The sequence below is a fragment of the Manis pentadactyla genome, chromosome 1 (assembly GCF_030020395.1).
Source record: "Manis pentadactyla isolate mManPen7 chromosome 1, mManPen7.hap1, whole genome shotgun sequence".
NCBI lineage: Eukaryota > Metazoa > Chordata > Mammalia > Pholidota > Manidae > Manis > Manis pentadactyla.
In genome coordinates this window covers 180,445,644-180,589,822 of record NC_080019.1, presented here as the reverse complement: position 1 = coordinate 180,589,822, position 144,179 = coordinate 180,445,644, and the positions used below count along the sequence as shown (strand labels likewise).

The following is a 144,179-nucleotide window of genomic DNA, read 5'->3' as shown; positions in this document are numbered from 1 at the left end:
ATCCATTTAACTTATCCCTTACATCCCTTGTACCTAGACAATGTTTGGCAAAGAGTAGATGCTTAATAAATAATATTCAAGAACAAATTTAGAAAATAACCAAACTCTGTTCCCTAAAGGATATGTCCTCACACTGGACTAAGCAGCCAGACTCTCAGGGAGGGCTCTTCACTTCCTGTGGGTGTGAAGCTTGTGAATGTGCAAAGGACAACCCCATACAGAGCTAATTTCTTGGTTAGGCTTTGCAAATGTAGGGAGGCAGATCAGAAAATCTGGGAATGTTGGTTGGCCCATAGGCTTATGAGATGTTGCCCATGTTATACCTCAAACCCTAAGCTCATCAGTCAAAATGTAACTTATTATAGTCTTGGTAAGACAATGCTATTCAGGCAGTCAGTGTGAGCAGCAAGGAGTAAAGAAAAAGATGTTTGACAACAGAAACCTGTGGATAAACTCAAACCAATAGTAGTCCTCCATCATATGACTTCTCCCAAGGTAGCTCAAAATAAGCACATATGATGAGTGTCATATGGTTTTTCCTAGGTTACCTCTGGAAGAGATGACAGGAACAGGACAGGCAGAAACAAAGTTATAAAAGTTTTCATGGAGCTCATCCATCCCCCACCTAGAATGTACAATCTACAGGGCAAAAATTTCTGCGTAAATTTAGTTCATTGGATATGACCTAGAGCTGAGAACATTTCCTGCCATGTAATAGGGGCCCAGTAATATTTCTTAAATGTCTGAAGAAAAATGAACAGGGCACTTTGCTTTATAATGCCTGTTCTTAAAGGCCAGTACCATCTGGAACTGCTCTTCCCCCTTAGTCCAGTCTTTTTGGGGCATCCTGGACTCTAGAAAAGACTCCCTGTGAACCCAGGATCTTATTTGTGACCAGACATGTCTGAGCCTGGTGCCAAAAGCCTCAACCCTCAGGCCAGCTCCTTAATCGTCTCTCAGCATGGAGGCTGGGTTTGAGGCCTTTATCAGGACTTGATAAATTATCCAGGAATAGGGCCAAGGCACCAGTATCAGAACATAAAGAGGTTCACTCCAGCTTCCCAAGAATTTTTTTTTACCTCATTGAGAGTCATCGCTTTTGGTATCTCACTGGAATTACTGAAGAACAAAAATTCAACTGAGTAAACCTGAAGATCTAATTGGCTTTATAAATTGACTCATGAATTGGGCAGCATCCCACCTAGCAAATAGAGGGGAGCTCAAAAGGGGTGGGACTATTAGCAAAAGAAAATCATTGTTTCAGATTAGGTCACTTTCCCTTAGAAGGAAAGGCAGGGGGTCTTATTAGGTGGATGACCTCATTTTCCTCTGGGTGTGACAGATTACCTCATTGATGCTGACCAGAAAATTCCTGACCAACCAGTTACATTTCTGGGGGAGGTGGAAACTGCAATTAGATTAGGTATTAATAGCCCTCTTTGGTGACTTGGCCTCACATAAATGACTTCATTTTGGGCCTGTGGTTTTCTCTTTAATACAGTTCTCCCCTCTGGGCCCACTGATAAGCTCAAAAGACAGGCATTCACCCAGTACATAGACACTGGCTTGGGGATCTACTTCACAGCCTTCAGAGAAGGAGCAGTATTGACTTAAGGTTTGCATGGTAGCGCTCGTTCCCTAGTCCTCAAGACACAACTCAACCAATAAGGCACAATCACAATTACCACTCAGCTCAGCAAAACAAGGGCAAACTATGACCGTATCCAGGTGAAGGAGATACTGAAGGTGCCAGGCTTCACCTGAGCCGTGAAGCAGCTTTGTGCATACGACCCTGATGTAATTTAGAGGGATGACAGACAGGGACAGCACTGTCAGCTGTGGCCTTGCAAGCCTCTGGACCTGCTTCCTGCAGTCAGAACAAGCAGCCTTAATCTGGGCCTTCTGCCAAGTCACCCTTCTCCCCTTCCCCACCCCACACGAATAATGAAACCTGGCTGGAAATCGTTCCTTGGTACCGGGAAGCTGAACCAAGGATTGGGACCCTAGCTCTTGACTTGCCAGGGTGGTGGATATATTGTGCTTGGTTGACTTACCTTATGCCTCAGTTGCTCTGTGTGAGGACTTTTAGTCGCTGAGTCCCATTCAAAGCTCATCCATCCAACCATTTAGCTGTTCACTTCTAAATGATCCAAGAGAAACATCTGGACATCTCCATCACCGGAGACTCCTGGAGTAATTTTCATTGTATGACAAAAGACATTGTATATAGCATACAAGCAGAATCATTATACTTATTTATCTTTCTTTTCTCTCATGCAACTAAAACTTCCTCCTAGAAATACAATCTTTTAATTTTTGCCACAGTTTCCTGATAAGCAGTGAGTTCTAAGCCTAGCTCATAGTTTCTGTTTTTCCCTTTTCTTACCTTCTGCGTCTCCAAGTACCTCATCTCTAGGTAAGAGCTCCATGCAGTTCTGTGCCCTCCGTGTCTCACGGAGAAAAGTTCAGCTCTCCTTCCCGCATGCTCTCTGTCATGACTTCTGCCCAACTCTCAGCTCTGTGTGCTGCTGTCCCCAAATCAGGGGCATCTGTCAGAAAGCTGCTGTCCCCAAATCAGGGGCATCTGTCAGAAAGTCTTGTGCTTCTGCATTTTCTTACTTCATGGTGTGGTTCCGGGAGGAAGGGGGTTCCCTGCCCTGGGGCCAGTTCTCTATGAGTCCAGTGAGACCAAAGGAAGAGGAGGGAAAGGTTAGGTGGCAGATTAAAGGTTTATTTCTCACAGCTCACTCTCTCCCTCCCCACCCCCCACACGCTCCCAAGTCCTCCCTCTCCTGCTGCAGTGTGCTCTCCTTCCCCTGCCCCTTCCAGGAGGAACTCTGTGGGCAGATCCCTGGGTCAACTTGTGCCTGAAGCTGTCAGGTTGGGCAAAAGAAACAGAGAATGGCTGCTCCTCTCCACCCCTTACCCAGGACCGGCAATCTTGCGAGGGACTGGCAGCTCTGCTGCAGTAAACATCACATTGATGTGCAAACAAGCCCTTACCTGCATATCACTATCAAGGCCAGGCAGGGATTTTGATTGAAAACTTTCATTTACCCACCAATGCTCTGTCTTCTCAAGGCAAGCTTCCTCTCTTTTTTCTATGAATGTTTTGGTTAATCAATGCATGCCACTTTCTACATTCCTTCCCTCCTCCCGTACTTATGGGCATCAGTGATGATCTAGGCATGCTGGAAACAAGCACAGTTCATACCCTCTCAAAGCTTACAGTCCTGCCCTTGTTTTGCCTTAATTTTCTACAAAAAATATCATACATCAACATTTAAATTTATTAAATACCAAACAATAAGGCTTCCCTCTCACTTACCAACTTCACATTTCCCTGTATGGCCCCGGAAGATGACTGGTTAGCCAGAGACGGGTAAGATTCCTCAAGGGAGGAACAACCTAAGACAGGCACAGTCGCAGGGGGGCCATCAGGTGAGAAAGTGGGGATCAACAGAGGTGAGGCTTAGAACCTCACCCCCCCTGTTCTGAGAGAAATCTTCTGCATATGTGGATGTTTTATTGTCCTGGTCTAGCTTGGATTAACACATAGTCTACAGGCACACACCTGATCATCTACATTTGCTCTCTTACAACACTAAACTATGTTTTCTACCTTTATCTTGTATCTACCTACCACTTCAGCATTTTATTAAAAATAATAATAATAAAGAGAGAAATGTGGTATCCACATATAAATCAAGTATAAAAACCAAATGAGTATTCATATTTGAACTGACTGTTTAGAGTTCATAATGCATGAGCAAAACCGAAAGTTTCTGTGATGACTGCCCTTGTACTGTTCACTATGTAACTTATTCATTATGTAAGAATTTGTTCTACATGTAAGAACTTGTTTGTTATGCCTCAGAAGATTGGAGACTGACGAAAATTAGGCATGGGGTGGATTAATGATTGTGCATTGAGCACTGACTCCCCTATACAGAATTTTATTGTCGTTAACAACCATTTGATCAATAAATATGAGAGATGCCCTCACAAAAAAAAAAAAAAAAAAAAAAAAGGACAGACTTCCAATGGTAAAATAAATAAGTAACCGGGATGTAATGTATTGCATAAGGAATATAGTCAAGATATTGTAACAGCTTGGTAGGGTGATAGCTGGAACCTAGAATTATGTATATAAATGTTCTACCACTGTGTTGTACACTTGAAACTAATGTAATGTAATACTGTGCGTCAACTACCCTTCAATAAAAAATAATTATTTAAAAAAAAAAATTTATTAAATACGTTTTCCTTATACAAGGTCAGAGAAAATGTATTAACCCTCTCTTTCTCCTGGATAGCCCTCTCCCTCCCCTCGATAACATTTTCCACTATCTCAAGGGAAAGAGACCCTATAATGCCAGCTGCTACATGGCCACTCAGGGCCTCTCAACAGTCTTCTATCTCATGGAGGGCTAATTCTGCAGCTTCCAGTGTCTCCACCCTTCCCCACCCCTCTAGGAGGTGCTTTACCCTAGACCAATTCCCCATTAGGGGATCCCAAATTGGAAGCCCCACAGATAGTGGGCTCCCAGGTGAAGCTGCACCCTCTGCCGCTGCAGCCACTGGGCCTCCCCACTATGCACGGGGTGGGGGTGGGGTTCTGGGCATCTCCCCACCATCTCTAGCAGCAGCCTACCCAAGTGTCGCACCCATGTAGACAGATTTCAGGTTCAGAGGTCCTGCTGACTACTTCCAGATATAACTCTGGGGAGGAGAAATCCTGGGGCAAAATACCTTTGAAACTGAAATCAGTCAAAGGGAGAAATAAAGTTTAAAATCCATTTATTGCTTACAAGCAGTTGACCCGCGTCTCTCTTTCTCTCCTGCCATGGCAGAAGCAAGCAAATCCTCTTGCCAACCTGTCAGGTCCAGATAAGCCCTCGCTCACCCATGTAATTACCCACTGATATGGAGATGAGCTACTTCTCTTCACCCCTTGGAAACACCTGTTGATATGGAGATGCACTAAAGCCAGGCGAGAGATTCTGGAAAGACTACAATTTTACCCACACCCTGAAAATGTTCTACTTGAACAGAAACACAGTATAGTCAGCCAGCCAAACCCTAAACACCAAGCTAACTCTTGGTTCTATATATTTTATCTTGTTCCTTCTGTGAAAATGAAGGGAAAACTCACTGACAGGTGTAGAGATGCCTTCAAGGGACACTCTTACCCCCACCACTCCTCTTAAATCTGAGACCCAACTGCCAGAGGCCATACTGTTTTAGCTACTTTACTCACCAGCAGGAAGGTTTCCACCTTCCCGGCTAGCAACAGCCCAACCAGTGACAGGCTGTCACAGTTCAACCAATGAGAAGCCAGAATATGTGGGACTCCCAATTTCCTCCAATGGACTTTTTCCAACTCAGCTCCATCCTCTGTAAACAGTGTTCCTCTCCTTTGTTCCCTGGTTTTTCTGTAGTTTGCATGTTCGTGATTGTAATCCTCTTCTCTTTCCAATAAATCCATTTTTGTTGGTAAAATAACTGTTTCGTTTTTAATGTTAACACTTCTCATCCCAAACAATGCTCACTATGTGGTCCCAGAAAATCATATATTTTCTATTTTTCTCTTCTTTGTTCTTTATCCTATGAAAGCTTCCTACCTTCTACCCTATTTTGCAGTTCGCCAGACCCTTGAGAATAGAGCCTACCACTATAATGAAGTGTTAATTGTAGGGGGCAAGAGCAGGTCACCCCAAGATGTGCTGTTGGGATACGCAGACTATTTTGAGCTTAAAACCATCAAGGCCCAAAAGACTCAGGAAAAAACTTTGACCTCTCCCAACTCCCAACTGCATAAAAAGAATTTAAATGGAGGAACTGCTCCAGGAAGAGAGTTATCTCAATAGATAACAATATTATAATGCAAATTATATGTGATAGACAGGGAGGGATGTAGCTAAGTCTGTTAAAATTCCTCTCCCTGCTCCATTCTTTCTGTGTGGGCAGGCAACCATTTGTTCACCAAACATTTACTCTTTCATATTCCTGTGAATTGCTTCCCTTTTCCTTTGAAGTCTCAGACCCGTACCCCTTTCTCCTTGGTTCAGGATGACATATATACATCACTGTCCCTGTCTTTGGAATCTATCTATAGATTTTATGTACATACATAATTAAACTTCAGGTTTTTTCTCCTGTTAATCGGTCTCTTGTAAATTTGATTGTTAAACCAGATAGGAGAACTTTGAGGGGTAGAGGATGAAGTTTCTTCCTCTCCAACATAATATAAAATTTGTTTGTCACCTTGGTAGAGTAGTAGATAGCCAGACCTGGCAGGGAATGGACAAGTGGACTTCTGCCAGTGTTTACATTTGGCTGGATGCCTACATTCTGCACATTCCATATAAACTGTTCTCCAGGGATTTGGGTATTAAGAATATAGATAGCAAACTGGCCCAAACTGGCTGGTTCCAATATGGAAGCAGTTGACCCAAACTTCACCCCAAAATACATTATACACTCTTCAACATAGTAAAAATTGATGCTGGGGTTCTTGTTTGCAGAGTCAAAGAATGAACTTAGCAAACACCCAAGGTAGGAGAGCCAGGGAGAGGCTTTTATTGAGAGATACAGTGAGAGGACAGAACTCCTACCTAGCTCATACCAGGAAAGGATAAGAGAGCCCAGGGTGGTGCGTTGTCTAGGGGATTTATAGGCAGTTGAGAATTTTCTGGAATGTGGTAAAGGACTTAGGGGTGTGGACTTGTTAAAAGTGGTCTTAAGATGTTTGTCCTTGATGAGACAGTAAGTCCCTTTTAGCATGCTAAAATGAATCTTATACATGATTTCAAACAATTAGCATAATAAAAACATGGGCTACTTTCCTTTATCTGGGGAATATCAACTGATCTCACTGAAGAATGACTCTAGAGCTTAATGTTTAACAGAGTTTTGGTAAGGGGTTTCCTTGCATATAGTTACGTTGCTCTGACTGGAAATACCCTGCCTTGTTTTTCTGGAGGCCTTGACCCTACTCTGACTACACCCATGGTCCCTGTCTCAAAATCACACCCCTCTTTATTTAACATGGTAAAAAAAAAATCACATCTCCCTGCACCGTCCTTGATGGTTACAAGGAGTATCAAATATAGCCAAAACCCCCTCTGCCTGATATGAGCATAGAGCAAGCTCAAACTGAAAAAACTCCACCTGTTCCTTTTGAAACCTAACCCCACTTATCATCTCCCTTAATATAAAAAAGGCTCCCTATTGTTTCCTCTGCACAACTCCCTCTGGGTCTGCCAGAGCCCCAGCTGTCTGGTGGGTACTATTGCCTTTCCCTCTACTCTTGTTTTCCAATAAACTCGTAATGCTCAAAGGCTTTTTGCTTTTTGAATTCTTTCTCCCAGTGAGATAAAGGACCTGTCTCTGGTCGCAACCTAAATAATCCTATTTAACTATTTCTGACAAACATATACATAAAATTCTCAATTTTCCCTTCAGCCAACTTTACATGAATTCTGTTATGACAAACAAAAGGCTTCAGCCAAGTTAAAAATAAAGATCTTCAGGGATAGCAAGCTCAAGTATTAACCCTAAAGGAAAACCATTTAATATGAATGCTGCCATGCACCCTCATCTTGTTTTATTGCTGAGCTAGAGGCCTGAAAATCTTTTTGTTGTTGTTGTTTTTAGTTAACATTCAAGCAACATTTTTAAATTTTCTTTTTTTTAATTGAAGTATGGTTGATATACAATATTATATTGGTTTTAGGTGTACAACACAGTGATTTGACAGTTATCTACATTATTAAATGCTTGCCTTAAAAAGTGTAGTTACTAATCTGTCACCACACAAAGATGTTACAATATTATTGACTATATTCTGTATGCTGAACTTTTACCCCTGAAGCCTGAAAATCTTGATGTCCCCCATCATCAAATACCTTCATGCAGGAGGAAGTCTTTGGAAAATCACACAATGTGGTCATTGCCAACATCAAGCACTGACAGAAACATCATATCCTTTCTTGAAATATATCCAAAGAAAAGATGAGTACAGGATGTCCACAGCCCTGGCCAACTGATCTTAAATTCTCTAGGTAGAAAAAAGACAATACAAATGATGCCCTCAATAGTTTCTTTCCCCCTTTCTCTCTGTCTCCATTTCTGTCTTTGTCTCTCTCTTCCTTTCTTCTTCTCCTCACGGGCCCAAATAAGCCTGAAAAGAGGCACTTCTGAGTGAAGATGCCCTCAGTGGGTATAGACATTAATGTTCTAAATGACTCATGGGTTTTATTGTCCCCAGTAGGCAAACTCACCAAACTAGGCAGGTCCTACTGGACATTTGCCTAGCCAGTACCCTTGTGAGAAAGACCCAAAGAATGGGTGGGGACTAACATATGATCCTGCTTTGGGCCAGCCATGTGGCTTCTATTCATTCCTCACAGTCATCCAGAGAGGCGGGCGGTGTTTTTCCCATTTGACAGATAAAGATCTGAGATTCTGAGAGGTCAAGTAATCTGTCCAGATCTCACAGGGTATATGTGGTAGATTCCATCTCAGCCTAGAGCCTGCCATTTTTACTATACCAAGCACAACCATCAGTTGAGAGGGAATTCATTCCCAGGAAGGAAGCTGTAGAGTTTTTCCCAGTAGGTCTGACTCAGAGCTCACTACCATAGCCTGGTAAGGAAAATGATCCAGTGGAAGGAAAATTCATCCGGTGGTCTTCCTGTGGTTCTGTTACTATGGATTCAGGGTTCTTGCGGGTAAAATTGCAAATTTCCAGAATCTTGTCCAGCCTTAGTGCATCTCCATATCAATAGGTTATTACAAGGGAGGGGGGACCAGAGAAGTTTGGTGGGGTTCCTTTTTACAGCCACGGGTGAGCAAAAGTGGATGGCAGCTTGTAAGCAATAAATGGGTTTCTCCCACTATATTTCTCCCTTTGACTGATTTTGGCTTCAAAGGTAATTTGTCTCAGGTTGGGAACTTATTTTCCCCCTGGAGTTACAGTTCTTCACTCAGAGCTGATTCATAACCACCTTCTGAAGTGGTTGGTAATATCATGAAGGGCAGGTAGGTGGTTAGGGCCTGGGACTGAGGGCAGCCCAGTGTTGGGTGCCCATCTCTGCATCTGATTCCTGTGCCTTTGTTTCCAAGTCCATAACATGGGAGTAATAGTTCTTGTACACTCCATCTCAAAGGAGAAAAGGAGGGGAAGACACTGCCAAGGATGAATCCACTGGTGAGCTCACACACTGCAGTGACCCATGGTCCCCTCTCTCCCTTAGCAAAATCCCTGCAATGGCAGAAGAAATGACAGATTGGGCAACTCATGCAGATGCCTCCTCCTGGTGTCAGTGCTCCTCACCTACCCTACATACCTTAAGAGTGGCCCTTCCCTGGGGCAGGGAAGGGATCTGGTAAGACAGAACAAACTGCCAAGCCTTATCTAGGTCACCTTGAAGCAAAATAAACAAAGTTTCATCCAACCATGTTCCCTTGAGCACAGAAAAAAAGGACAGGGATGAGATTATGTAGGGGAAAAATTAATTGCTCCCCATCGCACATGGCTAATATGGCATTTATGACACTAACTCATCCTTGTTTAGTTTCATGTTTATCTTCCCCTGATAGATTGTGAGCAACTCATAGTTAGGGATATTTTCATGTTGCACACACACACAAAAATGAGTATGTTTTCCTTGTTAAATAAAAATAAAAGTATTACAGAGAAGGCTAAAGTCCTCTTTGACCCTCATGTGTTCTAGCACCTTCAATTCCAGTCCTCACTCAGGAGTAATCTCTGTTAGCAGACTGAATGTAGATATGTTTTCTATGTATTTCACTGAATGGTATCATATACATATTTAGCTTACACAAATTCAATTTTAGCCAAAACAGAACAGAACAAAACTATTACTGAGTGAGAAACAGCAATTTAAATTTAAATCCTACCATTCCACACACTGAATCAGTGGCCTGGAAAAATGTAAGAGGAATGACACAGTCCCTCAGGTAAAACCCAGGTCCCTCAGCTGTCCTGTGCTTCTCAGAGTATGATGATTCACCACCCTTGGGGATGGTTTAAAATATTTTCAAGGGTAATTCTGACAGTATTTGATTTTTGCCTTAACAAATCAGAAACTCCAGAGACTGAGAGATGTCTGGAATAAAAGGACTTATTGAGCCTTTACAGATGCTAGCCAGAAAAGGGCTGAGTCAGGGGCAGGACATTTCTGCTTCATCAGCAGCAAGGCCAGTTAACAGAAACAACTTGTCCTCCAGAGCCAAGAAACAGGGCACACTTGTGAGGCATGTCAAGGAAAGAAAGCTCATTAAATTCGCACTGGCTTCAGATAAGGCAGGTGGGCTAATGCATGGGGAAGATCTGGGGGTAGGTGGTTAGTGTATAGAGGCTTGTAGACTTCTTGTTGATGACTTCTACATGGTTGTTGAAATTGTTACCAGGTGGTGGATTGTGGAATACCTTTGTTCTTATCTTCTTGAAGGAAGGAATTCAGTCCAGAGACCTGATAGAGAGTTAAAGCCGCAGGAAGCTTTCATTTAGCATACCTTGACAGCCGGAGTAGCAATCCGTGTTACCACACCAAATACGTTTACAGGTCAAGTCTGTTCTCCTCAGTTCTTGTCCCCACTAAAACAAAGAGTTGATAGGCAGAGACACAATAGCAAAGCAGACAGAAAGTTTTTTTGAATACTCTCCAAGGGAGGCACGGGCCAGAGTCAAGGTAGGCAAAGGCCTGGAACTTTTTGGGGAGGGTCTATTTATCAGGTTCTAGCTGGGAGGTAACTCTTTGACTGGCAGGGTGAGGTCATTTGATTGACAGCTCTAATCATACACCCATTCCTATTGGTGTGCATTTCTTTTCCCAAGATGCACACAGAAAAGCGGGGGTCGGGGGCTGTGTGTGTGTGTGTGTGGCAAAACTGCTCTTTTATTTTGATGAGATTATGATGAGAGTGGTTTGGGCTGTTCTTAGTTTTATTTGATTTTTCCTGGGTTGTGATCTGGTTGGGACTGGTTTGGCCTGGTCCCTATAGATAAGGAAGTTTTCTCCCTGCAAAGCCTTTGTTGTCTTCACATGGGGCCCCCTAACTGGGCAGTTTTAACTTGAACTTATCTTCTCCTTGCCTGGCTGCTCATGTCTATCTTTCTTCCTAACAAAATGACTTCATTCTAGAACATGGACTTTTTGGTTAGCCATGGCCTGCAGCTATCAACTGATGACCTTCCCTTGTCTTTCTCCCTCATTTTCTGGCCCTTATGTCACTTAATTTAGGATATTTCAGAATTTTTTGTTTGGCAGCCTTAAATGTTAACTTTTAAAGCCAATCCCCTATAAGAGGTACACTGCATACACTCACTCAGGTTCCATGACATACCATGAGGCCCGGTGCAAGTCATGAAATAAGTGACGAAGTTAATTCATACATTGGGATTCATAAAACAAAGACCAGCCCAGTGGCTCAGCCCATAAATCTAAATTCAAGTCAGCCTGCACTTACCAAACACCTCATTGTCAAGGAAACCTAATACCAATCACAGTCCTACACTCAGCTTTACCTTTAGCCTAGAAAACAGGACCTGCAGCCTTACAGGGAAACCTCTGACTTCCCAGTCAATCACGCCCTGTTTCTGCATGCCTTTCTGGCTCTATAAACCCCTCCCTTGCCCAAAATCCCTCAGGAAGAGTGCTCCAGTGCATGTGAGATGCTGTATCCCTCTACCCATGGGTTGTTTTCCTGTGAATAAAGATTATCAAGCTCATTACTAAATTGTTCCAGTTCTGTGTTGTGACAGTAGGAATGGTCTGTGATGTTTCAGGACACAGGCAAGGAAAGAAGAAAGAAGATGTGCCTTACAAAGGAAGAAAATCCTGACTGTAGATTATTCTGAGTTGTGGTACTTCTGACTTCACTGAGATGATATTCAGACGGAACCATCACTGGGCCGTATGTGTAATGTGGGTCTTAAACAGTGACCACGAGGGGGCCACCCTTCAGAGCAGAAAATGTGGGCTTTCTCTTCTGAACTTGGTATCTTGGGCCTTCATTGGTGGGAAAAACCAATGGGCTGACCCCTGCCCACACTTAAGCCAAAATGTACTTTCCTTGAAAAGGAACAGCACTGGCTGTATTTTCTCTGAAGACCAGGGGAACTTTGGGCCTACTCCTTTCATTACATTCTTTGCGTATCTGGTCTCCTGGAAGTAGTTGGGGTTTTCATGGTCATGATTAATGATTGCTGTCAAATCTCTCCTACCCACCAGCTCTTCCTTAACTCAGAGTTTCACTTTACTCTCAAAGCTATTGTCTATTGGACATTCTGAGCAATGATTCTTACAATAATGAAACCCTTGCAAAGGAGGAGAGGAAAAGTGGATGCCTGCTTTTTACATTGTTGAAGGTTGTCTGGAGCTCGGAATTGCCAGTTACCTCCCCTTTGGATCTAGCCATCCAAGGGGAACAGCTGCATTAAAAGGACATCCAGTCTCCCGTCCAGCTCTTCCTGCAGTGGGACAGGGCAGAGCTGAGACCATGTTGCTAAGTACCAGTTATGTGAGCCTTTTAGCTCCAGTAAAGGCCTAAAAGCTTGAGTTATTATCTGTTTGAGCAGGATAGAAAGTGGGATTTAAAGGACTATTAGAAATAATGTAATCCACCCATGCCATTTTAGATTTTTATTTTGAATTCTTTCAATTTACAAATGAGGAATTTGAGGCTTCAAAAGGGGAAGTGTCTGGTTCAAGATCACACATTTGCATTAGTGGCAGGGGGGAAATGAGAACTTGGATCTTCTGACTTCTAATTCAGTGTTTGTTCATTGACACTGTACTTGGAAAGCACTGGCTAAAACAAAATTAAACCATGTTCTTTATTACCAGACTTCTGAGCTTTTGCTATGCTAATATGTACTGTCTTTCTAAAATGGGAATATAATTGTCAGACTTTCCCAAGCCTTTTTGACCAGATTGCTTTTTTAAAACAGTCTCTATATACATTCTGCAAAAGAGGATGAGAGAATTCCTCATAACAGTTTAGGAAACACTGCCCTACCCCTGTTGTTATTGTTAAGTGCTACACATTTAAAAAATTACCTACACGTAATCCCTATAATCCACCTATGCAGCCCTGATGCTCACAGGATCCTCAGCCAATAGGAACCATTGTTTGTCATTCTGAAGATCAGCAGTGAGCTCTGCATCTCAGAATACAGAATTATGGGTGGTGGGGAAGGGGGACTGTGGGCAGGACAAGGGTTCACTGTTAATCTCTTCTCTTACATTGGACTCATGTCAACAGGCATTGGTTGTGTTTCCATGTCCTAAAGCCTTGCCCTCAAGGAGATCACAGTCTAGGAGGGGAATCAGCTCCTAAAGGACTGAGAATTGGGACAGATGCAATGACAGGGATCTGTACAAGGCAAAATTAAAGGTCTGAGGAGGGTGAAAAGTTAGGCCTGGAGAAGGTGGGCAGGAGCAGTGGCTAGATGGCTTCCCAGAGGGGTCCCTTCAGTGGGTGGTAGAGACCTAGGAGGGACTTACTAAATGGCTGAATGGAATGAAGAAGAGAGAACAGCATGTACAAAGTCAGGGAGTGGAGAAACAACATAGCGCTTGGGGGCCACTCAGGTAACTGAGTCTATGGGTGGGAAGGGAGAGAGCCAAAGAGTTAACTGGCCAGGATCTGAGGGTGAAGAGCTTTCTGCACCACAGTGAGGGGTTTGGACTTCATCTGCAAGGGCTGGCTAAAGGACTTAGCCCAGCCTCTCCCCACAGATCCCTGCCACTCCGTGACCAGGCAGAGAGTCAGCTCTCTTCAGGTCCAACTAAGATTCCAAGTTGCCATGTCAACAGATGACAGTTTGGGAGTGTGGGCCTTCAGAGAGAAAGGCTGGCTGGGACTGAATTTCACAATAGCTTCTTCTATCACATCACATACAATTCAAAAATGAACCTCAAATACCCAGCTGCAACCTAGAGAAGCTGTGCTTTTCAGGACAGCATAATTTAGAGTCAAACCCATCCTCATAACTCTTTTTATAGTTAATATAACAGACTCTGAGAAGTGAGGTAACACAACCAGAGGTCAGCAGCAGAATCAGGATGAACCCCATGTCTCTTACCCCAGGATCAAGGTTTTATGAAAATTGCTTTTAAGTTATCTAAGCCAAGAGAAACTTACCATAAGTTCGTGCCCCTTCATTCACTGAACAAATATTTATTCACTCTCTTCTGTAAACTTGTTTTTAAGGACTGAGGGTTCATTGAAGACAAAAACTTGGTAGCTGTCCTGGAGAAGCTCAAGCCAAAGACTGGGGGTATTAGACCAGGGGAAGCAATGGTGGCTCTGGGGACGGGGAGCACACTGGCTGAGATGAGATGGTCCTTACACAGCTTCAGGTGATTTCTGTCTGAATACAGGCTCAGGGTTGCCTCTGTAAGAAATTTTTTTCAAGAAGAGGCCAGAAATGTAGATTTTTTTGTAAAACGTTCTGTTTCTGAAAACAGTGTAAAGGCCAAAAAAATATACCTGCAAGTGAATTTTGCCTATTGCTGCCATTTTGTGATTCCTGTTCCAGACAATTGTTCTTACTTATTGCTTAAGGATATCCCAGTGGGCTTATTAAAAATATGTCCCAAGATATTTGGAATCAATAGGGTTGGGTTGGGGCCCTTTAATCTCCACTTATCACAAACATTCCCAAACCACATTTTAAGAAGCCCTGATCTAGTTGCCATGTTTCCCATTTAGAAGCTTTCATCTCAACCTCTCTTAGTCTTGGATCCCAGACAGAGGATTTATGCAGCTCGCAGCTAATTCGACGGCAATTAGGAAATGCTGTTCTAAGGGTCAAGGCTTACACACTCGGCTCATCTTAGTCATGACAAACATCCCACACAAACTCAGAGAAGGAACAGCAAAGACAAACACAGAAAAGGAACAGAGATGCATAGAAAGTTTCGTAGGAGGATGGAGACAGAGAGAAGCCAGAGTGGGAGGGGAAAGGGGTAAAGGGACTTGGGAGGTTGAAGTTAACTGCTGCATCACACCATTCAGAGGGAATGTGGGCTGCAGAGGAATCATCCACTATTACACACTGACTATAATCTCTGTTCCTAGCCCTTTAATTACTTCTCTAGTTAGATACTTGCTCCATTAGGACATGGCCCAGGAGCTTTCAGAGGAGAAATGATTTTCTGGGTTGCAGTAACTTGTCTTCCTCCCTCCCAGTAGACATATGATTTAGATTTTCACTAAGACAAATTGTCTGGGGACAACTGTTCAAGGACAGAAGCTTCTACTTCACAGGGCACAGGCTTCAAGGGAAAGAGTGTAGGTCACTGGAAAAGCACAACTGCAATGATCGCCTTGACCTGGCCCTGCCTGCCTTCTCCATGCCTGCACTCTTCCAACAATCCCCAACTTTGTGGATCTCACACTCACGATGCTGTTTCTTATCTCCATGCCTTTGCTTTACTACCACTTCCCAAAGCCTGGCATGCAGTCTGTCCATTTCAGCCCTCCTTTACCAGCTTAATGCTTACTCATCATCTAAGATTCACTTAGGGGCCATCTGCTCCAGGACACCTCTCTTTTCCCAGGCAGGTCAAGTTCCACTGTTTTCCCAAGATGCCCTGTGGAGAAAATGGAACTTTCTGACCACAGTTCCCACCTGGCATTAATAGCACACATTGTGTATATAATAAGAGCATGTTTGCACATTGATGGGCTGTCTACCTGCAATAGAGCCGCTGGTCAGTCATGGGGGTACTGGACCAGGGAACGGGTGGAGAGGAAACACCCATTCTCTCCTCCCCTCATTTCCCAGTACATAATTGGTCGGGTGTCCACCGGTCACCAGAGACCCGCCCAGAGTTCCTCCTGGAGCGTGAGAGCAGGGAACAGGGAGGGAGCCATGGAGCCCTGGTGTTCCTGGAGAAGTAAGCTGGTGCTGGGGAGCAGAGCCTGTAGCCAGCCTGGGGAGTGTATTGGAGCCAGCTGCGTGTACCAAGCTGTCTGTGACTGCCATGAGAATAAGCCCCCTTCACACCCCCACCTTTTTGCTTTTGCCTTAACTTGGTGTTACTGAATTCATAGAAAACTTGCCCTAGGCAGGGAAGCCCCTCCTCCCAGAGCTACATGCCCTTTCCATATAGTTACCACTCCTTTACCACATCCAATTCTATCATCTGTTTAGAGATCCATCTTTGTTTTTGGACTGTGAGCTCCTGAGTGCAGAGTACTTACTCATTTCAATTTTTCTAGAGTTTATTCCAGTGCCTGGAAAAGGCAGGGGCTCAAACATTTACCAAATAAATTAGGTTTAACCACTTGGGAGACAGGCAACCTTCACACTTAACCATCTGGGTCTCAGATTTCTTTATCTGCACAATACAGTAATTATACCTCCTCCCTAAGGCTCTTATGAGAACTAAATGAGATAATATACTTAAAAGCATGTAGCATAGCACCTGGCTAATAGGAGGTGATCAATAACTTTTTTAAGAGCTGAAACAGGATTCAAGGGACTATCTGTTCCAGACTCCTGTTTTCGTCATCATGAAAAACCATTAAGCCAGTCTCTTCATGCTGCATGATTCAAGTACCATTTTAGATTAAAGGAAGAAGATAGTAATCATGTGCCTTTTTCTGGGGATGCACACTCGATTGGGTTTCAGTCCAAAGAACAGCCCTCCTAGGGGCAAGGTCTCCAGGAGAGACCTTGTGCACTCTGCCTGGGCCACACCGAAATAGGTGAGCAGAGTTTGCATCTGAAATCAAGTAAAATGCTTTTTTACCTAGACATTCAGGAAACAGTGAACACTCCAGACTTCTACTTCTACCATTCTCTAAATCAGGAAGAAAAATGAAACAATCAATGGTCCCAGACTGATTATGTTCCAGAGATAGGATATTATTTCTAAACTCATACCCATCAACCCTTAGGATCATGTAATTGGGAACAGAGGTAGAGTGAACAGGCATAACGGAGAGAAAGAGGCGAGGTTGGGTGAACTGGCTGTTATTTCATTGTAATGACTGAAGTAAAATAAAACCGGCTTACCATGTTAGTATCTTTTTTACATTAAATCTGCCCTTGATATAGGGTGAAAGCCATAGAAGTTCTTAACATCTGGGCATATGAGCCTCCCCGAGTGTCATTTAGGACTAGAAGTTTGCCTTTCAGGCAAACTGAAGAAGCTGCCTAGATCCAGAGCATAGAAGACCCATCCCCAAGGGCTAAGTCTCCGGACAGCTCAATTCAATCTAGTTCAATGCACATTTACTGCCTAGTTTTAGCCAGGCACTGTGCTAAGAGCAGGAGAGACATGTATCAATAAGATATGGTACCTGCCCTAAAGGATCTCTGTCAGTCAATGTGCTGAATGGGGATGACATACAAGCACATGCCATCTCCCTCTTTTGCCCACAGGAGATGCTGCTAAGTGACTACACTCATTCCCATGCAGCCCTGATGCAGTCTCAGAATTGTTCTCAACATCGCACATCTGATTGACCACCTGGCCAAGAGTTGAATCAATCCCTGCAGTTGGTAGAGTATGGACTTTGGAAATAAGCAATTCTAAATTCAGACCCCTGCTCCAGCACATACTAATTGTGTAGTCTTGGGAAAATCCCTTACCACCTCTTGGGCTTCAGTTTCCTCATCTGTAGAATGGGACAATATTTGAAACAACACTATAAGGTTGGTGCTATTACCATCCCTATTTTAAAGATGAGAAAACAGAGGCACAGAGAGTGTAAGTAACTTGCCCAAGATCACAAAATAGAAAGAGATAGAATTCAAAGCTGGAGGTTTAGTTTCAGAGGCCATTTTGGTAACTGCTAGGCTGTTCTCCTCTTAAGCTGGCCAAATATTCTCTAGCAGCTAACAAGCACAGAGCTTCCAGACTCACATGAAATACTTAATAAAGGATTCATTAAGAGACAGATTCCACTGGATGGAACTTCAGGTTTGGCTAGAGACAGTTTTTGTTTTTTTTTGTCTTAAAATAAGAAAGGCTGGAAAGCCCTTCTGTATTTGTGAGTATAAAGGCTCACATCTTATTTAAACTATTTGGCCAAGAATCTGGCTCTGGAAAGTGACTATCTGATAATGGAGATAGAAAGTCAGAGAACACTTGACTAAGTAGTCCAAGCTCCTCTGACCAAAAAAAGTACTTTGGGGGAACATTAATATAGCCATCCATTTCCAAGATGATTCTACAGTGATTGAGATGCGGGTTTAAACTGAAAAGGAAGGCAAACCTTAAAAGACTGAGCCATTTTATGTGGGCTAATGTCTGTAGAATTCTTAGGACAGTGCCTGGTACCTAGTAAACACTATGTGAGTGTGTAGTAAACAAATAAAATATAGGCAGGTGAGTGTGGGAGGAGACCTAGTTAGAAGCACCCACACTTGGGTATTGAGCTGCTTTTCACACCTTTCCCCTCACTGGTCTGAGATAAATCATTTCATTTCTGAATGTCAGTTTTCTTGCCTGCTAAGTGAAAATTATAACAACTAACTCAAGAGGTTGCTGTAAGAACCAAATGAGACCAGTGATATATTCGGGATGAAACCATGTCACTTGTAAAATTTAAAGCACTATACAAATGTCATGACTATTACTATTATAGTTTATTCAGAATTCCTTCAAGTGAGAGGACTGGAAAGATGTCCTGAGGCAGAGAAGCAAATTTCTTGTGCTAGTGCACATTACCCCGTGAGGAATTCCCTTTTCTTTTTTTGTTTTCTTTCACTGTTTGGTAGAGAGCCATAGTTACCTATTGATTTGTCTCTAGGATTAAATCAAGGGGAAAGATAAAAATGACTCATCAAGAGGATGTGAAAGATAAGATCCCGCAGGTCCCATGTATAGGAATTAGCTGCCACAAATAGTAAAAAGCAATATAAAGCCATCAAGGAAAGATACAACCAGAAGGTAAGTTTTTACATGACACATGAGTTTGAGAGGGAAGCAGAAATCTACAGGAGGACACTTTGTAAATGTAGCTTTTAGTCAACTTTCCAATATGCTGCCATTAGCAGATATTGATGATTTCTGTCTATAAATATTTAGACCAGATTTCTTTATGTGAAATAAAGTGAGAAGGTAACTAAAATTTGATGTTATTTTATTTTCATTCCCTATAACTCCAGCAGGTAAGTATTAGTAAGCCACTTTTAAGAGACTAGAGAACTGATCCTTAGGGATTATTATAGTTTGCCCCAGGTCATGCAGCTGGGAATTGGTGGAGCAAGCATTCACACTCAGAATTGTCTGACTCTAGTGCATGGTCTTTCAACCACATCATGTCATCTCCACCATGTAGCTCAGTGGAAGAGTCACTCTACTGAACTTCCAAAAGTAGGCAGGAAGAGAATCGGCCTGGAAAGCAGAAGAAAATTTGGTTCTCATACATTTAGTAGGGGAGTTCAGTTCACCTGGGAATGATACTTTGAGCTGACCTACAACTGATGGATATTTTTATCTGAGAGATGCTGGTCTTTCTGGCTCACTTATTCATAGAAGGATCATTCACTTATTTAACACACGTTTATTGTATCACGCATTTTTCAAGACAGTAGGGATGGAAAGACAAGAAATAGTGCCATGCTCCGTAACTTACATGTATGTTATATATATTACTTTCTATATATCAGAAATATTGCTGCCCTGTGGGGCTTACTTTCCAGGAGGCTGGAGGGGACCCATTGTAAGTGCAGTACAGGTGCTATACTAGAAGATTGGGTGGCATTGCGGGATTGAGGCTTTGGTGAACATCAGCTGTTATTCCTGAGGCAAATTCACAAAATACACAATTAAAGACTCCTAAGGGAATTCCTTTACACCATGTTTGGAATAGCTTCATATTTAAAAATTGTTTTGGCAACAGGTTTATATAACTGAGGCCCCCGTAACTGTACGAGCCTGGAGCAAAATGAAATAAAAGTGAGGAGACTGAGTTTGGGCTCAAATCCTGAGATGATTCTGATCTCCCAAAGACACAGGCTGTTCCAGCTGGAGTCCCCAAGTGTGTCCCCACGTCAGAAGACTGCATGGAGCTGAGGGTCACAGATGGGTTTTATGATCGTGAGCAGGGTCAGCTTTAGAAGGGTGTGAGCCTGAGACTGGACAGGAGGCCTTTCCTCCCCAGCCCACTGTCCCTATGGCATGCCACAGGGTGTCTTATTTCCTCATCTGTAGCAGGGTCTCTAAGCAGAACTCTGCTCTCCAAGCTCTTTGTCTGCTCTGACAAACTGTTTCTGTATCTCTTTTGCTTTGAATTCTTCCACAAGGTTCGGTACAGATGGCTGTTAATAAATACTCGTCCCCAGGTGTGGGTAAAATTGCACTGTTTCCAGAATCTCTCGCCTGACCTTAATCCATCTTCATATCAATAGGTGCTTACAAGGGGTGGGGAGAAGTTGTTCTGGCCCGAGTTCACCCGGGACCTTGAGAGAATCATGGGAGCTGGAGCGGTGGCTGGAGAAACGGGTGAGTGGAGGTGAACAAACGCAGCCAGGATTCTTGTAAGCAATAAACGGGTTTCTTTCACTTTATTTTTTCCCCTTGACTGATTTCGGCTTCACAGGTTTATTTCACCTCGGGCTGGGAATACACTTTTCCCCCCGGAGTTACACTAGGCTACGTAGTTAATTAAATAAAAGGAATGGAAAAAGTGTGTGCCGCTGTAGAAGGGGCTATATGAAGATAGATAACCCACAGTTAGGGGTCAAATACGTCCCCCACCCATCCATACGTTGAAGTCCTAACCACCAGTACCTCAGAAGGTGACTGTATTTGAAGATAGGTTCTTAAAAGAAGTAATTAAAAGCATATTGGTGGGCCTGATCCAATACTGGTGGTGTACTTATAAGAGGCCCGAGTGACGACCTAGGGAGAAGATGATCATCTGCAAGCCTAGAAACCAATGCTGATGACTCTTTGACCTCAAACTTCTAGCCTCCAGAATTGTGAGAAAATGCATTTCTATTGTTTAAGCCCCCAGAGTCTGGTACTTGGTTATGGCAGCCCTAGTAGCCCAGCACACCTGCTATTTTCACTCTCCTGTGCTTCCACAAATGCCTGGGAGAATAAGAAAGGGAAGGTTTTGCTTATGAAAACCTCTTCCCCAAAGTGTCAAACTACAAAGTCAGTGCTAAGATTTATACTTAGAGTTCAGCCATCCTTTTTAGAAATAGGAAACTTTTTTCCTCTGGTTGCAGATTTTTACAATTAGGACAGTCTCGAGACCAGAGCACCCAAACTTGTCACCCAAACTGGTTTAATCTGGTCACAAACATGTTTTGTTTTGGTCTCTACATATTAAAAAAATTTTTTTTGAAATAGTGGCAAATATTTAGAACAAGGGGCTTTCACATTAAAGCCCATATTCCTGGCTTCTTTTAGAAAATCAGAAGGTCTGGTTTTTGGAACATCTGGAGTGAAGTAGCGTTTCTTTCTTTAGATGGGGCACATGCTTTCCACTTACTACAGTCCCCAGCAGGCCTACTGCATTCGTTTATCCGACCCTGTTCACCATTTGCATCTGTGACTCTAGTCTACTAAAAAGGCCAAAAATCTGTTACTCTCCACCTTGCAGAGGAGATGGCAGAATTTCCCCTCAAAAGCAAGGGATATATAAGAATATGCACAACATTGTATTTGCTATTTTTTCAACTAGCAAAGCCTATACCACATTTGGCTCTTTGGGTCCTGATTAAAATCTGAGCATGAAACTGGGAGCATGCCACCCCATGAGAAGAGGTCTAAGAAGCATGGAGAGCCAGGTTAGGGAAGACTGAAGGCAGGAGTTCAGAGGACTAGCTGACTTTGACTGCCGGCATCCTTATCAGAAGCTCCAACAGTATTGCAGTCTCAAAGAGTAACTTGAATTGCCAAGAACAACAAGGAAATGGCTGCCGCAAGCTCTCCAGGGTTGAAAGCATGTAGAATCACTCCTGCATGGCCAAGAACTCTGACTGCCCTGCCCCTCTGTTACACTTCTTTGAGATGAATTGATACAATTAGGCTATGGTCTGGTAATAGGTTCTCTTCATAGAACATATGAGAAATTGGTCTAAGATCTGATTAGTTAAATTCTAAAACATTTGGAATGGTTCAGAAGAGCTAAAATAGGTTTTGTTGCACATGAAATAGCCATGAACAATTAGGAAAGAACCATAAAGAGAACAGCTTATGATGAGGCCAAAATTGCCTCAAACGATGGAAGGAAGGAGCAGAATGTCCCTTTTTGCCGTATCCATTGCATTGGGCAACTTTTGACAAGTCTGTGTGGTTACCCAATACCACTTTAAAAGACTATAGCAATAGCAGGAGGAAGAAAGGAACAACTGAGGGAGAATTCACATGGCTTTTTCTCACCAAATGAGAGTCAGGAAACAAAAATGCAAACGGGTCCTATAAAGATTCATCACTTACCCGTATTACAGTGATCAAGGGAAGGAGACTTCCTTGCTGGAAGTTTCTGTTTGTATCTTCTGGCTTGTGAGATGTGGCAGTAGAGCCAGATGTCATCTTTCTACTTGAAATTCAGCAATGTGAAAGGGAAAATAAGTCTTCCTAAGAACCTAATTCAGAACAAGGCTGTACTTAGGCCCAGACAGAAGCTCAGTCTGGAAATAATGTCATTCTATTTTAACCTAAATTTCATCATGTAATTAATTTCTTTGCTCAGAATCATTCAATGACTCCCTTTGTGCTTAGGGAAAAGTCCAAATGTCTTGGCCTGGGCTTGATCCTTGACTACTTCCCCAGGCTCATTTTCTGTTATGCTCCTTTTGAGCTCAGCCGCCCTGAGCTTCTTTAAGTTTCTCTTACACCTCTTCTCTCTCCTCTTTGGATATTTTTACCTTCAGCCAGAACGTTGCCTCTCAGCCTTCAACTCATTCATTTGGTTATCAGTGTAAATATCACTTTTTCCTCAAGCAGGCCTTTTCTCTGCCACTTTAGGAAAACAACTGCCCACTCACTACTCACCCATTTCTCCATGGGCTCCATACAATGACTATCTTGGCACTTTTCACTCTTACTGTAAATTTCTTGTTTAATGTCTGCTTACTGGCTCCTATGCCTAAGTTTTGAGGGTAGACACTGTGTCTTGTTTATGGCTGTAAACTTTGCAACTAGCAGTGCCTGGAATAGAATCCATGTATAGTAAATATTTGTTTAATTAATGACTACAGTAAAGGTTTTCAGAGAAGAAATAAAGAAATAACCTTTATTGGGTGAAAGTCTGAGGTCATTATCTCCTTTCCTTTAGGTAGGCATCATTTCAGCTCAGGAAGAAGGGGATCTTTCTTAATTTTCAATTCCCCTCTAAAAGGAGAAACCATAACTTTCTGGATAGTTCATCATATAGGCAACCTTTGGAAAAGTCTGACTTAATTCTGTTCTGTTGTATAATCATACCTCTTTCTTACTGACTCTGCATGTTACCATACCTCTGATTTGTTGCCAATAAACCTATTCCAGAAAGTTATTTTCTACATTGTTAATCACTTGACCTTGCCCCTTCCTTCCCTGCCCTAACAAACTCAACCATCTTCTAGCTTCTACCTGGACTAGATGTGGCGTGTTGTCATATAGACATTCTTTTCTACTAATTTGGAATTTAGAAAAATTAAGGCCATCTCCCTCTGTGGAGCACTGGCAGCTGATGTGAGGAGAGATGACAGGATTTGAACCTCTCGTCCTGAATGAGTGACAATATCACAAATGCCATCATAATTAGGTGGCACTGGGCTTATGGAGCTGAGGACAAAAGGGTGACAAGAGCAGCCTGCCTACAAAGCCAGCCCAGAAAATAACATCCATCTGGGGGCCTGCTGAATGCAGGGTCCTGGCTGGAATGCTGTGGGGAGATGCCAGGCCAGGGAAGGGAAAGGCCTTATCCCCTCTGAAGGGACTCCATCATTTGTTCATTCCACAAGCATTTACGGAAGCCTACTCTGTGCCAGGCTGTGTGTTAGGTGCTTGGCATCTCCACCCTTGAGGTGCTCAAAGCCTGGGGTCCGGGTGGGGAAGGAGGAGCTGTTATATGAAAGAGATAGTGCCTGTTCTTATGTTATTGAAGATTGATGTTAAAGACTTCACGTGCATGGAAAACTTAGCCCCACAGAGACCTTAAGCATAGAACCCAGAGGAGCAGTTATTCAGCATCTTGAGGAGACAAACAAAGAAGAAGACCCAAGGCAAAAACCATCAAATGGCCAACCCAGCACCTACACAGCACCAGCTCCCAGTTCCCCAGTGCATTGTTCTCAGTGGCTTGTGTCCCTGGCTCCCTTCCTGCTTCAAGTTTTCTGTAACTTCACATCCTGAGTCATCTCACACAGATGGAAGAGAGATTCAACTAGTCCATTTGTATCAGGGTAGAAGAGCAAGGGGCGGCCTTTAGAACCCCTACATCCCAGGCAGGAAGGCATTTCTCCAGGGGTTACCCAATGAGCAGACTAGATGGCACCAGGAAAGCACTGCCCTTCCCAAATATTGCAAGTTTGATACAAGACCTTGCAAAACAGTCTTTCATGGAGGAAATTCAAACTTTGTTGGGCTCCTTTTCATTTCTTGCACAGGCTTGTATTATCTTTATTTGGAATTATATATGAAAACACTAACATCCTTCAATGCTTAGGGCTTGGAGGTGCAACTCCTTCCCTTCCAGGAGCTTTATAGGTCTGTCCAAGGCCTCTGTCCTAGATCCTCACCCTTGAGAGTCATTCTCATGGGAGGAACTGCAAGCTATGCAGAAGCAGGGTGAGGGTGGAGAGGGAAATGTTGCTAAAAGTTGCAAAATACAGTGAATTTAATTTGGATGGGTTTCCTCTTACGATTCTACTTGCTTTCTAACACCATCCCAATCTATACTGTTCCTGGGAGATGTTTTATGTAAAAGGAGGTCTGTGGTTAGATAATGTAGGGAAATATTACACCTTCAATCCCCCTTATGAAAATTCATAATACATATTAAGTATTACATCCTTCAAGACTGGCAGAGAGTCTGGGAAGCACAATGGGGCTCTGTTCTTGTGGCAGAACACACACTGCTGGCCTGTGACCCCTGCCAGTGCCCTAGGCCATCCCTAGGGCTGCCCTGCCCATGGCAGCTCAGGGGATTAACCCAGAGGCTGCTCACTGAACACGGTTCACCAGCACAGACAGTGCAGATGGGTATGGAGACAGGGAGGCAGAACAAAAATGCTGGTGCCCTGCGATCCCCACCATTACCTTAGGCTGTCTCGAAGGCCACTCCGCATACGGCAGCTTAGGGGATTAACTCAGAGACTGCTTGCTGTGTGTGATTAACTGGCACAGACAGCAGAGACAGGCAAGTCGACTGGCAAGCAGGAAAGGACTTTGTTCTCACAGCAGACACATGCGCCACTCACCGGAGAACACTTCCATCACCATAAAAAGGCAGAAGAAACTTGTTTGATCCCAAATCCCTCAAACACAGAGAGAGGGCTTGGAGAGACTGAAATCATCAATCTTCCTGAAAAAGAATTCAAAATGAAAGTCATAAGCATGCTGATGGACCTGCAGAGAAATATTCAACAGCTAAGGGATAAATTCAAGAGGAAGATAACAGAAATGAAACAAACAGGATTTAAGAGCAGACTGGATGAGGTGGAAGAGACTGTTAATGGAATAGAAATCAGAGAACAGGAATACAGAGAAGCTGAGGCAGAGAGAGATAAAAGGATCTCCAGAAATGAAAGTATATTAAGAGAACTGTGTGACCAATCCAAACAGAACAATATATGCATTATAGGGATAACAGAAGAAGAGAGAGAGAGAGAAAGGGATAGAAGGTTTCTTTGAGGAAGTAATTGCTGAAAACTTCCCCAATCTGGGGAAGAAAATAGTCTCTCAGACCATGGAAGCCCACAGATCTCCCAACACAAGGAACCCAAGGAGGACAACACCAAGACATACAATAATTAAAATGGCAAAGATCAAAGATAAGGACAGATTATTAAAAGCAGTCAGAGACAGAAAAAAGATCACCTACAAAGGAAAACCCATCAGACTATCATCAGACTTCTCAGCAGAAACCTTATAGGCCAAAAGGGAATGACATGATATATTCAGTGCAATGAAACAGAAGGGCCTTGAACCAAGAATACTGTATCCAGCACGATTATCATTTACATTTGAAGGAGGGATTAAGCAATTTCCAGATAAGCAAAAGTTGAGGGAATTTACCTCCCACAAACCATCTCTACAGTGTATTTTAAATGGACTGCTCTAGATGAAAGTATGCCTAAGGCTCAATAGCTGTCAGCAGAGAAAATAAAACAACAGCAAAGAAAGTAGACCACCCAAATACTAATTAAATGCAAAATAAAGTCAGCTATCCACAAAATCAGTTAAGGGAAACACAAAGAGTACAGAATAAAACACCTAACATATAAAGAGTGGAGGAGGAAGAAAAAGAAGAGAGAGAAATAAAGAATCATCACCCTGTGTTTATAATAGCATAATAAGTGAGTTAAGTGAGACAGTTAGATAGTAAAGAAGCTTCCCTTGAACCTTTGGTAACCATGAATCCAAAGTCTGCAATGGCAATAAGTACATATCTATCCATAATCACCCTAAATGTAAATGGACTGAATGCACCAATCAGAAGACACAGAGTGAGAGAATGGATAAAAAAGCAAGACCTATCTATATGTTACCTACAAGAGACTCACTTAAAACCCAAAGACATACACAGACTAAAAGTGAAGAGATGGAAAAAGATATTTCATGCAAACAATAGATAGAAAAAAGCAGGTGTTGCAGTACTTGTGTCAGACAAAATAGACTTCAAAACAAAGAAAGTAACAAGAGACAAAAAAGGACATAACATAATGATAAAGGGGTGAGTCCAACAAGAGGATATAACCATTATAAATATCTATGCACCCAACACAGGAACACTGACATATGTGAAACAATTACTAACAGAAGTAAAGGAGGAAATAGAATGCAATGCATTCATTTTAGGAGACTTCAACACATCACTCATTCCAAAGGACAGATCAACCAGACAGAAAATAAGTAAGGACACAGAGGCACTGAGCAACACATTAGAACAGATGGACCTAACAGACATCTACAGAACTCTACACCCAAAAGCAGCAGGATACACATTCTTCTCAAGTGCACATGGAACGTTTTCAAGAATAGATCATATACTAGGCCACAAAAAAGAGCCTCAGTAAATTTAAAAAGATGGAAATTCTACCAACCAACCTCTCATACCATAAAGGTATAAAACTAGAAATAATTTGTACAAAAAACCAAAAAGCCTCAGAAACACATGGAGGCTTAACAACAATGGTCCTAAATAATCAATGGATCAATGACCAAATGAAAACTGAGATCAAGCAATATATGGAGATAAATGAAAACAACAGCACAATGCCCCAACTTCTGTGGGATACAATGAAGGCAGTTCTAAGAGGAAAGTATATAGCAATCCAGGCCTATTTAAAGAAGGAAGAACAATCCCAAATGAATAGTCTAAATTCACAATTATTGAAACTGGGAAAAGAAGAACAAATGAGGCCCAAAGTCAGTAGAAGGAGGGACACAATAAAGATCAGAGAAGAAATAAATGGAATTGAGAAGAATAAAATAATAGAAAAAATCAGTGAAACCAAGAATTGGTTCTTTGAGAAAATAAACAAAATAGGTAAACCCCTAGCCAGACTTATTAAGAAAAAAAGAGAATCTACACACATAAACAGAATGAGAAATGAGAAAGGAAAAATCACAACGGACACCACAGAAATACAAAGAATTATTAGAGAATACTATGAAAATCTATACGCAAACAAACTGGATAACCTAGAAGAAATGAACAACTTTCTAGAAAAATACAACCTTCCAAGACTGACCCAGGAAGAAACAGAAAATCTAAACAGACCAGTTACCAGCAACAAAATTGAATCAGTAATCAAAAAACTACCCAAGAACAAAACTGCCGGACCAGATGGATTCACCACTGAATTTTATCAGACATTTAGAGAAGACATAACACTCATTCTCCTTAAAGTTTTTGAAAAAATAGAAGAGGAGGGTATACTTCCAAACTCATTCTACATTGCCAGCATCACTCTAATACCAAATCCAGGCAAAGATACCACAAAAAAAGAAACTATAGACCAATATCCTTGATGAACATAGATGCAAAAATACTCAACAAAATATTAGCAAACCGAATTCAAAAATACATCAAAAAGATTATCTATCATGATCAAATGGGATTCATCCCAGGGATGCATGGATGGTACAACATTCGAAAATCCATCAACATGATCCACCACATCAACAAGAAGAAGGACAAAAGTCACATGATCATCTCCATAGATGCTAAAAAAGCACTCACCAATATTCAACATCCATTCATGATAAAAACTCTCAACAAAATGGGTATAGAGGGCAAGTACCTCAACATAATAAAGGCCATATATGACAAACCTACAACCAACATCATACTGAACAGCGAGAAGATGAAAGCTTTTCCTTTAAGATCAGAAACAAGATGAGGATACCCATTCTCTCCACTTCTATTCAACATGGTTCTGGAGGTCCTAGCCACGGCAATCAGATAACACAAAGAAATACAAGGCATCCAGATTGGTAAGGAAGAAGCCAAACTGTCACTGTCTGCAGATTACATGATATTTTACATAAAAACCCTAACGTCTCCACTCCAAAACTACTAGAACTAATATCTGAATTCATCAAAGTTGCAGGATACAAAATGAATACACAGAAAATCTGTTGCATCCCTATACACTAATGATGAACTAGCAGTAAGAGAAATCAGGCAAAAATTCCATTCACAATTGCATCTAAAAGAATAAAATACCTCAGAATAAACCTAACCAAGGAAGTGAAAGACCTATACCCTGAAAACTACAAGACACTCTTAAGAGAAATTAAAGAGGACACTAATAAATGGAAACTCATCCCATGCTCTTGGGTAGGAAGAATTAATATTGCCAAAATGGCCATCCTGCCTAAAGCAACCTTCCTAAAGATTCAATGCAATGCCTATCAAAATACTGACAGCATTCTTCAACAAACTGGAACAAATAGTTCTAAAATTCATATGGAAGCATAAAAGACCCTAAGTAGCCAAAACAATCCTGAGAAGGAAGAATAAAGCAGGGGGGAATCTTGCTTCTCAACTTCAAGCTCTACTACAAAGCCACAGTATTCAAGACAATTTGGTACTGGCACAAGAACAGACCCACAGACCAGTGGAACAGAACAGAGAATCCAGATATTAACCCAAGCATATATGGTCAATTAGTATACGATAAAGGAGCCATGGATATACAATGGGGAAATGACAGCCTCTTCAATAGCTGGTGTTGGCAAAACTGGAAAGCTGCCTGCTAGAGAATAAAACTGGATTATTGTCTAACCCCATACACAGAAGTAAACTCAAAATGGATGAAAGACCTGAATATAAGTCATGAAGCCATAAAACTCTTAGAAGAAAAACAGGCAAAACTCTCTTGAATAGAAACATGAACAACCTCTTCATGAGCATATCTCCATGGGCAAGGGAAACAAAAGCAAAAATGAACAAGTGGGACAATATCAAACTGAAAAGCTGCTGTACAGCAAAGGACACCATCAGTAAAAAAGGCATCCTACAGTATGGGAGACCATATTAATAAATGACATATCTGATAAAGGGTTGACATTCAATGAGCTCAGGCACTTCATGAAACAAAAGCAAATATTCCAATTAAAAAGTGGGCAGAGAATCTGAACAGACACTTCTCCAAAGAAGAAATTCAGATGGCCAACAGGCACATGAAAAGATGCTCCACATCGTTAATCATCAGAGAAATGCAAATTAAAACCACAATGAGATATCACCTCACACCATTTAGGATGGCCTCCATCTGAAAGACAAACAACAACAAATGGTGGTGAGGTTGTGGAGAAAAGGGTACCCTCCTACACTGCTGGTGGGAATGTAAATTAGTTCAACCATTGTGGAAAGCAGTATGGAGGTTCCTCAAAAAACTAAAAATAGACATAACATTTGACCCAGGAATTCTACTTCTAGGAATTTACCCTAAGAATGCAGGAGCCCAGTTTGAAAAAGACAGATACACCCCTATGTTTATCGCAGCACTATTTACAATAGCCAAGAAATGGAAGCAACTTAAGTATCTATCAGTAGATGAATGGATAAAGAAGATGTGGTATATATGCACAATGGAATATTATTCAGCCATAAGAAGAAAACAAATCCTACCATTTGCAACAACATGGATGGAGCTAGAGTGAAAAAAGCCCAGTAGAAAAAGACAAGTATCAAGTGATTTCACTCATCTGTGGAGTATAAGAACAAAGCAAAAACTGAAGGAACAAAACAGCAGCAGACTCACAGAACCCAAGAATGGACTAACAGTTACCATAGGGAAAGGAACTGGGGAGGATGGGCAGGAAGGGAGGGATAAGGGGAAAAGGGGGCATTATGATCAGCACACATAATGTAGCAGGGTTGCCTTGGGGAAGGTAGTATAGCACAGAGAAGACAAGGAGTGATTCTATAGCATCTTACTACACTGGGCAGTGACTGTAATGGGGTATGTGGTGGGGACTTGATAATGGGGGGAATCTAGTAATGACAATGTTGCTCATGTAATTGTATATTAATGATATCAAAATAAAAATAAAAATAAATTAAATTAAATAGTATATCCTCCAAGAATTTCTGCAAAAAACGAACTAGTCTAATTTCAAAAAAGCATTAGTATTTTTCAATTATATCTAATCACAGCAAAGAAAGCATTTACATCCAGTAATAGTGATTTAATATCCTGCAATATTGTATGAGACCAAAATTGAAAAGTGTCACCCTAGTGTTTTTTTGTGTGATAGGAAGTTTTTTTTCAAAAGAGATGTGGGCATACATCCTGTCAAGTAAATCAATGTTTTCTCATCAGCTGACTCATTTGATGAGAATAATAAATTCACATGCTGACCCACATGAGTACCTCTAGAACTGTTACCCAGGTGATTGCATGAGAAAGCATTAGTTCACTTTTCCTCCTTTCCTTTCCCTGGGCGTGGTGGGGGAAAAACATTTTCAGGGGAGATGTTTGGATTGATGGTGGAAAGGTCATGTGACTCCAGTTCATTCTCCATTTATATGGACGTCAGCCAAACACTACCCACGCTAGCCAAGAGTCTAAGGACAGAGAAGAAGAACATGTCACACTGAAGGAACGTGTGTTCTCATTGTGTAACACAGTTTTCAGAGCTAATTTTACTGACTATTGGGTATTTCAGTGAAAAACTCTTAGGTTCAATACGCATTCAGGGGAGAGATGTTGGTTGGGAGAAGAAAACAATGGGAGAAAAAAATGTCATTTCATAAAAATCTGAGCACAGCAGCCTCTCCGTTCTCTCTTCCCCACCTTTCCCTCTTTCTCTCAAACAAAAGCACTGAGGGAGCCTATTGCTTTTACTCCTACAGCAAACTTTGAGCTCGGCAGGGGAGTGTTACCAGTGAAGTGCTTGCTCTCTAGGAGCCCTTTAGCTGAAGCCCACTGGAGGCCAGCGGGAGGGGGCTCCTGACAATTGAAACTGTTTCATCAAAATAGTAATAACATCTACTGTGAATAATATGAACATTTTGTCTTCTCAGAATTTCTGTCTTCCATTTCCTTCTTCCTTCCCTTTAAAAAAAAAAAAAGAAGAAATTGTGGGCCCACAGCCTTATTCTCACAGTGGCTCTCATTGGATCTGTACTATTCCCCGCTATCCTGTCCCTGTCTCTTGGTGGCCTGTCATCTCTCTTCATTCCAGCTGCCATAGCTGCAGGATCATAGAGAAAGCAGATCACTCGTGCTTCAGGGAAATAAACCACCCATCCCTCCTCTGCAAGTCAGGGGTAGAAAGAGAAAATGAAAATAGCCAGCCTGTGTTCAGCACTGACTAGATGCCAGGCACTGTGCTGAGCACTTTTCTATGTATTTTCTTATTTCATCCTTTTTCCACTTTACAGATGAGAAAGTTGAGGGTCACCAAGGTAAGTAAGTTGCCCAAGATCAAGCACAATTAAGTGGCAGAGCCAAGATTTGGGGGCAAATGCCAGAGTTCATGCTGTTAACCACTGCAGGAAGTTAATTCACTCATTCAACAAATGCAAATCAGGCAATGTTCAAGTACCCAGAATACAGAGTGGGGAAAAAAGAATTGACTCTTCATGCAGCCTACATTCTAGTGAGGAGACAGGACGTGCACAGCAAAGCCTGAAATGTCAGGCACTGTGAAAACAATAAGACAAGGTAAAGGGATCAAGAGTAATGGGGAGCTGCTGCTGCTCTGGAGAGAGTGAGTGCTCAGGGAAGTCTCCGTGGTGGCGCTGAAGCAGGGGTCACCCTATGCTCCTGTATTTTCACACTGACACCCACTAGCTGGTGATTCCAGGTAATGTTCTTAGGACTCTACATTCACATACACTGACAGGTCTCTTTGATCAGGATACCTCTGGAAAACTCCATTTCATGGAGACAAAGTTGGCAGCATTCTCTCACAGAAATATGTTGGATGTCTTCAGAAATATGCTGGTTAGAGGGTCTTCAGAGCCGTCAAGGGAAGGATACCCTCACCGAGTACAACCATTCATTTTACTTGTCAGGTAAACTGTATCCTTCTAATAACAATGGCTAACAGTTGCTAAGCATTTACCATGTCATGTGTCAGACATGGATTTAAGTGCTTTACACGTGTTATTTCATTTAATGATGACAACCACTCAAAAGGGAGATTGTCTTAGCTCTGGCTGCCATCACAGATACAACAGACTGGGGGGCTTAAGGGACAGAAGTTTATTATCTCACTTTTTGGAGACTAGAAACCCAAATCAAGGTGCCAGCATGGTTGATTTCTGGTGAGAATTCTTTTCCTGGCTTGTAAATGGCCTCCTTCTCCCTGAGTCTTGACCTGGCAGGGGAGCAGAAAGGGAGCAGGGGAAGAGCTCGCTCTGATGTCTTTTCTTATAAGGGCACTACTTCCATCAATTGGGTCCCCAGCTTCAACTAAACCTAATTATCCCCAAAGTTCCCATCTCCAAATGCCATCACCCTGGAGATTAGGGCTTCAACATATGAATTTTAGAGGGACACAATTCAATCTATAGCAGAGATATTACTGTTACTCCCGTTTTACAGGTAAAGAAACAGATACAAAGAGCTTAGGTAACTTGCCCAAGGTCACATGCAGTGCAATTCAGTATCCTATTATTGGCAGTCTGACGCAAGCCCATCTTCCTCACCACTATGCTATGCAGCCTCTTTCCATATGGAAGGATGCACTGATCTATTATCCAGCCAGAATGCTGGGGAATGTACCTTAAACTCCTCACAGAGATGTACATTTTTCAAAGAAGTACATTTATGTACCTTCCTTGTTCAAATCATATGCCCTCCTTTCTCCTTCCACATTGAATGAAAAAATCAGACTCAGACCCTATTGTACAACAAAAAAGTTTTTGCTAAAAAAAAATTAAAATAAAACATTTACCAGTCAGCTTTTCTGGCTCTGATTCCATTAGCATGATGTAATCTTCTGGTAATAATTTAGCTTATCTTGTTGAGTGTCATGCACGGAAAGTGCTGACACTCAAACTTGAATACTCCGGACTTTATTTCTCATTATTAATTAGCACTTGTCTTTCCAGTTGCTACACATCAGTTTGCTGTGTATTGAGTTAGCATGAGCCAGTCCCCAAGTGTTATCATTACTAGGAGAAAAGATGAAATAGTTTCTGGATTTCTAAAGCTGAAGCCTCTCCCAAACTCCATGTGTCCCGTGTCCTTGGTTTGCCATGTTCCTCCTTCACTCCTGCCATCGCTCCAATGATGGCATACACTCAAAAGTCTTCTTTTCCTTGCTTGGAGTCTAGATGATCATGGAGTAGTGTGGTTTACTTCCACAGCTGGCTGGTCATTGATTAGACAGAGCTCTTTAGCTCACCCAGTATTGGACTATAAAAGTATAACTTTAAATCCTTTATCTCTTTTAACATCTCTCATACCGTTTTTTGATTGGAGAGAGGAATTTGGAATTTATCCCATAAATAATGAAAGGTTTTTGGAGGGTTCTGAGTTTCAAAGGAGCACCATCAGAGTTGTGATCTGTGACATGTATAGAACAGATTGGAAGTGGAGAAGCCTGTAAGAATATTACTGTACTATGGCAAATCCAGTCTTTGCAGTGCTGTAGCCACCCCTTCCCCCACCATACAGTTTGGGTTCATTTACTTCTCTCTAGCCTCATTGCCATCACCCTAGTCCAAGTCATTATCGTTTCTCACTTCGTTTCCTATAATAGCTTCCTAACTAGTCTCCCTGTTTCCTCTTCTTCTCCCAGTTAAATCAGTTCTCTATATAATGGCTAGAGAATCTGGTTTTTAAAAAATAACTTCATTTTGGTATAATTCACCTACCATAAATTCACCCATTTAAATAATTCAATTAAGTGGGTCTTAGTATATCCACAAGATGATGCAACCATCACCACTACCTAACTGTACAATATTTTAATTGCCCCTTGAAAAATCCCATACCCATTAGCAGTCATTCCCCGTTCCTTCTTTTTTTCAGCCCTGGCCACCATTAATTTACTTTCTGGGTCTATAGGTTTGCCTATTCTGGACATTTCATATAAATGGAATCATACAATATGTGCTTTTTTGTGTCTTGCTTCTTTCACTTAGCATAATGCTTTCAAAGTCTGTCTTTGTTGTCTAGTGTATCAGCAATCCATCCTTTTTATGGCCAAATAATATTCCCCTGTATGGATATGCTACAGTTTACATTTCTACCAGTAGTGTATGAGGGTTCCAATTTCTCCACATCTATCTTTTTTTTTTATTAGGGTATCATTGATATACACTCTTATGAAGGTTTCACAAGAAAAACAATGTAGTTATTACATATACCCTTATTATTGAATTCTCCCCCATACCCCATTGCAGTCACTGCCCATCAGTGTAGTAAGATGCCACAGAGTCACCACCTGTCTTCTCTGAGCTACACTGTCTTCCCCATGAGCTCCCACACACCATCCACATTTATCCTTTTGATTCTAGCCATCCTGATGGGTGTGAAGTGCTATTTCATGGTGGTTTTTGATCTGTGTTTCCTTGATTGAATAACGATGTTGAGAATCTCTTGATGTACTTATTGATTTTTAGTATATCTGCTTTGGAGAAATGTCTTGTTAGCTCCTTTGCCCATTTTAAAATTTGGTTATTTATATTTTTATTAATGACTTGTAAGAGCTCTTTACATATTCTGGATATAGGTTCCTTATTAGATATGTGGTTTGCAAATATTTCTCCCATTCTATGGATTATCTTTTTACTTTCCTGATGGTATTGTTTGCAGCACATAAATTTTTAATTTTAGTGAAGTCCAATCTATTTTTTCTTTTGTAACTTACACTTTGAATGTATTCAAGAAAGATTTGTCTAACCCCAGGTTATGCTTATTGACTCCTGTGTTTTTAAGAGTTTTGTTTTGGCTCTTCTATTTACATGTTTGTTCCATTTCTAGTTAATTTTTGTGTGTGGTGTTGAAAGGGCAAGCTCCCAGATTCTATTTTAGCCAATTGAGACCCGGATCCTATTTCACCCAATTGGAGCTTGGTCTCTCTCCCCTCCAGTCAGCAAGAAGTACACCCACCACCCCTAGACCCTGCCAATTGACCAAAGCCACGACTCATCCCACCCCCCCCATCCCCGCAACTACCCCCAGGCCCAGCCAATCAGCCAGGGCCACGGCCATTACCCCCCCAAACCGCCCTGGAAACCCATAAAACCTTTGTTCTGGGGAAAATGCTCTCTTTTTCTGGCATCTTGCTACTGCACTGGTGCAGATGAGAGATTGAGCTCGAGCTAGCTCGAATAAAGGCTCTTTGCTTTTGTATCGGTGTTGGCTCCTTGGTTATCTTCTGGGATTTGCAACTTTGGGCACAACAGTGTGAGGTAGGAGTCCAATTTTACTCTTTTGCATGTGGATTAGATGTCCAGGTGTCTGAGCACCATTTATTGAAAAGACTAGAGAGATCTTTTAAAAACATAGAACAGATCACAATCCTCCTCTGATCAAAACTTTCAATGACTTTCCATTGCACTTATAATAAAATCTAAATTTCTCTGCCTGTCTCTTTCCTTTCGTGTCATACCACTCTCTCTTTCTTCCACACCATGCTCCAGTCTTCCAGGTCTCTCATTTTCCAGAATAAATAAAGCTTGCTTTTCCCTTAGCTTCCTCATCTTTCTCATCTCTCACTTCAAATGTCCTCTACTCCTAGATTACTTTCCTCAACTATTCTTCTAAAGTAGGTTCTGTATCATCCCTTTAGTTTCCTCATACACTTAATTATCTGTATTCCATATTTATTTTACAACTTTACCCTTTTTACTTTGAGTAATACTTCTTTGCATCTGCCATAGTGTTTTTCATATGGTATACATTCAATTCACAGGCCATGTTGTTAGAAACTAGAATTCATAATTACAACGGATCTTGGAAGTCACCTAGTCAACCACTCTTATTTTACAGACTCAAAAACAGGTCTAAAGAGGGTGAAAGAGTTGTCTAGGGTCAGAAATAATACCTAACTTTGATTCTGAGAGCTCTGATTTCCGCAAGTTTGGTTCATTTGTAACATTGATTTGCCTTATCCATTGTCATTCATTGTTCGCAAAAATATAAAGGTGCTTTTTGTTTTGTAATTTTGTAGAGTAATGACATTATTTCTAAGCTTTTTTCCTAAAATTCCTGGAATGGGCCTTCAGATGGGAGCACATGACTTGGTCAGGGAGGCTGGTACGAACCTCCGACCACGCCTTTGTTTCTGCCTCCCGGGCTGTCACACATCCCGCCTCCCTCTTCTACCCCGCCCCCTTCCCTTTTTTCCGGGTCGGCAGCCACATTCCCGCTACCCCAAGCCCCGCCCCCTTCAGGGCCGCGTGCCCTGCCCCAAGATGGCGCCAGGTGCGTCTCCTCTGGGGGAAATGAGCTCATGCTACTCCGGAAGGGAAGGAGGGGAGGGAGCGGGCGGGTGGGTGACCGCCGCGGGGCTGTGGGTGGGGCGGTGGCCGCAGCTGTGGCATTCACGTTTGGGGCTGGAGAGAGAGACAGGGACTTGCCTGCCCTGGGAACCCCGTTGAGGGCCCAGGGCCGCGGGCGTTGGAGAAAGTCGCCCCGAGCGGCTCGCCGCTGGCCGGAGGAGAGGCGGCCCTGGGAGCCGGCGTCCCGCCCCCGGCGGCCTCCTTTGCTCACCCTCCTCCCGGGCTGCGCGCGGGCGCCGTAGCTCTGTTTCGGGGGCTGCGGCGGGTCCCGCCGAGCGGGCTGGACGGGACCGTGCCCCCGAGGACTCGCTGGAGAAGAGGGAGCGCGGTGGCTCGGGCCGAGCGCCCAGAGGTCAGGCCGCGGCTGCCGGGCCGTGGTACTCCGTCCTTCGGGAGCCCTCCTGGCTGGAGCCCGCGACCTCCCAGCGCTGCTTCTGCTTCTCCTCTGACAATGCCGGCAAGTCCCCTGGCTGGGTGATTTTTCCGTCCTTGCTTTTGCCGAGAAGGAGATAGATATTTAAAGGATATCTGTCCTCAGCGCTACCCCTCTCCTCTTAAAAGTTTTCCTTCAGTGGGAATGCTTGCATTCCTTCCCTGGACCACTTGATGGTTCCCACTCCAGCTGCCTTCTGATTTAGCAACTGGAATAACCTTCAGATCTAATCTTAAAAATTGGCACTTACAAAATTACAGAGTTGTGCTCTCCCGACTGAGAAGGGCAAATGGACTTTGGAATTAAGATGCAGGGGGGTGAACCAGTGTCAGCAATGAAAGTCTTGGAGAGCGAAGGGAAACTGGAGGGCCTGGCCACAGCGGTGGCCCCGAACAAGAACAGCAGCAGCCGCGGTGGCGGTGCAAAAGGCTGGCAGTACAGGTATGACCCCTTCTCCAGGGTGATTTCCTGCGGCGGTGAGTACGCCGGACTCTGCGGTCCGGCATTGTTGAAAGGTAGCATGTTACCCACTGGCTTCCAGAAGCAGCTAATACATCTCATTTGGACCTGGGATCTCATATTCTTTAGCAAGATTTCATTCATTCGTCCATTCAACAGGTCGAAAGGCTTTTTCAGACTACGTAAATGTATCCCTGAACTTCCTGTACAGCCCTGGAGTTAACCTTCCTCTGATTTGATTCTGTACCTCACTTCTGTTTTTGCCTGTGTTATGACTTGTTTACAAAGTCAGCTTCTGCTTGACTGTGCGGGGGAGGACTAACTCACCTGTGTCCACAGGTTAGCAGATAGTAGGTGCTTAAAACGTATTTGTCAGGGATTGAATGGAATAATTGAGGAAAGATTTTTGCCCTCATGGTTTTTGTAACTTAGAAGGGGAGATGTACATAAATCATTTGAATACAAGGGCAAAAAGGTACAGATGCTGGCGCCTCTCATACTCTAAACCAGTGAGCCTGGAGATGTTTCGGTTTGAGTTGATCAGGCCACTCCCTCCCGCTCTGTCTAGATGCGAAAGTGTACATTCGTTAATTTTCACTAATATGAATGAAAAGCTTAAGGAACAGGGAGATCTGGAGAAGCAAAGGTAGTTTTGTTTTTGGTACGTAATATGTAAGGGGATATATAACCAGATTTTTTTTTTAATTGCAGTATATTGGACATGACATTATACAGTTAACCCTTGAACAGTGCAGGGTCCTGACCCCCATGCAGTTGAAAATTCTGCCTATACCTTTTGACTTCCTAAAAACTTAACTACTAATAGCCTACCATTGACCGGAAGCCTTATCAGTAACATAAACAGTTGATTAATGCATATTTTATATATGTGTTATGTACTGTATTCTTACAGTAAAGTAAGCTAGAGAAAAGAAAATGTTTTTTTTTCAAATTGTCACAAATCTCCAAAAATTTTCCAAGATATTTATTAAAAAACTCCACATGTCAGTGAAGCTGTGCAAGTCAAACCCTTTCAAGTGTCAGCTATATTATGTTCAGGTGTGAACAATGATGATTTCATATTTGTATGCATTACAAAATGGTCACTGCAGTAAGTGTAGTGCACATCCAACACCATATATAGTTGTAGTTGCAATTTTTTTTTTATTGTGGTAAAGTTTAAGATCTACTCTCTTAGCAACTTTCAAAAATACAATGCAGTATTATTAACTATACACCATGCCATACATTACATCCCCAGGACTTATGTTATAACTGGACGTTTGTACCTTTTGACCACCTTCATCCATTTCATCCCCCACTTCCCCATTCTCCAGCTCTGGCAGCCACCAGTCTGTTCTCTGTATCTAAGAGTTTGGTTGGTTGTTTTTTAGATTCCACATGTAAGAGTATTTGTCTTTCTCTGTCCGACTTATTTATTTCACTTAATATAATGCCCTCAAGGTCCATCCATATTGTCACAAATGACAAGATTTTCACCTTTTTAATGACTGAATAATATTCCGTGTGTGTATGTGTGTGTGTGTGTGTGTGTGTGTGTGTGTGTGCCACATCTTCATTCATCTATCAGTGGACACTTAGGTTGTTTCTATGTCTTAGAGCTCTTATAAATAATGCTGCAGTGAACATAGCGGTGTATATATCTATCTGAGTTTATATTTTTGTTTCCTTTGGATAAGTACCCAAATGTGGAATTGCTGGATCATCCAGAATCTTAAGAATAAATGAAATTGTTATCTATTGTGGTATTTGAACTAAAGGAATGAATTCTTAAATTTTGGTTAACTGCTGCCTGTGTTCCTGACTCTAGTCCTTTTTAGCCCTTGTGCTATTTGTAGTTGTGAAATTACTGTGAAATTTGAAAGGGATTAGATTATCTTTATATGTGAAATATGCATGACTATTAGCATACAGAAACAAAATATAGAAGATTATAACTTCATTGGTAAATGCCTGTAGGACAGGAGAGTATATTTTAGCTGCTGTGAGATATCTAGCCTCACCTTTGGAATCAGCATGATGCTTTTCTGTGTGTGGTTTAAGATTAACCACATAATCACTAAATTGTTCATCTGAAATCAATATTATGTTGTTTGTAAGCTATATTTCAATAAAAAGTTTAACCACATAAAATTACAAATTACTTGGCAGGGGTATGTTGATCTGATTTAAGGAAGCAAGATAAAGTAATCCATGTAGACAGAGGTCAGTTTGCTGACATCCTCAACTCTTTGAAACCCAGTCTCAATTGAATTGAAAAGTGAGACAGGTTTCTTAACACTGGGGAGAATTGTCATAATGCCATGCACTTTACTCCTGTACTTTGATTCAGAATCGTGTTATCCCTTAGGATCCTATTTAATGGTTATATAATTTTCAAATGACTCTATTTGTAGCACAAATGAAAAAGGTTATTGGGAAATGTACAGAGGAAATGGCAACTGACAATGTAGGACAGTCAAAGATTTAAAAAAATAACATGCAGACTCAGCTATATTACTTCCTAGTACAGTGATCACTCACAATGACTTTAAGTCATCCAGGAAAGTATATTCTGTTTAAGGAGGCAGAGAACTGTATTATACAGTGGTGAGCAATTTAAAAGAAAATAGCTAAAATAAAATAATCTTTTTAAAAGCTCAAGTCTCTGGAAAATTTGGTTATGTGGAACTCTTCCCCAAGGATGCAAGTAAATAATGCATTACTGTATTTACATACTGACATAGTTTTGTTTTAATGAGGCTTGTCCAAGGCTAATTTTTCAACTTAGCTCTCAATCTGAATTATCCCTTTGTCGTCTAGGATATTGATTAAGTAGTTTTCTCCATTGTCCTGTGTTCCCCCTTCCCTGGCTTCTTCCCTTGAGGCTTAAAGTCTCTAGACAAAGTTTCTAAAACAACTACAGTAGTAGAAAACCAACTTAATCCTTTCCTCTTAAAAAGCAGTTGATTCTAAACTGCCTCTATTTCCTTAACTCTCATTTATTGCTCAACTCCTGACAATTGGCTCTGTCCTCACCACAGTTATGAGAGAAAAATGATGATTGTTTTTTAGACTCCTATTCCAGTCTATTTCTCTTAAGTGTATCTGTTATAATTGTTTTCTTGACTTTTTTGATAACTACTTTCTCTTGGTTTGTTTTTCATTTCTCAAACTGACCCTTTCTATTTCTTTGGCTGGTCTTTTCCTTTAAAAGCTGGTATGATACTCCATCATCTTCTCTTTTTAAGCTACATGTTTCTATTATCTCATTCTATTCCATGACCTCAGCTCTTTCTGGAACTGGAAAGCCATATATCCAACTGCTTACTTGTAATTTGCTACTATCCCATTTTTAAAATGGAGATTTCAAGTTATCTTATGGAGTGGTTGAAATTTAGTAAAGACCCTGTGGTTCAGACCCTGGGCTTTAAATGTTGCAGACTCAGAAAATTAATTAGCATAATGCTTTTAGGATTCATAGATGTTGTAGCATGTATCATTACTTCATTCCTTTTTATGGCTGAATAATATTCTATTATATGACTATACTACATTTTGCTTAGCTGTTCATCAGTTGATAGACACTTGGGTTGCTTCCATTTGGTGGCTATTGTGAATAATACTACTTTGAACATTTGTGTTCAAGTTTTATGTGGACATATGTTTTCATTTCTCTTAGATTTATATATCTAGGAATGGAATTGCTGGGTCATATGGAAACTATGTTTAACTTAGTGAGTAACTGTCAGGCTATTTTTCAGAGTGGCTGCACCATTATATTCTCACCAGCAGTGTGTTAGGCTTTTAATTCCTTCACATCCACATCAACACTTGCTATTTTCTGTCTTATTTATTTTAGCTATCCCAGTATGTGTGAAATGGTCTCATTGTGGTTTTGAATTGCATTTCCTTGATGAGACTAATAATGTTGAGCACCTTTTAATGTATGCACTGGTCATTGGTATATCTTTTTTGGAGAATGTCTGTTCAGATCCTTTGCCCATTTTTAAACTGAGTTATTTATCTTTTTCTTATTATTGAGTTGTTGAGTTCATGTATGCTGGGTACAATTCCCTTATCACATACATGATTTGCAAATATTTTTCCCATTTTGTGGTGTCTTTTCATTTTCTGAATGATACTGTTTATAGCAGAAAAGGTTTTAATTTCCATGAAGCCCAGTATACTTATATTTTTCCTTATACTTGGTGTCACATGTAAGAAACTATTGCTGAGTCCCAGGTTACAAAGATTTGTGCATATGCTTTTGTCTAGGAGTTTTATATTTTAGCACTTACATTTAGGTCTGATCCATTTTGAGTTAATTTTTCTTTATGATTAATTATATTTTTTTCCTTTTGTGGAAGATGTTTATGTTTTATTCATTTTTCTATTAATATTTTCTCTTAAAGTTTTGTTAATATACTTGATGTTTATTTATTTTTTTTTTCAAAGACTCAAACTTTATTACTGCATTTACTTACACAAACTAACAAGTATAAAGTGAACACAGGGCTCTCAGATCCTTGAGTGGGCTCTGGAATTTATACATAATTTTTTAATAATTCTTTCCTACTGAAATCCCAAGCATAGCCAATATGTTCACAGAGAAGCATATCAAAGTGTCAAGGGTGACAAAAATGAACAATCAGCTTTGCTTTTAAAATAGGATAACATATCATTTCAAATAGTTCTCCTATCGTTTCAAATAGTTTCACACCTCAGTCCCTTATGCCTGCGTCTTCCTCACAAACTGCCTGCGACTCTTACTAAATTGTTGATGTCTATTTTTTAAATGTTACATATTAATATTTTTAATACCAGTATTACTTTAAAAATATTTTGTTAATAGGTAAAAGAGGTGTATATACAGCAAAATGTTTACCTTATGTAATTGTCCCAGCTACCCCAGTTTCTCTCCCTTGAGGCACTCTTACTGATTCCTTCATTACAGTTTTAGAGAAATTTATATTAATTCTTTATTTTATACATATATAATTGCATGCAACATGTTTTAATTTCATATGGTAAAATTCTTTGCTGTACTTGCTGCAAAGATTTTTCTAGTCTGGTACTTATTACATTTTTTCAGGCTTATAGGAAACTTTTGTAAGTCAAAACTCATTTTGCTTTCCCTTTGAATTATGGAAAGTAATTTTTTAATGCTTGTTTTCATGTAGCTTTTAAGTGATTTTTTTTAATTTAATTTTTTAGTCTACCTGAAATTTATCTTGAAATTGTAAGATACTGTGTTACAAATTTCCCCAAAATTTAGTGTATTGAAACAGCAACATTTTTATCTCCCAGGCTCTTTTGGTCAGAAGTCTGTGCAGCTTAGCTGGGGCCTCTGGCTCTGGGTGTTTCACAGGCTGCAGTCATCTTGAGGCTCAACTGGGAAGGACCCACTTCCTGGTTCACTCATGTGGCTCTTGGCACAATTCAGTTCTTTTGGCCTGTTGGACAAAGACCTCAGTTCCTCATGAACTGACTGTGGTGGCCTCTTTTGGTCCTTGGCTGCATGGCCCTCTCCACAGTGCATCTTACTACTTGGCAACTTGTTTCATCAGAGTGAGGAAGTGAGAAGGCAAGAGAGTGCCAGCAGGATGGAAGTCACAGTCTTTTGTAACCTAAGCATGTAAGTGAAGAAGTCACATCACTTTTCAGTATTCATTAGAAGCAAGTCAGGAGGTTCAGCCCCCACAAGGGTGTGAATTCTGCCAGGTGGGGATCTTTGGGATCCATACAAGAAGGTGCCTGTTACAGATGTTAATATAAACGGACTCTGGATTGTCATCTACTGTTGAGATAGATTTGACAACTAAGCATTTGGAAATTTGTTTCCAAAGCCAAGAGTTTGGAACTGAATTTGATTGTTGGGAAATAAGAGGAGCAACAGGAGATCAGGGCAATGACCTAGACATGAGATAATCAAGGGAAGGTGTGATTAGGCTGGAAAAGGAGGAAACCGTTAGTGGAAGATTGACTGACTGGGTGGAGGGTGGTAGTAAGGGAAGGAAGTAAAAATTGACGTCTGTTACACAGATTTGAAACTGAAAAGTCTACAGGAGAAACAGGTTTGGGGAGTAAAATGGGACCCTTGGTTTTGGATATGTTGAGCTTAAGTTGCCAGAATGTTATGTGGCCTATCTAGCGGAATCTTAGAGATACTGGGCATTAGAAATGTAGATAATTGGCTTCATGTCATACAGAATGTTTTCACTACTATTATCACATTTAATCCTCACAACAGCTTTTGGAGGAAGATAGGGCATTGTTATTCCCATTTTACAGTTGAAGAAAACAGAAGTCAAAATGAGTTGGCCAAGGTTACATAGCTAGTAAGTGGAGGAACTTTTATTCCTAGGTAGTAATTTATATAGAGGTATTAAAAGTAGATAAGCTCTCTAAAGAAATGAGTAATTGTTGATAAATAATTAGTTTAGGACATGGTGGTTTCATCATTTGCTAGTGTTCTAAACTCCTACAGCAAATATTTTGAGCCTCTATATGTGTGAAGTTCAGTTAGTTAATTCCAAATTAATGTGTATACTCAGAACAATGAAAGTAGGGACCCCAAGACTTATTCTGAGAGGATATTGGAAATCAATCAGAAAAGGGAAGAGCTTCAGCATTTGCAAAATATGTCATGGTGACCTTTTTAAAACCAAATCTGAGAAGTAAATTTATTAGATTAGCTTTAAATTTCCTTCTTCCCAGAGTAATTTATACTCATATGATGTGCTCATCATTTAAAAGGAAAATAGATTTCTTAATTCTGGGTCTTTCTTCCCTTTTTCATAGTAAATGTTCAGAGTTTATAAAATATGATTTTCCATTTTTATTTTTATATTCTTCATGCCAGCTTTCAGAAAAATTTACAAATCTGCAAATCTGCCACTTGTTTATTAGAATAAAAGGGAACTACCCAGAGGAGGAACTGAAAAACAAACTAGGGTTTGACCACATGATGGTCCTGCTTTTTCTTGTTTGGGCTCTGTGGTGGCTAACCACCATTAACAAACAAGCAGACCTCTTTTCTTCATTAGCAGATAGTTGTGCATTTCAGTAAATGGGTATACGTCTACAAATGTATAGTGTAGAAATAATTTTTATGGTTGGACCTGGTGTTTTTCACTCTCAGTACTCAGTTACAAGGAAAAGTACCTATTTGCAAATGGGAAAAGAAAATTTGCCTAGATATGACCTAATGTTTACTGTCTCTGAGGTTTTACCACTTCTTTTTGAGGTTGATTTGAAGAAAAAGTCATGAATGATTGCTTTTTTAATCTGTAGGGGTTAAAGGAAAGTTGAATGTATTTTTCTTACCCTAGTTTTTGTTTTCCTTACCTGAAATATGCTATAGGTGCTAGGTAAAAACAAGGGAAAGACAAATTTGTAGGTGTGTAACTGGAAACTATAAAATATTGTTCTGAAAATCGAGTGAGAGCTGTGCCAAGCTTTGAGGAACAAGATTTGGTTTATTATTGGTAAACTCTGATTTCTTAAATTTCCTTATATGTTTGCTTTACAGGTCTTAACACAGTCCATTTGAGTTCCTATTTTCCATAGAAGTTACACTGTATCAAAACTGTACAAACAGGTTAATGTTAGAACATGCAAATTAGTCTTTTTAGTCCTTTTAAATACATCATATAATTTAGGTCCCAGATTTAAATAAATCACGATTGTTCATCAAATAGACTTGCAGGAAATTATGGCTTTTTAAGTTCTTCTGTTTTGCTTTTGAAAATAATGGAGAGTATTCTTGATGTAATTTATACTAACCTGAATCAAGGGAAGATCTTTTTCCTTTTCTTTGAGGGAACATCTTCCCTAGCTAAGAGTCCTCCCCTGTACTGATTTTGCTTAATGATTTGTGTCCAGACTTATTCAAATTTAACTTAAAAACTGAATTGCCGGATCAAATAGTCATATTAGTGTTTCGGCATTAACCAGGGTTTTAGGACAATTTTCATAGCAATTTAGTTTGCTGGTGAAAGAAAGGATTTTCTTTTTTTATTAGGTATTGTATCAAAGCACGATTTCCCACTGTGTATCTCCCTGTACTTGAGTTTTGGCTGCCGCTATAGCTAACTTCCACTGCTGTTCTTGAGGTTGACTGGAAGGTCCCTGGAGGAGATAAACTGAAGTCATGGTTCTACTGGCTGCAACTAGAAACTCAAGTCAGAAGGACAGTAGGGGAAGAAAAAGAGAAGGAACAAGAGGGAAAACAAGGACATAGCAAAGAGATAAAGACAGATAGGAGGGAGGCAGGGAGGAAAGAAAGGGATGGAAAGAGAATGTTGGAAATGGTGAGATGAAATGCCACCAAGTGTTGCTTCTGGAACAGGTTTCCTATCCTAGACAAAGGCCTTTTTAATGTGCTGCCTGAGCCGGTGTCCTCAGTTCTATAAAGAATAGCTTCTTCAAATTTGTAGATGTTTCCACACATTTATAACTAGCATAAATGAAAAGTATTTTTAGTTAAATTTTTTCAAATAGGTAATATGTTCACTTGATCCAAAAAAATATTAGAAGGTATACAATGAAATCTTACTTCTACCCCATCCTGTACCTGCTCAGGTCTCTTTCCACTTAAAAATAGAGAGCTAATATTCTTGACTTTTTGTGTGTGCTTCCAGAGATTCTTAAAAAATAATTAAGCAAGTATAACATATATTTGGCTCTCCCTTAATTTTACTACAGATGTTTTCATACTACATGTATTAGTTTAGTCTGCATAACAAAATACTGTACACTGGGTGGCTTAAACAACAGAAATTTATTTTCTCACAATTCTGGAGGCTGGAAGTCTGAGATCAGGGAGCCAGCATCGTCAGATTGTGGTGAGGGCTCTCCTCCAGGCTTGCGGATGGGGGCCTTGCTGTGTCCTCAAGACGAGGGAAAGAGGGAGAAAGGAGAAGGGAGAGGGAGCACTCTGATGTCTTGTCTATAAGGGCACTCATTCCGTCTTAAGGTCCCTGAGCATCGTGACCACATTTATACCTAATTCTCTCACAAAGGCCTCATCTCCAAATACTATCACACTGAGGGTTAGGACTTAAACAAATGAATTTTGGGGAGACACAGTTCATTCCATAGCACTATATATAGTTCACTCTTCAACAACATGGGTTTGAACTGCAGGGGTTCACTGGAGACTTTCAACAATTTGAAAAAAAATTTTCTTTTCCCTTGCCTACCTTCTTGTAATAATACAGTATAGAATATATATAACATACAAAATATGTGTTAAAGAAATATTTAAGTTGTTGGTAAGGTTTCTGGTCAATAGTAGTTAAGTTTTGGGTGAGTCAGAAGTTATTTGTGGATTTTGAACTGAGCAGGGTTCTGCACCCCTAACGCCCACACTGTTCAAGGGTCCACTGTCCACAGTTCTCTACCTTTAAGAAGTTCGTTGTTAATAAACATTTGATTTTTTTCCAAAATTTTGCTGCAGTGATAAACTGTAGTACATATGTCATCTTGTAAGCATATGAATATATCTGTGGGAAGAGTACCCAGGGGTGGAATTACTGAGTCAATTTGTAATTTTGATTTTTATTGTCAAATTTCTCTGCATTGGGGTGTACAGTGCCAATGACTGAATGTGTATTTCCCATGAGCCTTATCAGTGTAATGTGTTATTAGATTGGCAGAAATCTAAAGGTTTGATAGGTTGAAAAATGGTGTTTCAGTAGAGTTTTAATTTGCCTCTCTTATGAGTGAGGTTTTACATAAAATTTTGAGTGGGATTTTATCCTGTTTTGCTATCATGGTAAATAGTGAATCAATTTAAGACAGCAATTGGGAAGATTCTTTATGAAAGGAAGGAGCGACACACAGCAGCAATTCACCGGAGAATTCCGCTTTATTAGGGAAAGGTGCTGGGTTATATAGGAAGGGGCATGAGCTGATTGAGGTGTCACTTCTACAGGGCTGGTGGCTATTGGCTAGGTGCTGGGATTAGGGGGGCGAGGGGTGATTGGGCTTCAGGTGGCGCCGGCGGGAACCGAGGACCCGGAAGAGAAGCAGGAAGTTTGCCATCTTATGGGTGGGGGCCCTTCATTCCCCCCTTTCTCCTCTATGGGGTTGTGGACGTTGCTTTTTCTCTGACTGCTTCCTGCTGAACGGGAGCGGAGAAGGGAGTGAGGGCTTGAGGATTGGGGGGAAAGGGTTGATAGGACTCCCCACAGTAAGGACGAGTAGATGTGGACTTCTTCAGGTTGGAAATCAATGAAGGTTCCCTGTAACCATAGGTCGAGGACTTGTTGATTCTAATGGTGCCAAGAGGATACGGGTGCCAGAAGCCAGGCGTCTGCGGCCATTGTTTCCAGGAACAGTTTCCAGCGGAGAGAGGGGTCCATCTCAGCGTGTGGTGAGGAGGTTACGTGAGGGTGAGGGATCTTCTGTGGCTAAAAGCTGGTAGTTCCTGAGTAAAAGCTGGTTGAAAGTTTGATTAGAGATTTTACCGACTTGGGATTTGATAAACTTTATTATACAAGGCAAGAAGAGACAGGCGAGGAGAATGATTATTATAGGGCCTGCAATGGGCCAAAGCCAGGTAAGGAAGGGGTTTGTTAGTATTGAAGAGAATGGGTTGGAATTGGAAGTAGAGTGGAGGCTGGAGGCAAGGTCGGTGAGTTTGGTAATGTCAGTTTCTACAATGCCGGATTTGTTGATGTAATAGCAGCACTCTTCTCAAAGGAAGACGCAGGTGCCGCCCTTTTCGGCTGTAAGCAGATCTAAAGCCCGCCAGTTTTGAAGAGTGACCTTAGCTAGCGAAGTGACCTGTCTTTGGAGAGAGGCCAGGAAATCGGCAGTGGATGTCAGGGCTCCCTCAAGTTTGGCTTTGAGATCTCTAATTGCCCATAGAGAGTGACCCAAGGCTCCCCCTGAAAATCCTGCCCCAATGGCTGAGGTGGCTAGGGAAATACTGACTATAATGGGAAGGAAAGCAGCCCTTCTTGTGCGCAAGGGCAAGGGAGGTTGGAGCTCAAGGACTTCTGCCATGCTGTAAAGTGTAAGCTGTGGGATTAGGGTGACGAGAATGCAGGGTGTGCTGGAGTTGGGAGGCAGTGAGTTGAAAAGACTGCCATTACACCAAAAGAAGTGTTCCGGTTGCGTAAAAGTCTTAGAGCCAGAGGTAGGGGTGTAGATAAACAGTGAAGTGCACTGGAGGGGGGGAGGGGTTGGGCCTACACAGTGGTGGATGGTGAGATTGTTTGCGTATTCTGGTTCCCACAGAGGTATGTCTGCCAGGGGACGGAAGGGTTGTCCTTCTGCGTGAAAGGAGTAATTGGAAATGTTAAGGGGCACGGCAGCTAGCAGTGGGCGCTGTAGTGATGCGCACAAGAAGCAATTGGCGGTGTTAAGGGTGTGGTTGAGAAAGATGGTGGTGTCCTGAATAAGCTGTGACCAAGAGTAGGAGGAATTGGAAGAGGGGCGGGGATAAGAAGATGAAGAGGCGCCGTCAAGAGTTTGGATAATGACTTTTTCGAAATGTCCGATATCTGATGCAACTTGAGAGATCTGGGAATGAGAGGGAACATACTCTCGAAGAGATATAAAGGGTACCGTGGGGGGTTGAGGACCCCCCGTAGTAAACTGAGGCTGTGACTCCGGCGGCCCATCAAGAGTCCCAGGGATCTGGGATTGATAAGGAGAATGAGCTGTTGGGATATTTTATGAAACAGTTGGAGGAGTAATACTGTGGGTACTGGGAGTTACCCATGTAGTGAATGGCGCAAGACCAGTAGGGACATCCCCCGTAGGTGTCTGGCCATTGCCTGCAATAGGCTTGTTTTTGGTCATAGAGGAAGCAGAGGTAGGGAGAATAAAGGTAGCTGCTAGTGAACACTTTGGTGGAGGAAGGAAAGTGGAGGTATAAAGGCTCAGAGCAGCCTTTCAGAGGGCAGTCTGATGTGGCAATGAGGGCAGTAATTTTTGTTTGATGCTGTGTGTAAGTCTGTCTGACTTTGAATCGCCATACAAAGGAGGCTGGGGTGGCGGGGAAGACAATAGGAATGAGGAAAAAAAGCGAGAGAGCAGTAAAGGAGGAAAAAGTCATGATTCGGGTATGTATGGCAAAGGGGGTGAACGGGAGATGCGGAGTTTCAAGGGATCAGAGGGACGAAGCGTGGTAGAGTAGACAGCGTCTTGGGCTGTATCCGAAGGACTCTGGGTTGTGACTGATGGGTCTTGGGTGTCCAGAGAAGGTGGGTCCTGGGTGTTTGGTTTCAACCTGGAGATATGAATCCAAGGGGTGACAGAGTTATCAGGCAGTGAGAGCTTGGTGGCCGAGGGGGTGCAGAGAATAACTGGGTGTGGACCTTCCCATTTTGGGGTGAGAGAGGGCCGATCCTCTGGCGGCTTATAAAACACTAGTTGGCCAGGCTGTAAGACAGGAGGGTTTTGGGAGGTGGATGGATCAGGAAGGAGCCAATCCTGATATTTCCACAATTTGGTGCGGAGGAGAGAGAGTAGCGGAAGGGCCATATTGGGAGGAATTGGTCCTTTGTGGGAAGGGAGCCCTGGGGGTAGAATTGGGTGGCCATACATGATCTCAAAGGGTGACAAGAAGGAAGGTTTCTTTGGGAGGGCCTGAATGCAGAGTAGAGCTAAGGGAAGTAAGCGAACCCAGTCAAGGTGTAGTTCTAGAGATAGTTTGGTCAGGATGTCTTTTAGAGTCCTATTGGCTCTTTCTACCTTTCCCAAAGCCTGTGGTCGATAAGGACAGTGTAGATGCCAGGGGAGTGAGAGTGACTTGGAGAGGTTCTGAATGATTTGGGCAGTGAACTCAGGGCCGTTATCTGATTGGAGGGAAGTGGGCATCCCGAACCTAGGAAAGATCTGGGTGAGGAGGATAGAGGCAACCGCAGACGCAGACGCTCGTTTGTTAGTGGTGGGGAAAGCTTCAACCCATCCTGAAAATGTATCTACTAACACGAGTAGGTATCTGGTACGCCGTATGGGGGGCATGTTAGTGAAGTCTATTTGCCAATCTGCGGCGGGGACATTACTCCTTGCTTGATGAGCCGGGAAGGGTAGGGCCTTGAGGGGGGTATTAGGGTTAGTGCGTTGGCAGATGGTGCACCTGCGGGTGATTTGGTTAAGTAGGGTTTTGTCTTCAGGAGAGAGAGAAAAAAAAGGATTGTAAAAAATGGATCAAGGATTGGGGGCTAGGATGGAACAGATCGTGTAAGAAGCAGAAGAGGGCTCTTTGTCCTGGGAACAGAGGGTGTCTTGTGATAAGGCTAAAACTGCAAGGGCAGACGGATCTCTGTCTGGTGCTTCTTCTGATAGGGCAATCAACCAGGCTACTCTGTCAGCTTTGTTGTTACCTCTTGTAATGGGGGAGTCATCCTTTTGATGTGATTTACAGTGGACTGTGCCCAGTCGGTGTGGGAGTTGTGAAGCCTCTAGAAGTTTAGTAATTAAGGCTGAATTAGTGATGGAATTTCCTTTTGTGGTGAGGAGGCCTCATTCTTTCCATACTGCTGCGTGAAACAAGAGAATGTGGAATACATATTTGGAGTCAGTGTACAATTTGAGAGACATGTCCCGGGCCAGAGTGCAAGCTCTGGTGGCTGCAATGAGTTCGGCCTGTTGATTGGTTGTACCGGGGGGTAGGGCTCATGCCTCGATGACGTCTTCAAGGGAGACTACTGCGTATCCTGCGTAATGGGTGCCCTCATGTTTAAAGGAGGACTCATCAGTAAACCAGATGAGGTCGGAGTGTGAGAGGGCTCCTTCGGAGATCATGGAGTGGCACGGAAGGAAGTTGTGAAGGGCTTCCAGGCAATCATGCGAGGGAGTATGAGGAGAGTAGGGTAGAGGAAGAAGAGTGGCCGGATTCAGGGGCTGGCAGGGGAGGAAAGGAATGTCTGGATTTTGGAGGAAAGAGGACAGTAAGGTCAGGAGTCTGGAGGGAGGGAGAGTCTGTAAACTTTTGTAGGTTAAGAGATCCTTTAGGTGATGTGGGGATAGAATGGTAAGGGGCGCCCGGAAAGTCAGTTTATGAACTTCCTTCTGCAAGAGCTGTCCAGCGGCTAATGCCCGTAGGCAGGGGGCCCATCCCCGAACTGTGGGGTCTAATTGCTTGGAAAGATAAGCTACTGGGGCAAAGGATGGGCCATATTGTTGGCCTAGGACTCCTAGAGCTTGACTGGACCTCTCATGAATGTATAATGAGAAGGGCTTTGACAAATCAGGAAGATGGAGAGCTGGGGCTTCCACAAGGGCTTGACGGAGCTTAATGAAGGAGTGTCAGGGTGAGGAGGATAATGGTTCTTCAGGGGGGCCCTTGCTGAGGTCGTATAGGGGTCTTGCCAACAGGGAGAAGTTAGGGATCCACGCTGTAAAATACCCAGCCAGGCCTAGAAAGGAAAGGATTTCTGTCTTGGTTTTTGGGGATGGGCAGGTCAGAGAGGAGCTGTTTTCTGTCTAAGGTAATGGACTTTCTTTGTTGAGATAGAAGGAATCCGAGGTAAGTGACAGAAGGGGAAGAGATTTGAGCTTTGACGGGGGATACTCGGTAACCTCTGGAAGCTAAAAGGTTAAGTAGGGAGGCAGTGTCAAGTTGAGACTGTTCCCATGAGGGACTGCAGAGTAGAAGATCGTCCACGTATTGTAATAAGGTGGACTCGGAGTGATCATGATGAAACTGTTTGAGGTCCTGAGCTAGGACCTGTCCAAAAATATGGGGACTATCTCGGAAGCCTTGTGGCAAAACTGTCCAAGTGAGTTGTTCAGAATGTCTTGTGTATGGGTCCGTCCAGGTGAAGGCGAAAAAATCTTGGGAGGAGGGGTCCAGAGGGATAGAAAAAAATGCGTCCTTGAGATCTAGGACTGAGAAGTGGGAGGCCGAGGCAGGGATCTGCGATAAAAGGGTGTATGGATTTGGGGCTAAGGGATGGATAGGGACGATGGCCATGTTGATGAGGCAAAGGTCTTGGACGAGGCGGAAAGATCCGTTGGTTTTTTTAACAGCTAATATGGGGGAATTAAACGGGGAGTGAGTGGGTCTGAGTTAATTTTTGTTTAAAAGATCTTGAATGATGGGTTGGAGGCCTATGAGGGCTGAAGTGGTTAGGGGGTATTGGGCCTGACAGATATACTGAGAGGGGTCACGTAATTTGATAGAGGCAGGAGGACATAGAGCCACGGAGGGGCTTGTAATGTCCCAAACTTTGGGATTTACAGGGTGTATGAAGGCAGAACTGGAGCTTTCATTGGGTAGAGGGGGGTCGTCGGCTATGAGGGCCATCAGAAAGGGGGTACTGGGGGCTGTGGGAGTGGATATAGTTATGGAAACATGGAGGAGAGATGGGACACTGGGGCATAACCAGGAAGGAGTGGGTAAAAGGTATGGGATTGCCCTGGATTGTGCATAAAAGGGGAGGGGTTTTCAATGGGAAGATCTGTTTTCCTCCTACCCCGACTATAGGAGTAATGGCAGGCGTGGTAGGGCCCTGGTATTCTCGCAAGACTGAGAAGGTGGCTCCTGTATCTAGGAGGAGGGAGATGGGGCGACCATCTACTATTAAAGTAACCCTGGGCTCCTGTTTGGGCCCCATCAATCTTCTTCTGCCAGCCCCACTACGGCGGGCTTAGGATGGGGGTTGTTCGTCCAGTCTCCCCTTCGGGTGGTTGGGCAATCAGACCCCCAGTGGCCCTTTTTGTGGCATCTGGGGCATGGGGTGGTAGGAGGTCTGGGGGAGGGGCACTCCCTTGACCAATGTCCTTCTTTTCCGCACTTGAAACAAGCTCCTGGGGGGGGGGGCTTGTTTGTAGAAGGGTGCCCAGGTTGTGGTTTTATCAGCTGGCCCAACATTTGGAAATTGGCCTGATCAGCCTTTTGTTTACGGCATTCTTTCTCCTACTCCCGGTTATGGAAGACTTTAAAGGCCACTGTTAGGATCTCAGTCTGTGGGGTAGCGGGGCCCTGTTCTAACTTTTTGAGTTTAGCTTTAATGTCGGGGTAGCTTTGAGCTAGGAAGTATATCATAAGGACATGTCTTCCGTCAGGCATTTCTGGGTCTAGGCTGGTATACTGTAATAGGGCTTGAGTGAGTCTGTCTAAGAACTCGGAGGGAGTCTCCTCCCTCCTTTGAATTATGTCTTGGAGCTTTTGAAAATTGACTGCTTTACGAGCTGCCTTTTTCAGACCTGCTATTAAGCAGCAGGTGAAGATATCTCGAGAGCGGAGACCCACGGCAGTGTTATAATCCCAGTGTGGGTCTTGTTCGGGGACAGCAGTGGGGCCAGGGGGATAGGTGGGGTCAGTCCTGTGGGTTTCGGTAGCTGGCATTTGGGCGAAGTCCCAAACTCGTCTACGCTCTTCAGGAAGGAGGGTATTGGCCAGGAGCATGAAAATGTCATGATGTGTGAGGCTGTATGACTGGAGGGTCCATTGAAACTCCCTGATATATGTCATGGGATCAGTGGAAAAGGAACCTAGGCGTTTCTCAAGTTGGGCTAAATCTCCTAAGGAGAAAGGGACGTGAACGCGCACGATGCCTTCGGATCCTGCCACTTCCCAGAGGGGGGCGATAATTTTGGGAGGCCCTTGGGACCAAGTCTGAGGGGGACTGAAGGGTTCTGGCTCAGTCTGTGGGGGACAAACAGGTGATGGGGACAAAGACAGAGGAGGCTCCTGGGACTTAGTTAGAGGGGGGCTGAAAGGCTCAGGCTCAATCTGCAGGAGGGGGGAAGGTGAGGGGGACGAAGGCAGAGGGGGTGAGGTGGGGGAGGAGATGGTGGTGGAGGAAGGGGGAGAGGCTGTTGGAGAGGAGGGGGAAGGGAGTGGACGGGAGGCTTCTGCAGGGGAGGAGGTGGAGGCAGCAGCAACAGCGGAAGAGGGCGGAGGGGTTGTAGGAGGGGGAGGGGCTGAAGTGGGAAGCCTGTATGGCGGAGGTTCGTCGGCTGGGTCAAAGGTAATCGAAGAGGGACTGGGAGTGTGTGGAAGGGAGGGAGATGGCTTGCAGGCTAGGAGAACTTGGGGCGGGGAACAGGTGGTGCAGAGGCTGGGATTTTGAGCTAGGAGGCGAAAAGCCTCGATATAGGGAATCTCCTTCCATTTTTTTAGGTGCTGGCAGTAGTTAAAGAGATCGCGAGTGATGTTAGGATCAAGAGTTCCCCCTGCGGGCCATTGGTTGTTATTGTCTAGGGGGTGTGTCGGCCAATCTTGGGAGCAGTATTTACAGAGAAGTTTTGGTTTTATATCGGGTGTCAGGGAGAGGGTGGCTAGATACTTGAGCAGACATTCAAGAGGTGAATCTTTAGGGAGGGATGAGGAGGCTCCCATGGCTAAAGGACAGAGAAGGAGACAAACAGGGGAAGACGAACGGAGATCCTCGGACTGGGAGCAGACGGCAAGGAGACAAAGGGCGTCCCCGATGATCCTTGGTGGTCTGCGGAAACTCGTATACGAGTCGGAGTTTCTTAGGAAGTGTGGGTCGTCACCCAGACTTCTCTAATAAGGCAGAGTGCCGGAGTCCGAGGTACCTAGTACTAGGAATTTTTGGTGGAAGGAACGGAAGGAGGAAGAGAGGGGGAAAGGGAGCGTTCTCATCCACAAAGGAGTCACCTCATTTATGGCTGTTGGGGGAGGGGCCTGAGGGTCCGCCGCAGCCATGAAAGCCTGAGGTGGGGAGAGTTCCCTCCTCATCCCCGAGCATCAGGGCCTTGCCGGACGATCACGGTCAATGGCGCTGCGATAGCTCGGGGAAGAGCGGCCCACCCCGGGGAAATTTTGCTTAAAAAGTTTCGGCACTAATGGAAGGAGCGGTGAGTGCGTTTATGACTGTCGGAGGAGGGGCCTGAGGGTCCGCCGCAGCCGTGAAGGCCTGAGGTGGGGAGAGCTCCCTCCTCGTCCCCGTGTGTCAGGGCCTTGCCGGACTATCATGGTCAATGGCGCTGCGATAGCTCGGGGAAGAGCGGCCCGCTCCAGGGGAAAACTTACCCAAAGGCCAGAGAGGACTGGTAAGTGTGAGGAGCCAGCGCCGGAAAAAGAGGACGAGGGCAAGCTGCTGCTGGTGTCGGGGGGAAGACGGGGCCCAGTTGGGGTGTCCCGTCTCCTGGGTTTCGGCACCAATGAAAGGAAGGAGCGACACACAGCAGCAATTCACCGGAGAATTCCGCTTTATTAGGGAAAGGTGCTGGGTTATATAGGAAGGGGCATGAGCTGATTGGCTAGGTGCTGGGATTAGGGGGGCGAGGGGTGATTGGGCTTCAGGTGGCGCCGGCGGGAACCGAGGACCCGGAAGAGAAGCAGGAAGTTCGCCATCTTATGAGTGGGGGCCCTTCACTATACAAAATATACTTACACTTAAAAATTTTTTTTCTTGCTATTAGATTCTTGGTTGCTCAGCAGTATGGTTTCATCTTAGAGTATACATTGTATATTTTAAGGTGATATTTCAAAAATTTTGCATGATTTTATAGCTATATAATATGTGAAATCAGTTGATTCTACAAATGTTTGTAATTAGGAGGCAACTCACTTTCTAGTTATAGGAAGTTTGAATTTATATATAAAACCACCAAAAATTATGATGGAACTGTTTAGAAAAACCAAGAGATTTTTCTTTTCTTTAATTAAAAGAATGAGCCCTTGTACAACACAGAGAAGTAGTGATTCTATAGCATCTTACTATGCTGATGGACAATGACTGTAATGGGGTATGTGGGGGGGAATCTAGTAACCATAATGTTGCTCATGTAATTGTAGATTAATGATACCAAAAAAAAAAAAAAAGGAATGAGCCTTTTTAATTTTCTGTGTGTTTCAATAGTTAATATTTATAGGTACTTTAAGGAAAAAAAACTCGAGCGTTTGAATTTGTTACCTAGATCATAATTGTGAAACTTTTGAAAGAAGAGTCAACTCAGTAATTACCAAGTGAGGTAATGACTTCTGTGTGGCATGTATGAGGATGAGCACAGCTTGGCGCTCCTTGCACAGCTGCCACCTTTTTTTCTTGTCTATTCAAGTATGAAAGAAAGGAAATGCTTTTCTCTTTCTTTTCACTTCCAATTTAAAAATTAATCCAAAGGAAAAACATTCCTTATACTTATTTCTTGAATCAAGATATTACAGACAAAAATTGTTACTCTGAGTGTATTTTGGAACTAAGTACAGCTTAAAGCCGGGGAGTGGTACATACAAAAATAGAAGAACAGACATACAGGTAGGGAGGGTGGCAGTGAGACTTTAAGGACCCTGCGATTCTCTTGTTCTGTGGTGTCTTGGTCTTATGAAATGGCTCCTACAAAGACCTTCTGAAAGTATATGGGGGATAGGTCAATAATACTATGTGAACCAGATATTGTACTAGAAAAATTTTTCTACTTTTCTCTAGAAATTTTAATCTGAAATATAATGTTGCTCTTATTTGCAAACTTCACTTCTGAAGGAAAAATTTTCTGTTGAGAAAAACCTTTAGTATTTTGGGTGATGAATAAATGACATACACACATATGAAGTTGAAAAGATCTAGCTAACACATAAGAAAACTGAGGCCCAGAGAGAATAAGTGATTTGGCCAAGGTCACCTGTGGCATTAGTCAGAGGGAAAGTCACAACTAGAGCTTCTACCCCTTTTAGTTTCCCATTCCGCAGTGTAGCACAACCTCACACTTAAGTTCTAGAAACTTAAATTTTGAACATAAGAGGTATTGAAAAGCCTACTAATAATGTCTGGAAGTCCTGTTTATAGGTAAAAGCTTTACCCTGTTTTTGTTGGCAAACAATGCTGCCTTAGGCTGATATGAGTAAAGTAGCCCTTTTTTATGTGAAAGAGCGGGACTTAAATTGGTGCAGCCTGTTTGGAGAGCAGATTGGCAATATCCATAAAGACTAAAATGTACATAACCTTTCACCTAGCAATTTCCCTGTTAGCAAATGTACAGAAAGATATGTACAGCTGATTTGTTTTTTCTTGTTGTTGTTTATTTTGTTTTTTTTATTAAGGTATGATTGATATACACTCTTATGAAGGTTTCACATGAAAAACAATGTGGTTACTACATTTACCCATATTATCAAGTCCCCACCCATACCCCAATGCAGTCACTGTCCATCAGTGTAGTAAGATGCCCCAGATCCACTGTGTACCTTCTCTGTGCTACACTGTTCTCCACGTGATCCCCCACACCATGTGTACTAAACATAATACCCCTCAATCCCCTTCTCCCTCCCTCCGCACCTGCCCTCCCACACCCCTCCTCTTTGGTAACCAATAGTTCATACTTGGAGTCTCTGAGTCTGCTGCTATTTTGTTCCTTCAGTTTTACTTCATTGTTATACTTCACAAATGAGGGAAATCATTTAGCATTTGTCTTTCTCTGCCTGGCTTATTTCACTGAGCATAATGTCCTCCAGCTCCATCCATGTGGTTGCAAATGGTAGAATCTGTTTCTTTCTTACTGCCGAATAGTATTCCATTGTGTATATGTACCACATCTTCTTTATTCATTCATCTACTGACAGACACTTAGGTTGCTTCCATATCTTGGCTATTGTAAAAAGTGCTGTGATAAACATAGGGGTGCATATGTCTTTTGAATCTGAGAAGTTGTATTCTTTGGGTAAATTCCAAGGAGTGGGATTCCTGGGTCAAATGGTATTTCTATTTTTAGATTTCTCCTTTATCGTATATTTTTAGTTTTTTGAGAAACCTCCATATTGCTTTCCACAATGGTTGATCTAGCGTACATTCCCACCAGCAGTGCAGGAGGGTTCCCCTCTCTCCGCATCCTCACCAGCATTTGTTTTTCTTTGTCTTTTTGATGCTGGCCATCCTTACTGGTGTGAGGTGATACCTCATTGTGGTTTTAATTTGCATTTACCTGATGATTAGCGATGTGGAGCATCTTTTCATGTGCCTGTTTGCCATCTGAATTTCTTCTTTGGAGAACTGTCTCTTCATATCCTCTGCCCATTTGTTAATTGGGTTATTTGCTTTTTGGGTGTTGAGGTGTGTAAGTTCTTTATATATTTTGGATGTTTACCCCTTGTCAGATATGTCATTTACAAATATATTCTCCCATACTGTAGGATTTCTTTTTGTTCTGTTGATGCTGTCCTTTGCTGTACAGAAATTTTTTAGTTTGATTTAGTCCCATGAGTTCATTTTTGCTTTTGTTTCCCTTCCTCGAGGATATGCATTCAGGAAGAAGTTTCTCGTGCTTATATTCAGGAGATGTTTGCCTATGTTGTCTTCTAAGAGTTTTATGGTTTCATGACTTACATTCAAGTCTTTCATCCATTTTGACTTTACTTTTGTGTATGGGGTTAAACAATAATCCAGTTTCATTCTCTTGTATGTAGCTGTCCAGTTTTGCCAATACCAGCTGTTGAAGAGGCTGTCATTTCCCCATCATATATCCATTGCTTCTTTATCGTATATTAATTGACCATATATGGTTGGGTTTATATCAGGGCTCTCTAGTCTGTTCCATTGGTCTATGGGTTTGTTCTTGTGCCAGTACCAAATTGTCTTGATTACTGTGGCTTTGTAGTAGAGTTTGAAGTTGGGGAGTGTAATGCCCCCAGCTTTATTCTTCCTTCTGAGGATTCCTTTGGCTATTCAAGGTCTTTTGTGGTTCCATATGAATTTTAGGATGATTTTCTCTAGTTCTTTGAAGAATTCTGTTGTTATTTTGATAGGAATTGCATTGAATCTGTAGATTGCTTTAGGCAGTATGGCTATTTTGACAATATTAATTCTTCCTATCCAAGAGCACGGGATGTTTTTCCATTTATTGGTATCTTCTTTAGTTTCTCTCATGAGTGTCTTGTAGTTTTCAGAGTATAGGTCTTTCACTTCCTTGGTTAAGTTTATTCCTAGGTATTTTATACTTTTTGATGCAATTGTGAATGGAATTGTTTTCCTTATTTCTCTCTCTGTTAGTTCATTGTTAGTGTATAGGAATGCCTCAGATTTCTGTGTATTAACTTTGTACCCTGCAACTTTGGTGAATTCAGATATTAGATCTAGTAGTTTAGGAGTGGATTCTTTAGGGTTTTTTATGTACAATATCATGTCAGCTGCAAACAGGGACAGTTTGACTTCTTCCTTGCTAATCTGGATGCCTTTTATTTCTTTGTGTTGTCTGATTGCCATGGCTAGGACCTCCAGTACTATGTTGAATAGAAGTGGGGAAAGTGGGCATCCTCGTCTTGTTCCTGATCTTAAAGGAAAAGCTTTCAGCTTCTCGCTGTTCAGTATGATGTTGACTGTGAGTTTGTCATATATGGCCTTTATTATGTTGAGGTACTTGCCCTCTATACCCATTTTGTTGAGAGTTATTATCATGAATGGATGTTGAATACTGCCGAATGCTTTTTCAGCATCTATGGAGATGATCATGTCGTTTTTGTCCTTCTTTTTGTTGATGTGGTGGATGATGTTGATGGATTTTCGAATGTTGTACCATCCTTGCATCCCTGGAATAAATCCTACTTGATCATGATGGATGATCTTTTTGATGTATTTTTGAATTCGGTTTGCTAATATCTTGTTGAGTATTTTTGCATCTATGTTCATCAGGGATATTGGTCTGTAATTTTCTTTTTTGTGGTGTCTTTGCCTGGTTTTGGTATTAGAGTGATGCTAGCCTCATAGAATGAGTTTTGAAGTATTCCCTCTTCTTCTACTCTTTTGAAAACTTTAAGGAGGATGGGTATTAGGTCTTCACTAAATGCTTGATAAAATTCAGCAGTGAAGCCATCTTGTCCAGGAGTTTTGTTCTTATGTAGTTTTTTGATTACCAGTTTGATTTTGTTGCTGGTAATTGGTCTCTTCAGATTTTCTCTTTCTTCTTTGGTCAGCCTTGGAAGGTTGTATTTTCCTAGAAAGGCTATCCAGTTTGTTAGCATATAATTTTTTATAGTATTCTCTAATCATTCTTTGTATTTCTGTGTTGTCTGTAGTGATTTTTCCTTTCTCATTTCTGATTCTGTTTATGTGTGTAGACTCTCTTTTTTTCTTGATAAGTCTGGCTTCGGGTTTATGTATTTTGTTTATTTTCTTGAAGACCCATGAATGGATCCTGCTTTCATTGATTCTTTCTATTGTTTTATTCTTCTCGATTTTGTTTATTTCTGCTCTAATCTTTATTAGATTAGGTCCCTCCTTCTACTGACTTTGGGCCTCATTTGTTCTTCTTTTTCCAGTTTCGTTAATTGTGAGTTTAGACTGCCTATATGAGATTGTTCTTCTTTCCTGAGGTAGGCCTGTATTGCAATATACTTTCCTCTTAGCACGGTCTTGGCTGCATCCCACAGATTCTGTGGTGTTGAATTGTTGTTGTCATTTGTCTCCGTATACTGTTTTTATTTTGTCATTGATCCATTGGTTATTTAGGAGCATGTTGTGAAGCCTCCATGTGTTTGTGGGATTTTTCATTTTCTTTGCATAATTTATTTCTAGTTTCATACCTTTGTGGTCTGAGAAAGTGGTTGGTCCAATTTCAATCTTTTTGAATTTACTGAGGCTCTTTTTGGGCCTAGTATATGATCTATTCTTGAAAATGTTCCTTGTGCACTTGAGAAGAATGTGTATTCTGCTGCTTTTGGATGTAGAGTTCTGTAGGTGTCTGTTAGGTCCATCTGTTCTAATGTGTTGTTTAGGGCCTCTGTGTCCTTACTTATTTTCTGTCTGGTTGATCTGTCCTTCCGAGTGAGTGGAGTGCTGAAGTCTCCTAAAATGAGGGCATTGCATTCTATTCCCCTTTTAATTCAGTTAGTATTTGTTTCACATATCTATGCACTCCTGTGTTGGGTGCATAGATATTTATAATGGTTGTATCTTCTTGCTGGATTGACCCCTTTTTCATTATATAATATCCTTCTTTGTCTCTTGTGACTCTCTTTGTTTTGAAGTCTATTTTGTCTGATACAAGTACTACAGCTCCTGCTTTTTTCTCACTATTAGTTGCAGGAAATATCTTTTTCCATTCCTTCACTTTTAGTCTGTGTATGTCGTTGGGTTTAAAGTGAGTCTCTTGTAGGCAGCATATAGATGGGTCTTGTTTTTTCTATCCATTCAGTGACTCTATGTCTTTTGATTGGTGCATTAAGTCCATTCACATTTAGGGTGATTATCGATAGGTATGTACTTATTGCCATTGCAGATTTTAGATTCGTGGTTTCCAAAGGTTCAAGGTTAACTTCCTTACTATCTTAGAGTCTTACTTAACTCACTTAATTTGCTATTACAACATGATCTAAAGGTTCTTTTCTTTTTCTCCTCCTTTTTCTTCCTCCTCCATTCTTTATATATTAGGTATCATATTCTGTACTGTTTGTCTGTCCCTTGATTGACTCTGGGGATAGTTAATTTAATTATGCATTTGCTTAGGAATTAGCTCTTCTACTTTCTTTACTATGGTTTTATTACCTCTGGTGACAGCTATTAAACCTTAGGAACACTTCCATTATAGCAGCCTTCCAAAGTAGACTGTAGAGATGGTTTGTGGGAGGTAAATTCTCTCAGCCTTTGCTTATGTGGAAATTGTTTAATCCCTCATTCAAATTTAAATGATAATCTTGCTGGATAAAGTAATCTTGGTTCCAGGCCCTTCTGCTTCATTGCATTAAATAAATCATGCCACTCCCTTCTGGCTTGTAAGGTTTCTGCTGAGAAGTCTGATGTTAGCCTGACGGGCTTTCCTTCGTATGTGATCATATTTCTCTCTCTGGCTACTTTTAATGGTCTGTCTTTATCCTTGATCTTTGCCATTTTAATTACTCTATGTCTTTGTGTTGTCCTCCTTGGGTCCCTTATCTTGGGAGATCTGTGGATCTCCATGGCCTGAGAGACTTTCTCCTTCCCCAGATTGGGGATGTTTTCAGCCTTTCACCTCCTGAAAGGCACTTTCTATCCCTTTTTCTCTCTCTTTTTCTTCTGGCATCCCTGTAATGCGAATATTGTTCTGTTTGGATTGTCCACACAGTTCTCTCAATATTTCATTCTTAGAGATCTTTTTCCTCTCTGTGCCTCAGCTTCTTTATATTCCTCTTCTCTGGTTTCTCTTTCATTTATCGTCTCCTGCACCATATCTAACCTGCTTTTAATACCCTCCATTGTGTTCTTCAATGATTGGATCTCCAACCAGAATTCATTCTTGAGTTCCTGGTTGTCTTTCTGTACCTCTATTAGTATGTTAATAATTTTTATTTTGAACTCCCTTTCAGGAAGAGTCATGAGGTCCATGTCATTTAAATCTTTCTCGGGTGTTGTATTAATAATTTTACTCTGGACCAGGTTCCTTTGGCGTTTCATATTTGTATATGACGCCCTCTAGTGTCCAGAAGCTCTAGTCTCTGGAGCTGCTCAGCCCCTGAAGCAATGTCATGGGTCACAGGGGAGTGTTATTGGTGCCTGGGGGTAGGAAAGAATTCTGCTTCCTGGCTGCTATGTCTGCCTCCAGTGCCTGAACCAGTGGACTGAGCACACAGGTATAAGCTTTTGTCCCAGAGCAGCCGGATATGGATCCCTGCTTTCCACAAGCAGCTGGAATCCCAGTCTCCCCAGGAACTCTGCCTGTCTTAGCTTTCCAACCCTGTAATCATGAGAGTATGATAAAAGCACCATGAAATGTAGGTTTGTGCTCCCAGAGAAGATCTCTGGAGCTAGGTATTCAGCAGTCCTAGGCTTTCACTCCCTCCCTGCTCAGTTTCTCTTCCTCCTGCTGATGAGCTGGGGTGGGGTAGGGGCTTGGGTGCCACCAGGCCACCGCTTTGGTACGTTACCCTGTTCCGTGAGGTCTGCTCTTTTCTCCAGGTGTATGCAATCTGGCACAGTCCTCTTTCGTGTTGCTCTCTCAGGGTTATTTATATTTATTGTATTTTCATATTATATGCAGTTTTAGGAGGAAGCCTCTGTCTCACCTCTCACGCCGCCATCTTTAGTCCTCCCCTACAGCTATATTTGTTGAGCATTGTTTGTAATAATAAAAGCCTGGAAATAAATGTCCTTTAGTACAGAGACTGGTTAAATATGTAGTGTTGCCATTAGATTACTGTGCAGATGTTAAGAATGAGTTAAGGACAGAAAAAGAAGAACTGGAAGATGGTGGTGTGAGTAGGGCAGTGGAAATCTCCTCCCCAAACCATATATATTTTGTAAATGCAGCAAATACAACTATTGCTAAAAGGGAGACCAGAAGATACAGTATAACAGCCAGGCTACATCTACATCTGCAGGAACTCAGCATCTCACAAAAACAGTAAGATACAAAGCTGGGACCCGAGCACTCCCCCAACCCCAGCTCACTGGCAGGAGGAAAAGCATCAGAGTGGGGAGGGAGTGGAAGCACAGGACTTCTAAATAACCAGCCCTAGTAATATGCACCAGGAGCACAGACACACATTGAATGGTGTACTGGATATTAGAGAAATGGAAAAGTGAAATCTGAGATGGAGACTGTGAGCGGGTCCCCACACCCGGCTCCCCTGGGAAAAAAGAAAAGTGAGTGCCTTCAATGTCTTAAAGGGACAAGGATTTAACAGGTGGACAAAATCGTCCTGGGACACTCAGCCCAGTAGGCTGTGAATTTTCAGGAACTTCAGGCACTCTAAGCCCCTGGGTGGCAATGCAGCTCTGAAGACCCTCATAGCGATAAGCTGCTTGCCGTTCATTGCCTTCTTTGCCCCCTTCCGGCACTGCAAGGAAACAAGCTGGGGAACAGCCCTGACCACAGCAACCACACAGAGTCTTCTCCCAGCCTACAGCTAACCAGGCAAGACCCAGAGGCTGCTGCCAGCACACAGTGGTCTGGCACAGACAGAGGAAGCTAGCGCAACATCTGAAAGGCATGAAGGGGTGCCTTTCTCACAGGAGAACACACACCACATGCCTGCGACCCCTGTCGGGACCCTAGGCCATCCTGAGGATGACGCCGCCCACCGCACCTCAGGGGATTAACCCAGACTGCTTCCTGTGTGCGGGTAACTGGCACAGGCAGCAGAGAAGGGCAAGGTGACCAGCAAGCAGGAAGGGAATTTTTTCTCCCAGTTGACACACATGCCACTTGCCAGAAATCACTTCTGTTGCCATGAAAAGTCAGAAGAACCTGGTCCAGTCTAAAATCATTCAAACAACACCAGAGAGAGGGCCTGGTGAGCTTGATATAAACAATGTTCCTCAAAAAGATTTCAAAATAAAAGTAATAACCTTTCTGATGTAGCTGCAGAGAAGTATACAAGAGCTAAGGGATGAAGTCTAGAGGGAGATAAAAGAAGTGAAACACTCAATGGAAGGACTTAAGAGCAGATTCGATGAGGTGCAAGAGACTGTTGATGGAGCAGAAATCAGAGAAGCTGAGGCAGAGAGAGAGAAAAGGGTCTCTAGGAATGAGAGAGAATTAAAAGAACTGTGTGACCAAACCAAACAAAACAATATTCGCATAATAGGGGTACCAGAAAGAAGAAGAGAGAGAAAAAGGGATAGAAAGTGTCTTTGAAGAAATAATTGCTGAAAACTGCCCCAAACTGTAGGAGGAAATAATTGATCAGACCATGGAAGTACACAGAACTCCCAACAGAAAGGACCCAAGGAGGACAACACCAAGACACATAATAATTAAAATGGCAAAGTTCAAGGACAAGGAAAGACTTTTAAAGGCAGCTAGAGAGAGAGGAAAAAGGTCACCTACAAAGGAAAACGCATCAGGCTATCATCAGACTTCTCAACAGAAACCTTACAGGCCAGAAGAGAATGGCATGATATATATAATGCAATGAAACAGAAGGGCCTTGAACCGAGAATACTGTATCCAGCCCAACATCATTTAAATATGAAGGAGAGATTAAACAATTCCCAGACAAGCAAAAATTGAGGGAATTTGCCTCCCACAAACCACCTCTACAGGGTATTTTAGAGGGACTGTTCTAGACGGGAGCACTCCTAAGACTATACAGATGTCACCAGAGAAAATAAAATCACAGCAAAGAAAGCAGACCAACCAAATACTAACTAAAGTCAAAAAATAAAATCAACTACCCATAAAAGCAGTTAAAGGAAACACAAAAGACCACAGAATAAAACAACAAACATATAAAGAATGGAGGAGGGGGATTAAGAAGGGAGGGAAATAAAGAATCACCACATGGTGTTTTTAACAGCTCAATAAGCGAGTTAAGTTAGACAGTAAGATACTAAAGAAGCCAACATTGAACCTTTGGTAACTATGAATCTAAAGCCTGCAATGGCAATAAGTACATATCTTTCAATCGTCACTCTATATGTAAATGGACTGAATGCATGAATCAAAAGACACAGAGTAATAGAATGGATAAAAAAGCAAGACCCATCTATATGGGTTTTGCTGTTTACAAGAAACTCACCTCAAACCCAATGACATACAGACTAAAAGTCAAGGGATGGAAAAAGATATTTCATGCAAACAACAGGGAGAAAAAGCAGGTGTTGCAGTACTAGTATCAGACAAAATAGACTTCAAACCAAAGAAAGTAACACGAGATAAAGACGGACATTACATAATGCTAAAGGGCTCAGTCCAACAAGAGGATATAACCATTATAACTATATATGCACTCACACAGGAGCACCAGCATATGTGAAACAAATACAGAACTAAAGGAGGAAATAGAATGCAATGTATTCATTTTAGGAGACTCCAACATGCCACTGACCCCAAAGGACAGAGCCACCAGACAGAAAATAAGTAAGGACACGGAGGCACTGAACAACACACTAGAACAGATGGACCTAATAGACATCTATAGAACTCTACATCCAAAAGCAACAGGATACACATTCTTCTCAAGTGCACATGGAACATTCTACAGAATAGACCACATACTAGGCCACAAAAAGTGCCTCAGTAAATTCCAAAAGATTGAAATTCTACCAACCAACTTTTCAGACCACAAAGGTATAAATTGTACAAAGGTAAATTGTACAAAGAAAACAAAAAGGCTCACAAACACATGGAGGCTTAACAGCATGCTCCTAAATAATCAATGGATCAATGAACAAATTAAAATCGAAATCAAGGAGTATATGGAAACAAATGACAACAACAACACAAAGCCCCAACTTTTGTGGGATGCAGCAAAAGCAGTCTTAAGAGGAAAGTATATAGAATCCAGCTATACTTAAAGAAGGAAGAACAATCCCAAATGAATAGTCTAACATCACAATTATCGAAATTGGAAAAAGAAGAACAAATGAGGCCTAAAGTCTGCAGAAGGAGGGACATAACAAAGATCAGAGAAGAAATAAACAAAATTGAGAAAAATAAAACAATAGAAAAAATCAGTGAAACCAAGAGCTGGTTCTTTGAGAAAATAAACAAAATAGATAAGCCTCTAACCAAACTTATCAAGAGAAAAAGAGAATCAACACACATCAACAGAATCAGAAACGAGAATGGAAAAATCACAACAGACTCCACAGAAATACAAAGAATTATTAAAGAGTACTATGAAAACCTATATGCTAACAAGCTGGAAAACCTAGAAGAAGTGGAGAACTTCCTAGAAAAATACAACCTTCCAAGACTGACCAAGGAAGAAACACAAAAGTTAAACCAATTATGAGCAAAGAAATTGAAGCAGTAATCAAAAAACTACCCAAGAACAAAACCCCCGGGCCAGATGGATTTACCTTGAAATTTTATCAGACATACAGAGAAGACATAATACCCATTCTCCTTAAAGTTTTCCAAAAAATAGAACACGAGGGAATACTCCCAAACTCATTCTATGAAGCCAACATCACCCTAATACCAAAATCAGGCAAAGACCCCACCAAAAAAGAAAATTACAGACCAATATCCCTGATGAACGTAGATGCAAAAATACTCAATAAAATATTAGCAAACCAAATTCAAAAATATATCAAAAGGATCATACACCACAATCAAGTGGGAATCATCCCAGGGATGCAAGGATGGTACAACATTTGAAAATCCATAAGCATCATCCACCACATCAACAAAAAGAAAGACAAAAACCACATGATCATCTCCATAGATGCTGAAAAAGTATTCGAGAAAATTCAACATCCATTCATGATAAAAATTCTCAACAAAATGGGTATAGAGGGCAAGTACCTCAACATAATAAAGGCCATATATGATAAACCCACAGCTGACATCATACTGAACAGCGAGAAACTGAAACCTTTTCTTCTGAGATTGAGAACAAGACAGGGATGCCCACTCTCCCCACTGTTATTTAACATAGTACTGGAGGTCCTAGCCACGGCAATCAGACAAAACAAAGAAATACAAGGAATCCAGATTGGTAAAGAAGAAGTTAAACTGTCACTATTTGCAGATGACATGATATTGCACATAAAAAACCCTAAAGATTCCACTCCAAAACTACTAGACCTGATAATTGGAATACAGCAAAATTGCAGGATACAAAATTAACACACAGAAATCTGTGGCTTTCCTATACACTAACAATGAACCAATAGAAAGCGAAATCAGGAAAACAGTTCCATTCACAATTGCATCAAAAAGAGTAACATACCTAGGAATAAACCTAGCCAAGGAAGTGAAAGACCTATACCCTGAAAACTATAAGACACTCTTAAGAAAAATTAAAGTGGGCACTAACAAATGGAAACTCATCCCATGCTCTTGGTTAGGAAGAATTAATATCATCAAAATGGCCATCCTTCCCAAAGCAATATAAAGATTTGATGTAATCCCTATCAAATTACCAACAACAATCTTCAACAAACTGGAACAAATAGTTCAAAAATTCATATGGAAACACCAAAGACCCCGAATAGCCAAAGCAATCCTGAGAAGGAAGAATAAAGTGGGGGGGGGATCTCACTTCCCAACTTCAAGCTCTACTACAAAGTCACAGTAATCAAGAAAATTTGGTACTGACACAAGAACAGAGCCATAGACCAGTGGAACAGAATAGAGACCCCAGACATTAACCCAAACATATATGGACAATTAATATATGATGAGACCCCAGACATTAACCCAAACATATATGGACAATTAATATACGATAAAGGAGCCATGGACATACAATGTGGAAATGACAGTCTCTTCAACAGATGGTGCTGGCAAAACTGGACAGCTACATGTGAGAGAATGAAACCGGATCACTGTCTAACCCCATACACAAAAATAAATTCGAAATGGGTCAAAGACCTGAATGTAAGTCATGAAACCATAAAACTCTTAATAAAAACATAGGCAAAAATCTTAGACATAAACACAAGCACCTTCTTCATGAACATATCTCCCCAGGCAAGGGAAACAAAAGCAAAAATGAACAAGTGAGACTATATCAAGCTGAAAAGCTTCTGTACAGCAAAGGACACCATCAATAGAACAAAAAGGTACCCGACAGTTTGGGAGAATATATTCATAAATGACAGATTCGATAAAGGGTTGACATCCAAAATATATAAAGGGCTCATGCACTTCAACAAACAAAAAGCCAATAATCCAATTAAAAAATGGGTAGAGGAGCTGAACAGACAGTTCTCCAAAGAAGAAATTCAGATGGCCAACGGACACATGAAAAGATGCTCCACATCGCTAGTCATCAGAGAAATGCAAGTTAAAACCACAATGAGATATCACCTCACACCAGTAAGGATTGCCATCATCAAAAAGACAAACAACAACAAATGTTGGCGAGGTTGGGGAGAAAGGGGAACGCTCCTACACTGCTGGTGGGAATGCAAATTAGTTCAACCATTGTGGAAAGCAGTATGGAGGTACATCAAAATGCTGAAAACAGACTTACCATTTGACCCAGGAATTCCACTCCTAGGAATTTACCCTAAGAACGCAGCAATCAAGTTTGAGAAAGACAGATGCACCCCTATGTTTATTGCAGCACTATTTACAATAGCCAAGAATTGGAAGCAACCTAAATGTCCATCAATAGATGAATGGATAAAGAAGATGTGGTACATATACACAATGGAATACTACTCAGCCATAAGAAAAGGGCAAATCCAATCATTTACAGCAACATGGATGGAGCTGGAGGGTATTATGCTCAGTGAAACAAGCTAAGCGGAGAAAGAGAAATACCAAATGATTTCACTTATCTGTGGAATATAAGAACAAAGGAAAAACTGAAGGAACAAAACAGCACCAGAATCACAGAACTCAACAATGGACTAACAGAGGATCAAAGCCTAATTGGGCTACTCCGAAAATGAACTAAGATACGATATGAAAAAGAACTTCCAACATCTGCACTCTCTGGAAGACTCATGCCAGAAGATGATCATCAAAAAACCCCAACAAAGATCCACGCTGCTACAGCTATAGATGCACTCATCCCACCAGTTCCTGGACTTGCCATGGGAATGAGGAAGGATATATCTAAGCTGGCCTGTGCATACAGTAAAACAACAAATTTGACTGGATCTATACTGTTGGAACTCAACCAAGAATTTGGAGAAGTGCAAATTGTAGCGCTCCAAAGTCTTACAACTACAGACTATTTACTGTTAAAAGAACATATGGCATGTGAACAGTCCCCAGGAATGGGTTGTTTTAATTTGTCTGATTTCTCTCAGACTGTTCAAGTTCAGTTGGACAATATCCACCATATCATAGATAAGTTTCCACAAATGCCTAAGGTGCCTAACTGGTTTTCTTGGTTTCACTGGAGATGGCTGGTAATTACAGATATGCTTTGGTTATGTAACTATACTCCTATTATGTTAATGTGTGTGCACAATTTAAGTAGTAGCTTAAAACCTATATATGCTGAAGTTACTCTACAAGAAGATATGTCAAAGAAATAATCAATCTTCCCATGTTTTCTTCTGCCTGCTACTTCTATAGCTTTTCTTCTTCCTTCCTAATTACAACCCTTAAATAGAATTCGTGCCTCATATCAAATTTACCGAGTATCATAATTCTTCCAAGTGGTAAAGATACCTCAAGACAAATGCTGGGCATAGAAGCCACAGGGCATAAATATGCAAAGAAGTAAAAAGCTAACCTTTTCAAACAATAAGGCTTCCCTCTCACTTACCAACTTCACATTTCCCTGTATGGCCCCGAAAGATGACTGGTTAGCCAGAGACGGGTAAGATTCCTCAAGGGAGGAACAACCTAAGACAGGCACAGTCGCAGGGGGTCCATCAGGTGAGAAATTGGGGATCAACAGAGGTGAGGCTTAGAACCTCACCCCCCCGTTCTGAGAGAAATCTTCTGCATACGTGGATGTTTTATTGCCCTGGTCTAGCTTGGATTAACACACAGTCTACAGGCACACACCTGATCATCTACATTTGCCCTCTTACAACACTAAACTATGTTTTCTACCTTTATCTTGTATCTACCTACCACTCCAGCATTTTATTAAAAATAATAATAATAAAGAGAGAAATGTGTTATCCACATATAAATCAAGTATAAAAACCAAATGAGTATTCATATTGGAACTGACTGTTTATAGTTCATAATGCATGAGCAAAACTGAAAGTTTCTGTGATGACTGCCCTTGCACTGTTCACCATGTAACTTGTTCACTATGTAAGAATTTGTTCTCCATGTAAGAACTTGTTGGTTATGCCTCAGAAGATTGGAGACTGACGAAAATTAGGCTTGGGGTGGATCAATGATTGTGCATTGAGCATTGACTCCCCTATACAGAATTTTATTGTCGTTAACAACCATTTGATCAATAAATATGAGAGATGCCCTCACAAAAAAAAAAAAAAAAAAAAAAAGGACAGACTTCCAATGGTAAAATAAATAAGTAACCGGGATGTAATGTATAGCATAAGGAATATAGTCAAGATATTGTAACAGCTTGGTAGGGTGATAGCTGGAACCTAGAATTATGTATATAAATGTTCTACCACTGTGTTGTACACTTGAAACTAATGTAATGTAATACTGTGCGTCAACTACCCTTCAATAAAAAATAATTATTTAAAAAAAAAAAAAAAAAAAAAGAAGAAAACAAATCCACCATTCACAGACAACATCGATGGAGCTAGAGGGTATTATGCTCAGTGAAATAAGCCAGGCGGAGAAAGACAAGTACCAAATGATTTCACTCATATTTGGAGTATAAGACCAAAGAAAAACTGAAGGAACAAAACAGGAGCAGAATCACAGAACCCAAGAATGGACTAACAGTTACCAAACAGAAAGAGACAGGGAAGAATGGGTGGGAAGGGAGGGTAAGGACGGGTAAAAAGAAAGGGGGCATTATGATTAGCATGTATAACATGGGGGGCGGGGTTTATGGGGAGGGCTGTGCAACACAGAGAAGGCAAGTAGTTATTCTACAGTATCTCACTACGCTGACGGACAGTGACTGTAATGGGGTTTGTGGCGGGGACTTGGTGAAAGGGGGAGCCTAGTAAACATAATGTTCTTCATGTAATTGTAGATAATGATAACAAAATAAAAAGTAAAAAAAGGAAGACCCATCTATATGCTGCTTACAAGAGACTTACCTCAAACCCAAAGAAATACACAGACTAAAAGTGAAGGGATGGATAGAGATATTTCATGGAGGCTACAGGGAGAAAGAGGCAGGTGTTGCAGTACTTGTATTAGACAAAATAGACTTCAAAACAAATAAAGTCACAAGAGATAAAGAAGGACATTATATAATGATAAAGGGGTCAGTCCAACAAGAGGATATAACCATTATAAATATCTATGCACCCAACATAGTAGCACCAACATATGTGAAACAAATACTAATATAATTAAAAGGGGAAATAGAATGCAATGCTTTCATTCTAGGAGACTTCAACATTCCACTCACTCTGAAGGACAGATCAACCAGACTGAAAATAAGTAAGGACACAGAGGCACTGAACAACACATTAGAACTGATGGACCTAACACTCACCTACAGAACTCTACACCCAAAAGCAGCAGGATACACTTTCTTCTCAAGTGCACATGTAATATTTTCCAGAATAGACCACATACTATGCCACAAAAAGAGCCTTAGTAAATTCAAAAAGATTGAAATTCTACCAACCAACTTCTCAGATACCAAAGATACAAAACTGTAAATAAATTCTACAAAGAACACAAAAAGGCTCACAAATACATGGAGACTTAACAACATGCTCCTGAATAATCAATGGATCAATGACCTAATGAAAACAGAGATCAAGCAATATACTGCAAAAAATGACAACAACAGCACAATGCCCCAACTTCTGTGGTACGTAGCAAAGGCAGTTTTAAGAGGAAAGTATATAGCATTCCAGGTCTATTTAAAGAAGGAAGAACAATCCCAAAAGAGTAGTCTAAATTCACAATTATTGAAACTGGGAAAAGAAGAACAAATGAGGCCCAATGTCAGTAGAAGGAGGGACATAATAAAGATCAGAGAAGAAATAAATGAAATTGAGGAGAATAAAACAATAGTAAAAAATCAATGAAACCAAGAACTGGTTCTTTGAGAAAATAAACAAAATAGATAAACCCCTAGCCATGCTTACTGAGAGAAAAAGAGAATCTACACATATAAAAAGAATCAGAAATGAGAAAGGAAAAATCACGATGGACACCACAGAAATACAAATAGTTATTAAAGAATACTATGAAAATCTATATGCTAACAAATTGGATAACCTAGAAGAAATGGACAACTTTCTAGAAAAATACAACCTTCCAAGATTGACCCAGAAAGAAACAGAAAGTAGAAACAGACCAATTACCAACAACGAAATTTAATCAGTAATCAAAAAACTACCGAAGAACAAAACTGCCGGTCCAGATGGATTCACCACTGAATCTTATCACGCATTTAGAGACGACCTAATACCGTTTATCCCTAAAGTTTTCCAAAAAATAGATGAGGAGGGTATACTTGTAAACTCATTCTATGAAGCCAGCATCACTCTAATACCAAAACCAGGTAAAGACCCCACCATAAAAGAAAATTACAGACCAATATGCTTGATGAACATAGATGCAAAAATACTCAACAAAATATTAGCAAACCGAATTCAAAAATACATCAAGATGATCATACACCATGATCAAGTGGGATTCATCTCAGGGATGCAAGGATGGTACAACATTCTTAAATCCATCAAAATCATCCACCACATCAACAAAAAGTAGGACAAAAGCCACATGATCATCTCCATAGATGCTGAGAAAGCATGTGACAAAATTCAACATCCATTCATGATAAAAACTCTCAACAAAGTGGGTATAGAGGGCAAGTACCTCAACATAATGAAGGCCATATATGGCAAACCCACAGCCAACATCATACTTAACAGCAGGAAGCTGAAAACTTTTCACATAAGATCGGGAATAAGACAGGGATGCCCACTCTCCCCACTTTTATTCAATGTAGTTCTGGAGGTGCTAGCCACAGCAATCAGACAAAACAAAGAAATAAAAGGCATCCAGATTGGTAAGGAGGAAGTCAAATTGTCACTATCTGCAGATGACATGATATTGTATATAAAAAGCTGTAAAGACTCCACTCCGAAACTACCAGAACTAGTATCTGAATTCAGCAAATTTACAGGTTACAAAATGAATACACAGAAATCTGTTGTGTTCCTATACACTAACGATAAACTAGCAGAGAGGGAAATCAGGAAAAAATTCCATTCACAATTGCATCAAAAAGAAAAATTCCTAGGAATAAATGTAACCAAGGAAGTAAAAGACCTATACTCAGAAAACTACAAGGCACTCTTAAGAGAAATTAAAGAGAACACTAACAAATGGAAATTCATCCCATACTCTTGGGTAGGAAAAATTAATATTGTCAAAATGGCCATCCTGCCTAAAGCAATCTACAGATTCGATGCAATCCCTATCAAAATACCAGCAGCATTCTTCAACAAACTGGAAAAAAATCATTCTAAAATTCATATGGAACCACAAAAGACCCCGAATAGCCAAAGCAATCCTGAGTAGGAAGAATAGAGCAGGGGCAATCTCGCTTCCCAACTTCAAGCTCTACTACAAAGTCACAGTAATCAAGAAAATTTGGTACCGGTACAAGAACAGACCCACAGACCAGTGCTACAGAATAGAGAGTCCTGATATTAACCCAAACATACATGGTCAATTAATATACGATAAAGGAGCCATAGATATACAATGGGGAAATGATAGCCTCTTCCACAGCTGGTGTTGGCAAAACTGGACAGCTACATGTACGAGAATGAAACTGGATCAGTCTAACCCCATATAGAAAAGTAAATTTGAAATGGATCAAAGACCTAAATGTAAGTCATGAAACCATAAAGCTCTTAGAAAAAAACAGAGGCAAAAATCTCTTGGACATAAACATGAGCACCTTCTTCATGAACATATCTCCCCAGGCAACAGAAACAAAAGCAAATGTGAGCAACTGGGACTTTATCAAGCTGGAAAGCTTTGTGCAGCAAAGGACACCATCAATAGAACAAAAAGACATCCTAGGAGGCGGAGCCAACATGGCGGCTTGAGTAGGACAGTGGGAATCTCCTCCCAAAAACATATATACTTTTGAAAATACAACAAACACAACTAGCCCTAAAAGAGAGACCAGAAGACGCAGGACAGTGGCCAGACTGCAGCTACACCAGCGAGAACCCAGCGACTGGTGAAAGGGGGTAAGATACAAGCCCCGGCCCGGTGGGACCCGAGCGCCCCTCCCCCCAGCTCCCAGCGGGAGAAGAATAGGCAGAGCGGGAGGGAGACGGAGCCCAGGACTGCTGAACACCCAGCCCCAGCCATCCGGGCCAGAGCGCAGACACAGTACGTGCCCAGGGGGCCCTGGATACTGGGGGAACAGGGAGTAAGACCTCTGAGCGGGTGCCGAAGCTGATGCCCCTGTGACAAAGAAAAGCGGGGGCTTTTTGAAAGTCTTAAAGGGACAGGGACTTAACAGCTTGACGGAAACAACCCAGGTCACAGTACAGCAGCTGGAAATTACAGGGAAAACCGGGTGCACTAACCCCCTGGGCAACAGCTCTGAGACCCCTCACGGAGGCAAACAGTCAAGCAGCCCCCCCATCCATTACCCCACCGGGCGCTGCGAAAGCAGAGAAGCAGCCTGAGACAAATTCCGCCCACAGAAAGGGAAATTTCTCCCTTCCGGCCAGGCAAGACACAAAGACCCACTCTACATGCAATTACCCAACACAAGCCACTAGGGGTCGCAGTTGTCCCAGTAAAGAAAGGCCAGTAGCAAGTGAAAATTTTGGCCCTCCCAGCTGACAGTCAATAGCACCTGTCAACATGAAAAGGCAAAAAAATATGATCCAGACAAGACTAACCCAGACAACTTCGGCATCTGCTACATCTTCCCCTGAGAAGGAATCTGGGGAGATAGACTTAGCCAGTCTTCCTGAAAAAGAATTCAAAACAAAAGTCATAACCATGCTGATGGACTTGCAGAGAAATATGCAAGAACTAAGGAAGGAGAATTCAGAAATAAAACAAGCTCTGGAAGGACTTCAAAACAGAATGGATGAGATGCAAGAGACCACTAATGGACTAGAAAACAGAGAACAGGAACGCAGAGAAGCTGATGCAGAGAGAGATAAAAGGATCTCCAGGAATGAAAGAATTTTAAGAGAGCTGAGTGACCAAATGAAAAGGAACAATATAAGAATCATAGGTATTCCAGAAGAAGTAGAGAGAGAAAAGGGGATAGAAAATGTCTTTGAAGAAATAATTGCTGAAAATTTCCCCAAACTAGGGGAAGAAATGTCCTCTCAGACCACAGAGGTACACAGAACTCCCATGACAAGGGATCCAAGGAGGGCAACACCAAGACACATAATAATTAAAATGGCAAAGATCAAAGACAAGGACAAAGTATTACAGGCAGCCAGAGAGAAAAAAAAGGTTACCTACAAAGGAAAACCCATCAGGCTATCATCAGACTTCTCAACAGAAACCCTACAGGCCAGAAGAGAATGGCATGATATACTTAATGCAATGAAACAGAAGGGCCTCGAACCAAGACTACTGTATCCAGCACGAATATCATTTAAATATGAAGGAGGGATTAAACAATTCCCAGACAAGCAAAAGTTGAGGGAATTTGCCTCCCACAAACCACCTCTACAGGGCATCCTACAGGGACTGCTCTAGATGGGAGCACTCCTAAAAAGAGCACACAACAAAACACCCAACATATGAAGAAGGGAGGAGGAGGAATAAGAAGGGAGAGAAATAAAGAATCATCAGACTGTGTTTATAATAGCTCAACAAGCGAGTTAAGTTAGACAGTAAGATAGTAAAGAAGCTAACCCTAAACCTTTGGTAACCACAAACTTAAAGCCTGCAATGGCAATAAATTCATACCTTTCAATAATCACCCTAAATGTAAATGGACTGAATGCACCAATCAAAAGACACAGAGTAATAGAATGGATAAAAAAGCAAGATCCATCCATATGCTGCTTACAAGAGACTCACCTCAAACCCAAAGACGCGCACAGACTTAAAGTCAAGGGATGGAAAAAGATATTTCAAGCAAACAACAGAGAGAAGAAAGCAGGTGTTGCAATTCTGGTATCAGACAAAACAGACTTCAAAATGAAGAAAGTAACAAAAGACAAAGAAGGACACTACATAATGATAAAGGGCTCAGTCCATCGAGAGGATATAACCATTATAAATATATATGCACCCAATACAGGAGCACCAACATACCTGAAACAAATATTAATAGAACTAAAGGAGGAAATAGAATGCAATGCATTCATTCTAGGAGACTTCAACACAGCACTCACTCCAAAGGACAGATCCACCAGACAGAAAATAAGTAAGGACACGGAGGCACTGAACAACACACTAGAACAGATGGACCTAATAGACATCTACAGAACTCTACATCCAAAAGCAACAGGATACACATTCTTCTCAAGTGCACATGGAACATTCTCCAGAATAGACCACATACTAGGACACAAAAAGAGCCTCAGTAAATTCCAAAAGATTGAAACCCTACCAACCAACTTTGCAGACCACAAAGGCATTAAACTAGAAATAAACTGTTCAAAGAAAGCAAAAAGGCTCACAAACACATGGAGGCTAAACAACACGCTCCCAAAAAGACATCCTACACTATGGGAGAATATATTCATAAATTACATATTCGATAAAGGTTTGACTTCCAAAATACATAAAGAGCTCATGCACTTCAACAAACAAAAAGCAAATAATCCAATTAAAAAGTGGGCAGAGGATCTGAACAGACACTTCTCCAAAGAAGAAATTCAGATGGCCAACAGGGACATGAAAAGATGCTCCAAAAAGCTAATCATCAGAGAAATGCAAATTAAAACCACAATGAGATATCACCTCACACCAGTAAGGATCGCCACCATCCAAAGGACAAACAACAACAAATGTTGGCGAGGTTGTGGAGAAAGGGGAACCCTCCTACACTGCTGGTGGGAATGTAAACTAGTTCAACTATTGTGGGAGGCAGTATGGAGGTTCCTCAAAAAGCTCAAAATAGAAATACCATTTGACCCAGGAATTCCACTCCTAGGAATTTACCCTAAGAATGCAGCAGCCCAGTTTGAAAAAGACAGATGCACCCCTATGTTTATTGCAGCACTATTTACAATAGCCAAGAAATGGAAGCAACCTAAGTGTTCATCAGTAGATGAATGAATAAAGAAGAAGTGGTACATATACACAATGGAGTATTATTCAGCCATAAGAAGAAAACAAATCCTACCATTTGAAACAACATGGATGGAGCTAGAGGGTATTATGCTCAGTGAAATAAGCCACGTGGAGAAAGACAAGTACCAAATGATTTCACTCATCTGTAGAGTATAAGAACAAAGCAAAAACTGAAGGAACAAAACAGCAGCAGACTCACTGAACCCAAGAATGGACTAACAGTTATCAAAGGGAAAGGGACGGGTGAGGATCGGTGGGAGGGGAGGTATAAGGGGGGAAAAGGGGCATTACGATTAGCACAAATAATTTTTCGGGGGGTTCACAGGGAAGACAGTACAACACAGAGATGACAAGTAGTGATTCTATAGCATCTTATTACGCTGATGGACAGTGACTGAATGTGGTATGTGTTGGGGGCTTGATAATAGGGACAGTCTAGTAACCATAATGTTGGTCATATAATTGTACATTACTGATTCCAAAAAAAGAATTTGTTAAGTCCGTATGTGTCAGAATGAAACCATCCATAAGAAAACTGAAAAAAGCCAGGTACAGAACAGTGTGTATAATTGCCACCATTTGTTTAAAAAATAAAGTGTGTGTGTGTTTATGTTTATGTGTTTGTGCATATGCGCTTGTAGGAACCTAGGACATATCTGAAGAGATACACAAGAAATTGAGGGAGGTCCTTGTATCTGAGGAAGATTCCTGGTGGCAGGAAGATAGGGTTAGATAAGAGACTTTTCACTGTAATATGCAAAAAACAGTACTTGTTGGGAGACAATTTTTCATGGGTTTCTCAGGTTTCTACATGTCTTTGACAGAGGTACTTCCTGCCCTTTTGTTTGTTAACGGTTTTTTGAAAAATGCTCTTATGGCAAACAGTCTTGAAGGGTAGAGATAGTATTTCTCTCCTGAGGAAAAGTCAGATTTATTTACTGTCCAATATAATACAGGTATTGTCTCTTTGCTGCACAAGTCAGGCAGACGTAATGCCCATTAAAAGATTTAGGTTCCCCATGCTCTAACTTACTCATCTGTAGCATAACCCAGTGCATGTGCAGGCATCTCCTGCCCTCTTTGTGTTGCCCCATGTGTTGGGGGCTGATGATCTGTCTCCTGCTTTTGCTGTAACTATTGAAGTTTTTTGTCTCTGACCTAGGAGTCTCATGTCTTCTGTCAGCATCCATGAAACTGTGGCAGGCAAACATTTTAGCTTGCAAGTAGGGTAACACTCAGACCCCTTATAGTTCTTAAAAAAATACCTACTGAAAAAAAGCTATTATTATTATTATTATTTTTGGTATCATTAATGTACAATTACATGAGCAACATATGGTTACTAGACACCCCCCCTTATCAAGTCCCCACCACATACCCCATTATAGTCACTGTCCATCAGTGTACTAAGATGCTATAAAATTACTCACTACTTGTCTTCTTTGTGCTATACTGCCTTCCGCATTCCCCCCACCCTGCTTCATTATGTATGCTAATCATAATGCCCCTTTTCCCCCATTATCCATCCCTTTCCACCCATTCTCATCCATCCCTTTCCCTTTGGTAACTGTGTGTCCATTCTTGGGTTCGGTGAGTCTGCTGCTGTTTTGTTCCTTCAGTTTTTGCTTTGTTCTTATACTCTACAGATGAGTGAAATCATTTGGTACTTGTCTTTCTCCACGTGGCTTATTTCACTGAGCATAATACCCTCTAGCTCCATCCATGTTGTTTCAAATGGTAGGATTTGTTTTCTTCTTATGGCTGAATAATACTCCATTGTGTATATGTACCACTTCTTCTTTATTCATTCATCTACTGATGAACACTTAGGTTGCTTCCATTTCTTGGCTATTGTAAATAGTGCTGCAATAAACATAGGGGTGCATCTGTCTTTTTCAAACTGGGCTGCTGCATTCTTAGGGTAAATTCCTAGGAGTGGAATTCCTGGGTCAAATGGTATTTCTATTTTGAGCTTTTTGAGGAACCTCCATACTGCCTCCCACAATAGTTGAACTAGTTTACATTCCCACCAGCAGTGTAGGAGGGTTCCCCTTTCTCCACAACCTCGCCAACATTTGTTGTTGTTTGTCCTTTGGATGGTGGCGATCCTTACTGGTGTGAGGTGATATCTCATTGTGGTTTTAATTTGCATTTCTCTGATGATTAGCTTTTTGGAGCATCTTTTCATGTCCCTGTTGGCCATCTGAATTTCTTCTTTGGAGAAGTGTCCGTTCAGATCCTCTGCCCATTTCTTAATTGGATTATTTGCTTTTGTTTGTTGAGATGCATGAGCTCTTTATATATTTTGGATGTCAACCTCTTATCGGATATGTAATTTATGAATATATTCTCCCATACTGTAGGATGCCTTTTTGTTTTATTGATGGTGTTCTTTGTTGTACACAAGCTTTTCAGCTTAATATAGTCCCACTGGTTCATTTTTGCTTTTGTTTCTGTTGCCTGGGGAGGTATATTCATGAAGAAGGTGCTCATGTTTATGTCCAAGAGATTTTTGCCTATGTTTTTTTCTAAGAGTTTTATGGTTACATGTCTTACATTCAGGTCTTTGATCCATTTCGAATTTACTTTTGTGTATGGGGTTAGACAATGATCCAGTTTCATTCTTGTACATGTAGCTGTCCAGCTTTGCCAACACCAGCTGTGGAAGAGGCTATCATTTCCCCATTGTATACCCATGGCTCCTTTATTGTATATTAATTGACCGTGTATGCTTGGGTTAATATCAGGACCCTCTATTCTGTAGCACTGGTCTATGGGTCAGTTCTTGTGCCCTTACCAAATTTTCTTGATTACTGTGACTTTGTAGTAGAGCTTGAAGTTGGGAAGCAAGATCCCCTCCCACCCAAAATCATTATTTTTAAAAATAAAATAATGGAAGTCTCAGGTCTTTTTAGTTCCCATGATTCTGATATGAGAATGTCAGGCTAACAATATAAGATAGATTTAGAAAAGTAATCTTGAAAATGAGCCCTCTTTGCCTGCAGAGAAGTCAAGTTGCTGAGTGACAGAAAACCAAAGTTTGTTGAGCAGTTTCATATTGAAATATACTTCAAATACATATGGGTTGAAAGACATTATTTCTTCTTTTATCATTATAAATCTGGAAGATAGATATTCTTACTCCTATTTACAGATGATGAAACCTAGAACCAATTGTGTTGATTGCCCGGAGTCAAACTGGAATTCGGAAAAGTATCTTGTCTGCGGTTAAGCACATGCTCTTTCCATTATAATAGATATCTTTCAAACTTTCTGGAGGTGCTAGAAGTGACTTCTACTTTTCCATGTAGAAGTTTAGTCTGTCCCATCTTCATTGAAGCTCTGTTGTCAAATGGCCAGTTAACTGCGGGAGGAATTTCCCTAAGTTAGTTATCTGTAACAATCAGATTGTGTATAGGGTTTTTTTCTGGCTTTGGTCTTCTGGCAATAATTTAGAGTTGTGCTTCTCAAACTTTCTTTGTGAAATATCTCTAACTGCATAAGACAGTAGGTACCCTCAGAGGATCTCATTTGTGACTTAACGTAGCCCATAGCTGCTTTAACTTTCTTGGAGAACTTTTTATATTAGCTTCAAAATTCATGAGGACTTTTGTTTTCTACTCTGTAATGTATCTTTTACTGGATTCTCCAGAGGTCAATAAATAATATTTTGAGTTCAGGACTAGTTGAGAGAGAGGACCTAGAGACTGTATACAATAGTATCAGCTTTTTTTATTGTGATAAAGTATACATATAAAATTTATCATTTAAACAATTTTTAAGTGTACAGTTGAATGGCATTAAGTACATTCACATTATTGTGCAACCATCAGCACTGTTCATTTCTAGAATTTTTATCATCCCAAAGTAAAACTCTGTATCCATTAAATAATAACTATTTATCCTCCCTACCCATCAGCCCTGGCAACCACTATTCTACCTTCTGCCTCTATGATTATGACAACTCTTTAAGTACCTCAAATGAATGGAATCATACAATATTTGTTATTTTATTTGTGGCTTATTTCATTTAGCATCATGTCTTCAAGGTTCATCCATATTGTAGCATGTGTTAAAATCACCTTCCTTTTTAAGGCTGAATAATATTCCATCATACCACATTTTCCTTGTCCATTCATCTGTTGATGGACATTTAGGTTATTTCCATCTTTTCATTATTGCAAATAATGCTGCTGTGAACGCTGTTGTACAAATACCTGTTTGAGTTCCTGCTTTCATTCTTTTTTGTATGTACCAACAAGTGGAATTGCTGGACCATACAGTAATTGTACACTTACTTTTTGAGGAACCACCATTCTGTTTTCCATAGCAGCTGCATCATTTTACATTCCCATCAGCAACAAGCAAGGGTTCTAATTTCTCCACATCCTTGTTAACACTTACTATTTTCTGTTTTGTTTTATTTTTGGGTTTGATAATAGCCATCCTAGTGAGTGAAAGAAATAAAGTCTATTACTAGAACAGCTCACTGAAGAAAGTGGCCTTAAAATGGGTGAAGTAGGTTTGCTAGTATATCACCCTGGAATTAGACACACTTACTAACTAGTCACAGGCAATTTGGAATACGCAGGTCTTGTCTCTGTCAGAGCAGATAAGATTATCTTCTCTGTGTAGACCAGGAGATGCAAAGGAAAGAGCCCAGGAGAGGCTGGGCCATTCATGCCCGGTTGTGGAAGGAGTGAGAGAAAAGGTGGGGAGGGGAGGACACAAGTTCTCTGGAGAAGTTTCTCACATGGAAATGTCTGAGGAGAGAGCATGTTTTCTTAACATTTATATGAGTTTTGATATTAAAAATGCTTTACTTCTTGCAGTAAAGTGAATTTGCTCTAGAAAGATAGTTTAGTTTTACCCTGTTCTGTCACCCAGCCCAGTTTTGGGTATGTGTAACCTCCTTTGGGAAGTAAGGGCTTATAGAAAACACAGTTCTACATACCAAAAGAGCAGTGCTCACATAGTCACACTGGGAAGTTTAAAAAAATTTAACCCATACCTGTTAATAGGTAAAATAGCTCTGTGCCTGGACTATCCCACCTATTTTAAGATAATTGAACATTTAAAAAATATTTTATTTACTTATGAAAATAATACATTAAAGTTGGAAAATGTGACACAGTAAAGGGAGCAAAGTACAACCATACATAATTCTTCCATCCAGAGATAACTACTTTCTATTTTGCATACTTTTGTTCTGTGCATATATTTTATACACTATCTGCAATTTTGTGACCTACCATCTTAATGATCTTTATAAGCACTTTCCCATAAACATGTTAATTGGTGAATACTATTCTGTGATATTTCTTAATCATTCTAATGTCATTCATTGAACGTTTTTTTCCCTCTTTTCTCTCCATTTTTAATTTTAATTTTTCACTATTCTAAATAGTGCTACAGTGGACATGGTTGCATATTATCTTTATCTACATTTCGAATCATTTGTCTTAGACTGGATTCCTAGAAGTAAAATTCATAGCCCAAACAACATTAACATTTTTAAGATTCTTAGCAGTAGGGTGGACCTTTCCCTTGACTTTATACTTCTTGGTATAGATTGAGCACAGTTGGAATTAAAATTTGTTTTATGTGAGATTCATTTGAGTTTACAGGCTGTGAATTGAATTTTTTTTTTTTGGAGACTATTCAAAATTATCTTGTGGTTTTATAGAAAAATTCTGCTTCTGTTTCTCTTTGCTTTAATATATTCAGCAGAGATTTATTGAATACCTGTTATACCACAGACCATAAACTAAGTGCTATAAGGAATACTAGGATGACTAAGAACAGTCACTGCTCTGCAATCTTTTTATAGCAAGCAGAAGGAAGGACTTGTTGCATGCGGTCACTCCCATCTGTTATCAACTGCTTTCCTTCAGCTAAGCAGGCTGCTCCCTCCCTTTATCATGTTATTTATGTTATTGAGGGGATGAACCCAAATTAAATAAGCCTTTCTGGAGGACTGTTTTTTACCTAGTAGAAAGTAGGAATTTTGGCCTCTGGTTTGACTGGCACCTCCTTTATACTGACTACAGCTTGTACAAATTCCTGCCTGCAGTTAAATGCCTTATGGTATTCAAGACTTAATTCTTCTACCTGGGCTCTGGAGCCCACTTCTTGCGCATTTCCCTCTGTCTTTCTCTGTTTACTATTTCCTTCCCATTAGGCATTTAGAACTATTGTGCCTTAAGGCCACATCCCCCTGAGCACTCCAGTTTCTCCCAGTCTCTCTTCAGTTACTGCCAGCCTTCATCATTCTATTGGACTGCTACCTCTTGGTTGTTAAATCTAATAGAAATTTCTCAATCTTCATCTTACTTCACTCCCCAGTAGCACTGAACATTCCTGACCACAAACTTGAAATACTCCTGGTTTTTTTCCTACAACGTATCTACTACTTATTTCCTCTCTGCACTCTTTTTTTAAATTTTGGTATCACTAATCTACAATTATATGAAGAACATTATGTTTACTAGTCTCTGCACTCTTTTTGCCTGTAAAACTGAGGGTTCTCTCTTAGACTCTGTCCCATCTTTTATAATACTTCCTGGGTGATTTTATTTACTGTCATGCCTTCAAATACTAGTTACATGCTTATATGTTGATTACAACCAAACCTGTATGTCCCAAATCATGCTGCCTTATTGGATATCTCCTCCTACAGGACCCTTAAATTCAACATGTCATACCGGAACCAATCCACAACTTCCTCTAGGATCCCCATTTCAGTGCAGGCGTTAGTATCTACACAGTTGTTGCCCCGGTCCCTTTTCTCACCCTTACTTTCACTCTTTTTCTCTTTCTCACTTCACATCTAATCATTCAGGTCCAATCATTTCAACCTCAGTCACAGTGGAATCCTGTGTCTTGTTTAACTGTGTCCTGTGTCTTTTAATAAAATGCCTTTTTCATTTGTATGACTGCTAAAAACATAGTCCCAATATCTCTTGTCCATTAGGAGCCCTTGTCAATTGTCTTTTTCTTCAAGGAGGTATATTTTTCTTAGATTAGATTGTGGATTTGGGATGGAGAAGAATTGCCTTTTTAATTTTCCCATCCTTTTCAGTGGATTTTCAGAGTGCTTTGCATTTAGAAGGTACTGAATACTTGCGTTGAGCCTAAATGAAAGGATTTGAGACTGTTCTGAGCTCTTTATGCTGGCCACCAGATGGCACGGTTGTTCCACATTTGCTGTTTGCTTTGCATAGAGAAGGGGAGGGATGAGAGGGACTGCGCAACCAGCTATTCCAGAGAATGGGATGTTCTTAATTTAAATTGGTTCTTTGAAACCTCAAACTTCTGTTTTATATAGTGAAAGCAGGCCAGCAGTTTGTAGTTGTCTATGTGAGTTTCTGGTGCTTTTGAAGCTGGCTTTATGCTACTATCAAATATAGCATGTCAATATCTGCTTATAATTTTTGTGAGAAAGTTAACTCTTTTTAGATACAAGAATCAACAAAACATTAATGACATTAAAAATGGAACAAAAACATTATTAGGTGAATTGGTGAAGATAACACTGATTTTATTCAATGATTGATACTACTGAAATTGTACACCGAAAAACTCATTAATAGCTATTAAATATAAATACTGATGTAAATAACTTAGATGTGATCAAAATGAGGAATACCTTTAGTTATATGAATGACTGAGCAAAGGTAGAAGAGAAGAGGAGTCGTCTTTGCTTTGAAATGAAAGTTTTGTTTTTCTCAGTTGTAGATAGTGTACTTAGGTTTTAAGAGTCTCCCTGCAGTTCACATGCATTTGAAGGATATATATAATTCTGGAACCAGAGGACTTGGACTAATTGAATAGCAATGTTTTTGTTACATGCTAATAGCTATGGAATGACACCTAGTAATGAAGGCTTGGTGTGGAGAACCTAGATTGAGAGGAGAGACCAGAAATGGTGAGTTATGGAGTATCTTGGCACTTTGAGGAAATATTTAATTTAGGTTATATGACACTTTAGGCCTTTTGTGGGTTGATGCAAACTGTAAGTAAGTAAATAAATATTCAGTTTATGGAGCTTCAGGACAAAATGGACAAAGAGCAAGTTTTTTTAAAATCACGATATAATTATATAGCATTACCTTAGTTTCAGGTGTACTCCATGATTTGATACTTGTATATAATGTGAAACGATTACCACAACATCTGTCACTACACAGTTTTACACATTTTTTTGTGATAGAACTTTTACAGTCTACTCTCAGCAACTTTAAAGTATACAAAAAGTATTATTTTTTTGACTTTCTTTTTTTATTTTATCAAATGTACATTACAGTGGTTTAGCAGTCCTCCTCCCTCTCCCCATATCCTGTTCCCCACTCACTCGCCTCTCCCTTGGTAACCACTAGTCACTCCTCAGTGTCTGTGAGTCTAATGCTGTTTTTTCCTTCTGTTTTGCTTTGTTTTTATATTTCACAAATAAGTGAAATCATATGGTATATGTCTTACTCCACCTGTCTTATTTCACTGAGCATAATAACCTCTAGATACATCTGTGTTGTTACAAATAGCAGGATTTCCTTTCTTTTTATGGCTGAATAATATTCCATTGTGTATATGTAATATGTCTTCTTTATTCATTTATCTATTGGTGGATACTTGGGTTGCTTCTATATCTTGGCTATTGCAAACAGTGCGGTGATAAACATAGGGGTGCATATATCTTTTTGAATTAGGGATTTTGTTTTCTTGGGTAAATTCCTAGAAGTGGAATTACTGGGTCAAATGATATTTCTATTTTTAGTTTTTGGAGGAACCTCCAAATTGCTTTCCACAGTAGTTGCACCAATTTGCATTCCCACCAACAGTGTAGGAGGGTTTCTATTTCTCCACATCCTCACCAGCATTTGTTATTTCTTGTCTTTTGGACAATGGCCATTCTGATTGGTGTGAAGTGATACCTCACTGTGGTTTTAGTTTGCATTTCCCTGATGATGAGCGATGTGGAGCGTCTTTTATGTGCCTGTTGGCCATCTGTATTTCTTCTTTGAAGAAGTGTTCAGATTCTCTGCCCATTTTTTGATGGGGTTATTTGTGTTCTGGGTGTTGAGGCGTATGAGTTCTTTATATATTTTGGATGTTAACCCCTTACCAGATGAGTCGTTTATGAATATATTCTCCCATACAATATAGTAATATTAACTTTGGTGACCATGCTGTACATTACATCCCCAGGACTTAATTTATATTTTATAACTGGAAGTTTGTACCTTTTGACTCCCTCCCCCCATTTTGACCTCCACCACCTCTGGCAACCACCAATCTGTTCTCTGTATCTGTAAGTTCTTTTTTTGTTTCAGATTCCACGTATAAATGAAGGGATAAGTTTTCAGGATGAGAACAGTTCAGGGAAGCTGAGCTGTGTTAAATATCTGAAACAGAGGGAAGAAGAACTCTTTGGGAAGATATTTTTGAGAAGAATCCAATGGCATTGGGATTCCTGTGGCCCCAAGAGTTGTTTAAGCCTGAAGCCTGGGAAAGGTGTGAAAATCAGATAAGAAAACTATCTCTCTGCTTTTTCAAGTACTATTAGAACTGAAAGAAATAGTTTTGCTCTGACCTCGGGCTAGAAGTAGAGGAACTCTAGCCAAAACCCAAGAGGCTGTTTCTACAGAAGAATCCTTTCAGATGTGGGCTTTAGGAAATGTTGAAATGTTAATTCACCTGGTTCTGTCAGTTTTAACATGGCAGAATGTGTGTGTAATTGTAAGAATTTTGGGTTGACATTTTAGAGGTTGACAACCTTTGCCTTCTTGAGAATAGTGATATTATGAAACCAAAAGGACTTGAGCAGTTTCACTTGATGTTAATAAACAGTATTGCTTGCTAGTCTTAGAATGGAAAAAAACAATAAAGGAAAAAAAATAACATATACTCAGTCATGTGATCGATTCTTTATTTTCTGATTTGATACTTATTTTCAAGCACTTTGAAGAAATAAGATTAGGAAGGCACCCAACCCTGAGTTACTCCTGAGTCATCCATCCCCTGAGTCATTCTCCTGTAATAGCTGCTAGGATCTTCCAGTCACTTTGGTCATTTTGTTTGCCTGAATGAGTATTTTTATCTTCAGCCATTTTCATTTGTTGTTCAGATCAATCTAAGTTTTTTTGAACTTTGTTCTGTTAGTTGTGTCAGCTCTCCCTTGCTTTTTGGCCTTTGATAATCCATATTTTAAAGGTTGCCGATTGCCTGATGCTTTCAATTTCCTAGGTGATGTTTAGCTGAAATTTTACCAAATATGCTCTGTGAGTCAGGGACAGTAGAGAAAATAAATGTTTGATATCCATTGCATTTTATAGTGTCAAAACTTTAGAGCAGAGTAGGTGAGTTGAAAAGGAATTCTCAATGTGAATTACAAAATTAATAAATGAAGCCCATGTATCAAAAATATACATCAGATTTGAAAAGATATATGCACCCCTATGTTTACTGCTGCATTATTTACAATAGCCAAGATATAGAAGCAACCTAAGTGTCCATCAATAGGTGAATGGAAAAAAAAAATAGATGAACAGAAAAAGAAGATGTGGTATATATATATACAATGGAATATTATTCAGCCATAAAAAGAAAAGAAATCCTGCCTTTTGCAACAGCATGGATGGCTCTACAGGGTATTATGCTCAGTGAAATAAGCCAGGTGGAGAAAGACAGGTACCAAATGACTTCACTCATTTGTGGAGTATAAAAACAAAGGAAAACAGAAGGAACAAAATAGCAATAGACTCACAGACAACGAGAAGGGACAAGTGGTTACCAAAGGAGAGGGGTTCAGGAGGGAGAGTGGGGAAGGAGAAGGGAATAAAGGGGCGCTATAATTTGCAACACAATATAGGTAAGTTACGGGGAAGGCAGTACGGCATGGAGAAGACAAATAATTGACTCTGTAACATTTCACTATGTTCATAATGACTGCAGTGGAGGGGGTTAGGACCTGATAATATGGGTAAATGTTGATACCATTGTGTTGTTTATGTGAAACCATCATAAGATTGTATATCAATGATACTTTAAAAAGAAGATAAAAAAATAAAACATTAGAAGTATAGTAAAATATTCATCAATATAGGTCTAGCTTCAATATCTTTATAAGTATAAGGAATCTTAAAATATTAGAAAAGAAATATCAGTGGGATATTGCATTTTCTGTGAATCACTATAATGACATACCTGATGAAATGAGGAAAGGGAGCAGGAAGAAACTCAGTTGTAGTAAAGCTAGTGATACAGTTCTCAAATAAAATCTTTCTAATGACAAGACTTGCACTAAGTCCTTTGCCCCATGCCTGCCTGGGGTTGGGGAGTAGGTGAGAGGTGTCACACTCTCATCAGAAGCAGGACCTTCATTTTGGAAGCCCAAGGAACCAGACAGAGACAGAACAGATTGGCCTTTTGTGTGTCCTGTTAGAGTGAAGAGGCACTCTTCAATCTAGAAACGTTTTTTGTTAATTTTAGAACTATAAAGTTATATTTTATTTCTTGACTATTGAATTGTCATAAAATATTTTTACTTATAGTTCCACTTATGGTGTATTTGTTTTACATTTACATAATATTTCATAGTAATTATGGGAGATAATCTTGTTTTGAAGAAATCTGGTAAAATAAAGTTCTGTGAATATGAAATTTGGGGGGTTAAGTACCTCTCATTTATTGTTACCCCTTTATTATTAACCTATAAATTTTGCTTCTCAAGAAAATTTGAGGCATTTGTAGGCACATATTATTTACAACTATTCTTAAAACTTTACAGTTAAACTCCTGATATTCTAATTTTCACTGATGTTTGGCACTTTGATTTTTTTGAAACAGTGATCACATGGAAAATGTTTATGGCTACTTAATGAAGTATACCAACCTCGTCACTGGGTGGCAGTACAGGTAAGTGTGATCATTCTGTCACATCACTCTCCTAAGGGACCAGAAGGGGGGCTGATGATTTTATTTTCTGTTATTAGTTCAGTGCAAAACATGACTGGGAAATCTTGTAGACAAGGATTTACCATGTTTTCTAAAAGTCTGATGACTTTTTCCTCTGTTTTAGATGGTGGAAGGAGCTGACATCTGCCCAAATGGTAGCCTCCAAATGCCACAATTTACAATTATATTAGGATTAGAAACACTTATTCACCTGCCTTGGGCTTTTAAAAATACTTAAAAGGGTCAGGTTCTTGTGACCTGTTTGGAAGCGGAAAACAGATTTGTGTTAGGTGTCTGTGTTGTGGAGAATCCTCAGAATTTCTCTGGGACCTTGAGGAGTTAAAAGCAGCGCAAGGTGACACAGGCAGGCAGTAAGCAGCAAAGCCAGGTATCATAAGTACTTCGTAGAATTGGTAGTTGTGGAATGGGGGATTAAACTTTATTTTTTTATTGTGGTAAAATACATATAACAGAAAATTTACCATTTTAACCATTTATAGTGTACAGATCAGTAGCATTAAATACATTCACATTGTTATGTAACCATTACCACCATCCATCTCCAGAACTTTTTACATCTTCTCAAACTGAAACCCTGTGCCCATTAAACAGTAAATCCCCATTTCCTACCCTCCATTATTATACTTTCTGTCTTTATGAATTTGACTTCTCTAGGTACCTCTTATAAGTAGAATCATACAATATTTGTTTTGAAATTTGAAATTGTTGTGACTGGCTTATTTCACTTAGCATGTGATCTTCAAGGTTCATCTATGTTACAGCATGTGTCAAAATTTCCTTCCTTGTTAAAGCTGAATAATACTCCATTGCATATGTATACCATATTTTATTTATCCATTCATCTGTCAGTGGACATTGAGTATTGCTGTACAAATATTTGTCAGAGTCCTGACTTTCACTTCTTTTGTGTATATACCCAGAGGTAGAATTGCTGGATCATATGTCAATTCTGTTTAACTCTTTGGGGAATCTCGATACTGTTTTCCATAGCAGCTACACTAGCAAGGCAATGTACAAGGATTCCAATTTTTCCACATCCTCACCAACACTTGTTATTTTGTTTTATTTTTAAAATAATAACCATTTTAAAGGATATGAAGTAGTATCTCCTTGTGGTTTTTAAACTTTTTAAAAATGAAAATACTAAAATTTGAACCCAGACAGTTCTGCCTCTAAAGTCTATATTTTTATGTTACATCCTGCAGTTTCTATTTCACGTGTGATTTGGGTACTTCTGCTTTTGGCCATGATAAAATCAGCTGCTAGATTGGTCTTCCTACCTTAAACAACTAGAAAATGGGATATAGTATATGAAAGAATGATTTTCAGGCATTTTAAAGAATAGTAGAAGCACTTATGAAAATGTGATTGTTTAAAAGAGAAGGCAGTTTGGGCCATGTTTGGTTTAAAGTAACATTAGGGAGTCCAAATAGGAGTGACATGCAAGAAGTTGGAGATATATGAGAGGTCAAAGCTGGATAAGAAAACTTAGAAGATCATTGTACCTGTTGAAGGGAAAAAGTCTGTTCTCTAGGGTTCCCAACTTTATTTGAAAAAAGAAAGTTAAGAGAGCCTTTTCATTTTGTATTTTCCACTTCAGTTTTTTGTAATTTTTTGAAGGCTTTTATATTCAGATGACATATACAATATTAATTTTGAAAAATTTAATGTCACTTTGCCCTTAGTCATTTTGCTCTTGAAACTACTCTTTGTTCTCGTTCTTAAAAGAAAAACAGGTTAACTTTCTCCCCCAACAGTCAATAACTTTCATTCACATATTGAATATTATTGAGAAGTCTCAGAAATCAAACAGAGTAAGAAAAAGAAAGCTCTCAAACATACCCAAACATGTAAGATTTAGTAGATGTTAAAGATGGCATTTCAGGTCAGTGTAATGTTGGGACTGTGGGAAGAAACGGCAGGTGTTTGTATCATTGTATGAGGGAGCCTGCCAAAAAGATCCATTGGCTACAGTTGCCTGGGGAGTCAGTGAGCATATCTAAGCAGGCATTCTAGGATAGGCAGGCACTGCCTCTGCCAGCATAATCCCTCCAGGCCAGTTTTAGCAGCACCAGAAACTGTGGGGGTGAGAACAGCCCATCCCTGTTTGCTGCTGAGAACACAGAATCTTTTACCAACTTGCCCCCTATGAAAGAGGTCTCAGCTTGCCAACTTGATGCTGTAGGCCCACATTAGAAAAAACCTCCATGCTCCTTTTCTGTCATCCTGGCTGGAGGGAGGTCTTTGTGGTACAGCAGAGATATATGGGGCCCTCAGCCTGGACCATGTAGCTTGATTGATAAAAAGGTAACAGAAGGGTTAAGACCACGTTAAAGGACTCTAGGCTTAGTAGCCCATTTCTTTGGCAATTTGATAAAAATGTCTCAATTAAGAGTGAGCAAAACAGCTTTGTCAAGTTTCCTATGTGAATTCTCTCAATCCCCACACTATATATCTTTTAAAATGTCTCTCTTTAGAAGGGATGAAAGAACATTTAGATTAATCCATGCATAAAGAAAGGCAGTCTGAAGTGCTCTATTATGCCATTGGGGCCACAGTATAATTTTAGAAAGTATCATGTTAGATGCCATAGTATCATATAAGAAAGATAATCAGTTATGGGCTCATTTTTTAGTGTGTGTGGTATAACTGACATATAGCATTATATTAGTTTCAGGTGTACAACATAATGATTGAATAATTGTATACATTGCAAAGTGATCACTACAACAAGTCCAGTAACATCTGTACCGTACATAGTCACACTTATTGCTTAGAACAGTGGGAAAATATTTTTCCTTCTCTTCCTTCATTTCTTGTTTGTTCATTCTTTTTGTTAATAGGTTTATTGAGGTACAATACACATATCATACAGTTCGCCCAATTAAAGTGTACAACTCAACGGTTTTTAGTGTACTGAAGAGATTACTTTCTTGTTAACAGAACCCTTTTGTTTATTTGATGATTTTTTTTTGTAGTAGATTCAGCCTGTTTGGGCTGCAAAATTCAAAACTAAAATAACAATGCAAAAACTTAAAAAAAAAATACCAAGACTGGGTAGCTTATAAATAATAGCAGTTTGTTTCTCACAGTCCCGGAGGTTGGGAGTCCAAGCTCAGAGTGCCAGCATGGTTGTGTGAGGGCCCTCTTGCTATCACAGACTCCTTGTTGTATTTTCACATGACAGGAAAGAGACAAGGGTCTCTTATAAAAGCACTACTCTCATTTGTCAGAATTTTGTCAGAACTTGTCAGAATTCTGCCCTCTTGACCTAATCACTTCCCAAAGGTCCCATCTCTTAATACCATTACTTAGGGATCAAGATTTCAACAATGAAATTCTGGGGGGACACATTCAGACCACAGCAGATTCATATGTGCATTTTACTGAGGACAGGTCATGTGTTTTAGAAATTTAAGATGATATTGGTGACTGTCTTACATTAATTAAAATGCTCCTTGGGAAAATAAAGATAACCCTATTAAGAGTGGGCAAAACATGACAGGTGGCTCTCTAGAACTACTGGTGGTGAGTAGACACATGAAAAAACGCTTAACTCTTATAGTAATTAATGAATTTGAAGTTTAAAAATACTTGAAAATATTAAAATTTATGTATATCTTAATCAAAATATATGAACATAATTTTAAAAATCTAAAAGTATGCTAAAAGATGAACAAGAAAAACAGTAGTCCTTTGCTTTCCCATCTCCCTTCTCAGGTAAACACTTTCTACTTCTCTTGCTTGCCTCTCATCAGTTCTCTTTTTCTTTCCCTGAATAAAAGATTGATTCCATTCTTTCCCAGTTTGATATGGTTAATAGGGTTGCCATGTGGCCTAAGACAGTTAACGTCTTCTAGGATCTTGAACTGGATCAAATTGTCTAGTGTTATAGAATACACTAACATGTAGAATACAAAACTGCTCCGAAGCCAAACAATAATTTTTTGATATTGAAACTTCTTAGGTTTTTTTAGAGAAAAGAACTATTGTATTACTTACATTGGAAATCTGAATTAATGTATTTCCTAAAATAGCTAATCTAGAACCAAATCAGAACATCAAATTCTTTTCCGAAGTATATCACTATTTCATCATGTAGTTTCAAGTTTCTTATGTTTCTGCATCTCCAATTGCAGCTTTTTCATTTTTAAACAGGATAAGTAATCTTTAGTTGTGACCTTTTTAATGATACATTCACAAAATCTTTCTACTCTGCATTATTCTCATTGTATATTTCACTGATTAAATCTTAAAAGTCAGATTCATTTCTTAACCTAGCATTTAGTTAACCTCAGAGCTCATATTTTGGTTTGTTTCCAGGGAATTTTAAAGAAAAATTCTTAGTACTCTTTGTCTTTGGGCAGTTTACCTTCCCTGCTAGTGAATTCTGGAGAGAAATCTTCCTCTGAAAGGATAGTATACCTTTTTTCCTTTTTGCATTACCTAGTATGTCTCTTCCCTATTAAGTGCCTCTCCCTCAGCTGAATTTTTCTATCTGTTATTAAATTCTTTTAGTTTTCAGTAGTATTTACTGCTGGGAAATTCAACCTAGTATTTCCAAGTACTTCTTGCAATGCTTTTGGATTTTTTTTTTTTTTTTTTTTAATAGCAAAAATTCCAGAGTGTGCAAGCGAAAGAAATGTAGTTTTCTCTAGTTTGGCTAGAGGGAATATTTTTAAATTGTGACTTTTTTTAAATCATTACAGGTTTTTTGTTTTAAACAATGAAGCTGGGTTATTGGAGTACTTTGTGAATGAACAGTCTAGAAATCAAAAACCCAGAGGTACTTTGCAGCTTGCAGGAGCTGTGATATCACCCAGTGATGAGGACTCTCATACCTTCACTGTAAATGCTGCCAGTGGGGAACAGTATAAACTCAGAGGTATGATCAAGATATGAGAATTAATAGTGTGATTTTCTTCTATCCCTGAGAAGTTGGGGTACTTCCCAGCTTTCATTTGAGTTTGGGAAATCGGAACTACTGTCACTGATGATGTACACACAAAATTCTAAACTTTGGAATTGCTTTAAGAATTTATGAAGTCTGTTTTAATAAGTAACTGTTTTCAAGTGGAACAATGAACAAGTCTATTTAAGGTTAGCCCTTCTAAAATATTTGTGTAAACTAAAACATAGTTGGTGAGAAATCTAAAAACAGGATTCTTTAAATGATATTTTTTGTCTGTCATGGATTTGTATTTTACTCTTCTTGATCTGGTTTGCATGTCCTCTTTGTGGTTTTCAATAACTAGTGTACATAGTTAGGATTTATTAAAATATTTATATTCATTAAAATATAACTTTTACTCAGATAAATTTAATTTTTGTAGATGCTTGTGTTTCTTATTTAATTAATACACAGGCAATGTAACAGTAATTCGAACTGAGCATGATGCTAGAGATCTGAAGGTATTGAGTACATATCAAATGCTTAATAAAGGTTATTTCTTTAAATAAGAGCATATTTTTATAAGAAACCTAAGACATGCCAAGTCTCATGTCTCCACCTAGCTGCATGTAATTTGTCCTCCTTCTGAAATAACCACATCTAGCTACTGTGTCACCTGATAAGGTTGATGCTTATACCTCTTTCCTTCCTTCCTTCCTCCAGTCAGGAACATTTGCTCTAGGGAGAGTAGAACCAATCCAGTTTTCATTTTCAACATAGGACGATCTACTGTTTGTGCTGTAGGCAGTTAATTGCATTCCCGAAATAAATGTAAAGTGAATAACCTTTAGATTCTTTTTATCAGCCACAGATGCTAAAGAGCGACAGCATTGGGTTAGCAGACTTCAGATATGTACACAACATCACACTGAAGCTATTGGAAAGGTATGTAGACTCATGTACAATATTCATGTACAAAAATGGGGAATTTTTTTTTATTGAAGTATAGTTGATTCATAATATTATATTGGTTTCAAGTATACAACACAGTGATTCAACAGTTACACACATTATTAAATCCTCACCCCAACTAGTACAATTACTATCTGTCAACATAGGACGATATTACAGAACCATTGACTATATTCTCCATGCTGCACTTCCATCCCCAAGACCAACTTATATTATGATTGAGATTTTTTTGCCTCTTTATTACCATCACTCACCCCACCTAACCATGCCAACCCCAAGAATGTTTCTGTTCAGTTTTTTTTTTTTAGGTTTAAAAATTGAGATACCACTAACATACCATAAAACTTACCCTTTTAAAGTGTACAATTCTGTCGTTTTTAGTACATTCACAAGTGTGTGCAGTGATTGTAATTATTTAATTCTGGAACATTTTCATCACCTTCCAAAAAATCCATATCCCATTAACAGTCACTCCCTAATTCTCCCATTTTCCAAGCCTCTGGCAAACACTAGTCTTTTTTCTATTTCTATTGTGTTGTCTTTTCTGGGCATTTCATATAAATGGAATCATACAAAATGTGTTTTTTGTGTGTGTGTCTGAATTCTTATGCTTAGCATAATGTTCTCAAGGGTCATCCATGTTGTTATAGGTATCATATTATTCTTTTTTATGACTGAATAATATTCCACTGTGTGGATGTACCACATGTCACTTATCATTCATTAGTTTGTGGTTATTATGAATAATACTGCAATGAACATATGTGTTCAAATTTTTGTGTGAACATATGATTTCAGTTCTCCATGGTATAATTTAGGAGTGGACTTACTGGGTCGTATGGTAGCTCTCTGTTTAACCTTTTGAGAAACTGCCAAACTCTTTTCCAAAGCAGCTGAACCATTTCACATTCCTACTAGCAATGTATGAAGGTTTCAGTTTTTCCGCATCCTCACCAATACTTGTTATTGTCCTCTTTAAAATTTTAATTGTTACAGCCATCCTAGTGAATGCAAAGTAGAGTCTCATTGTGGTTTTAATTTCATTTCCCTAATGACTAGCAATGTTGAACATCTTTTCATGAGCTTATTAGTCATTTGTATATTGTCTTTGGAATGTTTTTATTTTTTCAGGTGAAAAGGAGGATCTCTGTACTTGAACTCTGAGGTTAGAGTCATCTAAAAACTAGCATAGTTAAAACTAGCAGCATAGTTCAGGGATCCCATACCTAGGTGATAGCTTGACTTTTTAAAAGAAATTTTTCCTAATGTTTTTTCCCATAAATAAATTTTAAAAGGTTTGTGATTGAGGCCTACTACCTAGTCTTCAGTAAATCAAAATAAAATAAAAAGCTTTATCCATTCTGCAAGATTTCAGTCATTGGCAGTGATCAGAAAATAACTAGTCTATTCCAAAGATACTTGCATGTTGTATTAAAAAGTTTATTATATTGAAGATTGCTGAGTACATTTTTGGCTTCCATCCTGATGTTTAAAAATCTGAAATTAGACCTTTCTTGTTAATATTAGTAAAATGTGAAAAAATATTCTTGACAGCACAAAACTGGAATTAATTTTTTAAGTAAATTACCAGCTTACTATGGATTGTATGAAATGTTTAAACTTTGAGTGTCTTAAATTTCAACATTTTTGAAATGTTCTTGAAGTCAGTTTTTAAAACCCTGCATGTGTTAAGCCTCACATGTTTGAGAAGTTGAGGGTTAGAGAGCATAAAATTTTTTAAAGGAATGATTTTCTTTGTCTAATAGAATAATCCTCCTCTGAAATCACGGAGCTTCTCGCTTGCATCTAGTGGCAATTCTCCTATATCCCAGAGGAGACCAAGTCAAAATGCCATTTCTTTTTTTAATGTTGGACATTCCAAACTACAATCAGTGAGCAAAAGAGCTCACTTACCTCCAGACCATCTTGTGGAAGTCAGAGAAGTAAGTATGACTTGAAGTCAAGTTAAAATGCACAAAATAATCTTACCTGCTTGGTTTTGTCACAGAACATTTTTCAATCATGTTTTTGTCTTCTGGGGCCCTCAGTGTTTTCCCTCTAGTGTGCTGAGATAATTTTTCAGTCATAAAGATGTCCTGAGTTTCCTTGTCTGTCAACTACATGACAGGTACACTCTCATTTTTTAAAAGTCTGTACCTTTTGTTTCTCAAGTAAAAAAGTACAGACTTCTTTGATATAAAATTATGATCAAAAGGGTTATTAAGCCTCGAGGGAAAACTGACCAAATGACCAAACAAGTGACTCTTTTTTACAAAAACTGATACATATAGGAAATTTCAAGGATACACAAAAATAGAATACAGTAGTTAAATCCTTGATGTTGGCTTCTCTCACCATTTCCCTCTTTGTTTCCAAACTGAATACCAAATCTAGTTAATAAAGGATGCAGTTATTAGGTTCTGAATATTCCAGGTATTGCTTGCTGAGTTAAATTTGGTAGAACTTTATAGATATCTGTGTAGTGACCGCTAGGCTGGAGGAAGGAAAAACAAGGACATGCAAACAGAACAGAGAGATACCATTAAAGGAGAACAGACCAGACCCCGAGGTCCGTGCCTTATATGGAAAGGGGACAGCTCTTCCTGAATTCCATCCTTCTGCTGTGCCAACTAAGACCCGGATGTCAGCCTCCTCCCTCTTGGAAGGAAAAAAAGTTTCTAGTTGTCTATTATGTCACCTTTAGCCAATCATACCTCTCCACGCCCCCTAGGATAGCTTGCCCACTCCTCCCCCTCCTAACCCCTTATAAGCCCCCACCTCCCTGACTGGGTGTGACTTCCCCAGCCTGTAATACCCAGACTGGGGAACATCACCCGAGAATTGCGCTCAAATAAACTGCCTGGCCCTTTGTTGCCTCTCATCGCCTGCTTATTTCAGCTAGAATTTATCTTACAGTGACCTCACATAGATATGCAGCTAGAAAGTAGAGGAATATTTTAATAGTCTTTTAAGATAATTGTGGCAGCTATCCCTTGGTACTGCATGAAAACTTGACAGTGGTAGTTTCTTAATGTTAAGTGCAGTATGGAATATAATACATACCAGTAAACTTTTCATACTGTTACATGAAGATCCATGGGTCTGTCTTACACTTGGAATGTATCTCTTACATTTTGTAATACCATGCGTTAGTCATTTGGAAAATAATAGCTCACAGTTAGGCAGGCCTTGCAAATGTTGATCTATTTTATCATAATATGATATCAAAAATTCACATTTATTAACATCCCCTACCAATCTCATCAGAAAAGGTTTTCTGATTGGGAAGCTCTCATGCTTATGGTGACAGATACAGGTTCTTCCAGAATTCTAAAGCTCATTGTAAAGCTCAGGTTTTATAATTGGCAACAAGTGTTGACAGTTTTCTTCACATGATAGGTTTATTTTGTTTAGTTTTGAGAAAATGTCTACCACTTGCCCCCAAGTTTGAAATCTAGTTTCTAACAGTCATTCTGTAAGGGGAAAGCACTCCTCTGTTCCTCCTCTTCTCTACTACTATGGTCACCAAATGTGGGGACTTTCCCCATACCAAGAAATTCTCTACTTCTCTGTGGACACCAGCTGGTTGTCCTAAAATTTAACTCAGTTCTGATGATGTTAGATCCTACAAGACTGACCCCACTTCAGATGCCATTTGCAAGTCCAGGTTGTCACCTATGCCTCTGACCACCTGGCTATAAATATGAGGTTTCCCCTACACCTTCCTCAGGTTCAATCATTTGCTAGAACATTTCACAGAACTCAGGAAAACAGTTTACTTATGATATTACCAGTTTATTGTAAAATACTGTAACACAGAAACAGCCAGATGGAAGAGATAGCTAGGGCAAAATACTGAGGGCAGAGAAGAGCGTGGAGCTTCCATGCCCTCTCTGGTCATACCACCCTCCAAGTGCCTCCAAGTGTTCTTCAACCAGAAGTTCTCTGGACCTTCTCCTGAGTTTTTATGGAGGCTTCCTTATGTAGGCATGATTGACTAAATCTTTAACTATTAGTGATTAATTCAGCTTCCAGCGCCTCCATAGAGGTTGGGGGTGAGGGGAGTACTCTCTAATCAAAGGGTTGGTTCCCCTGGCAACTAGTCCCTTTGTAGGGACTCTCCAAAGCAATCGCTTCATTAACATAACTCTAGTGTGGTTAAAAGGGGTTTGCTGTGGATAATAAAAAACACACTTTTCACATTTCTGCTCTGAAGCTATTTCGGGAACAAAATCAAATATTGTAACAAAAGATGTGCCTATTCTCTAATCCCTTAGGAACTTACAAAGGTTTAGAGCTTGGTGTCAGGAAGGGGTAGGTAGAGAGACCAAATAATGTTTTTCTTACTCAGTCACACATCTGTTAGTGTCAAAACGGTGATCCGTGGAAAAACAGCTTGTTCAGCTTGCAGCTCAGTTGTCCACGTGTTTTTCCCTCCAGGCACCCACCGTACTCTGATATAAGGCAGGAATGCTTTTTCTCCCTTCTTTGATATGCAGCAGAAATATACTTCCTGTCTTCCACATAGACTATTTTTAAAAATGTGTACTCAGGAGTCAAGATATAGTAAAACTAATGATTTTTACTGCTTTTTCAAGATATTCCTAAGTAAAATTGGTTTTTTGTTTTTCCCGTAAATGCATGGCAGTTAAAAATGTGGTGACTGCTAAGGATAGTGGGTACCACTGCCTTGATTCTCACTGAGATGCCAGCACTTTTGCCCACTATTGCTTTTGCACCATCAATTCAAATACCACCACAATGAAAAAGGCAAATAATTTCCTAGAATTACTACGAAAGTAGTGATGACTTCACAGACCCTCCAAAGAGTCCCACAGAGTCTACAGAGCATACTTGGAGAATTGCTGTTCTAGAGTGATCCAACTTCAGGAGGTTGTAATGCAGAATAAGTTTGAAAGGAACATTTTTTTTCATCCTCAATAATTTTATCTATTTATTTATTTATTTTATTTTTATTTTTTTAATTTTTTAATTAAAAAAATTTTTTTGATATCGTTAGTGTACAATTACTTGAACAAACATTATGGTTACTAGACTCCCCCTATGAAAGGAACATTTTTACCAAGTATGTGGGTATTAAGTCCAGCAATAGGTTAAGTAACAGTTGGCAAAAGCAGCTGACTATTGGGAATAGAGTCATACTGTGCTTAAAATTAATTTGTTACTAAAGCTTTACCTAATAAAAATGACCTATTTTGGTATTTGCTGTTTATTATTAGTACTATTTATCGAATCACTCCATTATTATTCAGTGCATGTTTCATGCTGATGCTATACTGTACCCTATGAGAAGTTAAAATGACCAGTCTAGAAAGGGAGACAGACAATTAAAATGTGATAAAATCATGATTCTGATCTGTTTTTCAGACACACTAGATGACGCCTTATTGATGTACTTCTATCATTATATTTGCCATACCTAGCTACAAAACATACATTGAGCAAGTTTTCAACTCACCTGTAGTTTTTTCTTTCTTGAGAAACTGGTTTTATGGTGTCAGGAATAATCACTAACACAACTTCGCAAATCAGTTTTCTCTTTCTTTGTAAATATATGATCACTCATTTGTTTGCTGTGGAAAGAGCCATTACCAGATTTTAACATTTGTGCTATAATTACATTTTAAAGCTTATTTTCTCTAGCCAAGAATATCAGTTAGGCCTCTTCACCTCTAACAGCAGCACTGGCTGCTGAGTCATTTACACAAAGAAAAACTGTTTTTCTCTTATGTGTTATATTGTGAAAGCTGATTATTTGTGTTGTGAATAGCCTATTTAGGATTTTTTTCTTCATTAAATTTTTAGTGGCTTATCATATAGAAAAGTACAAAATCATAAGTATACATCTTGATGTAATTTACAGGTACCACATCCTGGATCAAGAATTAATATTACTAGCTTCCTAGAAAACCTTCTCATGCCCCTCCATTCACTACACCCTCTCCTCCCCACTAGCCTGACTTCTAACACCACAGATTTATTTTGCCTATTTTTAAATTTCTAAGCTGGAATCAAATAGTATGTACTCCTTTGGATATGGCTTCTTTTCAGTCAACATTATATGTTAGAGGTTTACTTATGATGTTAAATGTACATTTCCATTTTTTCATGTTCAACAGCATTTATTGTATGGATATACCTATATATTATTTATCCATTCTAGTTTTGAGGGACATTAGCATTGATGAACATGTGTATACACATATCTGTTGGTTACATATTGAAGAGTGTAATTGTTTGAGCATGGATTATTTTTATTTAGTTCTATATATTTAACTCTGGTAGATATTATAAAACTGTTTTCCAAAGTGGTTGCCATTCATTTCGTAAGTTTGGATTGTTGGAAGTTAGTCCCCAAATTTATAGACAAAAACAGTTATGCACAAAGCACACATATACATATATGTATAATGTGTGTATATAGATACCTTCATACCCATACTTTTTTTTAAGAAAAGCTTTTTTCTTGAATGATCCATTGCTACATGTTTTCAGGGGCTATTTCTTGTGTGACACACTTGATTTGCCTGGTAGGATCATTTGTATTTCTTTTTCACTAACCTCCTGAAAACAGTATCAAAAATCATCTGCAACAGAACCTCTGAAAGCTAAGAGTCTCTCCTCTATAGAATTTCTATGTGAATTAAAATAGTATCCAAAGGATAGGCAATCCAAGAATCCTCTGGTCACAATTGAAAGTAATTAAGCATAATAAATTCAGTTTACATTTTAAAAAATTGGGTTGCTTATCAGTCATTGGCTTTGTTAGGAAAAGTAGACAGGGCCCCTGATTACAGCAGAGTATATTAAACCCTTCTAATCTGAAAAGTTTATATGCAGTACTTGCTCCAGAGTTAAACTAGTGGGACCAGAAAGCTAGATTAAGAAAGAGGAAGCAGGCAAACAGTTGTGTTCTCAGTGTAGGTTCAAATTGAGCCTGATCAGAGGTGCTGAGAAGAAAGTGGTTGAGAACCCAGACTGGAATTAATTTTACTTTGGAATGAAATACTTAATGCTAATATTAAGGATGATCCAGAATGTTCTTTTAATGACTTTTATAACTTTATACTATTTATAAAAGGTTTGTCAAGACTTTTGAGCTTTGTTGCTTCCAAAGAAAAAATACAGCTGCCAGTGGTCACCATCTTTTGCTCAATTGGTAAACATTATTAAATGCTTATTAGTTGAGAATATCCAACAAACTTAAAATAGATTTCTGAGCCTAATGTATCGTAAAAACGGCTCAGAAGCTGAATATGGTCATTAAAATGACTATTGTATGTATATATGATATACAGAAATCAAGAGTGGGACACACAGCTCTGTTCTTTTCCTTAGATGATGTCTCATGCTGAAGGACAACAAAGAGACTTAATTAGACGAATCGAATGCCTTCCTGCTTCTGGCCATCTTAGTTCCTTGGACCAGGATCTCTTAATGCTCAAAGCTACTTCCATGGCAACTATGAACTGCTTAAACGACTGCTTTCATATTCTCCAGTTGCAGCATGCATCACATCAGAAGGGCTCATTGCCTTCAGGTAAGTTACAGGTTAAAGGTAGGACTCAACATTGAGGGTTGAAACATCAAAGGACTGTATTCATGGTAATTCTCACTCCAAGAAGTCTTAATTAAAAGAAACAAACAAACAAAAAAGAAAACCAAATGCTGTTAGGTCTAATGTCTGATATCATTGAATATTCCTTTAGGGACCTCAAACTCAACATGTCAAAAACCAAACTCAAAACCCACATCTCCTATCTTTCTGTTAAAATTGGTGGCATCACTATTTTTCTAGTTGACCAAAACAGAAATATAGGGCACTATTCATAATTTCATATATATATATATATATAAAAGTACTTTATCAGTCACCTTTCAATTTGAAAAATAAGGTGTCCATCTAATATTTGAGGGCACCTACTTTTTGAAATTAATTTATTGGGGAAAAGAATGTTATGTTATTGTGTGGGAGAACAAAAAACAAGTTTTTTATTATATAAGATGATTAAACTTCACATTTTAAAAAGTTCACATTAAAAAAAAATTGAGGTATAATTGACATACAACATTGTATAAATTTAAGGTATGCAATATGTTGATTTGATACATGTATGCATTGCATATGATTACCACTGAAGCTTAAGTAACATCTCAATTACATTGCATAATTACCATTTCTTTTTTATGATGAGAACATTTAGGATCTAGTCTCTTAACTTTTAAGTCTATAATACAGTATTGTTGACTATAATCACTATGCTGTGCATTAGCTTTCCAGAACTGACTTATCTAGTTGCAAGTTTGCACCCTTTAACAGACATCTCCCCAATTTCTCCACCCCCATCACATTGTATCAATAGTAGTAACTTAGTATTTCACAGCAATTCATTGTTCTCTTATCCAACTAACTCCCCTTACTTGTGAAAGAAAGGTCTTTTAGAAAAATAATTGAGTCTCGGCTCAGAAAAAGTTTACCATAGTCAGATCTTGATATGTTTGCCTACATACAATATTTCAAGCTAACAAACTTTTTAATGTCATTTGAGGTATAAGTAGGGCAGTAATACAGGGGTTAATAGCTAGGTATATTTCCCTTAAGGAATTTGTAGTCCACTTGGGGATGAACATGTACATACTTAACTATCATATATAAAGTGCCACTTACAATGGGTACAAATCATCACTATAGGAGAATATATGAATGGACTAATACTTCTGATAGAAAAGGGTCTAGAAAGAAAGGTACAGAAGAGCTACAGAAACTAATTAGCTTAGGGGTGGGAGGTAGGAGAGAGGGCATTCCAACGAGAGAATAGCCTAAATTGTGAGTGGTGAACAGAGACTGGGTCCTCGGGGAAATTGTAAGTAGTCTAAAATTAGTTTTCACCTATTACAAAGCAATACACACTCATTATAAAAAAATTTAGAAACTGCCATATAAGTGAAAGAAGAAGTAAAAATCATTCGTTATCCTACCAACCAGAACTGCCACTGGTGATAAATTAGTATATTCCTCACCGGTTTTCTTTTTTCTTCTTAGTTTTTGTTTGTTTTATTGCATTGTTATTAGAAAATAGGTTTGTATCTTATGGTTTTCATTTACTCTAAGGAATATTTTCCAATTTATGATATGCTTTTACTGAACGTAATTATTATGTGCTGCACTTTAAGGGGATAAATGTACTTTCATTTACTTAACTATTATTCCCCTGTGGTGAACATTGGATGTGTTACCCTGAGCTATGAAATTTGGGTTAATTTTAGTCTTGGTAGTAATAATAGTCAGAAAAATGAAAGTTTGTGCTACTTAATTTTTAAAAAGTACATCAAGTAGCACAGTGTTAGGTATTACCTGCTTAATCATCACTTGATTAATTAAAACTATATAATTTTTAAGATTTTCAGAAATTTCACTTGTGTAGTTTAATATACAATCTTATTTTCAAATGATTGCTTCACAGTTGATGAAGCATGGACAATATGAATTTGTGGTTTTTGCTTTTAAAAGTGAAACATCCTGTCAATTCTATAGAATTGTGTTTAAAGTAAAAATTATTTTCACACATTATTTTTAGAGCACAGATTTATGGGTATTTGGGAGAATTAATTAACTAGTATTGGTATTTCTCATCATAAATTGCCATGTTTTCCAAATTAGGTTTGTAAAAGTTTACTCTTTAGTCACTTGAAAATGCAGATATAACTGTGGAAAGAAAAACTGAATTACCTTCCCACTCAAATTTTGAGATGACATGAGAAATGAAATCTGAGCTTTAAATTAGTGTTTAGTCCCATAAGGTCTTATTGTGTATCATCCAGAGGCTCAGGAATGATCATTGATTTAGTGGAGTCCTGAGACCAAGTGATTGGTTTGATAAAGAATTTTTTTCTAGTTTCCACTCAGTTGAGCAATTTCTTAACACAGAACTCTTAAATTTAATGTTTGTGTGCATTTTATTTTAGAAGTAAAGAAATATGTATGTTGATATTAAGAATAAACATTTTAAGGTAGGAGAAAAGTGTTTTCCTCTCTTTGGAATTTCAAGACAAACCCCATGAACTTCTCCAGGGCATTCCCCAATCCTGAATCCCCCAAATGCCAAGTGAGACTAAACTGAGTGGCAAGGCAAGACGCTCTGGTAGCCTGGTAGGTGCTTTGTCATTTATTCCTCTACTGAAGTTTGGTGTTTTATTATAGACTAAGTAAATTCCATGCTCTTTTAAATTTCTGAGCATTCCTTATTGTATAACACTCTATAACCAAGCTTCTGTGAAACCTAGATCAGCTTCTGAAATCAAATGGAACATTTTCCATTATTGATTAGGCATAGAATCCACTTTGTTAAACTAGTTGAGGGTAATAAGAGACATTTGAGTCATTAACTGAGAAGATGACAGGTCTCTAAATGTGACCACTGCCTTTTCACTAGGTCAGCTATTATTTATTCAGTAGAAGAACCTTTCAATTTACAAGTATATGGACTCTTTTTATATGAGAGGAAAAAAAGAATGTATGTGTATATGCCGTTCTTAAATTAGATCAAGGAGGTTATCTTGATTGGTTAGAAAATTGCTACTGAGAATAAGGTTCAGTCCCAAACTGAAGCAAATTTTACTGCTTCACGATTCCAGGTTTCTCTTGTAATTGTGACTCCTTAAAGCCTAACTGCATACTTTTTGATCCCTAGAGCGTCAGGGTTCATATAGAACAGAGAGCAGATCACTTGTTAGTGTGGGAATGCACTTCTGGCTTACAGATTTGCCCACGTGAGTTTAGTCCTATTCAGGGTCAATTCTTTTAAAAGGTATCTGATTTCAAGTTGCAAATTACTCTGTTGTAAAATACCCAATCATGGTGCTCATGCTAATGATCTACAAGTGGCCCTCTTTGCAGAATCTCCTAACAGGTTGAATTGCTTTTAGTCTTGTAGGCTCAAAACAAAATTGTTTAATAAAATCCACATCTGCTGGACTTTCCAGATTATGAGCAAGTTTCAGCGAAAGTTTTCTCTTACTTCATCAGGAACGACAATCGAGTGGTTAGAACCAAAGATACCTTTACCAAACCACTATAAAAATGGAGCTGACCAGGCCTTTGCAACTGAGCAGAGTAAGCCAGTGGCAGTCCCAGAAGAGCAGTGTGTTCCAGAATCTGGACTATTAGCAAGGGTAAGGTAATGTGAAAATATGATTTGGGTATAAAAATTAGGAATCACTAAAAAGGGTCTCTTCATTGTCAGGGCATGCCTAACCCAGGGCAATGTTCTTGCAGAGCCTAGATGTTATTCTTTAAACTGCAGTGGCTTTAGAGGAGGTCTATTATAGAAAACTTGTACATGTTATGTTTTCCAGGTTAAATTATGTGCCCTTGTTAGTATTGGCTTACTGCTTGATAAGAATGTATTTAAAAATTGAAATTTGCATGTTTTTCTTTTTCTAGAAAATAGCTTATATCAGATTATTTGAGTGATATTTTTTTCCTGCATTTCTTACTCCATTGTCTTAATTTAGCATTATTTACTAGATGTTTGCTACTAAGTTTTCAGATGTAAAAGTTTACTGTTACGTCTTTTTGATAGCACTTTACCAAACCAGTTTTGAAAAGTGTTACTCTACTTAAAATAGCTCAGTCTCAGGCTTCAATATTTTTGTAAGGTATTATTATTCATTCCACATTTCTAAGAAGCTAGTGTTTTATTCTACTCATAGTTCTACCACTGTAACAAATCATAATGACTTTTTTACCTTTTGTATTCATGTGTTATTTTTACGGTCATGATAATTACATAGTTTTATTTTATACTCTTTTTACTTGATACTTCTCATAAGCATTCTTCTGTGTTATTCTGGCCTATGTAATTAAAATTTTTAAAGTTTGAAGTAAGCCATTAAGTATCTTGATTGGGGTTTTTTTTGTTACTATAAATAGCACTATATCTTGTCTATTTTTTTTCTCCCCTTTATTTTGGAGGTTATTTCTTTAGGTTATATTCCCAAGTAATATTACTGAGTCAAGAGTAATGCATAGTTTATGGTTATTTATGTATTAGCAAATTACTTCTTAAAAAAAAATATAACACAGGGACTTCCAACCTGGCCAAAACCTTAGCTTACAGGCCACAGTGGCAGGGTAGATGGGGAGAAGAAAAAAAAGTATGAAGGAACTTTTTGAGTAGCTCATTTGTGGCCTCACAGTTATTAGTAAATATTTATTGAGTCTTCTAGCATATGACAAATCCAGTGTTAGGAATTATACATATAAACATGGGAAGTGACATCTCATAAGGTTCTATAGAATCTTGGGACTCGTAATTGTTATTTATTATTTAAATAGAAATAAATAAGAAGTAAGTTTCTCTTAACCAGTTCTTTGAAATAAGACCCTGTTGAGATGAAAGTAGTCATTTTCAGTTTTTCAAGGGGTTGCTTGGTTGGTTGATTGATAGATTGAAGAGCTCAGAGAACTTTCTGTGGCATTGAGACTGCCTGAGCAACTACAGGGTTCCCATACTTGCACATGGAATTCTCTTCACTGGATTTGTCATATGCTAGAAGACTCAATAAATATTTACTAATAACTGTGTGGCCACAAATGAGCTAGTCAAAGAACTTAATGTTATCAAAATATTAAAAAACAAAACATAAAACACAGTGACAGAGTTAAAAGGTAATGGGTTTTATTTTCAAATATTTTATTTTCAAAGCATCTTGAACTTAAATTATAGATAGTGAAAGGTGTCCCCAGGTGGGAGGTCAAAGTCTACAAAGCCTGAGGTTCAGATGAGACAGACTATAAACTCTTTTTGAAAAATCCTGTTTTTACAAAATATATGCATTTTATATGATGTATATGGTAAAAGTCTCTTCAGTGTTAATGATGATGAGTTCATTGAAAGAAATCTGTTCTGTGGCCATGTGATAGAAAGACATAGTTGTTTCACTGAAGAGATTTGAAATCTGCTTGGAACCACAGCACATATATACCGTATACACTGAAAAAATGAGATGATAATATGAAGCAGCATTTTTTTTTCATCTTAATTGATATGGTTTAGGCTGTTGAAATATGAGCATTCAGGGAAAGAAGAGAGATGTATTGAGTAGAATGAGAAATGCATTGGAGAGAACTGGAATTGGAATTGGGTTTTGGAAGGAGACAGGAGCTGAAGAGAAGAGGAATTGTAAGGGAACCTTAAAATGGAGGAAAAAGGGCAGGGATACTGAGGCCTGTATGCTTGTTGTGGAGAAGGCTTGTCTGGTGGTTTTGAACCCAGTTCCTGTCATTAGCTTCAGTTTACTCATCTGTAAAGCAGGGTTAATACCTTGTAGGATTGTTACGAAGAGAAAATAATTAAGCAGAGCCCTTGGTTTATGGAAAATGGTCACAGGGTTATTGGACTTTACAAATGCAGACAACCATCATGTTGCATTTTGGATGGAGTGGTAATCCCTGGAGCATTGCTCCATGGAATGCAGTGTGAACTGTGCCCCCAAGGAGCACGAGAATCATGCATAAGAATTTAGTCTTAATGTAATAGATGATAAGGTCATGTGCATGGGGAGTGATGTGATATGTTTATGAAGATTGGTACATAGTATAACCTAGAGTGAAAGTGTGGATAGAAAACTATAGAACTAGAAGTGAAGACAAATGAATAGGTAATGTGCATTTCAAGTAAAAATTCGTTGGACTTGTAATTGGGTATAGAGTTAGATGAAAGATGACTCCCAAGCTTATAAGCCTAAATAACTAGATTAGAATTGTGGTGCCATTCACAAAGGTAGGAAAATTAGGAAGAAAGCCTATTGAGAGAAGAGGTTTTATAAACATGCTGAATTTTATTTGAGAAGAGGATCTATGATTATAAACATGTATAAAAGGCAATTGGAAATAATGAAACCAAAGCTTTGGAGAGAGATCAGGACTAAAGATATAATTTGCAAGTGAAAAATTATAAAATATAAGTCCCATATACCATCTCCATTCTTCTCAGTGAGAATGTACACATATTGGAGGTCAGGATAGAGGCATTTGTTAGAGGTGGGGCACAGAAGGGGGAGAAGAGTATCACTGTGTTTCCAAATCTTTTGAAGCAGTGAGTAGACTAACTATATCACCTAGTGTGAGTAGAAAAAAAATAAGCACATAAATAATCTCTTTAATTACAAAAGACATTAGACCCTATTCAAGGTACTGGAATAGACCTGAATTTTCCAAGTTTCACAGATGCCTTTTTTGAAATATGAGTGTTGATGCAAGCTGGAGACTTGTATTCATTATTAATTAATATATTACATGAATGGAGGTTTTGCTTTCAGGGGATGGAGAAAGTAAACCCTAGTGAAGCTAGAATGAAGACCACAGTTCCTTTTGCCCTTGTCAGAAGTCAGAAGGACAAAAATGGGGTTAGTAAGAGTGTTGTAGAATACTGGGGTTTCCCTTTACTTTCCAATGTCCAAATAGAATACATTCCTATAAACTCAATAGTTCTTGCCACTGTATCTGCTAACCATTCTGGGTTTGTAGGGTTTTTATACATTTGAACATCTTATTTGAATTTTGGTAGGGCTTTTATCTCAAGCTTTTCTTTCAGAATGGCAACATGGCCTCTAAGAAGAGGCATTTCGAAATGAAAGGAGCCTCCAAAATTTTCCATTCACATCAAGGTTTAGAATCAGTATGTGTTAATAGAATTGCTTTTTTTTCCTATTTTACTAAGTGATTTGACTACTTTTATAAAAACAATAAAAACTACTCTTATAGTTTTTCTACCAGATTATGTTTTATTTCAATTTAATATTTTCATTAGAAGTTTCAAATCACAAAGTGAATTTTGTATTGTATTGTAATGTTAAGGCTATGTTTGCATTATTAATGTGTCCAAGGTTCTGACCTCAGATGTCATGGTACCTTTTCAGAGGGTTGGAAAACATTATTTAATCAGGACCTAATAGGTTTTTCTCAACATTTCTCAAGTGAATAGTTATTATATTGGGTATCCATATGTAAAAAGGAGAATGTCAGCTTTTCCTCCACTTTATGAGGAGTAAACACTCATAAGTACTTAAACTATATTGTATGACTGATACAGGGTAGATAACAGGAAATACTTCCTGACAGATACTAGTCATTGAAAAGATGAATTGAAAAAGCCTTTGGTATCTCTCCTCAGGGTTGTAAAAACAGAAACAGTTCTGGTATGTACAAACAATAGTTGTCTATGTGGTCTTAACATGAGGAAATGAACTTGACTCAGAATTTGAATTAGTAATAGACTTCCTTGGTAGAAGGGGAGAGGAAAATGGAGAAAAACAAAGGCAAAAGAATGACCAGAAACCCATTATCTTTTAACTCTGTCACTGTGTTTTATGTTTTGTTTTTAATATTTTGATAACATTAAGTTCTTGATTTTAGGATTGGTTTCGTTTGCCAGGCTATGTGGAACAAATGGGCTTCTTGTTTGATAGGGTATGTTTAGATAAAGTGGAAACCAAAGGCAGACATTAATCACTTGAGCATTTCCTTTTTTAAATGCTCATCACTTAAAATCTAACACAATACCAAAGATAATATACTCACATAAAGCTTTGTTGCACAAAGATACACTGAAAAGATGTATCACTAAGAAAGATGAGACATTGCACCCATATAAACATGGGAAGTGACATCTCATAAGGTTCTATAGAATCTTGGGACTTGTAATTGTTATTTATTATTTAAATAGAAATAAATAAGAAGTAAGTTTCTCTTAACCAGTTCTTTGAAATAAGACCCTGTTGAGATGAAAGTAATCATTTTCAGTTTTTCAAGCGGTTGCTTGGTTGGTTGATTGATAGATTGAAGAGCTCAGAGAACTTTCTGTGGCATTGAGACTGCCTGAGCAACTGCAGGGTTCCCATACTTGCACATGGAATTCTCTGCAACCTCCTGGTTTCTTCCTGATGACTCCAAGAATGAGTGAATATCAAAACATAGATATAGTAGATCCATGTATAGTAACTTAAAATATACTTTTATACCTTTAGCTTTAAAAAGGACAAATACTTTATTTTCAAAGCATCTTGAACTTAAATTATAGATAGTGAAGGGTATCCCCAGGCAGGTGGTCAAAGTCTACAATGCCTGAGATTCAGATGAGACAGTCTATAAACTCTTTTTGAAAAATCCTGTTTTTACAAAATGTATGCATTTTGTATGATATATATGGTAAAAGTCTCTTCAGTGTTAATGATGATGAGTTCATTGAAAGAAATCTGTTCTGTGGCCATGTGACAGAAATTATATTTTCATATAAATGTCTTCAAGTCTGACGTTTGTACTTTTTTAAAATGTGGTTGTGAGGTCTGTCCTTTAGCATTACTGTCTTGTTTACAAAGCATGCTATTTAATCCAATTTCTTTATTTAAAAAAAACCACAGGAGTATTTCTTGCACAAAGAGACAGTGACAAAAAGAGACTTTTCTTAATGAATATTAATAAGTGCTTATAACAGTAAACTTTTCTTTGTTTCTCAAGGAACCTGAAGAAGTAAATGCAGATGATGAGGTAGAGGATACATGTGACAACAAGGAGGGTGACCTGGGAGCCGTGGAAGAGCAACGCAGTGTTATCCTGCATCTCTTGTCACAGCTTAAGCTGGGCATGGACTTAACAAGAGTAAGTAATGAGATGAACTGGCTGTGGAGGTCATTCGGTCAGGACCATACCTGTGATTGTTCATGTTGTCAGGGCTTTTTATTTTTTATCATTATATTCTTAGTCTCTTGATCAGCATTTCTTAGTTTTATAAAAAGTGTAATGATTTTCTTGGGCAGCAGGAAGTCACATGGCAAATGAAAACCTATAGTCTTCTTGTTTCCTGTACAAAATAAAAGGTGTCCATTGGTGTACAGAACTGGAAAACCTAAAGAAAAGGGTATAATCCCCCCAAAACAGGAAAGGCATTAACATGTCTGCTTTACTTTGACTTGCCACGTTGTATAGTACACGTTGGGTGTTTTCTATAACAGGACAGCACACATTTTCTATAAAGGGCCAGATGGCAAATATTTTTGGCTTATATGGGCATAGGTCTCTGTTTTAACTACAACTTTGCCTCTGTAGTATGAAAGTGGCCATAGATAATACGTTGATTGGGAATGGCTGTAAAAAAAACTTTATTTACAAAATCAGGTCAGATTTGGCCCAAAGGCCATACTTTGCAAACCCCTGATCTCTAGCCTTGCTTATTTTAAAAGCATAGTCTTAATTAACTGGTTTGTGGGAATCCTTTCACGGTGTATATTTATATCAACTCACCACAATATACACTTTAAATATCTTACAAGTTTGTCAATTATAGCTCAGTAAAACTAGGGGTTGGGGTGGGGGGAGTATGATCTGAAGACCAGTAGCATCACTATCATATGAAAACTTGTTAGAAATGGAGATCTCAGCCCCCAGTCCCAAATATAGAGGATCAGAATCTGTATTTTTAGTAAGAATCCCATGTGTTTCATACATACATGAAAGTTTGAGAAGCACTGATACATAGTTTTTAATTTTAAGCCAGTCTTCTCCTTCCCAGTTTATCTTACTAGTGTACCTTAATTTGTCTTAACAATCCATGATATTAATTTACTACTGTGGGATTATGTATATCCTTTGAATCACTGTTGACAGTACTTTACATTAGTATGGGATTTCAAAATTGACTGTAGAAAGTATGTTTCTATAGAAATTGAGGATTTTGATGCCATTGAAGGTAGTGAAAGTGTAGACTAAAAGGTCCCTTGATTCATATAAATTGTTTACCTGAAAATGTAATTTAAATAAAAAGTATTTTGCCTGTAGTATTTACTTTTAAGCATTTCAAAATCAAAACCACATTTCATTATTTGCTTAGGCTTACAGTGATTATTGGGGGTTTAAAAGTGAAGTGGATTGAAATAAAGCCTACTAAGAAGCAGATATTTTAGGAATTAATAAAGAAACCCATTAACTTTTCATCTAATCTTAATATTTCACCGGGTATCGTTTGTATTCTACAAATATTTTCTTATTAGTGTTCAGAAAACATTAATATTTTTCTCTCTCTCTGGTGAGGATTCCTCTGTTTCTTTATTTTGGTCTTTACATTCCTAATTAGAGGTTTTCCCGGGTCTGGTATATCTTGGATTTCTGCTCATGATTAGTGTAGAGAAACTAAAAACTTGATGTTAAGTGTTGAATATATGGGCGGGGCCTGTGCATTTCAGTGTCAAGTAATCTGGATTTGTTGGGGAACCTGGTGTTAGTATCATTAGATTTTTGCTCTCAAGTTAGTCATTCTCCAGAAGGAATTCTTCTAATCTGCTTGGTGGTAAAGCCAACTAGGAGTTGTGGAGAAGAGGGCTGGGTGAGAGAGGATCTCAGTATCTAACATTTTATTCATATAGGATCACTTCATACCCCTTTTATCAGCATGATAGCCACTTTCTTGGAAGTGCCAGATGTTGCCCAGACTAGAGAATAAGCTACTTTGTTTCACCTAGTTTCAGAGACTCCCCTAGGCTTTGGCTGAGGCACAGGAGGGGCAGTTACCAACACTGTGGAATTGGGGAGGGGATCTAGGAGTTTAACTGCAGATGTATTTCGCAGTCCTCTTTGTTTTAACATGCCTCTAAACCCCCAGATTCAGAGATATCTAGGGCTGTTAGTTCCAGAGCCCTCTTACGAATCTGAAGACTACTGCTTCAGAGTCAGCTTTCAGGTTAACAACACCCAAAATGTTGTTTTTTGACCACTTTCCTGGTATCTCCAGGTTTGTCTTTATATGAAATTTATTTAATATAATTTTAATGTGATTTCAATAGGAAGTGTAAAATTAAGATGCATGTGCTGATGTACAGTGACTAGTGGGGTTTGTGGGGGGGACTTGGTGAAGGTGGGAACCTCGTAAACATAATGTTCCTCATCTAATTGTAGATTAATGATACCAAAAAAAAAATTAAGATGCATGTGTTCAGTCCACCATGAAATGAACCTGAACATCAGTATCTTTTATATTACATATATCATCTTCATAGCTATCCTTTTAAATGACTATAATAGTCCATTAAGTGAAAATTCCATATTTAAGTTAGCTGAACCATATTGTTAAAAATGTAAGTTGTCTTAATTTTATTTTCATACTCCTTTTCCTTCATTCATATTATTTCCTAATACTAGACTCCTGGAAAAATAATTACTAGGCTAAATGGATATGAATATCTTGGGCTCTTGAAAAATAATGCCAGATTGCTTTCTCAGAATTGAACCATTTTAGAGTGCGTCTCCAATTCTGCTTTAAATAAAAGGTTTAATCTTCCTTATAATTACCTCCTTGCTGTTAAGTGTGAGAAGTTCTCTTCTTGAAAGAATTCTCTTGTGCTTAAAATTAAATGTAAGTTGCAATTTTTCTTTGACAGTGATCTCTTTAGTCTGTTGTCAGGGAATGGCTTTTAAAGTAGGAAAGGAAAAAAACCATGGCCAAGATTTACTTTGAGTTTTACCCCCATTCCCCTGATGTTACTTTCATCCATTCATGGAGTTTGAGGATTCTTTTTTAAATTTCTTCTATCTGACCCTCTTCCAAGTTCTGCATTGATATTTAATCATAACCACTTGGCTTTCCTTTCCTTTTAAGCTTGCTTATTTTTTAATGAGATCAAATGCTTTTATTGTGTTTAATACCTATTTAGAATGAAATATTTTCAGAGAAATAAGAATAGTTATCTACAGATATACACATGGATTTAAAGTTCCCTCTGTGGTTAATTTTTTGTTAACTATTATTGTTGTTTTAGGTGGTGCTTCCTACCTTTATCCTAGAGAAGCGTTCCTTGCTGGAAATGTATGCAGACTTTATGTCTCATCCAGACCTGTTTATAGCCATCACCAATGGAGCCACGGCTGAGGACAGAATGATTCATTTTGTTGAGTACTACCTTACCTCATTTCATGAAGGCCGAAAGGGAGCCATTGCTAAGAAACCGTACAATCCTATTATTGGAGAAACATTTCACTGTTCTTGGAGGATGCCAAAAAGCGAGGTAGCCTCCAGTGTTACGAGCAGCTCTTCCACTCAGGCAGTCACAAATCATGCTTCTCTATCAGAGGAGGCTTTGAGCCAGGTGGGATCAGACTGTTACACAGTCAGATTTGTTGCTGAGCAGGTTTCCCATCATCCTCCAGTCTCAGGATTTTATGCAGAATGTGCTGAGAGGAAAATGTGTGTGAATGCACATGTCTGGACTAAGAGCAAATTCTTAGGCATGTCAATAGGTGTGACAATGATTGGAGAAGGTAAGTAGAAAAATTGTTTTCTAATTTTTAATATCAAATTATAATTAAAATTTTGGGAAGCTAGATAAATATTAAGTATAAAATTTAAATGTTATGTGTACTACTTTTTGTTTCAATTCCTAGTATGTTCCAGGAAGCTGGGGGAGGTAGAGAGATATCTATGGACAAATATAAATTATCTTTTTTAATGATTTTTTTCTGATTTTAAATATAAAATATTTTTATTATAGAACATTTGAAAAACTTAGAAAAGTATAAGGAGAAAAATAAAATCTCTAATCCCTCCATCCAGAGATAAATTTAGCTAGCATTTTATTTTTTTTCTGTGTATATGTTCATACCATTATTTTTGTTTTATAAAATTAGGATTAATTCTATATAGTTCTGAGTCCTGATTTTTTGCACTAAATAATTCATTTTCCCATGTCATTGATGATACTTAAAACGTATGTTTTAATGACTGTATAATATCCTATGAGAAGGGATACTTACCATCTTTTATTTCACCATTTCCTCTATTTGACATTGAAGTTGTTTCCATATTTCCATTATTGTGAAAAAGCACTCAAGAAATGTTTTCTAGGTAAATCTTTGTCTACATTTTTCATATTTCTTGTTTCCTGAGAAGATATTCATAGAATGTTTTAAGATACATTGCTAAACTTTAATTCTACTTCAGCAAAGGTTATGTAAAAGTGATTTCAGGAAATACAGTATTTTTTGGCCAAGAATACCCAAAACATCAACAGTAAAAAACGTCCACAGAAATCATTGCAGAGTTAATGAAAATGTGATGGCAGGAAAAAATCTACTGTTTGATGTTAATAGAAAACTCTCATACACAGAATAATTTGGTCTGAGTGTAAACTTAAAATGTAAGCTTGGCATAATTAAACCTATGATACTAACATTTTGAGATGGTGTGATTGTAGCTGTGAAGAAAATACTTATTGTTAACCCTTTCCAGTTTTCCCCATTTCTGAGGTGTATTGTGATATGAGTCTTACCAATTTTCAAATAGTGTTTCAACTAATCAAAACTTCTGTAACATTAGAAAGCACTTATTAGTTTAAAAAGATCTGCCACCTTCAGTTACAAGCTTTATAATATTAGCCTGAGCATCTTCATAAATCAGCTTGTTGATTATATAAATGAAAAATACTGAAGTCTAGAGATGATGAGACATATCTGATGTCACAAATGTTAAGTTATAGTCAGATTTAGAACCTCATTCTTTACCACATTCTTCTTAATGACAGTTACTCTTATCAGTTCATATAACAGAAAGAATCTGGCAGTGGTAGCTTCTCCCACTCTAAGAGAGGAAATACCTTAAGAAATAAGGACAAGCATTAATATTGTGAAGAAGATATTAAATAGGTTTTTTAAATTAAGTGCTATTTATATACTTACAGATTACCATTTAGAAATTAAATTTCTATTGTACCCTCAACAGAAAGTAAGTAAAATCAGAAAATGGGACTTAACGACAATTTATTTTGCTCCTATTAGCAGCCATTTAAAAAAATTTATTTGGGGTGGGGGAGTTTCAGTTTGATTGTTAGATAAATGAGATTTTAGAATTCTTTGAATCTCATCCTAACTAGTCTTCTATCATATACATTTAAAACTGGCTATTTATTTCTTATATTTTTAAATTCCATAGTGTGTGTTACTTATGCCAAATATATTCTTAGAAAGCAAAGATCATAAACCCAGTTTATAATTATTTTTAGAAAAGTATTAAAGACATATCTTGTCTTAGAATTAACCAAGTTATTATTAAACACTTAAAAAATAACCAAGTATGTTGTTGTGTATGTATCTAATGGTAGCTCCCATTATATATAAATATATTTCTGCCAGAACCATGTACTTTATGGAATGGCTCAATAATTCTTGATTTATTGTTGCCGCTTGTGAAGACTGTTAAAGGTAATAAAAAAAATAGTTGGTGTTGCTTTATGTGGACTACTTTACAATCTCAGTTTGTCAATTTGCTTATCTTAAAAATTAACTATATTAAAATATTTATTATAATTCTTGGCCTTATTTCAGAATATTAAGAACAGTGAGCATTCATTAAGAGAGATATACCAGAAAAGTTCAGACTAGTAGTACATTTCCAGTTAGTATTGGTTTGATAGTGACCCAAGTAATGACCTTAGGTTAGTAAGGTAATTCAAATATCCTTAGTGTTCCTTACATATCTGGTGTAGATCAATTATTGATTATATGTTTTTTTTTTAAACCATCTTAATATAGCATCACTTAATATGGGACAAGCCCTATTACAATATTTGTTTGAAAACTACCACTTCTATCTCTGTAGCTTCATCCTAAATATTTCAGAATTTGGCAAACAAAATTATTATTATGACCATAGTTTTTATCTTAGGATTAGTTTTTCTTCCTAATACACATGGAATAGAGTGATACTTAAAAAAAAACTATGCTGTCTGAGATTAAAGTCTATAACTCTAGTATTAGAAATTTAGTTATCCCCCCCAAAAAAAAAAAGAAAAAGAAAAAGTTATTGTTACTAATGATTAGACCCTAACATGCTGCACTGAAAGTATATCCTTAAACTCTGATATAAGGTTGTATTTCATCGGAGGGAACTTTTGAACTGTTTCCACTGTAACATTTTCTGGTTGCATGAACCCCAAAGAGAAGGGTCATAGTGAAAGTAATCTAGATTTGCTATTACTGGGAAATGTTGTCAAATACAAATATAAATGAATCAGTTTTATCCAAAGTTAAATGAAAATTAAGCAAAATAATAATGTTTATTGACTAGACATGAGAAAAAACAATATGGATTTTTTGCAAAAAAAATTTTTTTTTATTAAAGGTATTAACCACCCTCATGTTTTCATATTCAGGTGTCCTCAGTCTGTTGGAACATGGAGAAGAGTATACCTTTTCCCTACCCTGTGCATATGCCCGGTCAATTTTAACTGTTCCTTGGGTGGAATTGGGTGGCAAAGTCAGTGTCAACTGTGTAAAAACTGGGTATTCAGCCAGCATCACTTTTCATACTAAGCCATTTTATGGTGGCAAACTGCACAGGTAAGGCTCATTTTACTAGTTTGATCTTGTGTTGTAACACCTTATTCTTTTTCTGTTCTGTTCTATGTGAATGGAGTTGGATTTTATGTGTTTATTTTTTGTTTAATGTGTTTAATCTTTCAAGGCATTCTGGAAATCATGATCTAGTTTTTAAATTAGTGACAAATTTCTCTTACGTAAAATTTTCCTGGTTAAGTAGCTAATGAGATGCAGAATAGAGTTCCTAACAAATGAATATGCAGTCTCTTGCCCAGTCTCTGCCTTTTAAGGGATTCAGACTTAGATCCAGACCTCAGTGGAGGCAGCTAGTACTACAGGTTTTGGTGAAAATATATCTGATCATAAGAAATAGTTGAAGAAGCATAGTGATGGAAGCCAGTGTCTTTAGGTACTAAAACTGAATGGTGACTTTGTTCTAATTCTATCTAATATTTGGCCAGTTATTATACTCCCTTCTTGGCTTGTTAGTTTCTTTAGCACTAGTCCACCTCATCTAAACTTCATGAAGACAAGTTTTCTAATATGATCTTCAAAGGGATACCAGCTCTTTCCTTAAGCCCTTGGTGTCTGTTCTGACTGTCTGTGAGTAGCGTAGTTTTCTTGTTCTTTAAATTTGTTTTTGAAAAATAACATACATACAGTATATTTTTCACAAAGTGAAAATTTGAGCACTTTGATCTAGACCTGGAACATTACCAGCATCCCAGAGGCCCCCATCATGCCCTGTTACAGTAACACACACACACTCACACATGTTAACCACTGACACCCCGCCCATTTAGGGTAGTCACTCTCCTGATTTTTAACACTGCACTTTAGTTTTGCCTGCCCTTAATTCTCTGTAAAGGAAGTCATAAACTCTGTGCTCTTCTATACTTTTTTTGCTTCATATGTGTTTGAGATTCATCCATGTATATTTGCAGTTCATTTTGTTTACTGATAACTGTATTCCATTGTATGACTATGCCACAATTCATTTATTCATTATAATGCTGATGGGCACTTGGGTAGTTTTCAACTTTGGACCATTATAAATAGTGCTGCCAGAACATTGTTTGGTGAATGTATGTATGGATTTCTGTTGGGTAAATACCTAGGAGTGGAATTGCTGGGTCATAGGGGATAAAAGTTGAGCTTTAGTAGATACAGCCAGTTTTCTTAAGTGGTTGTACCAAAATACATTCCCCCAGCAAAGAATGAGACTTTCAATTGTGTATAGCTCTTTAATTTCTTTTTTTACTGGTACTTACAGTGGAAAGAAAGATTAATTGGCTCCCAGACATTGAATAGGCCTTTAAAATTACTGCTTACAACACTGAAGCAGAAAATTTTTAAAATAATATATATATATATATTACCTACATAGAACTTATTTTTTGTTTTTGATTGTATTTTGTTTTTTTATTTTGTATTTATTATGTATTTGTTTTTATTTGTATTTATTATTTTCTAGATGTTGTCAGAATAGTTACCTTTTACCCTTAGAGAAGGTATTAATATGGTTCACATTTTGTTTTATGTGCACCTGTTTACTCCCATCATCAAAGTAATCACAATCATTTGAATTGTTTGAATCACAGTTCAAACCTTACAGTTGGAAAGGCCTTAAGAAGTTGCTAGACCAACATTTATGAGGTGCATAAATCCCTTTGCAAAATTGCCTGATAACCAATTTGATCAATCTGTGCTGAAAATTGAAATTACTACAGAATTCACAGTGTGTGAGGCAGCCCATACAATTTTTAGACTCCCCTTATTTACATGAAGTTGAGCTGAAGTCTGCATCCCTGTAACATTCTTGCACTGGTAGAACTATTCCTCAATGTGTATGCTGGAGTAGAATGCTAAGGGGAAAACAACTACAGGGATGAATTTCCCAAATCCAGCACTTTTTTATGGTACTGGTATACTTCTTAGTTCATATTATTATATTGTTTTCTCATATTATTTTCTACATAAGTAGACATGGAACAATTTCAGTTGTCTCTTTTGCAAGCTATTCTTGGTCCCTGAAAAGTCATTCTGAGAGTATGTATGTGTGTGTGCATATGGATATGCACGTGCATGTATGTATGTTATTAACCATCTCAGACTCATAATTATCTATAAAAACATTTTTTTAATGTTGTTTATACACAAATTTATTCTTTTGATTTGTGTTATTTCCCCCAACATGGCTATAAGCTTTTTGACAGAACTGCACTGTTTGGGGCCTTCCATTGCATCTACACAGTGCTGTGTACCTAGTAAATGATCTGTAAATGTTTGCATATTTTTCTTTAGAAATACAGTGAAGTGTGAGTTTCTTTCTTGGAGATAGAATATAGTCTACCCTATCAAATTGTGACTATTCCCAATGATCTTTTAATTCTCTACTGGTTAATTTCTTAGATATGAACCTTTGGATTTGATTTTTTAGAGCATCACACAGTTGAAATTCCCTTTCCTCTTTAGGATAGCCCTTCAAAGTTTTGAAAACAACTATAGGCTCTCTTTTAATTCTTTTTCATTTTTCTCTGAGTTTGTTATCTCTTATTTCTTTCAGTCATTGCTCTTAGTGACATGAAAACTAACATGGTTGTTTTGGTATTAGCTTTCTCGTCATGTGAGATAGTTGATAGAACCTGAAATGAAAATCATAGAGCCACAGACAAATCAGTAGATGTTAACCACATTGGTACTAGGTGATAGAGCAGTGGGATCAGCCTATGAGATAGTCAGGCCTGTAAACAACAACATACATGGAAAGTTTTGTGTTGGAATATTTAGTTATATCTAAATTGTAAACTCTAACACAAGTCACAGAAAATTTTTAAATATTTCTTAAAATTTTGGTATCAATCTACAATTACATGAGCAACATTGTGGTTACTAGATTCCCCCCATTTTCAAGTCCCCACCACATACCCCATTACAGTCACTGTCCATCAGCATAGTAAGATGCTATAGAATCACTACCTGTCTTCTCTGTGCTATACTGCCTTCTCCGTGCCACCACCCCCTACATTTTGTGTGCTAATCGTAATGCCCCCTTTTTCCCCTTATCCCTCCCTTCCCACCCATCCTTCCCAGTCCTTTTCCCTTTGGTAACTTAGTCCATTCTTGGGTTCTGTGAGTCTGCTGCTGTTTTGTTCCTTCAGTTTTTGCTTTGTTCTTATACTCCACAGACGAGTGAAATCATTTGATACTTATCTTTTTCTGCCTGTCTTATTTCACTGAGCATAATACCCTCTAGCTCCATCCATGTTGTTGCAAATGGTAGGATTTGTTTTCTTCTTATGGCTGAATAATATTCCATTGTGCATATGTACCACATCTACTTTATCCATTCATCTACTGATGGACACTTTGGTTGCTTCCATTTCTTGGCTATTATAAATACTGCTGCGATAAACATAGGGGTACATATGTCTTTTTCAAACTGGGCTGCTGCATTCTTAGGGTAAATTCCTAGGAGTGGAATTCCTGGGTCAAATGGTATTTCTATTTTTAGTTTTTTGAGGAACCTTCATATTGCTTTCCTCAATGGTTGAACTAATTTACATTCCCACCAGCAGTGTAGGAGGGTTCCCCTTTCTCCACATTTCTCGCCAACATTTGTTATTAGTTGTGTTTTGGATGGTGGCAGTCCTAACTGGTGTGAGGTGATATCTCATTGTGGTTTTAATTTGCATTTCTCTGAGGATTAGTGATGTGGAGCATCTTTTTGTGTGCCTGTTGGCCATCCTTGAATTTCTTCTTTGGAGATGTATCTGTTCAGATTCTCTACCCATTTTTTAATTGGCTTATTTGCTTTTTTGTTTGTTGAGGTGTGTGAGCTTTTTATATATTTTGGATGTCAACCCCTTATCAGATATGTCATTTACGAATATATTCTCCCATACTGTAGGATGCCTTTTTGTTCTACTGTTGGTGTCCTTTGCTGTACAGAAGCTTTTTAGTTTGATATAGTCCCAGTTGTTCATTTTTGCTTTTGTTTCCCTTGCCAGTGGAGATATCTTCATGAAGAAGTTGTTCATGTTTATATTCAAGAGAGTTCTGTCTGTGTTTTCTTCTAAGAGTTTTATGGTTTCATGATGTACATTCAGGTCTTTTATCCATTTCGAGTTTACTTTTGTGTATGGAGTTAGACAGTAATCCGGTCATTCTCTTACATGTAGCTGTCCAGTTTTCCCAATACCAGTTGTTGAAGTGATACTGTCTTTTCTCCAATGTATGTTCATGGCTCCTTTATCATATATTAATAGGCCATATATGCATGGGTTTATATCTGGGCTCTCTATTCGGTTCCATAGATCTATGGGTCTGTTCTTGTGCCAGTATCAAACTGTTTTGATTACTGTAGCTTTGTAGTAGAGCTTTAAGTCAGGAAGAGTAATCCTCACTGCTTTATTTTTCCTTCTCAGGGTTGCTTTGGCTATTTGGGGTCTTCTGTGGTTCCATATGAATTTTAGAACTCTGTTCAACTTCACTATAAGAATGCTGTTGGTATTTTGATAGGGATTGCCCTGACTCTGTAAATTGCTTTGGGCAGGATGGCCATTTTGACAATATTAATTCTTTCTATCCATGAGCATGGGATGTATTTCCATATATTGGTGTCTTCTTTAATTTCTTTCATGAGTGTCTTAACAGTTTCCAGAGTATAGGTCTTTCATATCCTTGTTAGGTTTATTCCTAGGTATTTTATTCTTTTTGATGCAATTGTAAATGGGGTTTTCCTGATTTCTCTTTCTGCTAGTTCATTGCTAGTATATAGGAATGCAACAGATTTCCGTGTATTAATTTTGTATCCTGCCACTTTGCTGAATTCTAATAGTTTTCTGGTGGATTTTTTAGGGTTTTCTATGTATAATATCATGTCATATGCAGATAGTGAGAGTTTAACTTCTTCCTTACCAATTTGGATACCTTTTTCTCTTTATGTTGTCTGATTGCTATGGCTAGGACCTCCAGTACTATGTTGAATAAAAGTGGTGAGAATGGGCATCCTTGTTTTGTTCCTAATCTTAAAGGAAAAGTTTTCAGCTTTTTCCCAAAAGTATGTTGGCGGCTGTGGGCTTTTTGTATATGGCCTTTATTATGTTGAAGTACGTACCCTCTATACCCACTTTGTTGAGAGTTTTTAACATGAATGGATGTTGAATTTTGTCAAATGTTTTTTCAGCATCTGTTGAGATGATCATATGGTTTTTATCCTTTGTTAATATGGTGTATTTTATTGATTGATTTACGAATATTGTACCATCCTTGCATCCCTGGAATAGTTCATGCTTGGTCATGATGAATGATCTTTTTGATGTACTTTTTAATTCAGTTTGCTATTATTTTGTTGAGGATTTTTGCATCTTTGTTCATCAGGAATATTGGTCTATAATTTTCTTTTTTTGTGGCGTCTTTGTCTGGTTTCAATATTAGAGTGATGTTGGCCATACATATTCATAACATTTTTATGGTTTCTCTGCTCTATGAATTTTCCTGTTTTAGCATCGAGGCTAAAATTTTGGTTGAATGCTCTCTCACATTAAGTAGTCATAGGTCAAAACAAATCTATCTGCTTCTCACAGCCCTCCCACATAAAAGTGGTTTCCTTCAGGTAGAATCTGTTTTAAGAGGGGATAGGACCACATAAGGTTCAGGCTTCATCTCATGAGATTTAGCATACCCACCATAGTTATCCTTAGTGACTTTTCTGTTGACATACTTCATCTTTACACAGAGGGGAGTTAAGATTTTAAGCATGGAAATGGTATATTTTATTTATTTTTATCTTTTATGTTGAAATAATTTCAAACCTACAGAAGAGTTGTAGAAACTCTCCTAGACTCTGCCTCGATTCAACAGTTGTGAATTTTGCTTCATTAGTTTTATCAAAATCTCTCTCTATACATATACACACTTTGTTATTATTGTTGTTGCTATTATTCCTGAAATATTTGAGAGTCAATTAAAGACATAATGATAACTTCACCCTAAAATATTTTAGCTTGAATTTCCTAAGGAAAAAAAAATTCTCTTCGTGTAATCACAAATCACTTGTCAAATTCAGGAAATTTAACATTGATATTATTATCTAATGTACAGTCCATATTAATTTTTGTCAGTTTTCCCAATGACTGGCAATATTTTTTCTCATGACCCAGGATCATATATTACATTTTATTGGTATTTCTCTTTAATCTTCCAGAATATTTCCTCAGCCTTTTTTTTGTCTCATAACTGACATTTTTGAAGACTACAGGTCGATTTTACAGAATGCAATTTGGGTTTGTCTTTTTTTTAATTAGGTTCATGTTACGCATGTTCAACAATACATTATAACTAGTTTTGTGTCTGGAAGTGATGTTTAAAGTCAGTATTTTTAAAAAAGAATCTGGTGGCAGGTGAAGAATGGACGGGAGGTAGGGGTTGTGAAGGGAGATTAGAAGTGGAGAAACCAGTTAGGCATTCGGAATTGACAGACTTCAAGGAGTAACTGACCGGATGTAGAAGGGCCAGGGGGCGGCTAAGGTAACTTTGGATGATGTCCTAGTTATGTACCGCTGGTAATAAACCTCTTAAAACAGCAGTTTGTTATTATATGTTGCAGTTCACCTAGGCTCAACTGGGTGATTCTCATGTGCTGTCTTTCATGTGGTTATAGTCGGATCTTGGTTAAGGCTTCAGTTATCTAAGGGCTGTCTTGACTCAGCTGATATCCACGGTAGCTCCCACATGTAGAAGCTGTAGATCCGGCTGCTGACCAGGAGCTCAGCCCGGACCGTCATTCAGAGGCCTTCCGACATGACTGAGGCTTCTTCTGTCTTGGCAGCTGGATTCCTGGAGGGAGCATCCACAGCAAGCAATCCAAAAGCCTTACTGGTTTTTGATACCTGGTTTTCATATTCTGACTTTTTCAAGACTCCTAATAGTTTGAAATAGACGTCCTCATTTTTGTTAATGATCAGTCATTATATTTGCCATCTTGTTTGTTTGAATTTCTTACTTAAATTGGCTTTTCTTCCCCCTTCATACTCTTCACTTATGCACAAGGCCTCACTCATTGGATCTTCTTGTTACTTGGAAGTATAAAACTTTTCTCTAACACAGCCTTTCACTCCTTTGTATTCACATATACACTCTTTTCCGTAACTCTTGAGGGATGCTTTTGGCTAACTCCAGAACTTCTCATTTTTTTCCACTCTGATCTCCCTTAAGACCAATGTTTTCACCTAATTTCTCATTAAAATATTCCTATTAGAAACAGACTTTTCTATACTTGACTTCACTGATTTAACAGAATATCATAACAATGGCCTTTGTCATGCTATTGTTAGTGGCCTTGCCTCCTCGGACAGTTTAGTTTTTACTGCTGTCTACAATCAGCAGGCATATTATCTGCTGTCTGCATTGGATGTAAGTGTATTATCTTCCTTTTGTCTTCCCTTACTTCCTCATTTTCCACAACTATCTCTGATACAGCGAAGTGAGCCTACTTAACTATTCCTCATGCTGATGTCCATCTACTAATCCCATTTTCAAACTCACATTAGGATTTATTTTTATGTAAATCATCATCATCCGAAAGTGAGCTAGGAGGTAGCTATATAAATAGATACAGTACTCTATCTGTCTATGTAGTGTTATAACAAGAGATTATGTTAACTGCTAAGTGACACACTTTCTGCGTACTGGAGATACAGAATAGAAAAAAACTATCTCTGCCTTTGAGAAGCTTTCAGTCTAGTATTAGGTTCTGGAACCCTATCTTTGGAAAGCATTTGTAAGGCTTTTAGGAAAAACTCATATATAATAGTTAAAAAATAAAGTCTATTATTATAATTACTATAATGATAGAAAAGGCCAATAAATACTGTGAAGCTGGGATAATTACTATATTTGAAAATAAAATTTAATTCGGACTCACCTGTTAAAGTAAAAGGAAACATGAAGCTCCATGTACTTCTCCTTGTCTGATAAAGGCAGCCTATCACTTTTTTCAGTAGCAATCAGCTATTTTCTGAGTATTAAATTCTAAAATGATTTGTTGCACATCTCTTTATGTAGTGGCATTGAGTTACATAATAGCCAATGTCTTCTTTAGTGGTTTTGCAAAAATCAGAGAGAGATCAGTAAGACCCAGAGCTAAAAGGTTAACTTTCAGTCAATAAAATCTTTCTACATGAAGCCATGTTATTATATCCAATGATTTTTCTGGTATTCCAAATAGCTATAGAGACAGAGTCTGATGTCAGAGTTTTAGAAAATCAGAGAACAAATGATTTATCAGTTATCTTCTGTTTTGATATGAGTAGGATGACAACTTGAGATTTGGCTGTTTGGTTAAGTATCTAAAGAGCAGCCTATTCTGTGTCTTTGATTCATATAAAATCTAAATCCATATGCTTCAGATATTTAGATATTCAGTTACTCATTGCCTGTGATTGCTTTATGCTGTATACAGTGACAAAATAGTTGTGACAGAGACAGTCTGGCCTGAGAATCCTGATGTTTACTTTCTGGTCCTTTATAGAAGTTTGCCAACCCTGCATTAGAATGTTATAAAGAACTGTTACAAGAAAAATGAAGCAAGGCCTTCTTCCTCCTTGTGTTTCTTTTGCAAGTTCCTCATGCTCTGCCTATAATGTGTGTGATGCTTGCTCCTTGCCTCAGTTCTCCTCATGCTGCTCTTACTGTATAGCTGCATAAGCAGTGAGGACCCCACATAACCCAGTGTCCATGAACAGGGTCTAGGGTTGTTATTTGTTGAATGGAAAAGCATGTGAAGGAGATAATGATAGCCTGAGAGATTGTGCTTTGGCAGAAAAGGAGAGATCAAGTGAGGAACGGATTATTGTTCCTCAGTTCTCAGAAAATAGTTCTGGGTGTATGTGGTTGGAGAAGGGAAGAGATAAGCATTGAGTGCCATCTGCTTGTATCCTGTTTGGTTAGTGATGGTTTTCCAGTGAAGGGAACAGTATGGACAAGTGGGATTAGAGGAAGCATGGCCATCACAAGAAGCAGTCAGGCAAGAAACCTTAGCAGTGGAGTTATTTAAGCTGATATACTTTGAAGTATAACTCAGAGTTACCACCTGTGCTATAGTCAAAGCGACTTGTAGTCGTGGTGTTCTTTGTCAGTGAACTCCAGTTACACCTAACTTTTGGCTTTGGGTGTTTGGTTTTCTCTTGGATTCCAAACTCCTATATACCTTGATCTCTAAGGTCTGATTCATAGATGGCTCACTTACTGGCCCCTACATCTCTGCCTTGAGCTCTGAGTTTGCAGACCTTTAATTTCAGATTGATAACTATGGGCTCCTTAAATTCCACTATGTCCTTTCTTTTCCCCAGGCCCTTGGCTTATACCTGACAAATGCTACTTAAGGGTCCCTAAGCTGTCAGCTGAACCTCCAGGCTTTGGTGATTTGGATTCCCTTTTGAATCCAGATAAACCATATCCCTGGCACACTGATTAGACCCCAACATTCGTCCACTATTCTCTGAGTTGTGAACCCCTGTCTAATCTGACCCTGTCATCATTTGGGTCCTACAGTGAACATAAATATTCATTAAAAATAATTCAGTGTGTTCCTGTTCCAGTCTTCATTTGAGCTGCATCCTAGCATGTTGATAAACCAGCCAGATAACTCTCCATTAAACTTTCACAACAGTAATGTTTGAGTTCTCTGAGTTCTATGTTGATAATAATTTTTGGATACCAGTGCTCTTTTAATTTTTCTGTTTTGTCAAGGGAATTGTAAAATTTTTAATTTTAATTTATCTTTTCTATTTTTCTACCTCTTATTGATTTGTATTCTGTACTTAATTTAAAAATTAGGCTTATGTGGTTTTACACTAAATCAGTATATCCAGAACTTCAAATATGGGGACTCTAAACTTTTAAATAAATAGGACTAGTTTTTTAAAAAAATGTTAAATAGATTATAATATTGTAACTATTATATAATTATATATATATAACTAAAAACTATGTAATAATTTTTAGACTGTAATAAAAATGTTTATATTTTTCATATTCCTATTTAGTTTTATTATTATAATAGTTTTGTTTTAGTAGCAAGCATTTTTTTTTATATCATTAATCTACAATTACATGAAGAACACTATGTTTACCAGGCTCCCCCCCTCACCAAGTCCCCCCACACACACCCCAAGTAGCAAGCATTTTAAAGATCACATTTTGTGATCATTTATGGTACCTTAGTCTCTAGTTGGATTCCCAGTATTCTTTCAAAAGAGTTAGTGTTATTTGAAAAAACTATCCAGTTGGTTGTCATGGGATTTACAAAGATTCTGACTTTGGCCCTGACAAATCACAATGAGCTGTGTAACCAATTTAAGTAATTCATAAGGTGCATCGTTGGGTTTCAGAATCCTAAGAAACAAATCAATATCACTTATTACAGCATATCTTTATCTTCTGCCTGCTTCTAGGGTTACAGGTGAAGTAAAACATAATCTCACCAACACTGTGGTATGCAGAGTGCAAGGGGAATGGAATAGTGTTCTTGAGTTCACTTATAGCAGTGGAGACACCAAGTGTGTGGACTTGACTAAGTTGGCAGTGATGAAGAAAAGAGTAAGACCTCTGGAGAAGCAAGATCCATTTGAATCCAGGTATGTCATCCTCGCATCCGTACAGAAAAGAGTCAGACTCTCTGGCCTTAATTGAAGCCTTTTCACTGACTGGCGACGTTGGGCATCACTCACCAGTTTACAACATCTTCCTCTTCTGTAAATTGAAAGGGTTGGTCTTGTCTGATGCTCTTAAGCCCCTTAAAAGCAATGACATTATATGACACACAGTCACATTTTAGTAAAAATCAAATATTTGGAAACTGGTAAAAAATATTAACAATGTTGAACAATCAGAGGATCACTATCCTTATCATAAAAACTCTTACAGATTTAATAACAAGACAGGTACCCCAATACGAAAATGGGCAAAGGACAGAAAGAGGTAGCTCACAAAAATAGGAAAAAAAATGCCCACTAAGAAAATGGAAAATTACTCAATGTAATTAGAATTTAAAGACATACAAATTTAACAGTAAGCCAAAATAGTTTTCAAGATAATACCTCTTTGGAGAAAAAGTATGAGCCAAAAGGCATTTTTATACTGGTAGTTAGAAGGTAAACTGGTACAACCCTTCGAGAGGTTGTTTTGACAGTATGTGTCACAGGCCTTTAAAGGTAAACGAAGTGGATCTTTATGTGCTACTGAGGCACAATCTCCAACGTGTGTTTACAGTGGTTGCTTCTGAAGAGGAGTACTAGGGTCTGGAAGGAAAGAAACTTACTTTTCAGAAAATGCCCTTTTGTAGTGTTTAAATTTTATATCATATGCAAGTATTGCTATATTCATTTAAAAAAGAAAAGAGGAAATAACAAAGAAGCACTGAACATCTTAAGTTAAGATCATGTAAACAGAACCAAACCACTTACAATTAGATGTGTAAGGGATTAAATACTCATTAATTGAAGACTCAGATTGGGTCAAAAAATAAAACAGTAATGAATGAGAAAAAAAATTCTTCTAGGATTTATCCTAAAGGAGAGGTTCTCAAGGTTGGTCTGTAGACACCTAGGTCCACAGACATCTTTTCAGGGGGTCTGCAAGTTCAAAAGTTTTTAATAAATGATGCTAAGATGTTATTTGTCTTTTTTACTCTGTTGGCATTTGCATTGGTGGGTAGCGCTGCTGGGCCTCAGCACTGATCAGGGCAGTGACAGACTGTACAAGCAGTCATTGTATTCATGACTGCCATATACTTGCTTAAAAAAAAAAAAAGTCAGTTTCTTTTTTCTAAGTGTCCTTAAAAAAGTAGTACAAATTATTTGTTTTATTAAATATGGACCACTGACTGCCCATCTTTTTAATATTCTGCGTGACAAATTGGGAATATGCATAAAGCACTCATGCCAGATTCTGAGAAAGTATAGTGTTTATCTGGAGGAGAAGCCCTTGTGTAGTTGTTTGAGTTACAAGCTGAATTAATTGCTCTTTTCATGAAACACCATTTTTACTTAAAAGAATGATTGACAGACAAATAATGGCTGTTCTAATTTCAATACTGGGCAGATATTTTTCTTCTAAATGAATGATATGAACATGGCACTTCAAGGAAAACAACGACAGTATTTGTTGGTAATAATAAAATTTAAATGGAACAACCTAAGTGTCCATCAGGGATGAATGGGTAAAGAAATTGTGGTTGTACACACACACACACAATGGAATATTATTCAGCTGTAAGAAAAGGAAATCCTGCCATTTGCAACAACATGGATGGACCTTGAGGGCATTATGCTTAGTGAAATTAAATCAGACAGAGAAAGACAGATATTGGATAATCTCACTTCTTGTGGAATCCAGAAAAAAAATCATAGAAAAAGAAAACAGATTTGTCGTTACCAGAGGCAGGGGGTGGGGAATGGAGGAATTAGATGAATGTGGTCAAAAGGAACAAACTTTTGGTTGTAAAATAAGTAAGTATTGGGGATATAATGTACAATATGATGACTGTAGTTGGCATTGCTGTATGGAGTATCTGAAAGCTGTTAAAAATAGTAGATCCTAAGAGTTCTCATCACAAGGGGAAAATAAAAGTAATTTTTGTATCTCTGTGAGATGATAGATGTTAACTATAAACTTTTGATAATCATGTCACAGTATGTTTAAGTCAAATTATTATGCTTGAACACAGTAAACTCATGCAGTGCTGTATATCAATTATATCTAATAAAACGGTGGGGGGAATGTAAGCTTCAAGGCAAAAATCAGAATTTTGGAAAACTTGTATCTGCCACCATGAACTTAAAAGCTTCCCAAGTAAAGTTTTCTGATGAAATTGGTAGTAATATTAATGAATGTGGTTTTTAAAATATTATATAATAAAATATGTCAACACCTGGGAGATCATTTTTCAAGTGGTCAACGCATGATATTACAAAATCATTCAAAATGCCTTCAAGATCGATTCAAAAAATCTATTCAAGATGCCCATAGACTAGTGGATTTCCATGTAGCAGAGGATGAAAAATTCATTGATAATTTTTCAGTTTCCACATTGTAACTAACCTTTAAAAAACTACCACTTGCTTAGTTTGATTCAGCATCAAATAATTTAATTACTTGAAAAACCTATTAAAATATTCTTCCCTTTCCAACTACATATCTGTGTGAGACCAGATTTTCTTTATACAATTTAAGTAAAATAATATGTGTAAGTATGTATTTATATGTATGTATGTGTATGTGTGAACATACATACATATATATATATATGTATATATCAGATTGATATAGAAGCAGATATAAAAATCCAGCTTCTATTAAACCAGATGTTTAAGAGGTACTGCTGAATTCTCTTTGCTAAAATTCCATAAAGGATTTTTTATGTCTCTTTTCATAGGCAATATTGATATGTTGTTTTCTTTAGGGGAAAGTTTTCAACTACAAATTCAGTATCTTCAGCTCCTAGGAATATTGAGGTTATCTATTTCTTCTTGAGTGAGCTTTGGTAGTTCATGTCCTTCAACAGATTGGTTCATTTACTCTAATTTACTCTATCAAACTTACTGGCATATAGTTCACAATATTCTCAAGTTTGTTGTCAGGTGAGGCTCCAAGGTCATCTTTTTGCAAGTAGATATGTAGTTGTCCCAGCACCATTTGTTGAAGAAACTATTTTTTCCCCAAATAATTGTCTTGGCAGTTGTTGTTTTTTTTTTTGGTGGAGCTGGGCTTTCTCCCCACTGTGCTTGTGCCTTTCAATTCTCTCTAGCCAGTGAACTGGAGCACTCATACAACTCCCGTCATTTGTTTCCCTATCTTCAGGGAATCGCTGTCCTGTGCTGCTTTTTTGCTCAGTATCTCCAAACCATTGTTCCTTTATATTTTGTCATCTTTCCTACTTTCTTAAAGGCAGGAGGGTAAATCTGGTCTCCATTGTTTCATCATGTCCAGAAACAGAAGTGGTCTCTCTTATAATTCAGCTTTTAAAAAATTTATCATTTTGCTTATTATTTCCTAAGTTTCCTAAAAATAAAAAATTGTTTTTATGACTTGGGGAAATACAAATTATTTTTAATGTAAAAAAATGTGGAAGGAACAACATCTTGGACATTAGTGTCAGCAGCATAGTATCAGTGTTATTATAACTTATAAGCAGGATATTACAGATCCTATTTAGAAAATAGAATTTTTAAAAGTCACTGTCAGTTTTGAATATGCCAGTCCTGTTTAACTTTTTAAAAAAATGTTTGTTAACCGGGGGATTTTCTGATTTTAGGCGATTATGGAAAGACGTGACAGATTCTCTGAGGGAATCTGAAATTGATAAGGCTACAGAGCATAAACGTACCCTGGAGGAACGTCAGAGGACTGAAGAAAGGCATCGTACTGAAACGGGCACACCCTGGAAAACGAAATATTTTATTAAAGAGGTATGTTCTATATATCTTCAGACTAAAATTCATTACCTACTCAGTGATAACTTTAGCTTATTAGGCTTTCTTGAATTATCATTTACACATCTTTATTTCTAAAAATAGTACAGCATAGCCATGAGCCTTTTCAGGAGCTTTTCACAGTTTATCAAAGTGAAATAGCTTACCAGTAGTTCAGATGAAATAGATTTGGGATTTAAACTGGCCACAAAGAAAAATGGTAACATAATCTTCAATCACAATAATAGAATATGTAATTTTCATTTTATTGTGTTCTTACCACACTGAAACTGTGTTCATTTCCAGAGACTGCATTTTAAAAGGGTCATGAGAAACTTTGCTGGCTATATAAAGGATAGCGAAATGGCTAGAATGTGTTATATTTAAGGAAAAAATAATGAAAAGGTTATGTTTAGCCTGGAAAACAGAAAATTGGGGCCATTGATTATAACCTTCTTCACTTATATGTAGGCTGATAATGGACATTTTTTTAAATCAGTTAGAATAGCAGACTTGAGCTAGGTGCAAACTACCAGGAAGCTGATTGTGAGCTTAACATAAGAAGGAATTGTATAACAATAAAAAATAACCAATAATAATGAGAGTACATTTTATAATAATGTATTCCCCATTGCTATACCTGTATAAGAGACCATGGCTTATGTAGAAGTGTTTGATGCACTGATTTTTCATCTGAACTAAATAATTTCTGAAATATTTTCTAAATTTAAAGATTTTTGTTTTGTTTTATATATGATTTTCTGGTAGAAGTCAGAGTAAGATGAATAATAGACCAGTGCTGATACCAAGGAAAGTTTTCTTGTCTCTAGCCAAGTCTAAGGGAAAACTGTTGAATTTTTTTTTTGGTTCTTATGTCCTTTTTTTTAAATTTATGAAAGTATAATTGATATACAATCTTATGGTGGTTTCATATAAACAACAGTGGTTTCAACATTCATCCGTAATATCAAGAAGCCTGTTGAATTTTAATATTGGTCCATCAGGAGGGAATCTGGAAAAAGTAGTTTGAATGTGATTTTAGCAAACCGATTACCCTTAAAAACCCATAGTTTATTATGTACCTTCATTACTTTCATTTTCAAACCTTTGGTATCTAAAATGAATACCAGCTATTTTCATGGATAGGAATAATAAAGGGAAAGTAGTTTACATCTCTATTCTTTTATACGACAAAAATAAAACTTTGTAATTACTATTTAAAATTATAGTCTGGTAACCTTGGTTTTTTCATTTCAAGAACAGATATTTCAGGAGAAGATTCTAAAGAGGAGAATCTGTGAGGGAGGATCTCTGTAAATCGTTGAAAACAAACTCTGGGGGCTGAAAGCAGGAAGCTACAGTGGGTGAAGGATGCAGTCAGTGGGATTTTAAACAATAGGCACCCTGATTCTTGCTACTTCTCATTTATTCTTTATTTGATAGCTATTATTAAGAGCCTACCACTTAATGTTTTACTATACTCTGTGATGTCAGATAGACTGATGCAGAAAGGTAGCAAGATATAGCAATTATCCAATAAAATAGTGGATTTTTTTCAGCCTGTATGGCCTCAAGTAGCTACCTGGTGGAATAGTAGGTTGGAGATGCTGGCTCAGATTTGGGCTCCTTTGGGTGTTAAGATGTAAACATGGTTTTCTAAATGGTGTGCCATGGCACAGTGGTACAGCAGATGGGTTAGATTTGTATTATGATAGTAATTCCCTAAGTGCATGGGGCAGCCAGGTCACATCCTAAGTGTGATTGGGCCATGAGGAGTGCCACCACATGTAAGAAGCATGGCAAAGTACAGATGAGGCATATGAAATTATGAAATAGTTTCATAACAAATTTGAAACTATTGCCATTGTGTATGGCTCTTTACTAAGAAGAATCACAGTTTTGTCTCCTGTGTAATATAAACAGAGTGTTAGGCACATAGTAGATGTTCCATAAATATTGTCATGAGTAACAAGGGCTTTTTCACTTGCTTGATACTTCCATTATTGTTCCCAGAAAGACTACAGACCAGTTAGGAGTTGATGTTATGTAGATGGAGTAGTAAAGTAAAGAATAGAATACTTGGTGTAAAAAGAGGAGGTAAAGTAACTTGAGAAAGTACAAATGAACTTTAAGCATTTCTAGTATCATTTAATCATACCTGCCTTCTTTTCCTGACCATTTCTCACTGACATGTAATCTGTTAGATCTTCCATTTCCTTCCTTGTAATATTATACATGTCCACCAGGATCTATTGGTTGTATCCTTCTTAAGTGAATGTTTACAATTTCTTAACTTGTCTGTAAGTGCCAGAAGGAGGCTTTGATGGTATGGTGGACCATATTAAAGTCACGTGCTAAGTTTGAGCCCCAGCTCTTATCTTGGATAGTTCATTTACCACTTCTAACCTCAGTTTCCTTATCCATAAAATGTAGGAAAACAAACAGAAGGTGCAGTGAAAAGAACTCTGGCCCCACCTGGGTGAAGTTGGCAGCTCATTTCACTTCTCGGAGCCTCAGTTCCTTCATCTGTAAAATAAGATGCTTAGAAGGCATGTCTTAACTTCTAAACTTAGCATTCTGTAGTGTGGTTAGATGACATCTTTTTCAAAGAGCCATACTACTCGTGTTGAGAATTATCAACCAGATAATTTAATATAAACAGCCTAATGGTTGCTGTTATTAAAAGGAAATTATTCTTACAATTACTAAAAACAACAAGGAAGACTATTCAAGACTATTGCAATGGAGAAGAGGGATTGAACTCAATTCTGAATACAGGGACAGTGGGAATTTAAAGCCACTGGGCAAGGTGAGGGAATGGGTGGGAAAGAGGATCTTGGTTAGGTATCAAGGATTGGGGAGGGGAGAGAAGAACTTCTCCCAGGGGTGGGAGAAGAGGAGTTTGATTGTAAACCAAGGATGAGGGGATTCTCGATACACTGGTTGCTTTATGAGGATTATTTGCTAAAACTGGTCTCAGTCAAGAAAGGAGCTTGAAGGAGTCTGATTAAAGTTTGATCAAGGAGAGAATAAATCCTGTCACTATAAGCCAAAGAGTTGCCTGGCCTTAAGTAATTTTTGGAACAAGGTAGGGTAAATATATTTAAACACATTTTGATACAAATAAATTGAAAGAGATATAGGCCTTACAGGCAGATGTTCAAATCTGATTTACCTTGCCTAGTCCCATAAACACTGACTCCTGTCTTAGCTACCCTGATCTCAGCTGTGCCAGCCACCCACCGCAGTATGCTCCTTCATGCATTTGCTGCAGCTTTTTTTCCTCACTTGGTCTTCTGTCTTTAGTTCACTGACACTAACTAATCTCCTTGCAGTATCCTTTTATTCACAGAAGCCAGGGAAAACTAATAGGGGTAAGGTCAGGAAAGAACTAGAAAACAGTATTCAGATACTAGAGATGCCAATTGAGGTGGAGAAAACAGCTAGTACTCATATGACCATTTCTTTGTGCTCTGCCTGCTGCCTGTCACACCGTGGGTGAGGCTCTGTCGGCATCATCTTGGCAAGATTGACAGAAAAGCTTCTATCTGCAAAATGAAATGTTCATGGGGCATCAAGTAGGTACCCCCAGACCAGAACTTCTTAGGTATCCATAGCTAGACCATAGACACTGTTCGGTGTCTTAAGCACAGAGATTTTTTTTTCTTCACAGAAGTTCTTGTTTTGAATGTGAGAGTAGAATTCAATTTCAGTGAAGGCATTATTTCTAATTTTGGTTGCTGATTCTGAAAATATTAGAGGAATATTTTTTTAATTGATTTTTCTACTTGTTTCAGGGAGATGGCTGGGTTTATCACAAACCCCTTTGGAAAATAATTCCAACAACACAACCAGCAGAGTGACACACACTATCTGAGACTTGACCAAATGAAATTCTTTTCTGTTTACCCTAAATCCTCCCAGAATGGAATCATTGCACTGAGTGACCTGCTTCCTGATTGCACAGACTGAGACTAGCTCAGCATGATGTACCTGGTAGCGCACTGTAGGACTGCGGCAAGACCAAAGTGTTGGAGAAGCACGATGGCCCTCTCACCAACATATTCCTGTGATGTGAGCAATATCATAGAACTTTTCACCTGAATTCTTAGGTGATTAATCTTTCATCCAGTTCCTGCTCCTAAAGCTAAGTTTGAATCCCCTATTTTCTCGTGGGGGCAGCAGAGAAACACACCAGTGAGAACTCAGTGGTTTTGATTTCTTTATTGTGAGAAGTGAAGTCTCTTCCCGCGTCTGTGCTCTGCTTTCTGTCAGTAACTGAAGTATTCGCTACTCTTAAAAGCAAACCAAGAGGAGGAGGAAGATGACCCAGAAGTGGATTCAGCCATTGTGCCTGAAATCAGTGTTAAAAAAATCAGATTGTAGTAACAAGTTATTCTGTTCTTCAGAGAGACTGTGCCTGTGTCTGAGGAACTTACCATTATCCACCTCTGTTGGAACTGTCTTTTAAAAAGTATATTTATAAATTGATTAGAATTATAACCATGGAGAATTTTTTCTTCTGATCATTTTAATATACTTGAAAACAACATTGACTTGAAAAATTTCAGAACATTTTTCAGCACCTAGTTTTATTAAATATTACACTTGAGAGACAATTTTTAAAAATATGTTCATGTCAATATGATGAGATTTTGGCCTTTCTCAAGAACTGAGGCATTAAAAAACATAAGCAAATATTAAAAAATAAAACTGTTACTTTTTCCCTTACTCTTTTTTTTCACTTGTAGGTTAATATCCAGTATTATGTGCTATCCCTTGGATAAGTTATATTTTATCTTATCTCTGTTCACTCAAAATGTAAAACAACTATTCGTATTTGTCAGTAATTCAGAAGTTATATTTATATGAGTGCACGTACCGTATGGTTTTATTTTCTTTTCAAGGAAACTGAAATGCTGAAGAAAGAGTATGAAATAAAAAGATATTGGGAAGTTGTATTCAGGTACAAATCTTTTTTTTTAAATAAGTATTTTATTGAATTTGAAGAATTGCTGGCATTTAAAAGAATAGTGTTAATTATGGCTTTCATCATTCAAGTATTTATTGAGCACCTACTTATGGTGCTCAACACTTGTTACTGCAAGCTACCTTAATTTTCCAAGAGTGGTGCCTTACTGTTTCTTCTGATATGGTCTTCCAATCAATGTGTGTAACATATACCTGTTATTCATCAGCCATTGTAGGTGGCTGTATCTGTTGCATCATAAGAAGTTTAAGCTTTGTGCTCTGATAAATTGTGTTTTATTGAAGGGGTAAGTAGGATGAAAACAGCAAAACAATACTTTTTCAACAACTTGTAAATTATAAGAAAATAATTGGTTTATGTACAACCATTTTATTGATCCCCTTGTTCATTTTTGCTGTGAAATGCACTGAAAAATCTCAAAATGAGTTCTAGTTCATGTGTTGGGAAGATTGAAAAATAATAAAACTAGAGAACAATGATGGCTTTGTCTACTTTATGAATGAGAAAAATAGAAAGTTTGTATTTAGAGGAGTTAATTGCCCTATTCATTTGGGATGGACATTGATTTTCTCTTTAAGTCCTTATCTACAGGAATCTCTTCCTTAAGCAGAAGTGAATAGATTCAATAAGAGTTTTTAAAAATTAAAATATTTTAATTTTACTGTCTTTTAAATATACTGGACATACAGCAGGAACATAGAATGAAATTAGATTTTTGTTTTGTTCTTTGCATCAGTTAAATGTCCATTTGTTTCTTTGAGTTTTTGAGCCATTTTAAGAATTATTGAGATAGGATTTTTTAAATTCTTATGCAAAAACATTACATTTATGAGTATTGAAACCTCCCCACATTATTGGGTTAAATGTGGACAGGAATGAAGTCGTACTGTTTTAGGGTGATTGTTCTGCCTTGTCCCTGTCTTCATGATGTCTCACTGCAGCTTACCTTCCTATCAGGCCTTGTCTGTTTTTTGTTTTTTTGTTTTTATCTACACCTTATTAATATTTGACCAGAGAAATGAGTCTTTGTAGCAATTGCTATATATATATATCTATCTCTCTTTGGGGCCAGAATTTTACATGTACGGTCTCTGTACTCTTTCTGGCTATTAGGAAATCTGTGACAAGAAGTCCAAGACTAGAAGCAACAAAAAGAGAATGTTCTGGCCATGTATTTGAGCTTTTATACTTTTACCATGGAGATAACACTTACCACCCTATACCTTCTGTCAAATATTTGTTTAAGCCCCAAAATCATGTTCCAGTTAGTTGCATTTTGAATAGACAATTTTTAAGCCCTAGAAAAGTAGTCCTAGATTGTACTTGGGGAGATATCGCATCTACATACTGATACACTGAACTCTGCAAGTTATGACCAGCGTCACCTCTAATGCCTTCTTGTTACCAAAAAGAAGAAGAAGAAGAAAAGTATTGAATTCCTCACTCCATAATCCTAGTTAAATTTAGGATTACCTAAGTATTATACCTAGTTATTCTTTACTGTCACTATAAATATCTGGTACTTGAAGAACCAACTTCTACAGATGAATCTTAAAGGATTTATTAATTAGAAAATCCTGAAGTTTTGTTAAAAATATTGCCTTTAGATGAAGGCTTACTTCTTTGAAGTGTATTACCCCAGAAAAAGGCAAATTGGTATGAATACTCCCTACATCTTGGAGGGATTCCTTAGAGCTACTACAATGACTGGAAGCTGAGTGGTGATTCAACAGCGATAGCAGGAAAAGAAAGAAAAGATGATTCTACCAGATGAGGATAAAAAAGACAAAGCTCATATACATAAAAATTAAGATTTTAGTAGAGTATATATTCCAGTGGCATAAAACCCCTACTTGTTTCAGAAACCAAGCTGCACAAGGAGTTCTTACATATTATAAAGCATTTTCACTCAGAGTTCACAACAACCCTGTGAAATTGGAAAGTTGGGGATACTGTTCACACTTGACAGATAAGAAATTATTGCTCAAATTTTAGTACTCACTTTAAGTCACTTAGCTAGACCTTCATTCATTAAACAAACATCTGTTGAGTATTCCTTTGGGACCAGATGGTATGTTGGACTCTGATGTGGCAAATACTATTCCCATTCTTACAGACTTAGATGAGGGGAGAATCTAAAACCTAAATTCCTGAGAATGGGGTATTGACATGGGGAAGGCTATTGGTCTCTGCAAACCCCAGGAAAGTATTAAGATACCAAGGCTTTACAGAAGGCAGAGTTGAACAATGAATTAAAACTAGGGGATTGGTTCAAAGCTTGCATTAGATGCCCCCAAACAATGAAGCTAGGTGACTAAGCTTTGTTCCACCCTAGAAGAGGCTCTGGAGAGATTGAACCATAGTGGTTCCCAATTCAGGAACACAAATAAGTTGATAAACTGAAAATGGGGAACAAGTTAAAGTCTACACACTTAAAGGGGAGACTTTCCAGTCCCTTCTGCTATCCCACTCCCAAAATATTGACAGTCAGGCTTATACCTTCAGGCAAGAGATTGAAAGATCCTTTTTGGGAAAACAACTCCAGAAAAAGTCCTACAGATGTATATGGAGGGTCCACCAACAAAAACAACCTTAGTTGATAACCCTTTTGATTACATTAAAGCCAAGTCAGCAACAGCCTCCAGTATGAAGCCCTCCACTCTCACCAACAAACTGCACACATCCATCTTCCCACCAACACACTACAGTAGTCTCCCTTTTTCCACAGGGGTATGTTCCAAGACCACCAGCGGATGGCTGAAACCTTGGATAGTCCTGAACCCTATTTGTACTGTGTTTTTTCCTATGCATATAGACCTGTGATAAAGTTTAATTTAAAAAATTAGGCATAGTAAGAGATTAACAACAGTAAGAATAAAATAGGACAGCCATAACAATACACTGTAATAAAAGTTATGTGAATGTAGTCTCTCGAAATACCACGTACTATACTCCCTCTTATGATATGAGATGACAAAATGCCTATGGGATGAGATGAATGATGTAGGCTTTGTGACAAAGTTAAAGCTGCTTTGACCTTCTGATACATCAGAAAGAGAATCATCTGCTTTCAGACTGCAGTTGACCTCAGGTTACTGAAACTGTGGAAAGCAAAACTATTGATGAGGGGAGACTTGCTGTATATATCGACAACACATTACAACTCACTTTAATAGCTAAGGATCAGCAGACATTTGAGGAATGCTTCCAGCATGAATAAAAAAATCAAACAGGAAAAAAAAATTTAAGGAAGCAGATAATTCAGGTAATGGGGGGAAATAACTTCAGAAAATTAAATCTTCAGACAGATGAGATGATCTTGCTTCTCTGAAATGTGAACAAAATGTTACTTTTTAAATGGACTTTTCAGAGAACAAGAACAGCTCTTGGAAATTAAAAATATGATAGTTCAAATTAAACACTCAAACACTTCTGAAAGATAAATAAGAAAAAGCTCAATCCAGGAAGTCTAACTAAACTAGCAGGGGTTCCAGGAAGAGAAAACCAATGGAAGGAAAGGTAATATTTAAAAATATGTATATTTGTATACAAGGCAATTTCTCAGAAATAGATGACATGAATCTGATTGAAAATGCCATTAGTAGCCTGCCCAACGGGGAAAATGAAAACCTAAAGCAAAGCACAAAGTTGTGAAATTTCCTAACACTAGGATAAAGAGAAGATCCTTAGAAAACAGAATAGCACCAGCCTTCTCAATGACGTCACTGAAAGATAAAAGGCAAAAGAGCAATACTTGGAGTTTTACCTAGAATTTTATTCCCAGCCAAAAGATGGATATGACATTCAAAGATTCAAAAACATTTTATCCCAGCTTTTCCTTTTCTGAAAGCTATTACAAGTACATGTACCAGAAAAACATCAAAGGAGGGAAAAAAGCAGGGATTGGAGAAGATAAAGAGCTCAAGAAAAACAGAATCCAACAGAGGAAAGAGTCAAAGAGGAGCATACACTCTAATATCTAGATAAAGTCTCCCATGAACTAGCTCCTCCAAAAGCTGTTTTATGTATGGACAGCACTGATGTCAAGTTCTTTAAACCAAAATCTGTGTCACTAGAACTGACGTCATTGGTCTCAGTTCTAAGGGAGTTCATAGAAGGTGAGAATGTTTTTTTCCTGCACATGGCAATACTTCGTATCTTTGAATATCAGTTTTTCCAATTTTAATATTCTGGGGTTATTCAGCTATTCTTCATATGGTGGAGTTTCATCTGATGTTCAGTTTTCTGAGAAAGCACCATGTACCAATATTATATGGATTCCTTGGAAAAGACCAAATATTACAAGTGGGGTCTCATTTTAGACTCATGCCTTTTTTCTTTTTAACAACTTTGTTAATGTATAATGGACACATTTTAAAGTACACAGTAAGTTTTGATGTATGTCCACACCCATCACTACAATCATGATAATTAGTTACTTGAAACAACAGCAATTAATTCTTTTACAGTTCTGGCCAGAGATCTGAAGTCAAGACGTCAGCAGGGCTACACCCTCTCTACATGCTCTAGGGAAGAATCCATTCTTTGCCTCTTCCAGCTTCTGGTATCTCTTGGAATTCTTTGCCTTTTGGCCAGTTATGCCAGTCTGTGCTTCTGTAATCATACTGCTCCCTCTTCTCTGGGTCTCTCCCTGTCTGTCTCAAATCTGCCTCAGCCTTCCTTTTATAAGGATAGTTGACATTAGACTTAAGTGCCACCTGCATAATTCAGAATGATCTCATCTCAAGATCCTTAATTGTGTCTGCAAAGACCTATTTTGCAAGTAAAGTTAACATTCAAAGCTTCAAGGAATTGGGATGTGGATATATCTTTTTGGAGGC

The 144,179-nt window shown here is 38.7% G+C and overlaps 1 protein-coding gene across 5 annotated transcripts; it reads left to right on the top strand.

Annotated features, from left to right (window-relative positions):
• Positions 1–37,131: 37,131 nt before the first annotated feature.
• On the top strand, positions 37,132–143,225 carry OSBPL11 (oxysterol binding protein like 11). 5 transcript variants are annotated; one of them, XM_036905007.2, is made up of 14 exons: positions 37,866–38,011; positions 87,988–88,168; positions 90,503–90,571; positions 95,341–95,516; positions 96,388–96,467; positions 98,261–98,437; positions 103,854–104,055; positions 107,542–107,687; positions 113,035–113,175; positions 116,325–116,823; positions 119,709–119,895; positions 130,332–130,514; positions 134,192–134,345; positions 138,146–143,225. In XM_036905007.2, exons 2-14 carry the CDS (start codon positions 88,113–88,115, stop codon positions 138,209–138,211), a joined length of 2,136 nt encoding a protein of 711 aa, XP_036760902.1. In that variant the 5' UTR covers positions 37,866–38,011; positions 87,988–88,112; the 3' UTR covers positions 138,212–143,225. The 5 variants fall into 5 exon arrangements, with proteins under 5 accessions (XP_036760893.1, XP_036760887.1, XP_036760902.1 ...); XM_036904998.2 differs by lacking the exon at positions 87,988–88,168 and having other exon boundaries at positions 37,132–38,011; positions 138,273–143,225; XM_036904992.2 differs by lacking the exon at positions 87,988–88,168 and having other exon boundaries at positions 37,132–38,011.
• The last annotated feature ends 954 nt before the right edge of the window (positions 143,226–144,179 follow it).

What these genes read in the sequence shown, in the direction of transcription:
- OSBPL11 (XM_036904992.2), top strand. Translation starts at nt 37,860, where the DNA reads ATGGACTTTGGAATTAAGATGCAGGGGGGTGAACCAGTGTCAGCAATG. An exon ending in ACACTGAAGCTATTGGAAAG is followed by an intron (nt 96,468 to 98,260) that starts GTATGTAGACTC and finishes TTTGTCTAATAG; the next exon opens with AATAATCCTCCTCTGAAATC. An exon ending in CAAGATCCATTTGAATCCAG is followed by an intron (nt 130,515 to 134,191) that starts GTATGTCATCCT and finishes TTCTGATTTTAG; the next exon opens with GCGATTATGGAAAGACGTGA.